The 144,179-nt window shown below is 33.1% G+C and overlaps 5 protein-coding genes, 5 long non-coding RNA genes, 1 other non-coding gene and 5 pseudogenes across 22 annotated transcripts in view; 8 read left to right on the plus strand and 8 right to left on the minus strand.

Annotated features, from left to right (window-relative positions):
* Nucleotides 1–15,104: 15,104 nt before the first annotated feature.
* Nucleotides 15,105–17,435, plus strand: LOC146933126 (DNA-directed RNA polymerase III subunit RPC8-like; annotated as a pseudogene). Its single transcript, XR_015007373.1, has 4 exons — nt 15,105–15,345; nt 15,448–15,543; nt 15,652–15,739; nt 17,296–17,435. The product of XR_015007373.1 is annotated as a DNA-directed RNA polymerase III subunit RPC8-like (transcript).
* A 1,048-nt stretch (nt 17,436–18,483) lies between these two features.
* On the plus strand, nt 18,484–20,640 carry LOC146933127 (uncharacterized). Its single transcript, XR_015007375.1, has 2 exons — nt 18,484–19,887; nt 20,304–20,640. It is a non-coding gene; the product is annotated as an uncharacterized LOC146933127 (long non-coding RNA).
* Nucleotides 20,641–25,645: 5,005 nt separating this feature from the next.
* On the plus strand, nt 25,646–27,971 carry LOC146933128 (uncharacterized; annotated as a pseudogene).
* On the minus strand, nt 27,942–28,693 carry LOC146933129 (uncharacterized). The gene is made up of 2 exons (XM_085704861.1): nt 28,547–28,693; nt 27,942–28,471 (listed from the first exon to the last, which is right to left on the minus strand). The coding sequence occupies exons 1-2, from the start codon at nt 28,691–28,693 to the stop codon at nt 28,043–28,045; spliced, it is 576 nt and encodes a 191-aa protein (XP_085560987.1). The 3' UTR covers nt 27,942–28,042.
* A 659-nt stretch (nt 28,694–29,352) lies between these two features.
* LOC146933130 (uncharacterized) lies at nt 29,353–30,348 on the plus strand. The gene is made up of 3 exons (XR_015007376.1): nt 29,353–29,458; nt 29,538–29,627; nt 30,076–30,348. It is a non-coding gene; the product is annotated as an uncharacterized LOC146933130 (long non-coding RNA).
* A 3,528-nt stretch (nt 30,349–33,876) lies between these two features.
* Nucleotides 33,877–45,795, plus strand: LOC146933131 (mannosyl-oligosaccharide glucosidase GCS1-like; annotated as a pseudogene). The gene is made up of 22 exons (XR_015007374.1): nt 33,877–34,220; nt 34,320–34,393; nt 35,294–35,545; nt 35,741–35,911; nt 36,639–36,725; nt 36,876–36,944; nt 37,502–37,598; nt 39,386–39,468; nt 39,591–39,698; nt 40,810–40,931; nt 41,129–41,236; nt 41,324–41,397; nt 41,974–42,099; nt 42,169–42,236; nt 43,286–43,435; nt 43,516–43,566; nt 44,311–44,367; nt 44,488–44,637; nt 44,893–44,984; nt 45,097–45,206; nt 45,276–45,339; nt 45,418–45,795. The product of XR_015007374.1 is annotated as a mannosyl-oligosaccharide glucosidase GCS1-like (transcript).
* Nucleotides 45,796–46,031: 236 nt separating this feature from the next.
* On the minus strand, nt 46,032–49,684 carry LOC146933132 (uncharacterized). Of its 3 annotated transcripts, none has more exons than XR_015007372.1 (3): nt 49,047–49,195; nt 47,754–48,884; nt 46,032–46,453 (listed from the first exon to the last, which is right to left on the minus strand). XR_015007372.1 is itself a non-coding variant. In XM_085704860.1 (3 exons), the coding sequence occupies exons 2-3, from the start codon at nt 49,061–49,063 to the stop codon at nt 48,170–48,172; spliced, it is 732 nt and encodes a 243-aa protein (XP_085560986.1). In that variant the 5' UTR covers nt 49,064–49,079; nt 49,602–49,684; the 3' UTR covers nt 47,691–48,169. The 3 variants fall into 3 exon arrangements, 1 of the variants encoding a protein (XP_085560986.1); XM_085704860.1 differs by lacking the exon at nt 46,032–46,453 and adding an exon at nt 49,602–49,684 and having other exon boundaries at nt 47,691–48,884; nt 49,047–49,079; XR_015007371.1 differs by lacking the exon at nt 49,047–49,195 and having other exon boundaries at nt 46,127–46,453; nt 47,754–48,952.
* Nucleotides 49,685–54,277: 4,593 nt separating this feature from the next.
* On the minus strand, nt 54,278–55,510 carry LOC146933133 (uncharacterized; annotated as a pseudogene).
* A 1,829-nt stretch (nt 55,511–57,339) lies between these two features.
* On the plus strand, nt 57,340–67,473 carry GCS1 (glucosidase 1). The gene is made up of 22 exons (XM_085704863.1): nt 57,340–57,714; nt 57,793–57,866; nt 58,346–58,597; nt 58,774–58,948; nt 60,530–60,616; nt 60,737–60,805; nt 61,643–61,739; nt 61,941–62,023; nt 62,211–62,318; nt 62,797–62,918; nt 63,097–63,204; nt 63,292–63,365; nt 64,090–64,215; nt 64,311–64,378; nt 64,854–65,003; nt 65,082–65,132; nt 65,935–65,991; nt 66,111–66,260; nt 66,370–66,461; nt 66,548–66,657; nt 66,723–66,786; nt 66,875–67,473. Exons 1-22 carry the CDS (start codon nt 57,427–57,429, stop codon nt 67,017–67,019), a joined length of 2,550 nt encoding a protein of 849 aa, XP_085560989.1. The 5' UTR covers nt 57,340–57,426; the 3' UTR covers nt 67,020–67,473.
* Nucleotides 67,474–67,580: 107 nt separating this feature from the next.
* LOC146933135 (F-box/kelch-repeat protein At1g67480-like) lies at nt 67,581–70,213 on the minus strand. 2 transcript variants are annotated; one of them, XM_085704865.1, is made up of 3 exons: nt 70,082–70,213; nt 68,568–69,298; nt 67,581–68,460 (listed from the first exon to the last, which is right to left on the minus strand). In XM_085704865.1, exons 2-3 carry the CDS (start codon nt 69,104–69,106, stop codon nt 67,833–67,835), a joined length of 1,167 nt encoding a protein of 388 aa, XP_085560991.1. In that variant the 5' UTR covers nt 69,107–69,298; nt 70,082–70,213; the 3' UTR covers nt 67,581–67,832. The 2 variants fall into 2 exon arrangements, with proteins under 2 accessions (XP_085560991.1, XP_085560990.1); XM_085704864.1 differs by having other exon boundaries at nt 70,061–70,213.
* A 4,652-nt stretch (nt 70,214–74,865) lies between these two features.
* Nucleotides 74,866–76,213, minus strand: LOC146933136 (uncharacterized). Of its 2 annotated transcripts, none has more exons than XR_015007380.1 (4): nt 76,068–76,213; nt 75,903–75,985; nt 75,653–75,713; nt 74,866–75,086 (listed from the first exon to the last, which is right to left on the minus strand). It is a non-coding gene; the product is annotated as an uncharacterized LOC146933136 (long non-coding RNA). The 2 variants fall into 2 exon arrangements; XR_015007379.1 differs by having other exon boundaries at nt 74,866–75,089.
* A 1,370-nt stretch (nt 76,214–77,583) lies between these two features.
* LOC146933137 (signal peptidase complex subunit 1 pseudogene) lies at nt 77,584–78,887 on the minus strand (annotated as a pseudogene). The gene is made up of 2 exons (XR_015007378.1): nt 78,758–78,887; nt 77,584–78,013 (listed from the first exon to the last, which is right to left on the minus strand). The product of XR_015007378.1 is annotated as a signal peptidase complex subunit 1 pseudogene (transcript).
* A 5,102-nt stretch (nt 78,888–83,989) lies between these two features.
* On the minus strand, nt 83,990–84,215 carry TRNAM-CAU (transfer RNA methionine (anticodon CAU)). Its single transcript has 2 exons — nt 84,178–84,215; nt 83,990–84,025 (listed from the first exon to the last, which is right to left on the minus strand). It is a non-coding gene; the product is annotated as a tRNA-Met (tRNA).
* Nucleotides 84,216–86,693: 2,478 nt separating this feature from the next.
* LOC146933139 (uncharacterized) lies at nt 86,694–87,411 on the plus strand. The gene is made up of 3 exons (XR_015007377.1): nt 86,694–86,904; nt 87,142–87,209; nt 87,289–87,411. It is a non-coding gene; the product is annotated as an uncharacterized LOC146933139 (long non-coding RNA).
* A 23,979-nt stretch (nt 87,412–111,390) lies between these two features.
* Nucleotides 111,391–114,523, plus strand: LOC146933140 (uncharacterized). 2 transcript variants are annotated; one of them, XR_015007382.1, is made up of 3 exons: nt 111,407–112,171; nt 112,337–112,422; nt 114,125–114,523. It is a non-coding gene; the product is annotated as an uncharacterized LOC146933140 (long non-coding RNA). The 2 variants fall into 2 exon arrangements; XR_015007381.1 differs by having other exon boundaries at nt 111,391–112,422.
* A 26,691-nt stretch (nt 114,524–141,214) lies between these two features.
* The window catches only part of LOC146933141 (uncharacterized), a 6,126-nt gene continuing 3,161 nt past the window's right edge, over nt 141,215–144,179 (minus strand). For 3 of the 4 annotated variants that reach the window (XM_085704868.1, XM_085704869.1, XM_085704867.1), the window contains exons 9-11: nt 144,057–144,117; nt 142,768–142,827; nt 141,215–141,595 (exon numbers count right to left, since the gene is read on the minus strand). In XM_085704868.1, the coding sequence (XP_085560994.1) occupies nt 142,802–142,827; nt 144,057–144,117 (87 nt within the window). In that variant the 3' untranslated portion in view covers nt 141,215–141,595; nt 142,768–142,801. The remainder of the gene's footprint in view (nt 141,596–142,767; nt 142,828–144,056; nt 144,118–144,179) is intronic. The other variant, XR_015007383.1, reaches the window with a different exon arrangement.

The raw sequence follows: 144,179 nt of genomic DNA on the forward strand, positions 1-144,179 counted from the left end.
TTTTATTCAAATTATTTTTGCTATTTAATGTGTTACTAATTTCATTACTAAATTAATGGCATAATTGATGTGACTTACTTGCTTCTTTTTTCCTATAAATATTGTTTGTCCGTCTCAAACATCTTCACATCATTTAGAATTCATAATAAAATTTTAAAATTATTCTCAAAATCTCTCTTTTATTTTATTGAAACACTTTTCTTCTTAACAAATTTTTTTCATAACTCTAATTTCAAAAATTGATTCAATTTATGATATTACTCCACTACATGTTGTATATATCCATGTATTTTTGTTCAAATTCACATATTCATCCTATGATACCCTCGAGTTCTAACGGATTATGACAAGATATGTACCAATTACATGTTGATACATAATTCTTAATTATCATCCAATCAAATTGTAATCAACACATCATCATATTAAGTTAGCCAGTCTTGATTTTTTTTTTCTATATATAGTCAATTTGTCTTTCATCATTTGTATATGCATCTTCCTTTCGTACAAATTGTTTATAATATCATTTATTTGAAATGCAAATATTTCTACCTCCTGACCAATTCAATTTTATTGATTTCATTATTATCAAATTGATTTAGGCACCTTTTTTTTTCCTTCCGAATTTTGATTCCCTTTTATAGGTTCAGCTGTCGGCTCTGTTAATTTTAGGGTTTTCATCCCCATATATATTTACACCTTTTGAAAAAGTTTGCTTCACGTTTTAATGAATTTTATTATTTTTCTATTAATTTGAAGCGAAGTAATTGAAAGACGTTTTGAATCAGATTTCTTCATTCCAAAACTATTTTTTTGCCACTATTAATAATGAGAGATACGTGAAAGGCATGTCAATGTTTTGTTCTTCCAACGTTGAAGTTGTGCATATAAAAGAGAATTCTTCCTTAAAAAAACAGAGAATTCTCAAGTATTTTTGGGTAACATATTAGTTGATTGTTCTCAAGATATTATATTTTTATCTTACATTTTTGTGGTGCAAACTATTCATGTATGTTGTAGAACAAGACCGACCCCTGCGAAAATGTAGAAAATTTATTTTAGTTATTTTTTTTCAATGAATTTTATCTAAACCTCACTATTTTCTTTATTATTTTCATTTGCTCCTATTCAAAAGAACTGATTTAATTTATTAAGTTTTTTCGTTTCTATTGTCAATCACTCATTTTCACTAAACATGGCGTTGATATATATTATTTCACATAAATTATTTTAACATCAAATCCCATCCATTCATTTCATTTGATAAATTAGTTCACATGCATCAAATACTCTTTATCACCTAATCAAGCATTCCATTTTTATCTCCCCATATTTATTTATTTCTGCCATCAACACATACTCAAACTTCTTTGTTAATTTTTTTACAAATTGCATGATAAAACACATACTTATGGTTGTTTGAGTCACTCATCAACATCGATAATATTTATTTGCCTTTATTTCATACCCATATTTTTTTATTTATTTTAAAATTATATTAAAAAAAAAGACAACAATCTCGGATAAACTATCAATATCTCTATCCGTATCCTTATCTACATCTACAATATAAACAAGTGAAACCATTTTCATTCAAAAGTACATGTGGCATGTTATAGTCTCATTCTAATTAATGTCAGGCTAATTAATGATATAAAAATTCAAATTTCCATTACATGGTATATGCTTAGCACCTGGTATTTCAGTCTCAACACATACTGCCTCTATTTTAAGAAATCATTCGATTTATTATTATGATCAAAATGATATCTGGAAATTTAATTGCCTGATATCAAATCAAACAAGAAACTGCCCATAAAAAAATCAAACAAGAAACTATCAACTGCCAATTAATGAAATTAAATTCAAATTATTCAACACTTATAACAGTCCTAAAAAAGAATGTTGACAATTGGTCTAATTCAAGACTATCGTTGAGTTGTTTCTCACCTATTAAAATCAAATTAAAACCAAAATAAAATAGTGAAAAGTAATGATTCTTTTTGTCACAAAAAGGAAATAAAATAGCTCAGGTCTTTATCTCCTATCCTATTCTCATCACTATTACTATTTTTCAAAAATGGTTTTGAGAACGGTAAGAAGATCAAGAACACCTTTAGTTCCTACAATTTCATCAAATTTTATTGTTGATTGCATCAGACTGTTCCCCTTCATCATGGTTTGTGACCATGGTTTAGGATTTTATTGCTAATAATTGGATTTTTAGCTGTACAGGAGAAAATAAGAGGGAGAATGTTAGTTATCAAATAATTTGTTGAGAAATTGATTTTGAAGCTGAAGAAAGGCATAAACGAAAGGGATCTTGAATCTTCTCTCATGATTTATATTTTGTTCCAAATAATTGTCTACCATATATCATTTTTGAAAATGCTTCATTTGAGACATTATTTTCATCATATAACGATATGATCTTATTCATTAAATTTCTTTTGCTATTAATGTAACATATTTATTTTCCCATATATTTGTTTACGGATGACCATATTGCTACTCAATGTTCCTCAAATTTACAAAGAACTTATCGGATTTATAACTAAAGTATATCTCAGTTTAATCGACTTTAATTCCTTCCAGTTTAGTTGTGTTTCTTCTAACTGGGAGGAAACTCAACATTATTGAAATTTCTTTTATCGGTTTTGTTTACAATGTGTTCATTATTTTACAGAGACCTTTATAATATTGAGAACAAAGTAGTTTCCTATCTATATATTCAATTCAAGGTCGCGCATCCTATATTAAGGTTGCGTTTGGCCCAGCTTTTTTTTTAACGTAAAAGCTTCTTTGAGCTTAAAGTTAAAAATAAGAGCTTTAAAAATAAAGTTAAAGTCGTTTGGTAAAAAAAATAATTGAAAGGTGAGAAAAATTGTACTTATCTATTTTAAAAAACTTTTTTATGTTAAATGGTGTTTGATAGCTATATTTTAATAAAAATTATTTTATCCTAAATTATAGTAAATAAAATATTTCAAAATAAAAAAAATATAATATGCAAAAATATTATATTCATAGTCATGTTTTAAAAAAAAATCTTAAATTTTCATGTTAAATATTTTTGTAAGATGTTTTATAAACGAATAATTATCTAAAGGGATTAATGATATAATTTTATAAATTTTTTGGATAAAGTTCATGATTTTTTTTTGAAAGAATCATATTTAATTTATTCTGTGAGGTGAATTTTAATAACTGAACTTTTTTTATAAATATAATTCATGGTTATTAATTTATTATTACAGTTATTTTTTGACAAAATTTATTATTAACTGAACTCAGCATAACACTTAAGTGTTTATCTATGGTTAAATTCCACCAAAGATCAAAGGATAAGGAATTTAATATCTTAGAGATTGATTAAAAAATATTGCATGAAAGTGAACAACACCCAAAAACATAAATTTGATATAAAAATTAAATAATTGGCATCCCAAAACTAACGAAACTGTTTATCGTAATGTTGAGAGTTCTAAGGGTGTCTACAGTAGGTTGGACTATCACATTAGGCTAAGTGAAACCACACAATTGTGATTGACATCACATCATTATCCAAAACCTTAAGGCATTAGGTGTATTGGTCATCTTACTTATATGTTTCTCAACGTCTACTTTGGCATCCAATAATGTGGAACTTTAAGTCACAATTTACACATGAACATATATCTCTAAAGTGTGAGACTCAATGCGTCTGTAATTTGTTGATAGTCAAATAAGGTTAGGCGAAGGCACAACATGGTTAAAAAAAATGGATTAATGGTGTTTTTGCGGAGGGAAGTTTGTGTTCCCATCTTTCATGAAACGAGAGAAATAAATTTAGCAACAATAAAATTAAATTAGAATATGAAAAGAAATTTGAACATGAAAGAAATGATAAGGGAAAAAAATAGTGTGTGTTTTGTCCATGGAAGTATCGGAAATATAGCGAGTTACTGACAATTTTATGGGTCAGTTAAATAGTGTTGGAAATTTAAGAGTAAATATTTCACCAAAAAATAGACTCGGTTAAAAAAACGCCACATCTTTATAAAATGTTTAATAATCATGTACTTTTTCAATTCAGCATAACACATTTGTATTTTTCCATTCGCATGTTCGTTCACCCAAAGACCAAATATGGAGGTATTTGATATAATATTCATTGGATAAAAAAATTGTATGAAAGCAAATGACATCTAAAAACTTATACTTGATATAAAAAGTTAAACAAATGAAATTCAAAAACTAAAAAAAAAAAAAAAAAAAATTTAATGTTTAGAGTTCTGAGGGAGTCTACAATGGGTTGGACCATCACATTTGACTATGAGAAACTCCACAAGTGATATTGACAGCACATCTTCGCGTAAAATCTTAAGACATTAGGTATATTGTTCTTCTGGCTTATACGTTACTCAATGTATATTATTGAACACAAGTTTAACTCACTATAATGTTTAGAGTTCTGAGGGAGTCTACAATGGGTTGGACCATCACATTTGACTATGAGAAACTCCACAAGTGAGATTGACATCACATCTTTGCGTAAAATCTTAAGACATTAGGTATATTGTTCTTCTTGCTTATATGTTACTCAATGTATATTATTGCACACAAGTTTAACTCACATATGAAACATAAACATCTCTCCCTTAAGTGTGAGACTATTATGTATGTGATCTGGTGAGATATCACATAAGGTCAGAGTCACGACATGGTAAAAAAAAGTGGGTTGGCGGCAGTTTCATAGAGGGGTGTTTGTTTCTTTCTTTCATGAGAAGAGATAAAGTAAATTATAAAAGAAAAGAAGATTAAAAATGAATTTGAACTTGATAGAAAAGAAAAGAGAAAAAAAAATAAGGAGTGTGCGTTTTATTCGTGAGAGCATAGGAAACATAATGAATTGCTGGTGATTTTATGGATTTGTTGAAGAAGTTGAATATTACTGGGCAATTATGCTACCAAAATATTAGATTTATTGAAAATATGTACATCTTTTTAAAATGTCTAACGAATATGTATTTTGTCAACTCATCATACATATACATTTTTCCATTGCAAGATCCCATGAAATACCATAAGTGAAGGAATTTGAAATGACAAAGGTTATTTTTGTTGTGCATGAAAGCTAATCACATTCAATAACTAAAATTTAAGATGAAAAATTAAACAAATGACACTCAAAAAATAACGAAACAAATCATCACATTAGGCTAGGATCCTACAAAGGATTGTATTATCACATTAAGCTAAGATCAATCACAGAAGTGAGATTCACATCCTATCTTCTTTCAAAGTCTTAAGGCATTATGTATATGAGTCATTTCACTTATATGTTTCTCACATCTACTCTTGCATACAATACGGAATTTTAACTCACACTTGAGACATTAACATCTCTCCATTAAGTGTTAGGATCTTTGTGTCTGTAGTCCACCACCAAGAACAACTCTCGATCCCCCACAACGTCGAACCCGGATGTGATACCACCGTTGGGTTTTTTGTGGGAGCCTACGTTGATGTAGATCGACAATTTGGATAAAGAGAAACCACACAAGTGATAATGATACAACCAAAACTCCATCTAAAATTTTAAGTAACACATGATACATCACAATATTCCCTCCATCAAATATAACGACATTCTAGCCCGTGCTTGGCACGGGTGTCCATGCTAGTTTTATCGAATCAAGTTAAGTTAATTGGACTTTGACTCGGCTCATTTTCAACTATAGTCCACACTAAAAATCTTTGGCTTTCAGTTTTTACCCTCTCTCCTTCACTTTCTTTGCTCTCAACAATCCACATTATCCGTTTGCTCTGGCGTTTGAAAAGAATTTTGTGCGTTACAAACCCACTCCAATGTGAAAAGACGGAAGCTAAAAGTCCTAGCTTCTCTCCTGACGTGTGTGTGATCGAGTTACACCATACTTTGATGTAAACAAAAACTTCAACCGCTGGAAAATATCCAAGTGAGAATGTAACATTGCTTTGTCCACGAACATTCAAACCATCCAATCCAACAGTAAAGAGAAATGAGGCACATGCAGCACTTATGAATAAGTGTTGCATAATGCATATAATTAGAACTAGCATGGACACCCGTGCCAAGTACAGGCTAGAATTCCGTCAAACATAAATGAGATGATATTGTGATGTAGTAAAAGTCAGTTAAAGTTCAACATTAGATGAAAGAGTGCAGGTTGAACATCAAAAGAGTGAAAAAATCATACTTAAGCCTTAAATTTTTTGATGAAATTGTAGTCTCATTTTCACTGTGTGGTTGTCCTTTCTTCGATGTGTCAATCCACATTAGTGTTGGCTCCTCTAGAAAGTCCAATTGTGGTATGATATCCTGGTTCAACGTTGTAGGGGAGCGGGAGTGTTCTAGGTGGTGGATCACGAACACGGAGAGTCTGACACTTAATGGAGAGATGTTAATGTGTTAAGTGAAAGTTAAAATTTCACATTGTATGCAAGAGTAGATGTGAGCAACATATAAATAAGATGATCCATGTCGTAATGCCTTGGGACTTTGGATGAAGGTGTGATGTTAATCTCACTCGTGTGATTGCACTTAGCTTAATGTGATCATACAACTCAATTTAGACTCTCACAGAAGTTCCAACGTTGTGATAATTTTATTTGTTAGTTTATTAATGTCGTTTTGTTTAATTTTTTTATCTTAAATTTTAGTTTTCAAATGTCTAAAAATTATTCAACCTCTGTTATATCCGATTCATTCACTTTTGATCTTTGGTAAGATCTGACAATAGTAAAATGTAGATGTGTTCTGGTGAGATAAAAAATGCATATATGTTTATTAGTCATTTTAAATTGTCGTGACTTTTTTTTTTAATGAGTCTAATATTTTGGTAAAATCATTATACATTAATTCTTATCTCCTTCAATAAATGTATAAAATTACCAGTAACTCGTTATATACTTTATACTCTTAGAGAAAAACAATCACTCCTTACTTGTTTCCCTTTTCATTTCTCTCATGTTTAAATTCCTTTTTCGTCTTCTTTCTTTTTCTAATATACTTTCTCCTTTCTCATGAAAGAAAGGAACAAAAACATTTCTCTATAAAACCACAACCAACCCACATTTTTTAACATGTTATGCCTCCGATCTTATTTGGCTCTCTCACCAGATCAGAAATACGGATTGTCTCACACAAAATAGAGATATGTTGATGTGTCATGTGTGAGTTAAACTTCTATATTGGAAGCAAAAGTATATATCGAGAAACATGAATGTGAGATGACCAATATACATAATGTCTTTCAGGTTTTATGTGAAGATGTGATGCCAATCTCATTTTTGGGGTTTCTCTTGGTCAAATGTGATGATCAATCCATTATAAGCTCACTCAAAACTCCAAACACTATGATGAACTATTTTTTTTAGTTTTTGGATGTCATTAGTTTAATTTTATTATATTAAATATAAGTTTTTAGATGCTCACTTTCATGAAAGAAAAAAATTATCCAATCTCTACTATTTTAAATACCTTCACTTTTGGTCTTTGGTGGGATCTAGTAATAGAAAAATGTAGACGTGTTATGTTAAGTTAACAAATTACATGCTTATCAGACATTTAAAAATGATGTGATATTTTTTTAATGGGTTAATTAAGTAAATGGTCACTATAAATATTCAAAATTTTGATTTTAGTCCCTACAAAATAAAATCACACTTTTTAGTCCCTATAAAATTTTCCATTAGCATTTTTAGTCCTTATAAAATTTTCCATAAGCATTTTTAGTCCCTGTAAAAAATTTCCATCAACATTTTTGGTCCCTAAAATGCTAAAGGAAAATGTCACATGGACTAAAAAGTGTGATTTTATTTTGTAGGGACTAAAAACAAAACTGTAAATATTTATAGGGACAAAAAACTTAACTAACCTTTATTAATCGATTCTCTTTTTGCGTGAAATAATTACTGATAAATCTTCAACTCCTTCAACTATCCCATAAAATTATCAGTAATTCGCTCTATTCCTAACACTTCAATGGACAAAACACACACTACTTTTTTCCCTTATCATTTCTATTATCTTTAAATTTCTTTTTTATATTCTTTCTTTCTCTAATTTTCTTTCTCTTTTTTATGAAAGAGGATCGTAAACCTCCATCCATCAAACCACTATCAACCCACATACAGGTATAAGTAATTTTCAAAGTATGACCAGAGGACATATCACAGTAGAGTTTAGTTTAGGGTCTCATTATCCGCTGTATTTTTAAAGGTGTCTTTTATGTAAATGTAAATATTTTGTAAATCTTTCTTATAGATAAAGTTATTCAAAGTCATTTATATGAAGTTTTAAGCTGAAATCTTAAAGTAAAACTCCGTTTGAGTTGAAAAAGTTTTAAATTCTTAATACTCAAATTGGGATGTTACACGAAATCTTTATGTTATATCATATACTCGTACTCAATGGTCCTTGCATTTTAGAAGCAATTCAATGGTCCTTGTAATGACATCAATGGTACGTTTCAGATTTGAGAAATGGAAAAAATAAATAAAAATTAAAGCTCAAGAAAAAATGTCACTTCAACATGCTAGTTTAAAGTTGAGCAGAAAAACATTTAAGATTTTGCTCTTGTTAACAAATACGTGTATGATTGAAACCTATGATGATTTAGTTACTCTAATCGGTACAAAGTTAAGGCAAAGAGTGCATGACACCATTTGATTGGTTGAGAAATCAAACAATGATGATAATTTGATGGTTGCATTTGAAACATGATTAGTAAGTGATAAAAAATTCAATTATTTATTTGTCATTATATGACTTTTACAACTTTCCGCTTATAAATAAGGTAACTAATAAAAATATTAATGCATGTTTACATAGACACATTGTCTTGTCAAATAAATCCCACGTGTAAATTTTTTATGAGGTGAATTAGACTTTAATGGTCATTAGAATATGAAGATGCAATGTCTACATTTGATTTTTAAGAAGAGATTTGTATATAATATAGATAGAGATAGAGATATCCTTATAGTACAAATAAAGAAATTAAAAATAGAAATGAAATCTTGGAAGTTGTGTATTTTTTAGTTTGAAAGTTCGAAATTTAATTTTTCAATACAAAATTAATTTGTTTGATTATAATTTTACTTTTTTAACTTATGTCGTCAAGGCACAATTTAGCAAGAACATTTCAAGTATATTCCTTTTTAAATATAATTTTTAAACAATTTATTCGAACCAGTGGTGTATGCTTTACACCTTGAAATGCGATCATGTCAAGGTATCAAATTCAAATCCTCTTATGCAAATTTGAGTAGGCTAGCGTGTACAGAGTTTGCTTTGCCTTTAAATGGCCCCCTCTAGAGGATATGAGAATGGTTACCGGATTTAATCGGTCATTGAGTCGGATACCGAGTTTTTTTAAAAAAATCATTAAGAAACTTTCCTAATTTAATCTAGAGATTTAATTGAAAAAAAATGAAGCTATTTTTTTTTATTTGTTTACAATTTTTTTAAAGAATAACAACTAAAAAAAACTTTATATTTTGGTGCATCTCACATAGATTCAATCCAAATGTGATTGTTACCTTTTTTGGTAATTTTTTTTTAAGGGAGTAAACTTGGTAATATTATACTAACAATAATCAACTTTATACTTTCATATTTTTTCTTCACCATTTTTTTTTGGTAATAAATGGGTATTTTTTTTTAGGAAATGGATCCTTAATCGGCGGTAAAGGGTTAACATCTTTTTTTTTATTATTATTATTATCTTAGTGGAATTAAAAATGAAAGAAGATTTGTATAAGATCTTTGGTGCACTCTTGTTGAGATTAAAATACTAATTAAAATGTACCAAAAACAAATATTACTAAGCAAAATGATTTGTCCAATGTAAATGTTCTTATTTGGATATTTTTTATAAGCTTCATTTTAACAGTTATTTTTCATTCAAACTCATTCATGAATTTTCATTATCATTTAATCCTTCATTTAATTTAATTATACATTTTATTTGATGTTATAAAATTTCCGTTTCAAGCAAGAGAAGTCAAACATTACGTTGATGATTTTTTTTCTAACGTTAATGGTTGATTGAGAACATATACTATGAGAATGACATTTTTATATGAGAATAGTGAGAATGAATAAGAGCCATGAGATTAAAAAGCATTGGTTAAGATTAAAACATTCCTAAATGAGTCATTTGTCATTAACATCGTCATATAATTGTGATTATTATTGTATCAATAATATTCTTTTTTCAAAAAGGATGTCATTATTATTCATTTATTTCGGTCATCATCTCTCTCCATGGTCTTCATCTCCTCCATTGAAAAATTCCTAATTTCCATTTTAAGATATCAATACTTCATTGGTTTCCTTTAGAATTTGGTTCTTATCACACCATAGAAATACACATCCATCCCTTTCTTTGATTTCAATTTTTTTTCCTTCTAAATTGTTGTCTTTTGTAACCATTTTTTAATTCTATTTTGTCGTGATCCAGTTTGATCCATGAGGAAGAAGGTTGATACTCATTTCACTGTTCTAGGTTTTTTTTTTATAAAAAAAGATATGTTCTAAGAAGCGTTTTTTTTAAGCAAATGTTCTATGAAGTTTGATTAATGAGGATTCAGAATTATATTTTAGGAATGTTCAAAAAGGAATACTAATGATACAACATAATTATATAATGATATCAATGACAAATAACTCATTTAGAAATGTTTTAATCTCAACCAATGCTTTTTAATCTCATGGCTCTTATTCATTCTCACTATTCTCATATCAGAATGTCATTCTCGTAATATATGTTCTCATGGTTAATTCATATTTAGAAACAACGGAAATGAAACATGTGTATGGTACCATTGCAATTTTTTTAAAGGTAATAAGATCGTACGAAATGAATAAGCAAGTGAAAATGATGTAAGATGGATCGACTATTATAGGGAAAAAGGCTAGCAGATTATTGAACATTAAACATAGTATTAAAAACGCAAATCATCCATTTATCATGTTGAAGGAATTATTTTTTAGAGGAAAATGAATTGAAGGTAAATGATGATCACCATTAAGGAATTGAAGATAAATGTGTTATGAATTATTTTTGACCATGCATGTTACGTAATCAACTAAAATCAATGCATTTCTTCAAAAAGAAACTAAAATCAATGCATATCATTTTCATTCAAAACAAAATTCTTGCATGTTCAATTTTTTTTTTTTAGGGGATAGTGGCATGATTTTTTTTTTTAGAAGTAGGGAATAGTGGCATAATTTTTTTTATCACAGAAATACCCTCAATCAATATATAAAAATGAGTTAGGATTAAATGACAATAAAATGTCAAAGTTAATTTGATGCCAAATTTTAGCCATTGATTGATTTTAATCAAATGATGATATTGATTAAGTTAAGGTGGTCACGCGATGACCATGCTGCCGTCAAGTCTAAGTTTTGGTCCTCTTTCTCTCATTTGCTCCCATCTCCATGAGTTAGTGTGTTTTCGATTTGACCTCCCATCTCCTCAGTTATCTAAAAAAAGTGAAGGTTATAGATTTGCTACTTGCTTAGTTTTTTAGGTACTATGTTCAAGCATACGTATATTGATAGACGAAACATGGATTCCTCAAGTTCAAGGCATGATGTTTGGAAAAAGGCAAAAACTTTATGTTATACATGACCTTGATCATAGCTCTATAACAATAAAATATCAATAATCAATCAAACTGATAAACATCATTTCCAAAAACAAATACTACATAAAAATAAATACTTCATATATATTCTAATTGATATGTGATGCATTTCTTCTTTTCTCTTGATAGACTTCTAAGTCCAAAATAAGAATTCGGTCAAAGACAAAGAACATATAAACACCAATTTTGAATAAGAAAACAACAATATAAGAAATCACAATATTCTTCACACACACAAAATCACAATAAAAAGTAACATAAGAATAAGAAATGTTAATCAAACAGTAAAACAATAAAAAAATAGAAAATAAACAAATAAAAGAAAAGATAATGTGGTTGAAAGTGGTTTTTTTTATGAGAAGGAAGAGGTAGATGAAAATAATGAAAAACAATTTGTCTATATATAGGAAAAAAAATCATGTCATGATCAATTTTGATTGGCTAATAAAAAAATAAATGAGTCATGATCTATTTTGATTGGTTGATGAAAAAGCATTAAATGAGAAGAGAAATTTGAAGATGCCATGTGTACTCTTCAAAAAAATTAAGGCAAATGTATATAATAGAGATTCGCCTCAATCAAATCTGTGTTAATGTATATGAAAATAATTTAAAATTATGTATCAATTAACTAACTAATGACATGTACAGAAACACACCAGATGCCAAAACAGATTCATGCATACATAATGTATCTATTTGACATTTAATATACACATAATCGATATAATGCATGTCTCCAACAATGTGGAGCACATATGGGTCTTGCAATAGGAAGAAAACAAATTAAATATTCATCACTTCATGTTTGTCCTCACTCCTCAATATGTCACTAATACTGAAAAGAACAATAAACCATGCCGCCTAGAGTTTCTTTGTTTGACAAAACCACGTAAAGTAATTAAAAAAAAACTTCTGTTGACCGTAGAAATTTAATTCCTCAAGTCTAGTAGAGTCACAATAAATTAAAAAATTCTCCCTAAAAAATTCAACACTAAGGCATTTACATATTTCAACACTAAGGCATTTACATATTCAACACTAAAATCCGTTTGGTGCACATGATATGATAAAGACATGATAGGATAAGAAGATATATAAGGATAAGATATGATAGTAACATGATAAACATTTATCCTATCATGTGTTTGGTGCACATTTGATAAAAAGATGATAGCACTATTTTATTCTATCATGCGTTTGTGCACAATTGCTATTGTATGATAAAAAATATATTCTATTTAAATTACAAAGTTATCCTTGTGAAACAAATTCATACTTTCTATGAAGAAAATAAAATAATTTTCATATTTTTAATTGACAATAAGAAAATAATGATAGTTTCATATAATTGCAAAAAAAAAAAAAAACCTGTACTAATAAAAATTAAAATATTCAATCACATAATAATAAACATATCTTTCTTAAAAAAAAATTAACATATGCAATTACGTAAAAGAATAAATAAATAAATAGCAAGTAGCAGAAGCAAGACAAATGATTGGGCTTGGGAAAAAATCGAATCACAAAATGCAAGAAAAAATATTAGAAAAAAGTTGAATTGCAACCACGAAAGCAACGCAAAAAGAAATGGAAATTTTTATTGGAATGAAATAGTTGGAAACAATCGCAAAAAGCATGTTGCGGGAATCGAACATGGAGTTTGGAAGAAACAAAGAATGTGCCTATGATAGTTTTATGTTATCACGTTGCTAACGTACCAAAAATCAAGGATATGAATAACAAGGTTGGGTAGGATAAGATTATAAATAGATTTAATTTATCCTTTCTTATTAGTGCATCAAACAATAGATTTCATTAGGATAGGATCATTATATCATATCCTATCTATGTTATCCTGCGCACCAAACGGTTTGAAAAGGTTTATTTTTGAGTTTAAGTAAATGAACTTATGCAAATAAATAAGTTTTTGTGTATTATTCATAAACTTGTTAGGTGGATTATGAAAATAAAATTTTTATTAGTGAAAAAATTGTTGGAATAGTAGTCAAAATTAGTTAAAAATATTTTCTTTAACCGAAGAGATTATTAGGTTGAGTCGCGGACTAGATCATTCTCTTTAAGATGTTTTGTGACATTGTCCAAAATTGTACAAGCAGACTATCAACCACGACGTCCTCAAAATAAGCCAGGGGTATTTTCGTCAATTCCCATGCCATTTTTGTAAATTGCTGACGTGGCAGTGATTAACTGGGTCAAAGGACGAATTTTTAACTGATTAAACTTTGCAGGGGCAAAAAAAAGGATTAGCGATTGCAGGGACGAAATTTTAAGCGACCCCTATTTGCATGGACGAATCACATATTTAAGCCTTAAAATTATAACCAAAAATATATATTTGAAAATACTCCTAAAAAAACATGTGTGAAAGTTTGGGATTTAAAAAATGAAATAGAACCCCTAAAAAAAAAGAAAGAAATAGAACCCCTAAAAAAATGAAATAGAACCCCTAAAAGCCGTCTTGTCTACGCGACGCCGTTTCTTGCGCTGCCGCAGTTCTCACACAAGGTATGTTTTATGTCATTGCATTCTTGATAAAAAATATATATTTTTGTTAGTTTAAATGTTCGAGTTTTTTCTTTTGATAATCCCTTTATCATGCATGAATCGCATGAATCATGATTCTTATTTGAAAGACATGAATGCTGAAGTTCTCATCTTTTTGAAACGACCTAATTGCGTTTTACTCTCTTTTTCTCGTCTTATCCATTCTAATCACTTTTTATCTGAATTATTATTCTTGTGTCCTGTATTTAAATGCGTTTACATACCAAATCATCTTCCCATTAGCAATAAGGATACCATTGAGAATGAGTATCTTGATATTTATTTTTGCTTTTCAGAATTTGAGGAATTTTCCTTTTGTGTTTGTGTGTATGTGGTAACGACGGTTAATATTTGTGTTTGTGTATATGTGAGAATGTAATAAGTTAAAATTGTGCAAGAATCTTACTTACATTTTGATTATTTGGCATCTTTATTACTTGGAATCTTGTTGTCTAATTTATCACTAATTTATTATTTGGTTTATATATGATTTTAGTCCCTGTAATCATAGAATTTTTTTGGTTTTAGTCCTTACATTAGATTATTGGGGCACATGATGTGATTTTATTGTAATGTACTAGACTAAAAGCAGTATATTTTCAATTTGCATAGTTTGAATCTAAACAAAAACGTAGGGACTAAAACCAAAAACACACCATAATTGCCAGGACTAAAGTCATATTTAAACCATATTATTTTGTTTTGCTAAATTTGTGAAACGTGTTGGTTTCTTTGATTATGTTTTGTATATATGGCCACTCCTAAAAAACATACTAACATTTTTGTTTCAGTTCATATATTCCCCCATTTTAAACCTGTTAAAAGTCACTTTTCTGTGCAGCATAAATGCAACTATATTTGAATCAGAAGAACTTTGTATTCACTTTGTTATTGAAGTTCTATTGGTCAAAGCCACTAACACTTTCTCATGTAGTTGTATTTCTTCTGAATCTTAGCAATCTATAACAGGGTTTAGGCTCAATGTTCTATCTCAGTAAGATTGAGCATAAATTGTCCTTGCCTCCTTCTCTTCTTGCTCTTCCCATTCGAGAAGCCATACAGAAAGAGCTTGAGAGGCTTTTCTTGGATAAGGTTTTATGTTGTTAACATTTTTATTTCCCTTATGATCCATTATATGTAATTTTTTTGACTTATTTCAGCTAGCTTCATTGTGCGTTTTTGTAATTATGTTAGGTTATTGCAAACTTGGGCCTTTGCATATCTACTTAAGATATCATATCCATCGAAGGCGGGTCTATCTTCCCTGGCAAAGGTGCTCCGACTTACATGGTATGAGTTTATGGGTTGGAAATGTTTTGTAGTTTGATGCAGAAGGTTCTGTGATTATTTTTGACTATGCAATAATATGCAATAACTGTATTCTGGAATTTCTGGCAGGTGGTATTTAATTTGATCATGTTTCGTCCATTTACGGGGGAGGTTATTACTGCAAAACTTATTTCATCCGATGCTGATGGCATACACTGTATGTATTCAATTTTCAGTTTGTTCCTTGATAGGTACAAGATTTTACCCAATCAATTGATTGAGCCCATCTTGTTGAAACAAAAAATAAGATTTCTTTCATACTACTCATTAGGTATCCATTTTTAAGTTAGTTTCTGATGAGAAGAATAAAATTTGTCATGCACTCAGCCCATACTACTACTTTCTTACCCCAATTTTATTGGAATTTGGAGATTCATTCAAAACTCAACGGGTCAATGCTAAATAGTTTAAACTCAAATCCTATCGAGTTTCCAGACATGAATAGTGTGAGTGTATGACCCTGCAAGTTGAACCATACTTATTTCTAATATGAATAACATTGCTAACAATTTGTGCCAACCCTAATCCTTATGGTTTTGGCTTCAAACTGTTCTGGCCATTAGATGTATCTGTGTTGATCTCCACACAATCCATATGTTCTCAATAAACACAGTCTTCTTTCAATTTTAAATCACAATTGCATTGGTAACATACACACTGTTCCTATTACCGATAAACCGTGCAAACTAACAATCCTATTACCAGTCAACTCTGATTTTGTCATTGAGAATCTGATTTCCCATTCATGCACCGCCGTTTTCCTCCTCACAGGTAATCTCGCCACCTTCCTCTGATGGCATCACCTCCTTCTTCCGGCAGCGTCATAGGCATCTATTCTAACGTCTTCTCTCCTTCAATTTTACCTCCATTCAGTTTTCTCTCAAAACCCTAACTCAATTCGGTGAATCACCTACCTCGATTTGGTTTGCTCTGATCACCGTTCATCGTTGTTTGTCTCACCGGTTTCGCATCTTTGTCCTCCGTCGCTGTCGAAGGTATACTCAATGTTAAAATGCCTTGATTTCTTTCTTTTACCTATTTTTTTCATGTTGAAAAAAATGGTTGAGTTGAAGTGATTTTATGTATTGAATTGTGTTGTTTTCGTTTCGTTTTGATTTTGCTTTTTTTTGTGCCTAATGATACATTGCATGTTTTCTGTTTGATAAAATGATTCAACCAAACTTTTAGCTGAATGTGAAGTTAAACTAAAATACATTTGAAGTAATTTGGAAATTTTATGTTAAAAAGAACACACAACACATCAGGAACACTCCCATTGCATCAAGATGTTTTTCAGAATATCCAATTGGAATTTTGAGTTATAACTTCTTCATTTTTTTTAAGCTAAAATTAGTGATGATTGTAGATTTTTTTTGGTTTCTGGTTTGTATGTGCCTATCTGGGGTTTTCTCCCTGTATATGAATCAACATCAAACATTGAAATTGAAATGTTAGCTTAGCCTACATTGTTAACTATATTAATTAATCATTAATGATGCTACAATATCAATTGAAATTGAAATGTTAGTTTAGCCTACACTATCAATATTGTTAGAAACTAACTTATTAGAAAAGTAGTGGCGAGGTTCATAAGAGTGCACGGCTTACACATTATAGTGGCGCTATAACATGGTGGAATTTCATCAAACTACTAATGTTCCCCACTTTTGGACTGTTCGTGACCCATCATCTTCTTCCGATGTCTGATTGCAGTGTAGAGAAGCATTTGCCATCATGACTTTTTGGAGTACCTAAGCTGTAGCGGGTTTTCCATCTTTTTTGCTTCTGTAACTTGACTGGCTTTGAACTTGGTGGCAGATCAATAACTCAAAGTTGTAGTGGCGACCCATTTCAGTGATGATTCGATTTCGACCGTTAAGGTATGCTTAAATCTGCTTCTCCTATGGTATTAAATGGTTTGTTGTGAAATTGAGAGTAACTAAATCATTTGTTTTTTATTGGTTTGTTGATTTTACAGTTTATGAATTTTCAAATTAGGGGTTGAGACACTAATTATGTAAAGAATTGATTTTTTTTCTTCTTAGTTTCATTCATTTTAGATGCTTTTTAGTTGTAAGGAATTGGACACTAATTATGTAGTGATTCTTTTTAGATTCTTAGTAGCTGATATGTATTTGGGAGATGGGGACATTGTGGCAGTGCTACAACAGCTGGTAGGTGAGTGTTGTAGGGAGCCAGGTAATGAAGTTCTTTCCTGGGGAATCTCTCAATAATTGATTTTATTTCTTAACGTTTTTTTTTTGTGATGATAACTATCATATTATGTTTGTATTTGAGGTTAAACTTCTATTTGAATTCTCTGACTAGAAAGGTTTTAATACTTTTAGATTTGCTATTTTGTTTAATTACATGCAATAGTGTTGGTTGCAACTTGCAACTCCAACAAAAATTAAATAAAAAAGTATATACGTCTACTTTATATATTTACAACTTTATTCCCGTATTTGGAAACTGCATCTGTTATGATTTTGTAAAATCTTGAAGATAATCTTAGGGAGCTAATGATCTTGAAATAACTTTTATTCAATTGTACATATGCTATTCCAAAATTATTAAGGTTTGCAATTGCAGCAAAAATCATATGAAGCTTTTATATGAGTATGCAGATGCATGTTTATTTAGTTTTTAGCATTCAAAGCTAAACATAAGGTTGAGAAGGTTTCTTTTAAAACATAATGTTCACGTGTTCATTTTAAATTTTATATCATTCTACATTTTATCTCTACTATCAACACATGTTTCTCAAGCATGCAACAATATGTGCATAATATGTCCTGTTATTGCATATGTTCTATCATTAAAATTTAAAAATACGAGAGATTCAGTGAAAGCCTGTAACTAAAATACAAAGGTATTGGATGTAATCTTCTAGACATTTATCATAACTATGTGAAGTGTGAACATATTTGAAGGTAGTAATTGTTAAATCTTTGTTATAAATGGTCCTATTGTTCTTGAATCAAATATTGATGCAGGTAAACTCTTCTTACTTAGCCTCATTTTATATTTAATCTACTAATGATTATAAAAAATTACTCTGGCAAACATGGACTAATGATTTAGATTGCATTAAGCTATGTAGGCTTATTTGGTGCTTTTGACAGATTTTAATTTCTTACTCTTACTCTTCCTCTTCTATTTTTTATTTTGTAGAATAGAAAACAATAAGTTAATTTGAGTTATTTCTGGTCTTTTGAATGGATACCAATACCGATGAGTTCTCTTTATTCAAATCAACGTATTTGATGCATTTGACAGATTATAATTTCTCACCTTACTCTTCCTTTTCTATTTTTTATTTTGTAGAATGTAAATCAATGATTTGTTGATTTGAGTTTTTTCTGGTCTTTGGAATGGATGCTAATACTGATGGGAAAGTTAATATTCTTCTATTTGTTTTATATACTGAATTCCTAATGAGAATTAAGATAGATTGCAATGTGACTATATGGAGTTCCTTTGGGAAAGTTGTGGCACCGAAAGCAATTAAGGGAAGTTTTTGTTGTAGAGTGTTTCAAAGTTGTGTCTCTTCAGTTCAAACAAATGCTACAGTATATTCTAACAAGTGGCATGTGCCTTTATACATAAAATAGCCATCATTAGAAACTTTTGAATGTCATTGAACCATAGTCCTGTAGGCTTTTTTATAGCCACTAACATTTTTCAATGTCATTGATCTTTATCTTCATAAGTTTATTCTATGTTGGCTCATGTGAAATTGATTGAAGACTTTTCTGGGCTATTAAAAATCTATATTTACTTTGCAAATTCATTTATTCAAGCCACCTAAAAAAAATTCTCTCTAAAAGGGTGTTCTAAAAAGTTTTATGTATAGTGTAAGGAACATGTTTTGTTATTTTACTTTGCATCTGAGTAGGCTTATGTATTCTATTTATAGCTTTGTTGCGGTCTACAATCTTATTCTCAGCTAAATTTATAATTGAACTGAATTTAAATCGTTGACATTGGTTCATAAAATTCTCGCTGGAGAGAGAAGTCAGTTTCATGCTGACTACATTGCTCCACCCATTCAGGCTCTTTCAAAATGGCCTATGTTGCTTGGATTTTGTATGGTTTTGTTTCTTATCCAATTTGTGGACCGTATGCTTCTTTGTCTGGGGTGTCAAATTTAAGAAGGTTAAGCCAAGGATTAACAGGGATCCATTCAAGGTTGATGATGTTGAAGGATCTGTATGCATTTATTCAATGGTTTTGGTTCAAATTCCAATGTGCAATGAGAAAGAGGTATGTCACCAAACTTCTGTGTTTCATTTGTGCTAAGAGGTGATGTCTAAGTTACCAGCAAGTTTCTGTGCAATAGTGTTAATTAATTTGTTTAAGTCGAACGTTGATTTCACAGATGTCTTAAGAGGATACTTGAAACATTATACTTTTAAGATTTTAACTCCATTGAGAATTATCTGCAACCTCTTAGACTTAGAAACACAAATACTTTCCCTGTGCTAAAGCTTGAATTAGCATTGTATTGATGTAGATTATAGATATCATTACTTTAGGTTTCTGTAATACACATAGCTTCTTAGTGATTAAAGAAGATAAATAATATTGTAGCAGCTGTAGATGAGTTTCCATTTGATGTTGAGTTGTTTAATGAATTTTCAACTATTATAAGCAATCAATGACATTGGCAAAATATGGAGTTTATATTTTGTTCATTTTGCACAATTTGGCTTTATCAGGTGTATGCGCAGGCAATTTCTGCATGTCAAATTGATTATCCATGTGATCTTTTACTAATTCAAGTACTTGAGGGTTCTGAAGATGAGATCATAGAATGGTTAATTAAGGCCAAGGTCTCTAAGTGGAATCTAAAGGCAGTCAACATAATCTATCGGCATCGCTTGGCCGGGACCGGATATAAAGCTGGAAAACTGAATTGTGCAATGAGCTGTGACTATGTAAAAAACTATGTATTTTTTGCAGTATTTGATACACACTTTGAGTTTATCATATAAGGTTTAAACAATAATCTGATCACTTATTATAATTTCAAATATTGTGCTTACTTGGTTCTAAGGATGTTTGAGATCTTATAGCTTAATCGTTGTGTTGGGAAGTTTAACTTACCGTTGAAATGCAAAGATAATTTGCATTCTGAGTTAATATTTGTTACTTGCTTTTCTCAAATTATTGAAATGGTGTTTCTTGGATTGTATAATGATAATTCTCAAGTCAAGAACGTTTTTACTAAACCAGTGTCCTATTATCTTTGTAAATTACTTTCATCTATATCAAGTTGGTTTATCAACTTATGGCAAATATATTTAGAAAAAATAATAATATTAGGCTTGCATATAATGATAAATAGACTTTTAAAAGGCATAAATTTCATTAAAATTATAAGAATACACACCTATTTGGTTCTAAAAATAATCTGTTACGTACCTAATCTAAAATGTATGAACATTGAAAATGATCTAGATGTAAAAATAATGTCATCTTTGACAATTTTTGTTGTTGCTGTCTTATATATGATATTGAGTTTTTATTATCTCTTCAATGTTTATTTCTTCAATGTTTTTATTATTATACATGCAATTTATTATATGTTATATTCTGCTTTATTTTATTACACACTATAAATGACCCGTGCGACAGCACGGGTAGGAGATCTAGTTGCCATCAATCTAATTTTGTGTTTTGTATTCATGTTGTGACAGTGACTATAACCTACTATATACATCATGTTACAATGCTATCCAATATCTGCACCCACCTCTGAAAATACCAATGATCATCAAATTTTGATGTATTTTAAAATATTCCCTGCTTAGTAACTATGAATTTTTTATTGGCAGTATCCCTTGGATTCTTTGATGACATTTATATTAGGGTTAATATGTCTTTACCCCCTGTAATATAGGCGAGTTCCGGTTTTCCCCCCTGTAAAAAAGATTCTTTCGATTCCAACCTTGTAAGATAAAGATTCCGTCGAAAACCCCCTGAGCACATTTGAGACCCCCCAGCTGATGACGTGGCAGGATGAGGCATGACGTGGCATGACGCTGGGTATTTGTTTTTTTTTTTTTTAATTTTTTTTTGCCTGCCACGTGTGTATTTGTATGCCACATCACTATTTCCCTTTTTTTAATTAAAATCATTTTAATTATTAATAAAAACATTAAAAAATTTATTTTTTTTAAAAACAAAAATCAGAGAAAATAGAAAGTCACTTCCTTTGTTCCGTTTTCAACCCTAACAAAACAACACTTCACACTTCACACTTCACACTTCACACTTTCATCTTCCATTTTCTAAACCCATACTCAACAATCTCTCAAAATCGGAATTGAATCGAAATCGAAACCCAGAAGAAGATGACGAACTCGAAGAACATGAAGAACGCGAAGAAGAAGAATGTTGGTACGGAAAAGAATAATCGGAAGAACGGGAATAAGATCGGGAACGACGCGAAGAAGAAGAACACGAAGAAGAATATAAGCATGGAAGACGGAGGAAAGAGGGTCGTAGCGGATGCGAAAATGAACAAAGAAGGTGGAAACGCTTCAGTAAGTTTCTTTCTTTCTCTTTATCCTTCTTCTTTGTTTGAATGCTTTAAAAAACATATATTTGCATGGATTTAAACAAAGATGGTTGTTTTTAGATGTTGTGGTCCTGTTAATGGCTTTAAAAATCATATATGTGCATAGATTTTTGTCTTGTAGGGTGTTGTCGTGTAGGGTTTTTTATTCCTAAGAGAGTAAATTTCTTTGCTGACTGTGTGTGGGGTATGTGTGTGGGGTCCACACTTACACGTGTCTAACTGTGATTGGTCTATGTTTTTTGAAGGATAAACTCTTGTTCAACTGTGTCTTTCATCACGGTGGTGAATTTGTTAGGGATGATGTCTTGTTCTATAGAGGTGGAAAGCAAACAATAGTAAGTGATATAGACTTACAGACCTGGGGTATGGATGCTATTGATGAGATTGTAACTGGTTGGGGATATGATAAACAACACTACAGGATTTGGGGTGCAGTTGATGGGAAAGATGGTAAGTTTTTTCAAATTTATGTTGATCATTATGCTGAAGAGGTTGCTATAAGGGCTATTGGTGATGAAGTTGATGGGCATTTATATTTAGAGCACAATCAACAACATGTCTTGGAAAGAGATTTGGAATTCAGGGAACCTGTTTGTTTTGATATGAAGTTCAACTCTGATGTGGAGGATAGTGGTTATAGCAGTGATGATGTGGAGCTAGATGGCAGTGAAAATGAGAGAGCTACTGCACTAGATGATGGGTTTGATGTTGCTGAAAATGAAGAAGTCCCTGTAGAGAAGTTGTTAATAGGCAATATGAAGAAGTCAGGTACTAGTCTCTACAGTAGAGGTAAGGCTCCTTTGGTTGAACCAGACAAGAAGCAAAACTTAAGTAAGGGAAAGGGTAAGGCTCCTATGGTGGAACCAATTGAGGAATACTTTAGTGAGGAGTTAGATAGCTCAAATCCAGATGATTCTGACCATGAGGGAGGAATTAGGTATGAAAAGTTTAGAAAGGAGCAATTAAACAAGGACTATGAGTTTAGATTAGGTATGGAATTTAATTCATTAAGAGAGTTCAAGGATGCAATGTGTAACGCCCGTCTTAATTATTTACTTAATTTAATGAGGATTTATATATTTATTTATATATATATATATATATATATTTATATGATTTAAGAATTTAAATAGTTTGCATGATTTATAGATAAATTATGTGATTTCCTAGAATGACGTGAAGTATATTGATGTTGTGAAGTTGTTATGTTGTTATGACTTATTTTATTATTACATAAAATAAGATATGATAATTAAAATAAAAATATTAGAAGTTGGGATGTGATGTGTAAAGAGTAAGTTTAGAGGTGAGAAGAGTAATACGAAAAGATAAATAGGGCAAACATAAGTTAGAAACGTTTTTTTACGTGAAACGCTTTTGGAGAAAAGTGAGAAAAGTCCGAAAAGAGGAGAACTAGAGGGAGAGCTGCGATTTCATCAAAACCAGGTAAGGGTGAGACTAATTTTCAATATTATTAAGAGTATGATTCTATAGGATGAATTTAGCATGATTAGATTAAGTTTTGGTGAGAATTGGGAATTAGGTTTAAGACCGAATTTGATGATTGAATCATGAAAAGATGTTAGGTTGATGCTAAATTAGTGTACAGAACTTAGATATACCATAAGATGATAATTAGATGTTGAATTTAGGTTAGAATTAGGAGATTAAGTGAAAAGTTGGAATTTTTAGGTTTCTGGCCGTACTGACATTCATCGCTCGCACCTGCGAGCAAGAACACTCGCAACTGCGAGCTACCCCAAGACACTCGCAACTGCGAGTAACATCGCTCGCAACTGCGAGCCATACCTTTGAGCTCGCCACTGCGAGTAGAATTACTCGCCACTGCGAATTAGGCTGTCAGTTGCCCAAAATTGTCCCGATGCGATCCTTTCGCACTTGTAGTCTTGAGTTGACCTTAGAAGTAAGTAAGAGAGCTGTTTAGGATACTTTCATAAGCTCCAGAAGTCTGTTAGGTGACTGAGATTAGTAGTGTTGTTGCATGAATGTTATTATGATGCTTTATGATACTTATGTGGATGTAATTCATTCCTTAGATGATGTTAACGCATTCAAGTGTTATTAAATGTTGTATCTTGATGCTGTTTCCTGCTATTGACTGTTAGTGTCTTGATGTTGCATGAGTCGGTCTATGTTGTTGGAATTTAAGAAGTTGTCCATGATTATGAGTCGTTTGAGTTGTTCATGTTGTTGTCTAAGTTGTTGGAAGTTTGAGTTCATTGCATACTCATTAAAGTTGGGGGCTTTAGGCCCGGCAGCCTTTGTGCTCATTAAAGTTGGGGGCTTTAGGACCGGCAGCCTTTGTGCTTATTAAAGTTGGGGGCTTTAGGCCCGGCAGCCTTTGTGCTCATTAAAGTTGGGGGCTTTAGGCCCGGCATCCTTTGTGCTCACACGTTGAAGAGCCTATTATGCTCATTTTGTTGTTGAATGGTACCACATGCATTTGCATATCAAGAAGTTTCATGTTGTTTAAGTTGTCAAGTTGTTGTTGAGTTGATAGAGTTGCATGGTCAAAGATGAGTTATGTTGTCAAGTTGTTGTTGAGTTGATAGAGTTGCATGGTCAAAGATGAGTTGCGTCGTCAAGTTGAGTGTTAAGTTGATTATGATTTGCGATGAAAATTAGTAATGGTATTTGATGATTGTATTTGTTATGAAATGAAAAATATGCTAATTGTTAATTGTTGATATGTTATTAATGTTTAAGTTGTTAAATGCATTTTATTGGATTATATGCTTAAGGTATTGATTATGAAATCTCACCCCTTCTGCGTATATGTTGCCTCGACCGTGGGTAATGTGCAGGTAATAAAGATTAGAGGCGTTCATGAGTGGACTCTTCACTTGGTGTCTAGGTGCTCTGATACGTAACGGGATGGGGGCTTGCTTTTACTTCTATTCCTTACGTGTCTCTTTTATGAACTAATTTATGAGATTTTCCAATAAGGCCTGCGTGGCAAGACTTTTAAATGTTGAACTATTTTCCGCTGCAACAGTTTAAGATTTTCATGATGTTGAATTTGAAGGATAATTATTACTATCTGTTTTTGAGATGTTAAAGTAGTGTGTGGCATTCCGTTATGAATTAAATACTCTGATTTTAAATGAAATTTTTATGTTGGGAAAACGGGGTGTTACACAATGATAGAGTGGAATGTACTAAATGGGTATCAAATTAGCTTTGAAAAAAAATGAGAGTTATAGGGTAAGGACTGTGTGTAAGGTAGATGCTTTGAAAAAAGGAGAAAAAAGAGAGGAAGGGGAGAAAAAGAAGTCTGGGTATTTATGTCTTTGTTCTAAAGTCGGTTACAGTCACACTTACCGAATTAAAAGCTATGTAAAGGACCACACGTGTGGGAGGGTTACAAAAAACAGATCTGCCAAGTCTAAGTGGGTTGCAAACTTTGCTGTTGTTAACAAACTTCAAACAACTGAGAAAGTCACAATCAAAGACATCATGAATGATATGAGGACCAACCACTCAGTAGATCTTACAAAAGGAAGGGCATGGAAGGCAAAGCAGATAGCACAGAAGATTGTTGAAGGGGATGCTGACAGGCAGTATAGCATGGTCTGGAGATATGCTGCTGAGCTAACAAGGGTTTGTCCTGGTAACACTGCTAAGGTAAATGTTGAAAGACTTGGTCCTACACTTCAGCCAAGATTTGGGTCTTTCTACTTTTCCTTTGATGGATGCAAGAGGGGATTCAAAGCTGCATGTAGACCTTTTGTGGGGGTTGATGGGTGCCACTTGAAGACTAAATATGGTGGACAACTTCTGCTAGCTGTTGGAAGGGACCCCAATGACCAGTATTTTCCACTGGCATTTGGTGTTGTTGAAGTAGAAAGTAAGGCAAGCTGGAAATGGTTTATGGAGCTGTTGATGAATGACATAGGGAATGATAAAAGATATGTCTTAATATCAGATCAACAGAAGGTATATCAATATTAATTGTGATTTTTAACTGTTTGTAATTTTGTGAGTTTTACTAACTTAACTGTGTTTTAATTGTTATAGGGATTAATGTCTGTTTTTGAAGAAATGTTTGATTCAATTGAGCACAGACTTTGTTTAAGACATCTATATGCAAACTTCAAGAAGAAGTTTGGTGGGGGAACTTTGATAAGGGACCTGATGATGGGTGCTGCAAAAGCAACCTACTTTCAAGCTTGGAAGGCAAAAATGGATGAATTGAAGAAGGTTGATGCTGGTGCCTGGGAATGGTTGATGCTGCATCCTACTAAAAGTTGGTGTAAGCATGCTTTTTCATACTACCCTAAGTGTGATGTAGTAATGAACAACCTAACTGAGTCCTTTAATGCAACAATATTAGTGGCTAGGGATAAACCATTTTTGTCTATGTGTGAATGGATTAGGACTTACTTAATGAATAGGATTGGTACTGCTAGAAATAAATTAGATAGGTGGCAACACAACATCATGCCTATACCTAGGAAGAGGTTAGATAAAGAAGTTGTTCTGTCTGGACAATGGACACCAAATTTGTCCATGGGGGAGGAATGGCAAGTGACACATCATTATGGTCAGCAACAATTTATTGTTGATATTGCTAAGTGAACTTGTTCTTGTGGGTTTTGGGAATTGGTAGGGATTCCTTGTAGACATGCAGTTGCTGCATTATCTTATAGGATGCAAAACCCTTCAGATTTTGTTGACCAGTGTTATTCAAGGGAAAAATATATAGAGTGTTATAGTTTTGGAGTCAGTCCCATCAATGGCATGGAAATGTGGCCTGAAGTAGACATAGAAGAACCTTTGCCACCACACTACAAAAGAGGACCTGGAAGACCCAAAAAACTGAGGATCAGGGAGGTTGATGAGCTTGGCAGTAGAATGAGAAGACCTGGAGTGAGTTATAGGTGTACGAAATGTGACCAGTTTGGACACAACAAGAGGAAGTGTAAAAGTACTATTCAGAATCCAAATGCTGCTAAAAGACAGGTAAATTTTTTTCACTTTTTGTAACTTTGTTTAACTTTGTTACTTTTTTACACATCTGATAATGGTATGAAACTGTTATAGAGAAAACCAAAGAGGCAGACTGAAAGTGGTGAAAATGAGCATGCAAATGAAAGTGGTGAAAATGATGCACATACTACTGAAAGGGACAACTCTGATAACCCTGCTAAAAGACAGGTAATTTCTTAGCACTTCATATCCATTACTCTGATAACTCTGATAACTCTGATAGTGTGTTTCAAGACTTAACATATGTTGTGTTCTTACTATTTTGTAGAAGCAAGATACTGCTCAAAATGGTTTGGAATCAATTGAAGATGTGTTTGATGACATTCCTGATGCACTGTTTGCATCCATTCCTGAAATCCGTATTTCTGCTGCTAAAACTGATCAATCTGATCAATCTCATATGTCTGCTGCTGCAGCAACTGAAGTTAATGTGTCTGCAGCTGCAACTGAGTTACCTGCTGCTGCAACTGAGTTACCTGCTGCTGCACCTGGACCAAAGATGTTCAAAGGACCAAGGATGATCAATGGCCCAAAGATGTTCAAAGGACCAAAGATGCTCAATGGGCCAAGGATGCTCAATGGTGCTAAGTATTTTGTAATGACATTAAGCATAATTAACAGTGGTGCTAAGTATTTTGTAATGACTTTAAGCACAATTAACAGTGGTGCTAAGTATTTTGTAATGACTTTATGCACTATTAAAAGTGTTGCTAACTATTTTGTAGTAAATCATGATGTTACTGACGCCAAAGTTAAACCAGAATGTAACAAATCAAAATACTTCATTCATTAATACCAAGCATTACATCATACTAGTTATAGATGTTCTAAAGTTCATCTTTCAACACATTACATTTCAACAGATTACATAAACTTGAAAACAACCAAGAAGAAAATCCATGACAACACTAATAAAACAAGTAGGCCAAAGCTTTTGCTTCTTTCATATTGCAACTTCTTCTTTGTTTTTAGGTGCTTCGTTGTGGCCCTATTAGTCCCATATACCTTGCCTAATTCCTTTCCAACTTCTTTTCCAACTTCCTCTCCAATTTCCTTGCCAAAAACCCTTAGAAATTCAGATAGCCTTGCACAGTTCTTGCAACCATCATTCCTACCAGCCACATTCACCATATTGCTGCTTCCAACATCGTAGCCATTTGAACCTTCTGAGTTATGCAATGTAGAACCAAGTTCACTGTCCCTGTTCTTTGCAGCCAATCTTTTCAACAGGGCTTTCATTCTTGGTGTCTCTAACTCATCATCCCATATGAACAAATTACAATGATCTTCATTCTACACCAAATAATTACAGCATATTTATAAGACAAGAAGAGGAAAACAAAATCAAAAAACATCAAAAATTATTACCTCCCAAAAATTACAGCACCTCCAAAATTTCCTCTTTGGGTTTTCATCTGTGTTTGATACCCACAATCGCATAAACCTATTGCACCCACATTTCGGTGATGTTCTTCCATCTGAGTTCCCAATTGATGATGCTTTGCTTCCAGCCATGTCAAACCCTAAAAAACGAAAATCGCAAATAAGAAATCGCAAGGAAATTCGTGAGGTTCACAACCAAAATTGAAGAGATTGAAGAGGATTACGAGATTTGGATTTGCAATCGAAGAGGAAAAGGGAAATGGAGGAGGAAGAAGACGATAATGAAGGATACGGAAATGGAGAACAAAGATAAAGGGAATGGATTTTTAAAAAAAATAAAATTTTTAATGTTTTTATTAATAATTAAAATGATTTTAATTAAAAAAGGGGAAATAGTGATGTGGCATACAAATACACACGTGGCAGGAAAAAAAATTAAAAAAAAAACAAATACCCAGTGGCGCGCCACGTCATGCCATGTCATGCCTCATCCTGCCACATCATCTGCTGGGGGGGTCTCAAATATGCTCAGGGGGGTTTTCGACGGAATCTTTATCTTACAAGGTTGGAATCGAAAGAATCTTTTTTACAGGGGGAAACCGGAACTCGCCTATATTACAGGGGGATAAAGACATATTAACCCTTTATATTACCACCGATCACATGCCCTACCCAAGCCACTATGTACTAAAAACAAGGTGACGCTGCCACTATCCAATGTTACTTTTGGGTGAACTACGAACATAATACAAAAGCATAACCACATTTATTTTTTCCTTGAAAATTCCCTTTTGGTGAAATTTACAGCAACCAAGGCAAATGGTTTTGGAATTTTCGTGAAGCGAAGATCTTGAAATTGATAATTCCCAAGATCTTGAAATTGATGATTCTTCTGAGGTTAGACTCCTTTTCATTTTATCTCAATTGTATGCTTAAACATCGAAGACGAACCAAAAATTTGGTTACTGCGTGGCAGATCAAATTCCAAGTTCAAAGTGTGAGTTACCCATCAATTCCGGTTGAGCAAGCAAAAGAATCAAAGCCATTTGCTCCAATGGTGGTTAATGTAAGTATTTCTTGTTCTCCAATTTTGGTATCTACTTTCTTCATTACCTTGATTCATGCATTTCTGTGGTTATTTTAAAATCACGAGGGGTCTTATTTTTACTCCCCCACTAATCAATACCTATATCTTCCATTTTTAAACACACTTCCCTCATGGATGATCAAAACCAAAACCATGATATCAATATCACATTATTTTCGCTTTTCACATTGTTTCCCCTTCTCCTATGTTTTATGTCTTCCATATTTTAAAGAAGTTGTAATTATGATAAGATATATTGATTATGAACCGAAATCTCACCAATTGCATCATAAACAAACCGATTAAAGAAAGTGTGTTTGAACTACTTGCCATATCAATATGTTTTGTATAGAAGATAGATTAAAATCCTAATAAACAAGCATTGAACATTGATGGAGGATTGATATAATGTCTCTCTATTTTACAGGGATCATTAGCTCATGAAGGTCTGGGCCCTGTTTCTTGGTGGTGATGAATTCATTCCCTGGTTTTATTCATTTTCAAGATTATGCTTTTAGAAGAAACTGGTCCTTTGTTTTGCTTCAAAATAAGCAAACAATAGAAGAAAATTGATCGTTTTTGCTTTTTAGGATAGAAGAAATTAATGGTTTGTTCAAGCCCTTGTGGACATCTCTTAGAAACATGCAACATGATTCGATGAATTCCATTGCTTTGTAAAGTATTTAATTAGATTTTAATTTTTTTTTGTCTTAATCCTTCAGTTCCTAGAAAAAGGGACTTGGTAAATTTGGTCGGGAGATAAATAAAGTCCAGTAAAAAATCCTTCAGTTCTCTATAATAATTCATCCTTTGGTGGAACTCATTAACCAGTTGAGTCCAATCATTTATTATTTTCATTAGATTTTAATGAGATCATTGGTTGCCTTTCTATTTCTACATCCAGAGTAGCACCAATTCAATGGTACCCATACTTCTGTTTGTTGAAGGAAGCCATATTTTTGTTATTACATGGCTATAATCACTTGTCATACATTTAACCGTTAAATATGTTTTTGGTCCCTATAAAATTGGAAGCTTTTAAGTTTAGTCCTTGCTTAATTTTAATAGTTCTTTTAGTCTCTAAAAAAATTTCTGCACTCAGTATTAGTCCCTCCTCAATTCAAATTTGTTTAATTTAACTCTGGAGTTTTTGAACAATTTTTTGCAGACGTGTTAAAAATATTACCAATAGTTCCTCTGCAAAAAAAATTCGCAAAATTTGATTTCTACGTCAAAAAATTCTAAATTTTAGTTAATGAACCTTTCATAGTGTTCTAAACTTGCCTAAAAAAATCGTTCAAAAATTTAAGAGTTTAAGAATAATTAAACAAATTTTGTTGTAAAAGGGAGTAAAATTAAAAGTAATTTTCTTTTGTAGGGACTAAAAAATCTATTAAAATTAAGTAAGAACTAAATTTAGAAGTTCCCAATTTTATAGGAACCAAAAACATTTTTAACCCTACATTTAATAGTTAATGATGATAAGGGTTCAAAAATCTATTTTGACAAAAGCATTAATATAGGAGTTTAATTTTATAGAGTAAAATAATTTTACATGGATATCTAATGAAGAATATTCGTGACATTGCTATGTAAGCTGACTGCAATTTTAAAATAACTGCAGAATGTTTGATTTTGTTGAACGTCGGGGCAAAACTAGTTTCCGGTCAATGTCGCCTTCTCATAATTGATATATACTTCGTTCAAAAAAGGTATTTGGTATAAGAGAAAGAGTGAATAGGCAAAAACCTCCATGAAATTGTAACTTTCGTCAAAAAACCCCATAATTTTTAAGAAACTTCAAAAACCCCTCTGAAATTGTCAAACGTTAGTCAATTACCCCCTCCGTTTATTTTGGCTGTTAAACCATATGACGTGGCAAATAAATGTACACGTGGCAGCTCCACATTGGCTGAATTTTATGCCACGTCATAGGGGGGTAAATGACTTTTTTTTGTTGCTTTCTTCATCTTCATCTTCTTCCTTCCACTTCTTTCATCATCTTCAACATCCCTTTCATCAATGTTTATAAAAAATGCAGAATTTGTTTCAAAAAACAACAACCTATCAACAACATCATCATCATCTCAATACTTCACCTCCACCACCATCAACAACAATAACACCACCTAAGCTAATCAACAAAAATTCACTTCACTAACTCCATAAATTATGTCAACAAAAGCACTAGTACATACATATCTAAAGCCTAAACTATATCTTCAAAAACAAAAACATCATAAAATTGAGTAGAATGCTATTGCTGAATTTAAATTTTCCTTGAGTCTTAAATCTTAATGTTGGTAACCTGTGAGCTACAATGAATGGAAAAGTGGTTGTGATGTTAGGATCATGGAACTTGATGGTGGTTGGAAGTGAAGTAATGAGATGATGTTGTTGATAGATTGTTGTTTCTTAAAACAAATTCTGCATTTTTTATGAACATTGATGAAAGTGATGTTGAAGATGATGAAGAATTGGAAGGAAGAAGATGAAGAAAGCAAAAAAAAAAAAAGTCATTTACCCCCTATGACGTGGCATAAAATTCAGCCAATGTGAAGGTGCCACGTGTACATTTACTTGCCACATCATATGGTTTAACAGCCAAAACAAACGGAGGGGGGTAATTGACTAACGTTTGACAATTTCATGAGGGTTTTTGAAGTTTTTTTAATGTCAAGGGGTTTTTTGACGAATGCTACAATTTCAGGGGTTTTTTTTTGCCTATTTACTCATAAGAGAAATGATATTTGTACAACATTTTTTGACAACTTTTAGACAACTTTCTCTCTCATACTCACATTATATTATTACTCTCTCTCTTCCTTTTACTTTCTCCATTGTTTTTGATCAATAAAAAAAAAGAGAAAAGAGGTTGTCATAAAAAAGTTGTTAGCAAATAGTTGTTCAAATATCATTACTCTTGATATAATATCCGGCAACGTTTAGCATGATGAAATTGGCATATTTCCCCATCTTAGGTCAATTTAACAAGGACCGTTGATTTAATATTAATAAAGATCAATGGATAAGATTGCTCTTAAATGTTTACCTTGAACTTGGATGGATTTTAATTTTGAAAAACTAATGTACCATTATTTGAAATTGTACAAATCACACAAGTTTTGATATATTTATAAATTTGGAACATGTAGAAAACAGTGTTGTTTTACTTTCCATTACCAAATTGTTTTTTATTTTTTTTATTTTATCAAAATTAATATTTCATTTTCTTTAGCATTTAGAAAAACTAGATAAATATTAGTATTTTAATTAATATTTTCTCATTCGTCCGGTTCAAAGTCAGAATCTCTAACTTCTTTAACTCAAACTAATAACTCTCTTTTCACTTTTTTTATTATAAATTTTTATATTGATATCATTTATTTGAGTTGCTGTTTGATGTAAGCATGATATATTTTAGAATTAATTTTTTAATTACTTGTGTTTTTCAGAAATATAGTTGAACTTGTTCATTTCCTTTTGCATGTGGTAGATTTACCATGAACTTCTTGATTTTATTTTTATAGTTTTTTATTTCAAAAACAAGGTAAATTTAGTATTATTAATGATGACCCTAATAACTACTATTTCACCAATAATATGAATTTTGACGATGTATATTTATTCTTTTTTATGAACCAAGTCATATTCATGTAAAAAAAAAAATAAACCAAGTGATATTATTTATTTTTGAAAGAACGTTTTTCACTAAAATCTGAAGGATAAATAATTGAAATCTTTTCTTTTTTGAGGGGATTAAGGAAATAAAATCTGAAGTATGAAAATGTTAGTCACATTATTTGGTCTATGTTTTTATATTAATTTTGTTTTTTTTTTATTGAGAATGGGGCTGGAAAAGGTTAGCGGGAGTGTTAAAAAAATATTGTATCTACCTCCGATAAAGAAATAAACAAATTAATTGGGTTCAAATTATAATTTTGAGCTAGGGGTACAAATTGGAATATAAAAGAATAGTAAAACAAAATTGATCTAAAAAGGGGAAATTTGACAAACATGATAACACAATGTAGAATAACACAAGATAAAGTTTTATGGTATTAAGTATGAGTTTAGTTTGATCCAATTATATTTCTAATTAAAAAATGTCCAATAATAGAAAGAATAATAATTTAGAAGACATTAGTTATCTATGATTTAAATAATTTATCTTACTTGACTTAACTTGTAAGTTGTATGTAAATGTAACTAAACTAGTCGTTACATTACATTATAGTGCAAAGTGCAAACACAGCTCTCTACTCAGTTAGTCAACGAACTATCCAGCCAGCAGAAATGAGCGGAAATGTAAGAACAACCGTTCGTAGCAGAGTCCGATCTTCGTCTGCTGAACCCGAAGCCGATCCTCTCCGCCAAGAAGCTTCTTCTAACCGTCACAGAACCAAAAACGAAACAAATTCAACTTCAAAATTCAAACTGCTTCTCGCCATCACCTTCTTCTTCATCATCATCTTTTTTCTCGTTCATCACTTCGTTACTTCTGCAGCACAACCTCATCTTCCTCGTGTCGTTACACCTTTTCCAGCGCCAAAGATCATGGACCTTCCTCAGGTCAACTTCAACCTTTTCAGCATTCTTCGTTTATATTTATTTTTGCTTTCACAAAGTTGGTTTGTTTGAATAATGAATCGATTTTCAATGTTGTTGCAGTTTCAAGGTGAGCATAAGGAAAGTTTGTATTGGGGAACGTATCGTCCTCATCTCTATCTCGGAATTCGTGCCAGGTAGATACTATCATTTTCCATTTGTGTTGTGTTGTGTTTTAATTTATTTATTTATTGATAATTTATACATTGTTTTATTTTGTTTGCACTGAAATGGAAGCAGATACTATTTTGGCGATTTTGTAAATGGCACACAATCTCTAAGTATATCCTAGTTGCATAAAATTTGACTGATTTGTGGCCAGTTTGTATTGGCTTATTTGAGTTTATCTACTGCCGTAAACATTTACAACACTGTTTGGGAGAACTAAACTAATAAAAACAACTTATGATGAGTTCATAAGGTGTTTTCACCTTATTTTCATAAACTCTTTAGGATAGCTTATGAAAATACCTTTTAGATTATAAAAAAAGTAGTTTGACTTTATTTTATCTTGAGTTATAGAAATAGCTTATTCATAAGCGCTTATGCTATAAGTTGCAAAATAAGCTTTTTATCCAAACATGGCCTTATGCCTGCAAATCCTGCTTCACACATAAATTGGATAGACCATCAATTTAGTTGTCAGAGTTTCACTCTCTCTCTCTCTCTCTCTCTCTCTCTCTCATATTTAGTTCTTATAGCATATAAAAAAAATTAAGTAGTCTTTAAAGTTATAAAGTATATGAAAGCTATGATTTTAGTTTCTAAATTATATGAAAATTTGTCATGTTAGTGATTAACATCTTAACAGAGGGACTAAAGTTACGGATTTCAAATACTTTAGGGACTACTTATTATTTTTGTATACTTTATAGATTAAATTAGAAAGAGAGGGATACTTTAGGGACTGACTTAATGGTTTATTCCACAGAAGTTGGTGTCTATATATCTGGTTTAGACTGTTTGTGTGGGATGCCAATATCATCAACAATTGACTCTCACTTTTTTACGTTTTTTGCTGGGTGTGTTTATATCAGGACTCCACAATCTTTGATGGCTGGATTAATGGGGATCGGTGTGAAGGATGGTAGTAATCACTTGAGGCATGTCTGCAGACAGGAGGATGCCTTAAGTGCTTATGGTTGGACAAAGCATAATGGACGTGATTATGGGCATCAAGTACTGGTTGACCATGGCATGATCTTGACTACCAAGTTTATAAAATCAAAGGGGGAAAGCAGTGGTTATGGTGGGGATTGGGCAGTTCGGATTGATGCGCAGATTGATAAGTAAGCGATGCTATTAACTTGAAATCACTTTCTTATACGTATTATCGCAGAACAACTTTAGTTCTGGTTTTACCTTATTGGAAAGTAGATAATGATGGGTCTGTTTTCCTGTATGAGTACCCGCATCTCACAACATTGCTATATTCAATGATTTTTATTGATTGAATGAGTTTTGTTCTTGTGGTCCAACCCCAGGTCTAAGTGGAATGAGGACTTTGGGAGTGATGCCCAGCTCTTTTTCTATTTGGCTGATGAAGGTGGTAATGTTCTTGATGTAGGTAAAGAAAACTTGAACATTCGTGAGAGTTCGTTACTTGCATCTGGCTCTCGAACAGACACATTGGAGACTGGCAGCTATATGACCTAGTCTAACAAATGATGAGTGAGAGAGACGAACCATATATAGCATTACCAGTGTGTGCAATAGCTATAGAAGTTTGACAGCATGTCTGTTAGAGATACTCTTAATGTTCAACTTCTTACAATATTTTGTTTGTCAGTGCCATCCTTGAACTTTGTTTTAGGCGAAGGAGGCTGAGAGTTAGTAACATTTGTTAATTTTCTCCGAAATCCAATCATCTAATAGCACTTGTCTCGGGTACATCTTTTTTTGACCAATTTGTATTTTACTCCAATGAATATTATTACATGATGAGCATTGTGGATGACCTCCAGATTCATGACCTCCTTTCTCATGGCCTCAACCGTGAACAGTCTCCATGTTGCTTTGATACCAACTTGAATACGACCTTAAAATTGATTTGAATTGCTTGAGAGATTAACTCTTAGCTTTGTGATTTTTATATATGGTAAATGTGCAACCATAATCCCTTGATTATAGGGATTAAATCCGGAACTACGGCCTATATCTTCCTATAATCTTTACTAAGTAATTATATGTAGAAAATGTACGAGGAAAGAGGTAATATTTTTATAAAGGAAAAAAGGGGTATCTCGCTCAGCACACATAATGTGCTTTTATTTAGTTTCATATTACTTCAAATGCAAGTTTTCAGACCTAATTTTTGTTCTTGTTTATCTGTAATGTTATGCCTAATCCCATTACTCACTTTCTTATGTTTTTCTTTTCCAGGATGATCTGAAACTGCATTACTCTGGATTTCACACACCTCACTTTCACAATTTGTCTGATCTTGTTGAGGAAAACCTTGCATCACAGGTAAGTTAGGGTATTTCAATTAAATTTATCTAATGATATAATTTTTATGTAATAGATGTTTTCTAAAAAATAAAAATGTAATAGAAGTTGCGTGGTTATAAAACTTTGTGGGTTTTGCTGATATCTCTACTTATGTGCATATCTCGGTAGACAAGAAAGCATGCTCAAATGCAGCTACCTGACTCATCAGATGATTCTCCTAATGTGTTAGTTTTTCAGGTAACAGAACATATGCACTCTCTGAAATCCATTTTTACAAAACTTGTGCTCACATTTGTGTGTGTGTGTAGACAGACAATCCAATTGTAACTTGAAAACATATTTCCTAATTGATTTTGCTGTCAACTTGTGCTTCTCTTTTTTTTTTTTAAGTTAAATGTATTTTTGGTCTGTATAAAATCAGTGAATTTGATGTTGGTCCTCAAAAGAATTTCTTTGATTTTCATCCCTAAAATATAAAAGCACTATTTTTGGTCCCTGCTGTAATATGACATCCATAAACTGTCTGTGTCTATGGAAGGTCACTCACACGATCATCCAATGTGGCATCCGATGATTTCTATGGTGCCATGTTAACATGTAACTCCCCTAATTTTTTTAGACTTAAATGCACTTTTGGTCCCTCCCTTGTTGTTGATTTACGATTTTAGTCTGTCAATTTTATCATCCGCAAAATACAGTCCCCCCACTTTTTAACATTTAAATAATTTACCCCACCACTCATTTTATAGGGACAAAATCCTACTTAACCCTTCTTTTTTTACTTCATGCTGCAGATTATTGGTGGCTTTCCATTCACCACAGATATTGTGTTTATCTCTGCAACTAATTCAGAAAGTTCAAGAGTAGAAAAGCGCGTCAATAGTCTTACAGGTTTCTACCACTTTTGAGTAGTGTTTTTATTTATTTAGAGGAATTGTGTGGCTCACAAAACTTTTTAACGAGATTATGAAGACGAAGAAAATGCCGGACGAGTGGAGAAGAAGCACTTTATTTAATTCCAATCTATAGAACAAGGGGGATATACAAAATTGCGCAAATTATAGGGGAATTAAGCTAATGAGTCATACCATGAAGTTATGGGAAAGGGTGATTGAACGAAGACTAAGAAAGGAGACTCGAGTTACGGATAACCAATTTGGTTTTATGCCTGGGAGGTCGATTATGGAAACGATCTACTTACTTCGACGCATGATGGAGCGATATCGGACAGATAAAAAAGACTTACACTTAGTTTTCATTGATTTGGAAAATGCGTATGATAGAGTTCCGAGAGATATTTTGTGGAAAGCCCTGGAGAAGAAAGGGGTTACGATTGCCAATATTAGGGTTATCAAGGATATGTATGAGGGAGCTTCGACTAATGTGAGGACGCAGGATGGGGCTACCGAAGATTTTCCCATAACAATAGGATTGCACCAAGGGTCAACCCTAAGTCCTTATCTTTTTACTTTAGTTTTGGATGTACTGACAGAACACATCCAAGAGTTAGCATCGAGATGTATGCTTTTTGCAGATGATGTAATATTGCTTGGTGAGTCGAGGGAGGAATTGAACTGGAGGCTAGAGACATGGAGGCAAGCCTTAGAAGCGTAAGGTTTCCGCTTGAGTAGAAGCAAGACGGAGTATATGGAATATAACTTCAGCGGAAGGAGAAGTAGGTCTACCTTGGAGGTGAAAGTTGGAGATCATATCATACCCAAGTTACACGGTTTAAACATCTTGGGTCCATAGTACAAAATGACGGCGAAATAGAAGCAGATGTAAGCCATCGTATTCAAGCTGGGTGGTTGAAATGGAGAAGAGCCTCAGGGGTTTTGTGCGATAAGAGAGTACCGCTTAAGTTGAAAGGAAAGTTCTATCGGACAACAGTCAGACCGACGATGTTGTATGGTAAGGAGTGTTGGGCGGTTAAGAGTCAACACGAGAATCAAGTAAGTGTAGCAGAGATGAGGATGTTGCGATGAGTGGTAAGACTAGACATGATAGGATTAGGAATAACACCATTAGGGAGAGAGTGGGGCTAGCACCTATACTAGAAAAGTTGGTAGAAAATAGGCTTAGATGGTTTGGGCATGTAGAGAGAAGACCCGTAGATGCCGTGGTAAGAAGAGTAGATCAAATGGAGGAGAGTCAAGTTAAAAGAGGTAGGGGAAGACCTAGGAAAACTATTAGAGAAACCATTAGAAAAGATTTAGAGGTCAATGAGTTGGATCCAAATTTGGTCTATGATAGAACACTATGGCGTCATTTGATCCATGTAGCCGACGCCACTTAGTGGGATAAGGCTTGGTTGTTGTTGTTGTTGTATTTATTTTAAATTATGGTGTGTGTATTTATGTGCTTTCATGAAAAAGGAGAACAAATTTAATAATTTACTTTGTGGCAAAAGTGGTTCATTTCTTTGAACTTTTGATGTTGACGGATAACATGGGGATTTATACATCTGTATTACTTATGTGTGTTCATTAATGACTTAAATTTGGAAGATATCTCTATTTTGCGTTCAAATTGATTTTTGGTTTTTGACTCAAAGGATGTTTAATGTATAAATATTTTTATTTTACTTTAAAGATAACTAGGCTACTTTTTAATAATATTTAATTAACATCAATGTTCTAAGTCAGTGTGGAATTGTTTGTTCTTCTGGTCAATGTTAGGAGACTCACTGTCCGATGAACTGAAATATAAAGAACAAGCATATGATGAAAAGATTGAGAAGATTTTCAATTTGGCTGAGAAGGTATTGCGCTGGTAGTTCTTTAACTTATTTATTCTTTTATCTCAAAAGTATTACGGCTCTTTTAAGTTTCATATGATTGGGTACATTCATGGAAGTAAATTATCATACCATTGGATTTCCAGGAGGATTCGGAATCCGTTTCTGTTGGTAAGGCTGCTGTTGGAAGCTTATTAGGTGGCATTGGTTACTTCTATGGCCAGTCAAAAATTGATCTATCAAGAACCCTTACTGTAAGATTTTACTATAATTTGGTATAGTTCTTATTGAAGAGTATGCCACCCTTGAATGTCATATAATGTGACATATGATTATCATAAGTTTGAACGTTATCTTTCATGTGTTTTATTTAGTCTTGATAAAGTATAAAATTTAAAGACAGCAGAGAAAAAAGTACAAGACAAGAGATTGATAACCAGTAAAGGACTGAATTCTTACTCAATTGAAAATTTCTTCAGGTGCTTCCAGAAATGAATTTATTCCTATAGAAAACTAAGACAAGTTAATTAACTAGAAATTCATGCTGATGTTTAGCAAAGAAACCAAATAGAAATAGCTATTACATAAGATATAATGAGTAAATGACCAATTTACGATACAACCAGCGGAAAAAAGTTATTCTTGAAAATTGTGGCACGCATCTCTAATCGTAAGCACCAAATAACCGCATGCATGCACACTGCTGAAGCGCCTTGCTCTCGTTGCCCTTTCTCCTAGAAGCTTCAAATTGGATTCGATTTACATATGGAAAAATGTTTCAAGCTCTTTGTACAAACTCAAGATTTTCCACGACCAGCAGAAATGAAGCAGTAAAATAAAGGATTATCAAAGAAGTTAGGACTCGTTATGGTAATTAACTAGTTAATCAGAAGAGGCTCAATTTGATAAATAGGGGGAAAACTGCCAGTCTTCCACATCCATTTACTACCAAAGGCTTCTTAGACACAACTGTTATCATGCATAGAAACTCGTTTAATGAAACCCTTATGATAGGCGGCCATTCTCTGGTTTATTATAGAAGTCTAATCAGACAAGATATTGTGAAACATTTATCTATCATTCAATCAATCTCTTTACGGGAGATTTTTTTTTTTTATAGAAGTCTAATTTGATTATTATATGCTGGAATATATATCTGGTGTTAGTTTCTTTATCAGTATCAATATGCAGTTATTTATTTCACTATTTACGAAACTCCTGATCTTGCAGTGTGACTTTGCTATTCTTTAATTAGTTTCAGTCAGTGGGTCTAGTTTTCTGTTCTATACCATTATATTATTACTCTGCTTTAAACTTTAAGTTACCCACAATTTAGAATTCAAAGTGGGTTGTTTTCGTTTGCAGCATAGTGAACATGCTGCTTATATATCATATTGGCCTGCCGAGCTTTACACAGCTGTACCATGTCGATCAACCTTTCCAAGAGGATTTTTATGGGATGAAGGTTTTCATCAACTTGTAATCTGGTCAGTTTCCAGTGCTTGTAATATAATTCATGACCACCATCACCAACACAATTATTATTGTTCTTGTTTCAAATTCTCCCAATGTGCAGATGAAATTGTATTATCTTGACTGTGCAAGACATATTGGTATTATTTAATAAACAAATCATATCTGGTCAGTAAAATTTGCTTTATTTTCACTTATGCACATTAAGCAGGCGTTGGGATATTCATATTTCATTGGATATCATTGGACGCTGGTTAGATTTGATGAACATTGATGGATGGATACCACGAGAACAAATTCTGGGAGCTGAAGCACTAAGGTTTAGTATTAATTTTTTTTTTCTTTTTAAATGATTGCAGCAATCTTTTTAGCTATCCTTGTGACACAGATTGTTCTGTATTTGCAGTAGGATCCCAGAGGAGTATGTTCCTCAGCATCCAACAAATGGAAATCCTCCAACGCTGTTTTTAGCACTAAATGGTATATCATATATGTTAACATTCCTTTTCTATTTTTACCTTTTATGATATTTTATTTCCCGCTAGTTATGGCTTATGAGAATCATTATTTCTAAAAGAAGGCAACAAATACGATCTTATTGGCAAGTTCAGGCATGCCAAACAGTTTGAACAATCAGAAAGTTATACATTTATCTAAATAGTTTGACAATTTATATGAAGTGTTTATATTTACAAATATCGTTTCAGAACTGAAGCATGGATAGCATTAGTTTGGTTATACTGAAAAAATCTTAAAATGTATTAGGGCTGCTGGAAAGCAATCATTTAGATTTTGATGCTGTTTTCATTACTTGCATTGTTTTGAGAAATCAATTAATGCGTAAAATAACTAAAAGTATATCCTTAAGAATGAAGGAAAATCTATATGATCATGGGGGCATAAAAGATAAAGCATGTAGCAGTAATGCAGCATTCGGGTTACAGTGACACAGTTATGCAGTATCTAAGATCTTTTTATTTCTGTAAATTCTGTGCACCCCACCAAGAGTTAGTTATCTATCTCCTAACCATAGAAACTCTAAATATGTTTTTTTAGGTATAATAAATGGCTTGAAGAATAATGAATTCAATGTGATGGATAGAAGTGAGATCTCTCTGTTCCTGGAGCGTGCCTTTGGTCGATTAGATGCATGGTTCCAATGGTACAATGAAACTCAGTCAGGTATATGCTATACTTCAAATAGTTTGTTTCTCTCTGACCTTTTATATTTATTATCTCTTTTTAACATAGGGGAACAGATGAGCAGTTACTATTGGCGTGGACGGGACAATATGACAACACTTCAATTGAATCCCCAGGTGCTAATATGAATTCGTAAAACGGAAAAGATCTAACAATAGGACAATACTATCCGACCTTATATATAATTTCAATTCCAGCTCTCCCAGTAGGTCAACTTGACCAAAACAGCCATTGGCATCAGTGGCAGATTCATGTATATCATCACGAGGGCTCTAGCCCCCACAAGGAAAAAAATTTGCTTAACAATGTCTTTTTTTATTTTTATTTGTCCCCATAAAAATATAGTTGTTTTTCATATGAAATAGTTAAAATGTAGAAAGTAATGTAAGAGTTAAAGTATAATAAATTAGTACTAATTTTCATCATTTATTCTTCTAATTATTTTCACTTTTTTAACATCAAGTACACACCATAATTAAAAAATATATCATTTTTTCAAAAACAAATACTGTCCTACATATATTATAGACTATTTTGAGGGATATTGGTCATAAAATTGTATATTTTATAAAAGTATAAACTTGTATGAATAAATTATAGACTATTTTTTCCCCGCACTAACAAATATTTCTGTATCCGCCAGTGATTGGCATGTTTAAATACAGAAGCTAGTGCTATCAAAATGGCTGATGAGATTCATATAGAATGTTATATAACAGGATTGAACCTACTTAGTACAACAGTTTTTGTTGGAAATTATGCCTTCATTGCGGTCCGCCCCTAGCCGCGTAATTGCGGCATTTTGGTTGCCTTCATTGAAGCCTCCTATACCTTCATTGTGTTGGGTGTTAAGGGGTGGATTTAGTCCCACATTTCTTAGAGGTATGGTCTGTGTAGTGTTTATATAGCTTGGACAGCCCTCACAATACAAGGTTGTTTATATAGCTTGGCTTTCTCTTTTATTACTAAAAAGTAGAATGTCATTGACTCGTGCCTAGGATGAATCTGAAACCCATACTCTCTCTTTTACAGCTATGTTGTTTCTTTGAGATCACAGTACACACGGGGATCAGTAATTATGTTGCTCTATTATATTATGACAAAGCTTTCTTTGTCCTGAACGTAGACATGTGCTTCTATCTAACATTTTTTCTGGCACTTCCAGACGCTGACCTCTGGATTGGATGATTACCCACGAGCTTCTCACCCAAGTTCAGATGAACGCCATTTGGATCTTAGATGTTGGGTGTTACTTGCAGCACAATGCATGCGTTCCATTGAAGAGTTGTTGAATAAGGAAACTAAACCTGAAAAGGTACAATGTAAACAATAAATGTAGGAAGAAGAAAAAAACAATCACCTAATTTAATTGACATATTGAATGAAATGATGCAGAATTATGGTTCTACTGTGAAATTGCTATCAGATCTGGAGATATTGAACAAGGTATGTACCTGTGCTTTCGTCTTTCTTTCTTCAGAGCTGTTGCACACCTTGATATTTCATTATGGATCGCTGCTGTTGGTGATACTGCATTGAAACGGGAGAAGAGAATAAAGATAGGAAAAGAGAAGAGAAAAATAAGTACACGCACTTGTTGCGGAATAATAACTAGTTAGTACTAGGAATAACAGATTGCTATTTTCTGGAGAAAGTTTTTTTTTTCCTTCATTTCCTTATTTATAACTTATAAGACCTTTTTTCAGTTTTCCTTAAAGGATAAAGTTTTACAATTTGCAAAAGAAGGTTTTGCCTGACCTTTTTTTCTTATAATCTAGATAGTGAAAATGCATCTCGTGAGAGTGATGCCTTAGGTTTTCAATCTAGACCTTCTTCAAGCTGATTATGATCAAATTATCTAGGAATGCGAACTTCTTACGAAGACGGTGCATGTATATGCATAGGACCTTTGAATATATTGCTTAGACATAGAATGTTTTTTTTACATCTTTTATATATTGACTATTTAGATTTGAACTGGTCTAAGAAAAATAGCGTGCTTATACTTTATGGATAATTGAGGGTAAATAGTCTGGTTTTTCATTTCTTTCTAATTGTTTTTTGACAAAAGAAGATTGAAAGCAAACTATGCAGTTGACTTTCATCAAATATTTGCTTGGTAGAACTAGAGAGTCAATTACTTTCTACAGCAGTGATGTCCATCCCTAATTTGTGTTTTTTTCCTTTCAGATGCATTTTGATGACATGTATGGAGCATACTTTGATTTTGGAAATCATACGGAAAAGGTATGTTGTCCAGTTATTTATGTTTACTATCAGTACGCGTACTGTGGCAAGATTAGCAATACATGGGTCCCCTTTTCATGCTGAGATTAATAATTTCCTTTACATGCTTAACCAAGCTAGGTTCAACTTAAACGGAAAGAATTGAAAGCAGGACACAATCATGTGACTCGCCAGCTTGTCCGGGAAGTTTTGGAGAGGCCCGTATTGAAGTTGGTTCCTCAAATTGGTTATGTTAATTTATTCCCATTCATGGGGAGAATCATTCCATCTGTAAGCAATGCACTTGACTCTGAATGTCATGACTTTTTATGCTAAGTTATTAAGATCTTGTTTGGTTAATTTCACAATTAGATGCGTTTTTAAGGAGTGATAAGGTGGTTTGAGGGAAGAAGTTGGAAATATAAGGGTTGTGGATTCAACTCCTCTCACTATCATTTCTAACAACTAATTACTAACATTAACATTTGCCATTAAATAGAAAACAAACAAACTGACACATTTTTAAATCTTACTATCTCATTCAAGGGATCATGGATCCTGGAAAAGCAGCTTGAACTCATTTCAAATCGCAGCCTATTATGGACTGACTACGGACTACATTCTCTTGCCAAAACAAGGTCTCAGTCTACAATCTTATGCACTTTTATTGTATTAAATTTGAGTGACCTTATTCAGCATATGCAGATTACTCGATTAAAGTGAACCAAAATGATATTGTTTATTCTCCAGTTCCTTGTACATGAAATATAACACAGAACATGAGGCTCCATATTGGAGAGGTACAATTTGGATAAACATGAATTACAGAGTTCTTTCAGCACTCCACCATTACTCTGAAGGTATATATCTGCATATATTCAACTTTATTCATTGCTTCTTGAAACTAACGTGTAAGTTGATTCTTGCAGAGAGTGGGCCATATCAAGACAAAGCTAAAACCATGTACAAAGAATTGAGGAGCAATTTAATTAGGTATTATTTGAGTTTGTTTGGTACTTGAATCCTGTTTAAAGCTATTGGTCGGTCTTATGTATTTCCCTTTTACTGCAGAAATATGGTGCACAATTATCAACAGACTGGATTTTTGTGGGAGCAGTACGATCAGGTTAACGGCAAGGGAAAAGGAGCACATCCATTTACGGGTTGGACATCAACTGTAGTATTAACGATGGCGGAAGCATATGACATAATTTAGGAGAAAGTCTCTTCTCAGCTTTCGTTCATGAGTACCATTAAGGCAATATGCCGTACCATGCTGTAGCTGAATATTAAAATTTATAGATTCCAGCGTGAATCAATTTCTAAAGCCTCCCAAATCCCAGTATGATGGATGAGGAACAGATTATGATCCATCCAGTCTAGCATACTGGAAGCACTGAATGAGTAATGGATCGTTTATTTGATAAATAAGTCTTTATGAGTTCATAACTGCTGATGTTTTTGTTACCTGAGCGTTTATCTTAACTGAGCCAAAATTCTCAGTTTTACGACAGTGAAAACTGAGAAGAAAGTGAAATCAATCAGCTTTGATAATGTTAATGTTGACGTAATTGGTCAAAAGCATATTTAATGATTTAACCATGTAATGTAAAGAAGCTACAAATTACATCAAGCTAGCTGCCCGAGTAGACTAAATAAGGATCTAATGCACAAAAGAAAAATTGCAACAAAAATACCACTCAACGATTATGAGTAGGGCAGTAGACATTAATAAACAATCACGCAACCAGCTAACGACACGGAACCTCAAGCTATCAAGCTATCATGATGAATGCTTTGAAACCTCAATTAACCAGCAAATGTGAATAATAAGAGACATAAAATAAAATGTAATTGGTTAAGATGTTTTGAGAATAGAGTGAACAATAAATGAAATCCTAAAACTGAAACTGCATGACAGAGTTCCACTTGATGCAAAGAAATATAAAAAAGCCGACTCCAAAAACAACTGACTGCTAAACTAAATTCCTGACTGTACATCTTCATCTTCTATACCAAATGGCCCTCCCATCATCATCATCATCATGTCCATGAGTAGTGTTCAGTATGAAGTATATGAGATCAGCCTTTCTCATCGTCATGATCTCTGCATAGGAAAAACAAAACACTGGTGAGCATGAGAATAGATGTCATAAACACAGAGTACATGTGATGTCCATATGAGATACATCCCACAAAATGCCAATCGTTTTTTTGTTAAATGTGTGAAAGTTAACAAATTTTACTTTTGGAAGCTAACTGTTTGTAATGTAGAATTGGGTCTTACCATCAATTTTGGGCAAGTTTTACTCCTATCAAACATATCAATATGCATTAGATGCTCATACCATAAAAATTTCAGCAGCCTAATTAACTAATATCACAAACATATTTTTTGGTTTCCTGATAACAACTTTACTATCCTCACTGCAGATTTCACATCATTCTGATAAGTGTGTCTATAACTTACCAATAACATGCACTTATCACAGATGTCAGATTCTTTATTAATTTATCTATAACTTCAAATTAATGATTAAAGTTTTAAATTTAAGAATAAATAGTTACATTATTAAACTAATATTCTTTTATGTTCATATCAATGATATGCCATCAAAAAAATTCGTTTGCAACACAAAACGTAAAATTTTGTAAAAAAACGATTAAAATTGAAAATAGAATTTTTTTTATTATGAACATAGGAAATTTAGAGGAACTAAAATTAAACGTTGATATATTTAGTGGGACTAAAAACATATTTAACCATTTATTTTCAAATGTGTTTGTTTCAGATTTTTTTAAAATTAAAATCTAGAGTTTTTGTGTTAAATGAATCTAGAGTTTTTGTTGTGATAGTAACAAACAGAAATCAGCTTCATCTTTTTTTAAAACAAAACAAACGCAGCCATAATCATATTACATAAATGAAGTTGGTATGAGTTAAAAGTACAAAGATGAGTGGTATCATCAATCTATCTAGATAGCCTCCCATCTGTATAGATGAAGCTCATCAATGGTGAGTGGAAAAATTGAAACCCTTCGGATTTTCTTGTGGAATTCATGTACCTTAATCCATACAGAAATGGTCTTGACAGTATATCCAATTTTCCATTTATAACTTGAAACACGTAACTTGCATAATAAATAATTTCTTATATTAATTTGAGTTGGGAAGCAAGTAGCAAGTACACATGAATACAAGTAATAAACTCTAGCTTCATGGAACTTACCAACCCGTCTGCAACCATTTATAAACACTTGAAGCCATAAAATCTATTAGTCAAATTATTTTCTACACAGGGCCATGATTATAAAAATTAAGTATAGAACAGTTGAAAGAAATGTGACCACTGACCATGAATATTATATCACTTTTTCTATAATACTATAAAGATCAAATAACTTACATGATGCTAAGTTTGAAATTAAGCTTTAGCTAATAATAGATTTGATTGCCTTCAAAAATCTCCATAGAAAGCCTGGTATCATCAATCTGTTCCCTAACATTTCTCCATCGACCCAATCGCCCTCGTATATTGTTCCATTTGACCTTGTGAACTTTCCCTTTCCATGGAAAAGGTTATTCTTGAAGTTACCAAAGTACAAGTCCCTGTTTGCAAATCTATAAACTCCAGATCCATGTCTAAGTCCATTTGACCAACAACCAACAAATACATCACCATTAGCCCTATTCAAAATCCCTTTTCCATCCCTTTTCCCTTTTTTCCAATCTCCAATGTAGACATTCCCATTCGCAAATCTATAAACTCCAGCAGATCCATGTATAAGTCCATTTGACCAACGACCATCAAAAACATCACCATTAGCCCAATTCATAATCCCATTCCCATCCTTTTTCATTTTTTTCCCATTTTCCAGTAAAGACATCTCCGTTTGCATTTGTATAAATTCCAGATCCATGTCTAACTCCATTTAACCAACAACCATCAAAAACATCACCGTTGGCCCAATTCATAACCCATTTTCCATCCATGTTCCCTTTTTTCCAATTTCCGGCGTGGACATTCCCATTAGCAAATCTACAAACTCCATATCCATGTCTAAATCCATTTGACCAACAACCACCGAAAACATCACCATTAGCCCATCTCATAATCCCTTTTCCATCCTTTTTCCCTTTTTTCCAATGTCCAGTGTGGACATCCCCATTTGCAAATCTATAAACTCCATATCCATCTCTAAGTCCATTTGACCAACAACCATCGAAAACAGAACCACTAGCCCAATTCATAATCCCTTTTCCTTCTATTTTCCCTTTTTCCCAATTTCCTCTATAAACATCCCCATTTGCAAATCTATAAACTCCATATCCATCTTTAAGTCCATTTGACCAACAACCATCGACAACACTACCATTAACCCACTTCATAATCCCTTTCCCTGTCATTTGTCCATCAACCCAATCGCCCTCATAAATTGTTCCATTTAACCATGTGTACTTTCCGTTGCCATGACAAAGTTCACCCTTGAAGCTATCAATGTAGACATCCCCGTTTGAAAATGACTTCTCTTTAAAACTACACTTTACAAGAAACATATAATGAAATAATAATACTAATAATAATAATAATAATACAAGACTACATGCATATGTAGCAGAATACAGAGTTAAAAGGCAAATGCAAAACAAAAGAGAATAATGAATTGAACAAAGTAGTTGTGGTTTCGATGAATATTACCTTCCATCGTCCTCCATGACTTGCAAACTTTCACTGATTGAAATTGAATATATTCAAAAATCAGTTCGAAAAGAAGGAACAATATTATTGAAACTCAAAACTAGGAGGAGGATTGAAAAACACAAGTTAAATTATAAATTCCACAAAAAATATTAAACCCTTTAGAAGTTAAGAGCTCAAGAATAGAATCATGCAAACTACAAATAAAAGTTAAGAGCTCAAGAGCTAAGAGTTTTTTTTTTTGTCAAGAATTGAAAAACCGGCTTCTGAAATCAACAACACGTACGTTTTAGTGTACTTAATCACTGACTATGCTATAGGATGATTCTAATTAGTGACAGTGATTCATTCTGTTCTGGGAAGAGAGAAAAAAGTTAACATAAATATTAGGGTTTATATTTCATTACATTTGCATTAAACCCAAAATATTACTGAGTTACTGCTTTCTCCTCCGATTTGAAAACACAATAGCATAACTAATAAAGAAATTTGATTAATGTAAAGTAATCAAATTACGGAGTAAAGTAAACATAATACAAAAGTGAAGTGGTTTACCTGATGCTAGGTTTTTCCAATCTCCCTTTCTCCTCTGGTTACCCTTTTAACCACTCCCTCTAAACCCTTCTATTTACTCCGACAACAATTTAGGGTTAATACTTTAGGAAATAAAAAATTGACACTATTTGATGTAAAAAAAATCTCACTATTTTATTCACAAAATAATCACATTATTACTAATTAGAGTAAATATTCCTTTTTCACAAGAAATTGTTCATTATATGCACAAGAAGAAAGGTAAAAAAGGTCTTTTGTTATTCAAAGTTGATTTTGTCCCGTGAGCATAGCTCAGTTGGTAGGACAATGCATTATTATATGCAGGGGTTGGGGTTCGAACCCCGGACACCCCACTTATTCATCTTATAAGATGAATTCTAGCCACTAGGCTACCTAACCAAAAAAAAAAAGTTGATTTTGAAAAACATATGATAAAGTGGATTGGGATTTCTCGCGGCTAACTCTTTAAGAGTTTGGATTCCCCACTCTTATTATTAACCTTATTATGTGTTGCATTACCTCTTCTTCTCTTTCTCTAAAATGGAATGGTGAAAAACTTGATAGCTTTAAACCTAAAAGGGGCTTAAGGTAAGGAGATCCACTATCTTCTTACTTATTTGTCTTATGCATGGAGAAGTTGTCCCTTATGATTCAAGATCAGGTTATCTGTAATGTATGCAAACCAGTAAAGATCTCCAATAGACCTTGTTTCTCTCATCTTTTGTTTGCTGATGATTGTCTTCTCTTAACTGAAGCTAAATGTTCAGTTCGAGATATTTTACAACAATTTTGTCTTGCGTCCGACTTGAATATCAATATCCAGAAGTCTAAGTTTACAACTTCCTCTAATGTGCCTCGGTCCAAGACGCGTAAATTAGAGTCTCTTCTACACTTTAGCCATACGACTCAACTTGGTAAGTACCTAGGGTTAATAACTCAACTTTGATTTTCATTTTATTCTGGATAAGATCAATGGTAGGTTAGCCAGATGGAAGATGAATCTTAAGTAGATCTGGATGTGTCACTTTAGCGAAAAGTGCTATTACTGCTATGCCTATTTATACTATGCAAAATCTTTGGCTGCCTAGTGGTATTGATGATAGTATTGATGATGTTGTTCGTTCCTTTATTTGGGGAAGGAAATCTTTACATTCTGTTTCTTTAATGTTTGAGTAAACCATCAAATTGGTACCTGTCTTTGTACCAAATTCTCAAATTGGTGTCTGACTCTATTAATAACTCAAAATGGTCACCGTTTTTGTCAAACTTTTCTCAGATTGGTCCCCGACTCTATTGGTTGTTTTGTATTTTAAGTCATTAATGTACCAAATAAGTTCCGAAAGGCATTATGCCATTAACCACTAAATAATATCCAAAAGACATTGAACCATTAACACACAAAATACAAAACAACTAATAGAGTAGTGATCAATCTGAGAAACGTTTGACAAAGACAGGGACCATTTTGAGTTATTAATAGAGTCAGAGACCAATTTAAGAATTTGATACAATGACAGGTACCAATTTGATGGTTTACTCAAACATTAATCATCCACGATCACTCACACACCCAAACTAACTATAATGAATCCCGTGTTATCATGCTACGAAAGGAAGTTTCAACTAAATGGAAAATGTGAACAAGATGTTTTTCGGCTCTAATTAACATTCAACAAGGTGGGATAAGAGAGTTCAACTTGATGTAAAAATTGTACACAAAGGAATACAAAAAAGCTGAGTCTAAAAAAACTGACTGCTAAAGTGATGGACAAAATCATACAAATTGAAAATTAGGAGGGAAAAACATAACAAGGACTCATAATTTCCATCCAGGTGCCATTTAGCTTGGACCTGTGTAAGTATTGGTCCATAATGGACCAATTTTTATAGCCATTGGATTATATGGAAGCACAATAACACAATACACCTCACGTATCTAATTATTTTCTTTACTGTTTAAAATATATTCTTGCTTTCTCTCTTTTTTCAACGTAAAGTATCTAGTAAAATTAATGGTTTAACTAACTAATAAATGTAAAATAACATAAAATGATATTATTAATTCATAATAAAATTTATACAGATTAATACTTGTTTTTTTAGAGGATATAAATTAATGATTTTTATGCTTTTTTATCAGATACATTAATACTTAATTATTTAAAATTTAATAATTTAACATGTCTTTTATATTATAATATTAAATTAATATTTACTCACAAAAATTAATATATATAAGCTCGTTGAACTTTTTGGTAAAAATAACGGTTCAACTAACTGATATATGTAAAATAACATAAAAGGACATTTATATATCACCCTTTAAAAAAAAAACTTGGTAATCTAACTAGGCAGATTACTTGAACAACCCCAAATTTTTATTTTCAAGATTAGCATATTCTTTCTAACCCAAGAACAACATACGTATTTTTTTATCCTAACAAAAAAAAGGTCTTGGTTGTATTCATAATTCAGATACACGATCAAGGCATTAATTTATTTATTTTTTTGTATCTAAGCCATCAAATTTTCTTTTGAGACTTATGTTGTCCAAAAATGAGGTTGAAGAAACTTTTCTTGAAATATATATACAGAATAAAATATTTTTAGCGATTCAGCACGAAATATATATAAGCCTACAGTTAAAGAAAAAAATTCTTTTTTTGAGAGAAGAAATTTCTATAGCATGAAATAGATAATTTAAAATGGCAGTGCTTGAAAATTTAAAAACAAGTAAGGACTATTTTTGTCAATTAAGAGTGCAACCGAAAATATATTTAGAGTTGGACAACCAAAATAAAACTTTTGAAACAATCATAAATTTACAAAGAAAATATGTATTGATACGGAAATCAAAATAATAAAAAGAGAAAGAAAAAATATAATGTGAATCAAAACAATAGAAAAAGTATATATAATGTGAGTACAAATTTTTTTTTTATCACAAATTGATTGTTTAAATATCATTTTTCATTTAATAGAGAGAGTGAGTGTAGTGTTAGAGATAAAGTTAAAATGAGTTAGATTGAATACATATAGACCATGGTAAATTTGAGAGGAATGCTCTAATCTAGCCATTGAAAAATGTGGTCCATCATGGACCAATTTTCTTACGGGTCCAATTTATACACAACCTTCCATGTAAACTACAATAGAATAAACGTTAATAAAAATCTCTAAGTTTATATTTGGATAAATCTAAGCCAATATTTTTTCTATGTATTTTTTGTGATACCTAGTCTAATGATATATTGGTTTTTACAAGGCATACATTATGGGCTTGAACATGGTGTGCAAAACTTAGTTATATCGGAATTAAGTGAACCTTAATTATCCTTCCAACTTTTAAAGCATTGTCCATACCCAACATCAACATCATCAACGTTTTGATTATCAACAAGAATTTGTGATTCTTTTATAATAAATTTATCAAGATCTCCTATTTGAGATTGAGTTAACTCATAATTCTTTTCTTTTTCCTACACTTTTCATATTCATATACAAACTTTCTAACCTTAGGAGACAATTTAGGAAACATAGCGAAAGAATGAGAAGAAAAAAAATTCTCTTTGTACAAATTCAAGATTTTCCACAACCAGAAATAATTCAAGATTTAACCCTATATAAAATGTGCAAATGATTTTTATTTTTGATGCAATTTCAATACCAACCCATCCATATATATTTTATCAAATAAACATGTTTTGGTTGATGCTTGAATTGCACAAACATTACTCTTTTTGATTTCACCCAATAAACTGCAACAGGTTAAGATGTTTTGAGAATTAGTGCTAGTGAATTCCAAAAATTGAAACTGCATGACAAAGTTCCACTTGATGTAAAGAAATATAAAAAAGCTGACTCCAAAAACAACTACTGCTAAACTAAACTCTTGACTGTGCTTCTTCATCTTTCTCATCGTCATGATCTCTGCATAGGAAAAACAAAACATCGGCGAACATGAGATTAGATGTCATAAACGCAGAGTACATGTGATGTCCGTGTCAGATACATCCCGCAATTTAAAAAAATAAATAAAAAGTCTGATACGTCGTGAGGACTTCGTCAATACTCCATAACCAAACAGCTAATACGCCAGACTAAAACTTCTTTTGAGACTATTTATCTCAGTCATAGCTCAACATGGATGCAAAAGCTAATACATCTTCAATACTCCATAACCATCAATTTTGGGCAAGTTTTGGTCCTATCAACCATATGCTCGAACCAGCCTAATAAACTAATATCATAAACTAATTTTTAGGTTTCCAGATTACAACGGAATATCACATCATTCTGATAAGTGTCCATAGCTTATCAATAACAGGTTATTATCACAAATTGCAGGTTCTTTATTAATTTATCTATAATGTTGTCTTGTCGAGTTCATGTACCTTAATCCGATACTGAAATGATTTTGTGACTATTTCCAATTTTCCATTTACAACTTAAACACATACTTACGTAATAAATTATTTCTTATATTAGTTTGACTTGGGAAGCAAGCAGCAAGTAAACATGAATACACTAATAAACTCTTTAACTTGATGGAACTTATCAAATCGGTCTGCAACCATTCTATACATTTTTGAAGCCATATGATCTATTAGTCAAATTATTTTCTACACAAGGCCATGATTATAAAATATTTAAGTATAGAACAGTTGAACGAAAGGTGGTAATAATAGTAACCATATTGAATACTATATCACTTTTTTATAATACAATTAAAGATTAAATAACTTACATGATCCTTTGTTGAAAATTAAGCTTCAGATAATAATAGATTTGATTCTCTGGAGAAATCTCCAAAGAAGGCTTGGTATCATCAATCTGTTCCCTGTCATTTCTCCATCCACCCAATCACCCTCGTATATTGTTCCATTCGACCAAGTGAACTTTCCGTGTCCATGGAAAAGGTTACTCTTGAAGTTTCCGAAGTACACATCTCCATTTGCAAATCTATAAACTCCAGATCCATTTCTAAGTCCATTTGACCAACAACCAACAAAAACATCACCATTAGCCTTATTCAAAATCCCTTTTCCATCCCTTTTCCCTTCATTCCAATTTCCAATATAGACATCCCCATTTGCGAATCTATAAACTCCTGCAGATCCATGTCTAAGTCCATTTGACCAACGACCATTAAAAACATCACCATTAGCCCAATTCATAATCCCATTTCCATCCCTTTTCCTTTTCTTCCAATTTCCATTATAGATATCCCCATTTGCATTTCTATAAACTCCAGATCCATGTATAAGTCCATTGGACCAACAACCATCGAAAACATCACCATTAGCCAATTCAAAATACCTTTTCCATCTATTTTCCCCTTTTCCCAATTTCCATTGTAGACATCACCATTTGCATATCTATAAACTCCAAATCCATGTATAAGTCCATTTGACCAACAACCATCGAAAACAACACCATTAGCCCAATTCATAATTCCTTTCCCATCTGTTTTCCCCTTTTCTCAATTTCCATTGTAGACATCACCATTTGCATATCTATAAACTCCATATCCATGTTTAAATCCATTTGACCAAGAACCATCGAAAACATCACCATTAGCCAAATTCATAATCCCTTTTCCATCCAAAATCAGATCAGAAAGCTGGAACAAAATTTTAAACAAACTCAAAACTAAGAGGTAAGAAACACAAGTAAAATTCTAAATTCCACAGCATAAACAAAACAAAAATTGAGATGAGAATGATTGAACTGACCTTCGATGATTTAAATGCTAAATATTAATATCATGTGACTAGAGTCAAAACTGAAACTAAGAAGAAATCATCCCTAGCTAGGAATATTTGGTACATATAAGTAAATAAGTCCAGTTAAACGATATCATATAATGTATAATGAGAAATTGTTAGGTGAACTCTTACCCAACACATCATTCTTACACTCAACCAATTAAAATCTAACACCTCATTAAAATAATAAAAAGAATTAATATCAGAATTTTTTCTCATTATTTTTAATATTTCTCTCTCCTTTTTCCACTTTCTTTAACCGACAAGAACCGACCACCATTTATGTTTCCATTTCCTTAATTAAAATCGCACTTTTTTTAAAGTTAATAATATATGTCATTTTTTTTATTGATTGGATGTAAGAATGATGTGTTGGGTGAGAGTTCATGCAAGAATGTAAAACATAAAAGAAACTTGTCGTGTTCTCTCCTTCTTTGATTGTTAATTGTATATGTGTTAACTATTTCAAAAAGGAATCCTAACGATAACTGCAAAGGAATAGGAATTTCATCTTTGACTATTAAATTGTGATGGGTTAACCGCTAACATGTGTCAATCAAGAGTTTTTTTAGGAGTTGTTTCCTATAGAACTAGGGTGCCATTTAGCTTGGGAAATGTTTGTTTTTTTCCCACTATGGGAAAGTTAGTTTTTACCATCCATGAGATAATTTTTTTAAATTATCTTATGAAAGAAATTGTTGGAAAACATGATTAAATTATATACACTATAGATTATTTATTTTTAATCATGTTATGAAAAAATTTGTCGGAAAATACAAGTTTAAATGATACATAGCAGTGATATTTTATAGTGACGTTCAAGCACAACTCTTTAATTTGTCATGTTTGACGATTTTTTAAATAAAAGATGGTTACCCAATTATTTGTTGTGTTGGTGAATTGTAATTACCTGTTATTGAAGTCATGAATAATGAAGTGACAACTTCCTATGAGTTTAAAGTGAGATTCAGGACAGAAAACCTCAAAAACCTTGGGAAAAATGTTGCAACATTTGCTAAAGTTCACCCGAATAGGGGGCATAAAACTCAACGTAAGGTTCAGGTCTTATCCTTCAATGGGAGGACGGAGGCCCGTTGTGGTGGTGATTACGGTGGTCGCTTCTCTAGACGATGTAAAGAACGTTAAAGCTATCGGAGTTTTGGAAATTATCCGACGAAAAATGTCTAGTGGATGCGGTTTTTGAATCACATTCACAAATGGTGGTTAAGACTTTGATTTTAATTCATTCAATTTAAAATTTTAATTTTAAAAATTGTGAATTCAAAATATAAAGATGAGTATAGTTTTTATGGTTTTAATTTATGTTCCTCACACCACCAACCATTCACTACTCAAACTTTTATCACGAACTCATTCTTTAACGTTTGCATTTTCACTCTTTCATATTTTCTTATACAAGTACAACCTTAAATCTCAATGACGCACTCACTCAATTAAAATACGGGTTGCAACACTATGAGTTTGATGTACTTAAAGATGTTGCACTCACTCAATTGGTGAATTATGTCAAAAATTTAATTGAGGCCCGTTAATCAAATTCTTGTATACTCATTGAAAGAGTGCTACGACCAACTCTTTTTATGCTTCTTTTACTATATTAATTTTGGATATATTTTATAATTTTAATTTTTTTTATATCTCGTACATTCAATAATTCAATTTTCACTTACTAAATTATACTTTTAAACTCGACCCTTCCTTACATTAATTTCGGGCTTTGTTCCTGATCATAAGATATCTTGTGATATATCCGGGAGGCTTCATAGTAACACGAGAGACCTAAAGAGCAATTATCTGAACCCAAGCTAAATACGGCCCAAACTGATTTTTTTTTTTGTAGGTAAAAAAGTTTCCGTCAAACCAAAAAAAAAAAAAAAAGTTTCTGTCAAACCACCGTCTCCGTCAGTTTTCCCCTACAGCTCCAATACGTTAAACTGCAAACACTGCTCATTCTCTGATTCTCATTAACTATAAAACACTCTCTTCACTCGAAAACCTATGTGGCAGCACCGTCGTTAATCGACGATCCGTTAGAAATGACCGGAAGCGGAAGAACTGCCGCTCGGAGCAGAGTCAGATCTTCCTCCGAACCCGATGCCGGTGAAGGAAGGCCGAAATTTAACCGCCGCAGAGGAAGAAGCAAATACGGAAGCAGCATTCCGTTATTCGACAATGTCAGCATCAAAATTGTTCTCGCTATCAGCTTCATCGCATTCTTCATCATTTTGTTTCTCATTCGTCACTTAGTTAATTCCGTTGCTGAACCTCGTCTTCCTCGTGCTGTTACGCCTCTTCCCGCGCCGAAGATCATGGACCTCGATCAGGTTAACTTCAACTTCATCCTTTTCAGAATTAGATGAATTTGATTTATATGTATGAATCGAGTTTCACTGTTGTCGCAGTTTCAAGGTGAGCATAAGGAGAGTTTGTATTGGGGAACGTATCGTCCTCATCTCTATCTCGGAATTCGTGCCAGGTAGATACTACTTTCATTTTACCAGTCGTATAAATATTTTACAGATTCATGCTTGTAAAGTTGTAAATCCTGCATCACACAAAAATTGGTCGCTATATAGTACTGTATGGATAAACAACTTAATTAAGCTAGGGAATGCGCGCTCAATATATAAGTGATTATCTATATGCTATTTTATATAACAAAAGATACAATACAGTCAAATAGTTTTCATTTTTCATATAAGTTATAAGTTGTTTTCATATAAGTTATAAGTTATCCTGGAGAGCTTATGAAAATAAGCGAGCAACAACTTATCAACATGTCATAATTTGTTTCCATCACCTCAGATAGACTCACAAGTGTTTATGCCAGTGAATTAGCTAAAATAAGTCAATTCAAATAAGTTGTGTGTGTGCCTGTGTGGGATGCCTATGTCAACAACATTTGATTTTCTCACTTTTCTGTTCTTTTGCGGGTTTGTTTCTGTTTATTGTCAGGACTCCACAATCTTTGATGGCTGGATTAATGTGGATTGGTGTGAAGGACGGTAGATATCACTTGAGGCATGTTTGTAGACACGAGGATGACTTAAGTACTTATGGTTGGAAAAAGCATAATGGGCGTGATTATGGGCACCAAGTACTCGTTGACCACGGCATCATCTTGACTACTGAGTTTTTAAAATCAAAGGGTGATGACAGTGGTTATGGAGGGGACTGGGCAGTTCGAATTGATGTGCAAGTTGATAAGTAAGTGATACTTCTAACTTAAAATCACTTTCGTATAAGTGTTGTTGCAGACCAACTTTGTTTGTAGTTTCTTCTTATTGGAAAGTAGATAGTGACAGGTTTGTTTCCCATTAGGAGTATTGGTATATAGTGATTTTTATCCATTGAACATCTTTGTTTTTGTCGTCTAACCCCAGGTCTAAGTGGAATGAAGAATTTGGGAGGGGTGCCCAGCTCTTTTTCTATTTGGCCGATGAAGGTGGTAATGTCCTAGATGTAAGTAGAGAGAACTTGGACATTCACGAGAGTTCTTTACTTGCATCTGGCTCTCGATCAGACATTGGGGATTGGCAGCTACATTTAAAGTCCAAGGTAATTCTATGAAGTGGCATTATGATTAAACATTCAAGATTAGCTTGTTTGTACTACCATTGGACTTATTTTTGGAGTTTATGGGTAGGCACTTGTGAGTCATCTGTTTTTCCTACTTCGTTCTATGAAAGAGTTTACTAATTTTATAAACCTATGAATCTCCACATTTTAAAGCAAACATATAGTTGAATATGAGACTAAAATTGATGTTTGAGAGATTAACTCACACCTTGTGTATTTATCATTATAAGGTACAATTAGAATCCCTTTGATCTTTTCTATAATCTTTCGCAAGTAATAATCACAACAGACAAATATGCAAGGAAATATAGAATATCTACATCTACAAAAAGGAAATTAGGGAAAGTGGGAAATAAGGGATATCTCAACACTCCCTCCCAAACTGGGGTGTGTATACATGTCACGTGCGTCAAGCTTTGTACATAAATAAGATCTCCTTTGCCGCTTTGAGTGACTTGGTGAAAATATCAACCAGCTGAAAATGAGAATTTTTAAAAGATGCAATGATATCCCCAAAAAGAATCTTTTCATAAGTAAATTAACAACCAATCTCTTAAGGTATGTTTGGATGCAGGGTTTAGGAGGGGAGTGTATGGCTTACTTTTCTCTTTTAAATTACAGACACTATATAATGTTTTTTAAAATTAATTAAGCGTAATTGAAGTATTATATGATCATTTATCATTTTGTTCTTTCAATTGTTTGAAAATATCTAATATATTTTGAAATATAGAGTTAGCCCTCCCCGCCCAAACCCTTCAAAACCCTGTCAGGCTGTCGTATGATACAGATGAGACTCGTGGCTCTGATTTGAAAAACTTTAACTCTGAGTAGTTGTTTCAACTTTCAACCAATTAAGTTCACATATAGCAAGACTCGTAGCTTGTTGATCTATCTCTCCGAGGGATCTGGAAATAACATCCCCTCCTCTAAGAATAACACATTAACTAGAGATTGATCATCGATAATCGGGGCATCTAGCCTAATATCCATCTGTATTTGCAACAACATTAGTATGGCATATGTTCTTCTGAATTAATAATTTTAGTGGAGATCCTTTTGATATATCAAGATTACTACATCCCAATGAATATTGCAAGGAGAATCTAGGAATTTACTCAGCATTTACAGCAAATGATATGTGAAGTTTAGTCATAGGAAGATAGTTTAATTTTAAACTAGTTTTTGATATCTACTAGGGTCAACAAAGGGACCACCGTATCAATGGACTTATTGTAGCCTTGTGAATTTTGTAATGATAAATGTGAAACTACAATCTGTTGATTATAGGTACTATTAACTACAGCCTAATCTTCCTATATTCTTTCCTAATTAGTAATTACATTAGAGAAATGTACGAGGAAAGAGGGAATATTTATATAGAGGAAATAAGGGATATCTCGACATATCACAGAGTATATAATGTGCTTTTATTTAGTTATTAACTATTGGGTGAAAAATTGTCAGATCTATTTTTTGTTTTGACATAGTAATTGCCATTCTTGATTCTCTGTAATGTTATTCCTAACCCCGTTGCTCTCTTATGTTTTTCTTTTCCAGGATGATCTGAAAGTGCATTATTCTGGATTTCACACACCTCACTTTCACAATTTGTCTGATCTTGTTGAGGAAAATCTTGCATCACAAGTATGTTAGTGTGTTCAATTCCATTTATATAATGATATAATTTTCATGTAATTGAAGATATGTTTTGAAATTATTTTGAGGGTTTTACTGATATCTCTGCTTATGTGCATATCTTGGTAGATAAGAAAGCATGCTCAGCTGCAACTATCTGACTCATCAGACGAATCTTCTAACGTGTTGGCTTTTCAGGTAACAAAGCATATGTAGTTTTGAGACCCATTTAAAAAAAACTTGTGCACAGCTTTGTGAGCATATAGACGCATAATCCAACTGTCTCTTGAAAGTATCTTTACTAGTTGATTTTGCTGTCACATCATGTGCTTCTCTTTTTCTGAAGTCAAATATGTTTTTGGTCTTCATAATATCTGTGTATTTTGGTATTTGGTCCTAATAAAAAAAATTGTTTATCTTCTCTAATATATGAAATCACTGTTTTTCGTCCCTACCGTTATGACATCCGTACTCTGTGCCTACTGAAGGTCAAGTGATCTTCCAAGGCGATTTCCAATAATGCTTGTGGTGCCATATTTGCATATGACTCTCCTAATTTTTTTTAAGTTTTAAGCAAATGCCAATGCGCGCCCCAATGGTGTTGTTTAACAAGTCTAGTAAAGGAATTTTTCATGTGAAGTTGTGTTTTTATTACTCTGAGAAGAGATATATTTAACTTTTCAAGGAATAATTACCTTGTTTTGAAACCTTAAACAATGCCCTTAGGGTACTCGTTAGCAAGACCCTTTTTTTATTGAGTCCTATTCCTAAAATGAATTCTGCTTTTTTGCCCAAAAATGAATTGTAGGAATAAAACACAGTGGTTTTAGATTTTAGTGAAATGGAAACGAAAACGAAATGGGAACGAGAAACCTAAATTTGCTTATTTTACAAGGACCGGCAACAATACTTTCAAAGAGGGATGAAAACCAAAGCAAAAATTTTACACAACAAAACAAAATTTCCCTCATTCCTTCATTTTATAGGGACAAAAAATATAACAACCCTCCCGTTTTTTTTAACTTCATGGTGCAGATTATTGGTGGCTTTCCTTTCACTACAGATATTGTGCTAATATCAGGAACTGATTCTGGAAGTTCAAGAGTGGAAGAGCGCATCCATAGTCTTACAGGTTTTTACCCTTTTTGTGTTGTCTAATTTTAAAAATATGGTGTGTAAATTTATGTGCTTTCATGAGGAGGGAAAACAAATTTAAAAATATGGTGTGTAAATGCGTTTTGACATTTGCTTATATTTAAAACCGGAGAGAGTATTTAGTTAACATCAATGTTAAAGTTGAGGTGTAATTGTTTGTTCTTCTCTTCAATGTTAGGAGCTTCACTGTCCAATGAACTGAAATATAAAGAACAGGCATTTGATGAAAAGATTGAGAAAGTTTTCAATTTGACAGAGAAGGTAGTAAGTTTATTGTCCTTTGACTTATTTATTCTTTTATTTCACTTTCTCTAAATCAATGATGTATTATGCTTGTTTGGTCTTTTAATTTATTATGAATCTCTCAAATGTCATATGATTGAGTCAATTCATTCAAAAGTTTGTGGTTGGTAGAAGTAAATTCTTTATCATATTAGTGGATTTCCAGGTGGACTCAGAATCCGTTTCTGCCGGTAAAGCTGCTATTGGAAGCTTATTAGGCGGCATCGGTTACTTCTATGGCCAGTCAAAAATTGCTCTGTCAAGAACCCTTAATGTAAGTTACTTTAGTTTGTGATGGCCTTTATTGCATAGCATGCCCTTGTCTAATATCATATGCCGCACCATAGGATAATCATTAGTTTGACAGTTATCTTTCATGTGCTTTATTTTATCTCGGTAAAACATACAATTTAGATGCATTACAGAAAAAAAAAGAAGTAAAAGACAGAAGATTGCTAACTAACGAAGGACTGAGTTCTGGCTAAAAATTTCTTCAGTGCTTCTAGAAGTGAATTGTATGCTGGAATAGAGATGTGCTGTCAGTTACTTTGTCTATAATTCTTTATGCATGTTGTTTGCCTTATTACTCTTAAGTTTCTTATCTGAACAGTGTGCCTCTGTTCCTTGATTAATTGCTGCCAATGGTTTTAGTTTTCCTTTTTAGCCAGCATATTGCTTTCATTTGTACTTTAAATTAGTTTTCAGAAATTTAGGATTCAGATAAATATGCAGCTGCTTGTTTTCCTTTGCAGTTTAGGGAACATGTTGATTATGTATCATATTGGCCTGCTGAGCTTTATACAGCTGTACCAAGTCGGTCTTTCTTTCCAAGAGGATTTCTATGGGATGAAGGTTTTCATCAACTTCTAATCTGGTCAGTTTCCTAGCTAATGATGTCCTTCATGACCACAGTTGTCATCATTTTTATTATTTTATTGGTTTTGCATGAAATTGTCTTGAAGTGCTTATGAGTGATTTGTTGTATTTATTTATCAATCAAATCGTCTGTAATATGTAAGAATACTTTATTTGTACTTATGAACATTAATCAGGCGTTGGGATATTCGTATTTCGTTGGATATCATTGGTCACTGGTTAGATTTGATGAACGTTGATGGATGGATACCACGTGAACAAATTCTCGGGGCTGAAGCATTAAGGTGCAGTACCAACTTTTTGTTAAAGTAATTACAGTAAATTTAATGTTTATATCTGTCCTAGTGACACAGATTCTTATGTACTTGCAGTAGGGTCCCAGATGAATTTGTTCCTCAGCATCCAACAAATGGAAATCCTCCAACTATGTTTTTAGCATTAAGTGGTATATGTTAACGTTCCTTCCCAATTTATCCCTTTATATTATCCTATTTTCTTTATAGCTATGACCTACAAGAATCATTATTTCATAATGAAGGCAACCAATATGTCCTAGTGCCATAGGGTAGGTCCACGATTATATTTTCTTCTCATTAAGAAGCGATGATTATGAACTTCCCACCTGGTTATTTTTTATTCCCTCGGCCAACCTTTCTTTGTAACTTTCTTCTTATGTTCTTGGTTATTAACTTACAATTGGCTGTATTTTGTGATTCTTAAAATGTTTCTGGGTTATAAATTTATGGAGAAGGTTTGACAAGTTATATGAAGCATATTGATGAATATCACCTTAGATCAGAAACACGACTAACACTAGTTTGTTGTGTTGAATACATGTTGAGATATCTTGGGAATGCTGGAAAGAAATCATTTAGGATTTGACACTATTTTCATTACTTGCATTTTCAGAGAAATCTAATCTGCAAACTAACTCAATCTATTCTTAAGAATGTAGATATGTTCATATGATTCTCTTTTCATTACATGCATTATTTGATCATATGGGGCTTGAAGATTTTATAAAGCTTATAAAATCTATCACTCCATTCAGCAGTTACATACTATAAAAATAAAATTTTCTGTTTATTCTTTGCTCTCCTTCCACCCTCCAATCTTTTTCTATTATGTCCCAACTCTTAACCAAAGTAGTTGAATATTTGTTTTTGTAGACATAATTACTGGCTTGAAGAATAATGAGTTCACTGCAAAGGATAGAAGTGAGATCTCTATGTTCCTAGAGCGCTCCTTTGCTCGATTGGAAGCATGGTTCCAATGGTTCAATACAACTCAGTCAGGTATATGCTATATGCGTGTGTGATCTTTTTGAATGCTGGAAATTTATTATTTTCCTTTCTGATCTTTTTATCATTTATCATCTCTATTAATCCAGGCAAACAAATGAGCAGCTACTACTGGCATGGACGAGATAACAGAACAATGCGTGAATTAAATCCCAAGGCATGATATGCATTCTTTCTCTTTCTGAAATTGTCAACAGTTTTAATCTTTGGCACAAGGCATATTAACTTGACCAAAAAATAACCTTTGGCATTCTTATAATGCAAGCTAATTAAGGAAACTGCATGTGAAAAATGTATTGATGTGTTGCTATTACAACAGGCCGGAACTAGATTGTCGATGTAGTGTATCAACAGAGAATATAATAGAAACAATTTTTACAAAAGATTTGAGCCGCTTGGATGGCTTTCACTGTTGTTACTTGAAATTTGAAACTCATAAACATGGACAGTGAATGAGTCTGAAACCTGAATTTATTTTAATTAGCAGTTATGCTGTTCTTTGAACTATTACATCCAAGGATCACATGAAATAGCCATAAGTGTTTTTGTCGATCAATCGTGATTCATGGCAACTTTCCTGATCCTGACCAAAGACTCATGCTCCTATGTAACATTATTTTTGGCCTTTTCAGTCACTGTCCTCTGGATTAGATGATTACCCACGTGCTTCGCACCCAAGTGAAGATGAACGCCACTTGGATCTTAGATGCTGGATGTTACTAGCAGCAGACTGTATGCATTCCATTGAGAAGTTGTTGGATAAAGAAACCAGGCCTGGCAAGGTAAAATTTGTAAAATAAATGTAAGCATCATAAAGTTAAATCATCAATCTAATGGACTCAATGAATGAAATGATGCAGAATTATGGATCTACTGCTAAATTGCTATCAGATCATGAGTTACTGAACCAGGTATTTACCTTTTCTCCCTCGCTCATTTCTTCAGAGCTGGTACCATGATATTTTTACTTTCGTCTCTGCTGCTGGTGATGCAACAAAGGAGCAAGAGCAAACGACAGTCAAGATAAAGAGGAGAGGAAAAATGATAAATGAAAACGTAGCACATAGTTAGCATTTACAGAGTAATTTGGATCTAAATATAACAGATATAACAAATTACTATTTTCTAGATAAAGTCGTCTTCTTCTTCTTTTTTTTTTTTTAATCAAAACTAGTTCATAATTTTTTTAAAAGTTTTCCTTCAAAATAGATGTTAAGTTTTCCAGTTTGGAAAGCAAGGTTTAGCCTGACTTTTTCTTACAACTTAGATAATGAGAATTTCAAGAGTCTTGTCAAAATGGAGTGTTAGTTTCTTCCTCTAGAGTCTAGACCACTTCAAGCTTATTATTATACAGTTACTAAGGAATGTGAACATCTTAGGCATCCTTGCATATAAAATGCATGAATTTGTTGGTTATAAGCATACTGGACTTCCATGGAATAATTCTTCCCATTTATTCTCTGAATTGAAATTTCCAATTGTGCATCCTGTAATGTAGTAGTCCAATTGTGTTTATATTGGATAAATGGATAATTGATGCACTTTGATATGGTAAAAATAATCCGATTTTCCTTTTTGACTTGTATTTACGAAAAGAAAAATGAAAGCAAACTATGCAGTTGATTTAATCTAATGTTTGCTTGGTGAACACTAAAAGTCAATTGGTTGCTACTATTATTATGCCATGCCTAATTTTTGTTTCATGTCCACCAGATGCATTTTGATGATGCTTATGGTGCTTACTTTGATTTTGGAAATCATACAGAAAAGGTATACTGCCCAGTAATTTATCTTTAGTATTAGGTGCCTTACCCTTGCAGGATAACAATGAATGTGTTTTTCATTCAAGTCTGAAAAATGAGATAATCTCACAAACTTAACCATGCTAGGTTCAACTAAAATGGAAAGAGATGGAGACTGGACAAAATTATGCTTCTCGTCAGCTTGTCCGGGATGTTTCGAAGAGGCCTGTATTAAGATTGGTTCCTCACATTGGTTATGTTAGTCTGTTCCCATTCATGGGGAGAATCATTCCACCTGTGAGTAATGCGTGTTAATTCTGATATTATTTTTTATGCTAAGAAGTTGGTCCTTGTTTTGAATGATTTCCCAATTAGATGCATTTTTTAATATTACTGTCTCATTTAGGGATCATGGATTCTGGAAAAGCAGCTTGAACTCATTTCAAATAACAGCCTCTTATGGACTGACTATGGACTACGTTCTCTTGCCAAAACAAGGTCTACAACCTAGGATTTAATTTGAGTGACCTTATTCTTTTGTTGATTTTAGTGAGAACCAAAAGTGAATTTTTTTTATTCCACAGTTCCATGTACATGAAACGCAACACTGAGCATGATCCTCCATATTGGAGAGGTCCCATTTGGATAAACATGAATTACAGAGTTCTTTCAGCACTCCACCATTATTCAAAAGGTATATCTGCAGATATTCCACTTTATTGTGTTTCCTGAAACTAATCTGTAGGTTGAATTTTGCAGAGAATGGACCATATCGGAACAAAGCCAAAGCTATATACACAGAATTGAGAAGCAATTTAATTAGGTATTGTTTGATTTTGTTTGGTAGTATTGGAAACTTGTTTAAAGCTATTAGTTGGTTTTTAAAACAATGTATTTCCTTCGTATTGCAGAAATATAGTACGTAACTATCAAGAGACTGGATTTTTCTGGGAGCAGTACGATCAGATTAAAGGCAAGGGAAAAGGAGCACGTCCATTTACGGGTTGGACATCACTTGTAGTATTAATCATGGCAGAAGCATATGGCACAATATAGAATAAAGACCGTGGTGAGGGTATGACGTATACAAAGGCAGATTATTAAATTTGCAGCGTTGTAGTTGAAATGTTATATTAAATTTATAGATTCCAGAGATAATTAGATTTTCATAGCCAAACCCCAATAGTTAGAAGAGAGAAATTATGTATGTGTGGTTGAACATTTAAATGGTAAAGGAGGAAATAATGAATGTCCCAACCTATCGGTTTCTGTTACCAAGTTATGTTGGTTTTTTTTGTTTCAATAATGAGAATAGAATTAACACCAGACTGTATCATTTAAGAATACAAAGGCTAGAAAAGCAAGTTCAGATTGAATTCCCATCTTCAGTTGTTCTTGTTCCTGTGCCCTCAGCCATTATAATGTCCAAATCTTGTATGTATCACTTCTAAACACTGCCGCTGTAAGAACTGTTTGCATAAAAATATTAGATAGAGTTCTGTTTTCTTTATTGTGTTTTGTTTTTGTTTTTGTGTACACCAGACATAAGGGTAAGGGTATAGCATGATAAAACGAACGCAAGCAGAAGCTCTATTAAAACCTCTCATATGCATATAATTCCAGGGAAACAACAGTCATCATTATCAAACTTTTATAAATCAGTCAAATACAACTGATTTGATCATTTCAATCACATTGCAATTAGATAGACATAAAAAAAAAAAAAAAAAAACTTAATGTTGCAGCCAAAATTGTGGACGCAAACTTTTTTCATAACCCTGTACACTACAATCATACTTAAAACAAAATAGAACCGTAACTCCATTGCCAACTCTATCAAGGTCTTCAGTTCAGATGCAGTAAACCCTTTCAGGCCTTGATAGTTACACTGCACAAGCACAAACCAGATGGTTTTATATCAGTAGTTCCCCACTCACACCCCGGCTCTGCATTTGGATCATACAACAAAGTCCTATATGTAGGATCTTCCTTCAGTGAAAACAGCAAAAGCTTACCATTCAGTATCCCAAATCTAAAACCAACACTCGAACTCCCCGTCAGGGGTACTGGTACCGTTTTCCATGAATTATCATCTGGATTGAATATCGATAGCTTCCGTTGATTCTTCCACTCCATACAGAACAACTTCTTTTCTAGTACTGCATGAGCAGTTACCATAACACACCCATTTTTCATCTCCATCCAACTATGCTTCTCAGGGTTGTAAACATCAACAAACTTAGAATTTCCAATTGTGAAGCTCGACCTTCCACCCATCACATAGAGCTTGCCCTCTAATCCACAGGCAAAGCATCCCCATCTTGGACGACGTAGGCTCTCAATCACTGTCCACTTGTCAGTATCCGGATCATAAACCTCGGCGCTGGAGAGACTGTCACCTTCTGCTCCATATCCCCCAACAGCATAAACCAAGCCATTGACTTCTGCACAAGCAAAGTCGTACCGAGCCACATTCATGTTTGACAATCTGATCCAACTGCAATATCAATTACAAACTGTAAATATACCAATGCTGAAAGACATAAGGACTGATTTGAATAATATATCAAGATGATTTATTCGAATCGCATAATACAAACATACCTGTCGAGGTTGGAATTATATTGGTAAACCTCTGCTGAAACAGAAACAGTTTCATCAGTTGATGAATAGCCAGCCATAACAAGAAGCTTTCCGTTAAGAACCACAACCCCAAACCCAGCCTTCCTTGGACCAGGCATTGGTGGAAGAGATCGGCGATTATGACCAAATGAATGCATAACCTCCCAATGACTTCCTTTTCCTTCACTATCAGCTGTTAAGATATAAAGCCACTCCTCAAGCAGCCCAGCCAACTTTCGCACGGTTATGAATTCCTTGCTTTGAATAAAGCATTTCCATCTCTTACAAACACCGCCCATAGCTAGGAAGTTAGAACGAGGCACGAGTGCAAGGCAATGCTTTGAAACATCATCAGGGAGCCCAGAAAGAATAGGGCTATCATCATCAATAACATCATCTACAGCCTCAGACCTCACACTATGACCACCTTTCAAAAGAGATGGCTTCTCTTGATTCACCATATTGGAAAAACACACATTTTTCTCTGAAAATCTCTTCTTGACAGCCACAAAACCAGGCATTTTTAACCAGAAATTACACACACAATCAATCAAGAAGTAGCGAATATTTTTCTGCAACCAATCAATCAACCAAACAATGCGAAAATGTCTTGTTGAGTATCAACCAGTATAGGTCATTTGAACATGCCAAGCCTCGGCCAACTGTAACTTTCACTCTCTTCAAGTTTCATATCGGCTGGCTGAATAAATCAACTAATTGGAGAAAAAAAGGTAGCATAAGATTTAAAAAAATTAGATAAACAACTTAATTAAATGCTTATAGCATAAACATTTATCATATAAGTGGTTGTATATTTCTATAACAAAGGATAAAATAAAGTCAAACAATTTTCATAAACTTTCCAAAAAGAACTTATGAAAATAAACTTAACACGAGGGACATGCCGTAATCTATTTCCATAAGCTTTTCAGATAACCTCAAAAGTGCTTATGCATGTAGATAAACTTAAATAAGTCGATCCAAACAGCACATAAATATATTCAATTGGGAAAGAAAAACATAATTAAAAATAAATGAATCTGCAGGATTAACATAAACCAAAAAACACATCACTGATCATGGATACATCATTGGGTCAAGAATGTCTATATCCGTAAACAATATCATAATCTAAAAGGTAAAAGACTAATAATTTGACATCAAAGAAAGATCCATCATAAACATTTATGATCTCAACATTAGAAAAATGAAAGAGAAAAACAAAGTGATAAATTCTGATAAGAAATATATAAATGTTAGGCCTGGTTGAATTAAGTTCAACGATAGATAAAGTTTTCATGATAACATCAATGGATAAATAAGCAAGAAATAAATAAAGGACAATTGTGATCTATTTTGAATGAAGACTATAAGGTGTAAATATATGTAACAATTCGAATTTGAATAAAAACAAGAGAAGGAAAAGAAGAAGAAGAAGAAGAAGAAGAAGAAGAAGAAGAAAAGGAGGAACTTACAAGAAAAGAAGAGGAACTTACAAGAAGAATGAATATGAATAAATGAATGGTAAATGGAAATGAAATGCAATGGAATATATAGATAGATAGATAAATGGTGGTGCTGTAATGTAGTAAAGTATGCAACGTAAAAATGTAATGTAAGATAAGAATGAGAAAGAGAAAGTTGAGAAATATTTATAGGAATTTGGAGTCAAAACACAAAACGGTCGGAGACAGGATAACACTGACACAACAAAACCACGTCATAATATCTTTTCACCCTCGTGTATCTGAATAGTATGTTCTGTTCTCTTGTCATCATAACAATCAACTCAAGATAAGATAACAGTTTCAGTTTTTTTTTTTTTTTTTGTGCTATTGGAAATTCTTTAATCATCAAAGCAATTGCCCCACTTGGGAAACTTATAAACAATTTTAATCATTATTTTCTCTCTCATTACTCCCTCCCAGAATATCTGAGCCAGTTTGGTTTTTCACACAGATTAAGAAAAATGTATAAATAAAGGGGAAAGTGGAATATATTGAATTGGGAATGATGAAGGTAGTATTAATTAGAGTTATATTATATTAGGAATGATGAAAGTTGTATTGAAAATTGAAATTACTCAGTTATTTTGGGACACTTTTTTTTACTACCTCCGTCCCTAATTATAAGACCCTTTTGAGAATTTTATTTGTCCCTTTTTACAAGACCCCTTTGTTATTTCCAACTACATTAATTATTTCTTTACATACATGCCCCTATTTATTATACATATTTTTCTTCAATCAGCAATAAATAACATATGGAAAACATAAACTAACTCTCTCTCTTAAGGATAAAATTGTAAAAACAATAGTGATTACAAACAACTTTAATACAAATATCAACTTTCTTAATTCCTGTGATTTTAGCAAAAGGGTCCTATAATTAGGGACGGAGGTAGTAGTAAATAGGTCAGATATTCCGGGACGGAGGGAGTAGTATAAAACAATCTAAATTAAAAGTGTCCCCACAAAAAAAAAAAAATTAAAATTGTATTTTGTCTGATGTTGAATATGGTACCGTGTTTAATGTGTCCAAATAAGATAGCACTACCAGTGTAGTCTAAAACATTTTTACATTGTAATTGCACAGTAATTAATTTATTGTAAAATTATTTTCTTTACAAGATATTATCATTGCCAAAAAACTTTTTGAAGGAATCATTGACAAATTATCGAAATGTACTTTTTGGTGCTTGACAAAATCCTATCTTCACTTCCTTCAAAATAAAAATAAAATTCCTATCTTCACTAAAAAAATTCGTGTAAATTATTGTAACGTCTTTCGTTATATAAACTACGTGTTTAGATAAAAAAAAATGAGGAGACGTATTTAGATTCATACATTTAAATATTTTTGAGAACATTATAAACAAATATACACTCAATGAATAATATAATTAATATACCCTTAGTATTAGAAAAATAATCCCCGTGAACTTAGCTCAGTTGGTAGGAATATTACATATTATATACAGGGGTCGAGGTTCAAACTCCGGACACCCCACTTGTCCACAATAAAATATGTGAGCTCTAGCCACTAAACTACTTGACAAAAAAAACCCGAACACTCCACTTCTCCACATTAAAACGTGTAAGCTCTAGCCACTAAACTACTTGATAAAAAAAATTAAGGGAAAGAAGTCAAAATTAGAGATAACAAGTAAAAATAATAATTGGCACCGGCACAATTAAAAAATACATTAATTCTAATGACATATGAAAGATAATTATCTTAAAAGTCTTTAACTTAAAAATAATAATTATATTAGTATCCCTCAAAAAAAAATTATATTAGTAGTCATTGTGTTCCTTTTCAGTTTTTGTTTCAATTTTTTTATACATACGTTGAAAATCAATAAAATGTTTGTTTTTTTTTAATAAAATTAGTTGTAATTTTTTTTTTTTATAGTATCCACAACTGTTTAGTAGTCGTTGTGTTTCTCTTGTTTTTTGGTAATAGAAGAAAAGGAGAAACAAAAAGAAGCAGAAAAAATAATTGCTTTCTAGGCAAGAAGTTTTTCAAAGCATATATGCAAGTATAGCCGTAGCAAGTTCCACCAACGGGGAATCGAACAATCTTTAGAGATTCAAATCTTTTTTTTAGCATATTGATTTTCTTCTCTATGTTACAACTTCACCCTCTAGTTTTTACTCACTTTAGAGCAATGAGGGAGTCTGAATAACTTATGAGATATTTATATAACAATAGTTAACGTTGATTTAGCTTTCAAAGCTAAAACGTTGTAATCAAAAGTTAAAAATCTATATTCTTCATTTTGCGAGATTTGGCTAGATAAATGTTATTTTTTTACAAGTTGGCTAAATAAATGTTAAAAATCCAAAAGCACGTTAATTAGGACCAATTTTTCCCACGCAATTTAAGCACAATTGACTAAGAATATATAAAGTAAAAAAATCGAAAGTGCCTATTGAAATAATATAAGATGAAAAATAAGATAAGATAAAAAAATTGAAAAAAAAAAGGAAAAAAATGATGATCGTTGACATTTTAGTTGTGTAGTTATTTGATTTTGATGGATGCCATAAGATCGACGCAATCGGATTTATCTCTCTACTACAGCTCAGCCAAAAATTCGTTTACCTAATTACTTTTTTTTTTGGAAGATACCTTTCTCCTTGAAATGAAATAGATAGATTTCATTCTCATTAATCAATGAAGGGTAAATAATTGCACAACACAACATAGATAGATATATGTATCTAATCATCTGTCATCTATTCCACCATTTATATTAGAAGTTAGTCTAAAAATTCTCACATCATCCATCAATCAAAACTAACATATTAATAAAAATGTTTGATGCTAACTATAACTACTTCTAAAATTACATAAAAGTAGTTGTGATTTGTGGCAATGTAAATTTTTCACACTGACAATATACAAAAATTAGATATTATGAGCATCCACACATACAAAAATATTTATTTATTTTATAATAACACCAAACAATATATTATGTACACTATTAAGCGTTCCTTTAATATCACAGAAAATTATAACATTTTTATAGCATTTTTTTCTTCCATAAAAACATATTCTAATATTTATTATAACGTTGTCCTATTAGAATCTATGATTTTGGTTTAGGCGTTTGGATTGGCTTTTGCAAAGCCAAAAGCAATTCTATACAGTTCCAAAAGCAATTCTACAATATTCCAACATGTTTGGTTTGGCTTTTCAGAATTGCTTTTATCCTCCAAAAGCAATTCTCCATGAAGCTACAAATCCTAGCTTCTAGCTTTTCTAGAATCAATTCTCCAATAAATTTTATATTTTATTATTACAACCTAGTATTTTCCTTTATTGCCCTTTATCAATTCTCCTTCTTTATCAATTCTCCTTTAGCTATGTCTATTTTAGTAATTATACATTCAAAAGCAATTTTGATCAAAATCATCCAAACAACATTCTGTTTGTTTAATCAATTCTACATAATTGTATCCAAACATAAATCAATTCTGTCAGAATCAATTCTGTCAGAATCAATTCTATCAGAATCAATTCTGTCAGAATCAATTATATTCAAAGCTGAACCAAACACACACTAAGACGCGTCATTTAATCAAAACCAATGGCTCCAACCAAGAATCGGAATAATCTTTGATAGCATAGCAGAGGATCAGATAAGACCACATATTTGAAGCATGGACTAGTAGCCATATCATTATCCTATCCTATATAAATTAATTTCAGTGTAGTTCAACTTAATTGAAAGTGACTATGACCCATAATGTTGCATGTAATACCATGTGTAAGTGTATGGTAAACAATGCTTCCCAATTTATTGGACGTTGTGTGCTCCTATTAACATCAACTACTCCCTCTTGATCGGGCTATTTTTGTCGTTGTAGATTGTCTCAATCTTACTAACGTTTATACTTTGTCTAGAGAGGAAATTTGGGTGAGAAAATTATGCAGAAAACAAAAAATCTCATATTCTTCGGTTTAAACGTGAAGAGAAAAAGTATGACTTGGATATCTAGTTTGCAATTGTGGAGGCAAACACCTCTAGGCTATAGCCAAATAGGACTGCTAGCTAGGCCAACCAAAGCTCTTTAAAAAAATTACGTTGTTACATGCAGAACCCAAATTCAAAAGGATATTAGGAGGTATTCGTATACGCACAAACATAAATATATAGTGTTTGGTCACACACACATCAGAACTATTTTTTTCAATTTGTTTTTTATTATTAAAAAAAAAAAAATTTAACGTGTGTGTGCCCAAACACTATTTATTTATGTGTGTCCATAGTAAAATTTCCCAGGATGTTAGTACTTACTAACTCATTCGAAGTTGTGGTTACTTATTAAACTAGGATATGATGTCATCTCATTCAAGAACTCAAATTCCAAAATGAGTTTACTTTATACTATTCATCGGTGTACGAACAATTGGTTGATATGTAAGCAAGTGGAAAGGAAAAAAAAAACTTATAGATAAACTAATTGATTAAATTTGATGTGATTGCTAAAATTAGTAGTATATATTAGGGCTGGACATCGGTCGGTTTCGGTCGGAAATCGGTCTCAAAACCTGAAACCGCAGAAGCCCACGGTTGCAATTCCTAAAACCAATTCCGACCAATTTCAATCTCGGTTTACTCGGTTTCGGCTTAGTCGGTTTAGTCGGAAAAACGGGCGGCTTTAGTCGGTTTATTCTAAATTGGACTAGACTTTTTTATAAAAAAAATACTTTCAAATATAAAATTTTATTCTTGTTTATTCCCATAGTAATTCTAAAAATGGGTGGGTAAAGAGCATAATTTTTTAAAACTGGGCATTCAGCATATTAGTAATCTCTGTTCAAATTTATCTTAAAGTTAATCAATTGGCACTACGCAATAAATTACAATTTTACATCACTTTAAAGAGTCATATTAAGACATTAAATACAGTCATCCAAAATTAAACTAAACATTCAAGTTCTTTGACTATTATTATAAATGACTATTGCGAAGAATCTTGAACCTTGCTGCTGCAAAAAAAGCAATGAAAAAAGGGTGGTTATTCACAAATTATAATGATTCTCAATCTTAAACAGCTAAAAAAACAATATAAAAACCATTACCAATGATAATAATTCTCATTCATGAAAATGAAAACAGGGTGGTTATTCTTATGAACAAAGGTGAATATTTTACAAGTTAAGCCACATACAATTTTGAGATTATAAGTTCAATTATCCAGTAGAGACATACAATTTGAAAGACCAACTTAATTTAAGTATGCCATAAACATATTATGTTAACCATCTTCACTTAATAATAAGGAAAATTATACACAGCCAAACTAGCATAAACGCAGACTCACATACATTTGCACGCAAGAGAAACAACGAAAAACATTACCATTTTCTGTTGCTTTCAAAAGAATAAAAAGAAGTTGAAAATACACATTAACTTACCCTCATAATCAAGATCTCAGAATCATGAACTTAAAAAATACACATTAGGATAAACTCATAACAGCAAAAAAACTCAAAATCAACATAATAGTAAAATAAAAAACAATCTATAGTTTATCAAAATAATCTCTTACCTTTTATCCATTTGTCAGTGACAACATTCGACTAACTTGCTTTTGATTTACAAGTGATAATCTGAAAAAATAAAGAACAATAAAACAAAGATGCATTAAGATCAGACAAATAACAAACAAAATAAAAAAAAAACAAGTTAATACTCTATTATTCAGAGATAAAATCAAAACGTAAACTAACAACAAATTTATGTATTGTTTGTCAAAAACCATAAATTAAAAATCACAAAATCGAAACCCTAGGTTTTACCTGCTATCAATCAGTGACAAAACACGCAAAGCTTTTATCTTCAGATGATGATAAACCACAATTTGTTGACAACAATAAAAAGCCTAAGTCAAAACAAAAGTGTTTGAGATGAAAAATTGGATCTTTGATTTGATGAACTCGAAACGAAACAAACATATAACTTACAGTCTTACGACATAGATCGTCGGTAGAGTGAAGAGAGAGGACGACAGGGTGAGGAGAGAGAGCGGCGCGGTGAGATGAGGGGGGAGAACAGCGTAGAAGAAGGGAGAGTGTATATGTGTGTGAGCGGCTGCTAGGTTTTTTCGTGTGGTTACAGAGAAGTGAGAATGAGAAGTATTTATATATGCGTTAAACGACACCGTTTCATGTCTTTGTATATGTATTTTTTTAAGATATGTGGGTTGCAGGGTGTAACTAGAAATATACATACTAGATATCTACTGGATCGGTCGGTGTTGGGCACCGTTGGGCCACAAAACATGGACCGAACCGACCCACACATAACCAACACAACCCAGTCTTTTGGGCCCGTTTTACCCGCCAAACCGTTTAACCCGCCCGACTCGGTTTTCAATGGGCTGGGTAGCCCGGTTTCGGTCGAAAACGAGATTTCTGTCCAGCGCTAGTATATATCCCAACTACGACTAGGGCAAGTGCCCAAGTGTCAATTGAATACCATTTCAGTGGTGATTTGAAGAATTACTCAATGAAGCACCCAAGGACCAATAGTGGTGCAATGTTGATGGGTAAACGCTGAGATGTTAAATGCGTCAATCTGGCCTCTTCTAAACTCATCCCACTTAGCTCGTGATTTAAATGACCTTCTTATGGGGAAAACAATTCTCACCCAATAAGATTTTGAATGTACATATATAGGGTTGGCTCTTTAGCTGACCCACAAGAAATTTGACCCAAAAAGGAGGAACAAAAAAAAGTAATTTTATGTCATCTAAAAAATATACCATTCCAAATTATTTCAGGCGGCCTCTCTAAAGTCATTAATATCACTGACTCGAGTTGTAATTTGCAATGAACACTGCATGTCTACATTGTTCATCAAGGGTTCCAGCCAAACATTCACTAGGAGTGAGGCAAAATATGAAGAATACATTAAAAGGGCAACCCGGTGCACAAAACTCCCGCATACGCTTTGTCTGGTAAGGGTCCACCATATGGTGTATTGTACATAGTATTACCCTTCCTTTTACACAAGAGGTTATTTCCAGGACTTGAACCTTGAGCATGAGACCTTTCAGTCACATGACAACAACTTTACCGTTGCGCCAAGGCTCCCCCTTTTAAAACGAGAACGAGAAAAGTTTCTCAATTTGTATATGTAACAGAAGCAACAAGAATCCTCTAGCTTAAGATATAAAACCAATTTCTTTGTAAGCCATAAACAATGGCAGTCCTATATGCCAACTCAATTCAGTAAAGCAGCACTAAAGGGGGTTAGTGCTACACTACAAAGTGAGCACTGTTAGAACTTAGAAGGCAGTACTTTGAGTAGCTCAAATCATTTAGCTATAAGTTATGCTAGGGACTGACTTTGAATACCAACAAGAATCAGAAGACAAATGTTAGTCTGCCCCATTATATTATCAATATCTAAAAGAGATGAAAACAAGAGAGACAAAAAAAAAAGAGCATAAAGGCAAATGCCAACCAAGACGAGCACTGTCGAAAAGAAAACAATTATATAGTTGTAATCTAAGAAGTTAATTACATTGTATTGTGCAGAAGGAAATGCAAATTTCTTTCAAAGCATCAACTTCAAACTTTAAAAGAACTACCAGTTACCAACATAAGCAACAGCAAAAATAAACCTACTTTTTAATGGATTTCTTCTTTGTAGCCCCATTCACAGATGGTTCTGGCTTTGGATGCTTTTCGGCTTCGCTCGGGTCCAACAACTTAAGAGGATGGTGGTTGAAGAAGGGCCAATTGGGAATAGTGACTAATGTGGTGAGAACAACTCCACCAGCATATGTGAGGATCATTGTTTGGAAAGAAGCCGTGAGATATCCAGCTCCAAATGCAATCACAGCAAATGCAAGCAGCAGTATCTGCATCAGTTGCTCTGCTAGCTTTTGTCCTTCCCAATCCATCTAATCAAGCAAACATAATAAAGAGAAGACACAAAACATTATTACTTTAAAAAAACACACAAAACACAAGGAATATTTAAAGCCATGAAAAGGGTTTTGCATTTTTTTAAGGCAAAAAAAACCTCGTTCAAATGCTAAAATAACGAGCATACAATCAAATTGGCTACGAGTTGGGACATTCCCCATCCACATTTTGAAAGACAAATACATGATATCAATACAAACAAAAATATCAGAAAGCAAAAGTAAATTAACAAACCAAACGCTTAATCAATCGTTAAAGGGGTTATACATGTTTCTGTCATCCTTACATCTAATACTTAAGATTTCATTTACTAACATAAAATTAAGGCCTTGTATTGATAAACAGCTTAATTAAGCACTTAAAGCATAAACGTTTATCATATAAGTACTTATGTATAAGCTATTTCTATAGCAACAGACACAATAAAGTCAAACTGTTTTCATATAAACTACAAGTTATTTTCATGAACTATCCGAGAGAGCTTATGGAAATAAGCTGTAAAACAGCTTATGGACATAAGTCAATCCAGTTTTAAAATGCTTATAACTAGATCTATTGTGGACATAAGTTATTAAAATTAAAAAAAAAAAAAACTGAAAATTGAAAATCAGTGTGTATCTAAAAGCTAGTTGTGAAAGCACGTAAAAAGGGAAAATGCAATGAAAATTGGAAAAGAAAACGAAAGTAAAAACGGAGTGTTGTGAGTGATGATATGATACCTTTTGAGAGAGAAACGGAGAAGAAGGTGGCGATCGATCGAAGTGAATTTTAATCTCCCCTTTTCTTACCCTTTCCAACTTAACATTAGATGCACGTAATGTTTTTACTCTTTGCCAATTAAAATTATACACGTGGATTATTACACGTAATGTTTTATGCTTTTACCCTTCCGTTAATTCCAAAAAAATCATTCAATCTAATTGGCTCCCCAGAATTGCTACAACATATAAATTGTTTCTAAACCGATGGATTATTATTTTTTAATATTCACTAGTGTCTCAGAAATACAATTATTTTTTGATAAATTTTGTGATAATTTTCTCTATCATATTCACATTATGATTTTACTTTCTCTCTTTATTGTTTTGGATTTTGTGTCAATACAGTATTTTCTTTGTAAAATTTTGATTTTCTTGAAAGTTGTTGTATAAATGATTGTTCAAATAACACAACTCATACTATTTTATTTGTGTTTGAATTTAGAATGTTCAACTCATTTAACTTTTTTGTTTGAATCACTTCAACCTTCAGCTTCAATCTTATCTATTATAAATTCATCGTTTGCCCGTTACATATTCACAAGTTTTAACGAACAAAGTCTGAATATTAAAAATATTGTTAAAATTCTTATAATTAGTTCATTAACACATTCCATTAAAAAATACAACAATTGTCCTAATAGTAATGTTAAAGGATATAAAATAGAAATTTTGATATTGAGTAACTTAAATATTTATCGTTAAAGATTTAACAAGATAAATTTTTAAAAAACAAACATATTTTCTCAAAAGAATGTCTAAAATGACTTTTATGATAACATGTAATTGTGTCATATGCTTCTAATAACTCTCGTAAGTTGTAAGTTGTATGCAATTTTCACTCGCAAACTGCACAGACCTTTCCCATGTTATGGTTAGAAATGGTTGAGATTAACACTTGGTTTTAAATTTGGAAAAAGCTGAAGAATAACACTTGGTTTTAAATTTGGAAAAAGCTGAATGGTGCGACATAAGAGTGACGAAAATCAACGAATGCATTGTATCCATTGGATCTAGGCATGGCAACAAAACCTAGACCCATGGTTACCCACCCGAACCAAACCCAATTTGACGGATTTTCCCCGTTTTGACTGGGTTTGGGTATGGGTATGGGTTTTCCCCGATTTCAAAACACGGGTATGGGACGGGTAACGGGTCTATAGGTACCCACCCCGAACCCATACCCAAACCCGTCCCAAATGTAAAAAATTACTTTATGTTGATATGTCATGTTATTTTGTTTGATAATTGTGATGTTAATAAAAACTACCATTGATATTTAAAGGATCAACTAAATCATTCCATCTAACAATGTTAAAGTGAGTGTATTGTTGAATAATATATTACAACGTTGCTCTTGGGGATGCAAAAAAAACTTCTATTTTTTATTAAAATTAATTATTCAATGCGGGGACGGGGATGGGGCAGGGATACCCGAACCCGTCGGGGACGGGGATGAGATTCAATTTCTCATCCCCGTTGGGTATGGGTAGGGTAACGGGTAAGTATTTGAGAATCGGGTATGGGGACGGGGAAGGTAAAACCCGTCCCCACCCCGCCCCATTGCCATGCCTAATTGGATCATGCATGACAGCCACTAGATTAGATTTTGACTTTAACTTTAAATTATCTTAAAAATATAAACCACTACCCTCCTTTATTGTGTCCAGGTCGTGCGTGTATAATTTGCACCATATAGCAAAGCTGTTTAAATTTAGATAATTCAATCCAAATAGACCATAAGATAAGGTACTTATGGTTTTAAATTGCAATGGTTATAGTTGTATTTAAATTGCCGAAAATGGCTAACAAATGTGCTGATGTGCCACAATTGCGGCTGCAATATGGTCCCAACAACCTTGACATTGTGCTCATAGACTCCAAAATATGAGCACAATTGTGAATGTTGGCTCATTCAAAACATGATTAAAGCGCTTAAACCGAATCAATTAAAGCGCTTAAACCGAATCAAGATCGATTTAATAAACATTTTAGTCCTTAAAATAAGTGTAATTTCATCTTAGAATTTACAAAATAGCAATTTTATACCTTAATTGAGAAGGAAAAATAAAAAAAGCAATTAATTCATTCCTTCCATCAAAGTGTATTTTAAACTAAATTTTTGCCATCATAAACAATGCCAATGAAACTGCACCCCCGCCAACAACACAAATTTGACATGTCAGCGATGTACAGAAACAGTGACATTGGTACAACAATAAAACGCCTCATGCAAATTCACTTGTTAAAGGTTCAGTTTCACATGTGAAGTTATATAGAACAAGTTCACATATGTTAGTTTCTTTGCTAGCAATGTGGGACTAAAACATCATATTTTTACTTTCTACTCTTTCACACCTCACTTGTAATAAATATTACTTGCAGTTCCGACGAGTTTCATATGCAAAGCTTTTGTGCTGCTAAATTAAAATATGTTTGGGAGCTCAGTGTTCTGTTTAAATTGCCAAACCTAGTGTCAAGAGCCAGGTTGAATCAAAATGACATCAAGTTCAATTTCAACAAATGCAACCAACGTTTTACAAGTCTGATGGAAGAACAACTTCGCTATGACGTGGAAACGGTTAATGGAACTATGCTTAAAATCTAGTGGCTATTGATACATTTTAGATAAAGATTTTTTTAGCCAATAGAAGAAGAAAAAATTCAAAAGTTGAACGTGTTGAACGTCCAAGACCACTTAAGAGATTTAGATACCATATCATTAATCAAAATCTTAAAGCATTAGGTAAATAAGCCACATATTTTATATATTCAACATTTAGTTCATTAATAGTCGACGTGATATTAACCATTCGCACTTGAACCCAACATTTAAATGTCAAAAACAACAAACATTGAAATATTGTTAGTGTGTTTATAGGTATGACTTAATCTTCATTGGCAACAACTCCAAATTATTAGCTGAATTCATGGAGAATATTACGACACAATTTGAAATACATGGGTCTGATATCTTACTTATCGGGCATTGAGGTCAAACAAATGTCTGACCCTATTGTTTGGAAAGAAGCCCTGAGATATCCAGCTGCAAATGCAATGCAAGCAGCACTATCTGCATCAGCTGCTCTGCCAGCTTTTGTCTTTCCCAATCCATCAAATAAAGCAAAGATAGTCAAGGTGAAAACAATCAACCACTAAGAAATGAATGCCAAAATCATTTTTACTTTAAAAACACACAAACAAGGAATATTTGGTCATGAAACTCCATTTTTATGTGTACTAGATGGTGGATCAAAGTTGACACCAGAGAGAATTTTGAATTCATGATTTACTAGAGTTATGTGCACAAAGTGAAGTTATTATCTTTTTGGTGGTTGAAAGCAAAAAAACGAAACTTAGTTTTTTATCTTCATAATTGGTGACTTAGTCTCATTATAAGCTTGAGATTTGTCACCTAGCTATCTTTTTTTTTTTGGTGGTTCCTCTTTTTGTTTTCTTGTGGTATTGTTATTGATTGTAAGCACTTTTAAATTCTATCTTTGCACACCTTATATGATTATGATTCTTTGTTGATTTAATATATTTAATTTTGCCTTTAAAAAAAAAGTACAAACTAAACTCAATAAAAAATAATTTAAATTGACCATGAGAGCAATTAAAACCACAGACAGTTATAACGGAGAGTGAATACTAGCTAAAAGAGGTAAAATTGAAAATCGGAAACATAATAACACATTTTGACAGTTTAAACTTAGGGTTTGTAAAAACACTGCTAATTACGATAGTATACTCACCATACCTAATCTAATAAAAAGTTAGCTTTGATGATGTATATTATCGCAAGAACCACAACGTATTTCATTTGGTACTCTTTTGTGTCATGATCCATGATTATCACTTATTCACATGTCATGATCTTATACAGAACAACTTCATGTAAGTTATGTTTCTTTGCTAGCGATGTGGGACTATAAGACTGCTCCTTTGACACCTCACTTGTAATAATATTACTACCACTTTGATGATCTATGATCGAATTGTACTGTGACCTCGATATTTTAAACTTTTTGTCTAAGCATGATCAAAATCATCACCAGTAAGATATATGTTGTTGTCCTAGACTCCTAGGTGCAGAACTAGCTTATACATTGAAAAAGGGATCTCTGCAACGCTGGAGTGGTTCTTATAATTAGTATCTGAAAAAGTTGTGGAGAAGAATTGGAGAAACAAAAGACATTGTTTATTGGGTTATGGCGAATTTCTGTGATCGCGAAAGTGTACTAAACATTCTTGATGATAGAGTTGCATCATCAAAGTGTGTTGAAGATGTATTAAAAGATTGCTATTAAGTTCACTGCTAAGCTTCCAATTTTGCGTCCTGGGAGATGTTGTCAAAATGCTTATTGATACTAAACCTTGCAAGATGAAATCTCTAGAATGTGATCTTGAGAAAGATGCAGTGTCTTTTCTCTAGTAGTTTTTCTGCTAATAATGTAAATTCTTAAAGTTATTTTCCAATTGAAACGAACTTTTGTAGCCTAATTGCGATTTATTGTATAATAATTATGTTTTTGAGAGTTGTTACAAATATATAACATTTTTCTGGTTGGTTTTTTTGGCATTGCTATGTTTTTTTGATAGAGTTGCTATCATATTTTCAAAATGGAACAGCTATAGTACCTGAATTTTTAGGGGAATGTTGCATCTTGGTCTCTAAGTTATTATTAGGTTTTATTTTGGTCATAATTCTATTTTATTTCACTTTGTTCTCTTAAGTTACAAACATTATACAATTTGGTTCTTTAAAAAAAATTTGTTTCGTTTTGGTCCATTAAGTTATAAATGTTGAACGCTTTGGTCCCTTAATTTCAAATATTATAACATTTTTGTTCTTGATAAAAAGTACTAAAGTGTCTAAGGTTTTGTAACTTAAAAGATATTTATATCTAATATTTGTATGTTAAGTGACCAAAATGAAACGAAAAACACTTAAAAGACCACATTTTCTAAAATTTGTAGTTTTATAGGATCAAAATGAAACGAGGAAAAATTTAAGGGAGTTAAACGAAACCTAAAATTAACACCAAAAGTATAATTTATTAGCCTAAATAATTTTACATATTAGAGTAATTTAGAGATGGTAAGTTTACCTAAGTTTCATTAGATTAAATTATTGTTTTAAAATCACTCGTTATTCAAAAAAAAAAAAATATTATTGAGCAAAAAAACTGTTGGGGTGAGAGAGGCTCGAACTCTCGACCTCAGGATAATATTTTTTTTTTTTTTGAATAACGAGTGATTTTAAAACAATAATTTAATCTAATGAAACTTAGGTAAACTTACCATCTCTAAATTACTTGAGCAAAAAAACTGTTGGGGTGAGAGAGGCTCAAACTCTCAACCTCAGGATAACTCTAAGCTATGAGACCTACGCGCTAGCCAACTGCGCCACCACCCCTTTTGTTTATGTCCATAATGTTTTTTTACTTGTAGTTTGTAATAATATTGTGTGTTTTATTTTACCTCATAACGTTATTGAAGATCAGTGAAGAATGCAAATCTTTCAAGTAGGAGTGACATTTCTGAGTTGATTGTTGTATGAAGAATTAGAAGATGCAATTATTTTATTTATTATTACTAATCTTTTATTTCGATACTTCAAACCCCTTGACATTGTTAGCTCATTGGTTTCCATGGAGGTGGATTGGACCAACATTCATAAAAATTACACTAGTATTTCTATTGATTCACGTTATCTTCCTATTGATTGATATTTTTCAATTTAAGGAACTAAATTACTTTTTCTCAGATTTGAGCGATTAAACTTTGATATGTCTGATGAAAGAATAAACTTTGCTATGTGGAAACGATTTACGTAACTACGCTTAAATAAAAATGGCCAGAGTGATGCTGGTGGATTTAAGTTGTTGTCTTAAAATAATTTGAACTCAGCATTTACCGGAACAGACACCAGCTTGTACCGGGAAACAGATAACTGTGGCAACATTCATCCATTTCCGCAAACCGATACCATCTCTACAGCTAGGGTCAGCACCGTCCGCACCATCTACTTTTATGGGAACTCTTTTATTGGCCATCTCATATTCCCATGTCTCCCTTGACTATTACCAGTGAAAAGACCAATGCATATATATATAGGGAGTAAATTTTATTTTATTTTTTGAATAAGAGAATAACATTGTTTTAGGCTTCCTTTAATTTGCTTCCGGCCTCTTCTATAAGCTGAATTAACATTATCAAATTAAATTACCTTAGATGTAAAGTAATAGTAACTAAGAAACAACATTAGCCATTTATAATTAGACCAAGCACAAACAAACTAATGATCAGCTTCACAAAAAGATTGTCAGCTAAGAAACCAAGTCTGCATCATTAATAATGAAATCAAATCACTAGATTGCAGATCTTTATCAATTGGTTCTTTGACAAATTATAAACATTGAAACTATTTATAAACAAATATAGAGCAGCTTCTGTGAACCGTACTTCAATTACCCTATAAGAAATTGATTTTTTTTTTTTTGGAATGGCCCTATAAGAAATTGATTGAAATCAGTTTAGTGGTCATTATCCTCAGTGTTATCTATCTTGCATATTTCATTTCTCAGAAAATGGACATATTTGGCTGATTAAACAAATTAGATAGTTCAGATCACATCCTGCAGTTAAACAGAATCAAAATGTCAAAATGAAGAATAGATTAACGGACATTTAATGAAGTATCCATAATATAAATTAATAAATATACCTATAAAGTATACACAACAGTTAAGTGATAAATACTAAGCTTTACAAGTCAAGAATTTATCCTCCCTTCGACCAACTATCCATCCAAAACCTTTAAAGGGACAATTAACTTTAGTATCAACAAAGCCTTTTTGGATGGCTTATTTGAAATTATCTATTGGCATAAGTTCAAATGATACAGATTGCAGATAATCTACAAATTATACTCTCTGCTGCACAATAATGCAGATAAAGCAGAATAAGTTCAATTGAAATTAGTGTCCTTTTTTTTTGTAGGAGAAATTAGTGTGTCCTTAAAAGGCGTAACAATTGAAATAAAAATTGGATATATGTATAACAATATTTAAAGGGTCCCTAAAAAAAACAATATTTAAAGGGATATATCAATTTGAATTGACTTTTTTCTTTGATAAAAAAATTCCTTTAAACTAAAATGTCCTTAATTTTAGAAAATTAAATCAAACTAAACTATTGTTATTTACACCTTTATTGAATTTGAGTTAGTTCATAAAAAATCTGTTTTTTTAAGGGATAGCCCTATACTATTATCATTAAAAAAGATAGGGTTAAATATGTTTTTGGTCCCTATAAATATGTCAACTTTTCGTTTTAGTCACTCTAAAAAATTTCTTCAACTTTTAGTCCCTATAAAATTTTCAATCACTACTTTTGGTCCCCATTTTTAATTTAATTTTTGTATTTTTTAATGAAATTGTGCAGAAATGTGTAAAATATTCTAAAAAAATTTCCTAAAAAAAATTAGAATTTTTTAACAAAACAAAAATTAAATATGAATTTTTAACCTCAAAACATATAAAAATTCATATTAAATTCATGTTTTGTTAAAAAATTCTGAATTTTTTTTGGAGTGATTCTTATAATATTTTGAATTTTTCTGGAAAATTTTATTAAATAATATGAATTCTACATATGAGTTTACTTTAAAAGAGGGACCAAAAGTGAAGATTGAAAATTTTATAGGGACTAAAAGTTGAAGGAAAATTTTAGAGGGACTAAAACGAAAAGTTGACATATTTATAGGGACCAAAAACATATTTAACCCAAAAAGATATATACAATAAATAATTTAAATTCAAAAATACCGCTTATAATTTACTCAGTTGAACCAATAAAAAAGTGGTTCATTAGAGCACCGACTACGGAGATGATGCCTATATAATTTCATCTCCCGGACCAAACGTCATCTCCAACGCCAGGTGCAGTCTAGTGGCAATACCAAAGATTAACTACTCCTGTAAGAAAGAGCAAGAGAATTGCTTAATTCAACAATGACTAGGTTGCTATGCGCTTCTGTTTTATAGACAATCCTCCTTTTCATTGTTTATAATTTTCCGATGCGGGTCTATTTGAATACATAGGTAAGTTTGAAAGTTTAAACTAAGAGAGACTATGCCATAAACACATACTTTCCAAACTTCCTCACTTCCCTTTTTGTTCATTCCATTTCATGTTAGACTAGTGATTAAATGTTCAAGAATAGGTATGTTCATTTTTTTTGTGCTCATTTTAATATTATTTTTACAAATAGAAGAGACCTTTTTTTCCCCTTTTGATTCTTGGTTTTGTTTTTGTTTTTAATCTTATGTGTTTTACAGGAATAGTGCTGAAGCCAGAAATTTGGGAAGTGATTGTTCTGTTCTGTTTTGTCTTCTTTTTTTCTTATGTGAGTAGAAAACATATTTTTATGAGTTACGTGTGTGCTCCCTCTGATTGACATATATCTTTCGTAATTGTGTTTTTAGAATTGAAGGGAGCTGTTTGAGTTTGCATAGAAGAAAGGTTGTTAGTCACTGAGGCAACAAAATGGATCCTACAGGGAGTTGGCTTCAGAAGGAAGGTGCATTTTGGATGTTTGTTACTGTTATGAAACTCAAAGAATGGAAAAAGTATCATTTCTCATTACTTGTGAATGAAGTTACAAGGAGTATTTATAGAGAAAAGAGTGTAGTACAATTGTACTATCAACTAGCTAAACAAGTACAAACTGAAATGTAAACTAGTTGGCTTGGGATCCAAGTAACCTATTATTACTTTTCCTATTTTCTTCTTCTTTCTCTAATAGCCCCCCACAAGCTGGAGAATGGTAAATGTCTAACATTCCCAGCTTGAATAAGAGAGTGTTGAAAGGTTGGGGAAGTAATGGCTTAGTGAAAAAATCTGCCAACTGATCAGAAGAAGAAACAGGGAGCAGCTTCATGATGCCTGCTTGCAACTTCTCTCTCACCAAATGGCAATCAATCTCAAGATGTTTGGTTCTTTCATGGAATACTGGATTGGCTGCAATATGGAGGGCGCTTTGGTTGTCACAATAGAGCACAGGGTCTTTATCAAGAGTAACATGCAAATCCTGAAGCAGGTAAAGAAGCCATTGCAGCTCACAAGTTGCTGCACCTAAAGCACGATACTCAGCTTCTGAAGAAGATCTTGAGACAGTCAATTGCTTCTTAGTTCTCCAAGAGATCATGGATTGGCCAAGAAAGAAGCACTGGCCTGAAATGGATCTTCTGGAATCTAAACATCCAGCCCAGTCAGCATCTGAGTATCCAGTTAAGCATAGAGATGAATCTCTAGGAAAGAACAAACCTTGGCCAGGACATTTCTTGAGGTATCGTAAGATTCTAGTGGCTGCATGAAAATGTTGCTCAGTTGGAGATGTGAGGAACTGGCTCAATTGTTGAGTAGCAAAAGTGATATCTGGCCTTGTATTAGTCAGATAAATGAGTCTACCAATCAATCTCCTGTATGATGGTACATCACTATAGGGTGCACTAGAATCAGTATGAAGCTTGCAAGAAAGGTCAGAAGGAGTAGAAGCAGGCTTGCAAGCAAGATGGCCTGTGTCAGTCAGTAAATCAATGCAGTATTTTCTTTGACAAAGAGAGATACCTGAAGAGGAATGTGCAACCTCTAAACCAAGGAAATACTTCAATTGACCAAGATCCTTGATTTTGAATGAAGCATGCAGAATGGCCTTGATGGATTGAATTTCAGTAATAGAATCACCAGCAACAATCACATCATCCACATAAACAAGTAACACTGTGAATGAATTATTAGTCTTTTTGATGAACAATGAATGGTCAGAAGTGGATTGAGTAAACTTATGATGAATAAGAAGGGATGTAAGTTTCTCATACCACTTTCTACTGGCTTGTTTCAATCCATAAAGTGACTTAACCAATTTACACACTTGATTAGGTTTGGAAGGAGTGATGCCTTGAGGAACAAGCATGTAAACATCTTCCTGCAAATCTCCATGAAGAAAGGCATTGTTGACATCTAATTGATGAATGTGCCAGTGATTAATTGATGCCAAAGCAATGACAGTTCTAACAGTTGTTAATTTTGCAACAGGAGAATATGTGTCAAAATAGTCCAAACCTTCTATTTGATTATAACCTTTAGCAACCAAACGTGCTTTATACCTTTCTATAGAGCCATCTGCATGATACTTGATTTTGTAGATCCATTTACAACCAATAGGCTTCACATTTGGTGGTAAATCCACCAGTTTCCATGTCCCAGTATTCTCAAGAGCAGTCAGTTCAGTTTGCATAGCTTGATTCCAACAACTGAATTTGCTTACCTCAGCATATGTGGTAGGTTCAGTATGGGAGTCAAGGGATAAAGTATAAGCACAATGTGAAGGTGACAAATTTGAAAAAGACATGTAATGGTGAATAGGATATGAGACATTATTAACATGTGAAGCTGAAGAGGGGTCAAGACTGCAGACATAGTCTTGTAAATGAGATGGTGGATTGACATTTCTAGATGACCTTCTCAGAGCAGGAGGTGATGGGAGGGATGGTGGAGAAGGAGTGTCATCATGAGGAGAAGGATCAATGTCAATAAATGTGGGTGTAGGTGGTGATGGGGATGGGTTACTTGCAGTGGAAGCATCTGATGGGAAATAATCCCAATCAGTGGTGACTGAAGAGGAAGAATGAGGGTAAGGAAGAATATGCTCATGGAAACTGACATGTCTAGAGATATGAATCTCTCTAGTGTGAATATCTAATAGGACAAAGCCCTTAAAACCAACAGAGTAACCTAGAAACACAGATTTTCTGGCTCTAGCATCTAGTTTTGTTCTATGAGAGTGAAGAGAAGTAGAGTAACACAATGAGCCAAATACATTGAAAGAATCAATATCAGGAACTTTATTGTGAAGTAACTGATAAGGAGAAAGGTTGTTTAGAGTTGGAGAAGTGACTCTGTTGATTATAAAGGTTACATGTAAGAGAGCATATGACCAATAGGAAGCAGGTAACTTTGACTGATAAAGGAGAGCTCTACCTACATTGAGTATGTGTTGATGTTTCCTTCAACCCTACCATTTTGTTGAGGGGTCTCAACACATGATTTGTGATGAAAAATACCTTTAGAGGCATAGAATGAATTTAAAAGAAACTCAGGACCATTGTCACTTCGAATGGTTTTAGGAGTAATATGATATTGGTTTTCTATAAGAGTGATAAAGTTTTTGACATGTTGGGATACTTCAGACTTGTGTTTTAACAAAACAATCCAGACAAATCTACTATAGTCATCAAGAATGGTGAGAAAGTATCTGTGATTATGTACAGAAGGAATGGATAAAGGGCCCCAAATATCAAAGTGCAACAATTCAAATTTACTTGAAGCAACAGACAAACTATTGGAGAAAGGTAATTGTTTTTGTTTAGCAAAATGACATATATCACAAGTGGCTTTGTGATCAAATGTTAATGAAGGATAAAGGGAAACCATATGAGACAATCTTTTGTGGGAAACATGTCCCAATCTGAAATGCCATAAGGCAGAATGAGGAATGGTAAAGGTTTTATTGGTGGAAATGTGATTAACTGATACACTATTATGTAAAGGAAATGCATTGGAATCTAAAACTAATCTATAAAGACCAGCAAAAGGTTCACCCAAACCAATCATCCTCTTGGAATGAAGATCCTGTAACAAACACTTATTGTCATGAAAAATAGCACAACAATTGAGAGATGAACAAAGCTTAGAAATTGAAATAAGATTGAAATTGAATGAAGGTGAAAAGAGAACATCAGCAAGATAAAGGTGAGGTGTGAAGTGGATAGTGCCAGAATATTCAACTAAAACAGATGAACCATTAGGTAAATTGACAGGTTTTGGTGCAATTTTGTGGAAAGAAGTGAACCAATGTGAAGAGGAAACTATATGTTCATTGGCTCCAGAATCCAATAACCAAATATCTGATTTAGAGGATATAGAATAAGAAAATATGGAAGCAGAGATACCTGACTCAAGTTTGGAGATAGAAGTGGAATTAGAGGGAGTATGAATATGATTGGCACTTGAAGAAGGAGTGGAAACTGTTGGTGCAGGAAGCAAATTCACTTGTTGTAGCAAACTAAGCAGCTGATCGTATTTCTCTTGAGAGATACTAGTAGTGGAAGATGAAGAAGCATCATTGCAACTTCCTGATTGAGCCTCATTATCATCAAAACTGCTTGAGGCATTGACAGAAGCATTGGACTTCTGAGAATTTGGATTTGGGAATCCATGTTTCTGATAACAATATTCAATGGTATGATTATTCTTGCCACAAAATGTACAATGTCTAGGTGGCTTTGATCCAGAGTGATAACCCCTTCCTCTGCCTAAGGGTTTGCGTGCATCAGATGCATTGATAACAGATAAAGGTTCATCAATGGAGGAATGCAATGAACTATTGTTACTTTCCTCTTGTATGACCAATGAATAAACTTTGTTGATGGAGGGAAGTGGATCAAGCATGAGCACCTGAGTCTTAACAACATTGAATTGATCATTTAAACCAGTCAAAAACTGTATAACCTGATCTTCAAGCCTGAAATTGCGAGCTTCACGCATGGCAGCACAACGGCATGGATGAGGACAGGTGCAATGTGGCATGGGACGATGTGAATTCAACTCTTCCCAAAGAGTTTTCATCTCAGTGAAGTAATCTAACACTGATTTTGAACCTTGCTTCAAATTATTGATCTTGGAACGAAGAGTAGCAATACGAATACGATCAACTTTGGAGAAGCGTTCTTTGAGATCTAACCACGCATCAATGGCGTTTTCATGAAACACTAGTGTTTGTGCAATTTGAGGAGTAACAGAATTGATTATCCAAGATTGAATAAGATGATTACACCGTTCCCAAGCAGCGCGATTCAAATCATCATCATCTGGAATCTGCAGAGATCCATCAATGAACTTCAGCTTATTTTTCGCGCCAAAAGCACGAATCATGGAACGGCTCCAGGCAAGATAGTTTGATCCATCCAATGGAGGAGCAACAATCACTGAATTTGGTCCTTCACTTGGATGAACATAGAACACTGATTCAGTATCAGGTTGGTTGTTACGAACCATGGTGAATTTGCGAAGAAAATTGCGAAAAACAGAGTGCAAACGAAGTGCAACAAAGTGCAAAATCAAAGATAGAATCAAATGCAGATAAGGAAACCGTGAAGGTTTCTGCAAATATCAACGGGAATCAACGAAGAAGATGAGAAATTGGATCGTAACTAACTTCTGTAACTAACTTCCGCCATGGAAGAGAGAAAAAAAGCTCTAGATACCATGTTATGAAACTCAAAGAATGGAAAAAGTATCATTTCTCATTACTTGTGAATGAAGTTACAAGGAGTATTTATAGAGAAAAGAGTGTAGTACAATTGTACTATCAACTAGCTAAACAAGTACAAACTGAAATGTAAACTAGTTGGCTTGGGATCCAAGTAACCTATTATTACTTTTCCTATTTTCTTCTTCTTTCTCTAATAGTTACTCTCATCAGATATGTGGATTGTTCAAGGAAACAAGACTTAAAAAAAGGGATTCAAAGTCTGTCATTTTTTAGACATATAAATGTCCATTGTCAGAGTCCCTGGAATCTTCTCTTATAAAGATTGTTGTGAAATTATCTTTTATGATCAGGAGAAGTGTGTTTACTCATACTTGCTGATGTCCTTTGGTTTGCCTTGCTGATCCACTTTCTATTCATTTTTCCTTGCTTGGTGCCTTTACTAGGACTTGATGGATTTTCGCAAGTGAAAAGCATTGTAATATGTTTGTATTGAGGTTGGTTTAAACTTTAAATTGAATGTTGCTGAAGTTGAAAGTATAGGTCAATGGTATCATGTAATATCATATGTGTATGACTACAAAATGTGAAGCTGTAAGTTTCAATCTATTTTAACACTTTTCTGTTTCGATTTTGTAACATATTATAATTCATTGTAAACTTATTTACGGAAGAATGATTCTTTTTTTCTTTGGACAAATCAAACACTGGAAACTTGTAATAATATCAGTACCAATTACTTACACTTCTATCTATGGTCGAATTGTAACGTGGCCTCTATACTTTAAACTTTATGTCAAAGCATGATCAAAATCATCAGCGGTACAAAGATATATTTGCTGTCCTACGAGCAGAACTAGCTTATACAACTGAAAAAGGGACCTCAATAGCTTTGGAGTGGTGTTAGTATAATAAGCAAATATATCATGTACCGCTGATGATTTTTGGGTTATGGCTGATCGTGTGAAGTTGCTTATAAACAAATATTTGAGGTCAAGTATTGTCTAATTTTTGTTTATTGACCTCAAATATATTTGATAAAGTGATCTCAAGAACTGAAAAAGAAGTTGTTGAAGAAGAATAATAAGCAAAAGATATTGTTTATTGGGTTATGGCTAATTGTGTTATGTTTCTGATGCTGCCTCAGTTTTCAGTCAGATTAAGTATGCACTAAAACTTCTGATCTTTGGTTGTGTTGTCACGGGCAGCAGCGCAGCGTAGAGTATTGTCAAAATATAAGCATTAATAGAGTTTATATTGAATAACTTTTTATTTTATATATGCAAAACATCGTTTAATGTTTGCACCGCACCCGTTGTCGATTTAATGTGCTTATATATGCATAAATAAATTTTTATGTATGTAAATGAGAAAATCGATATGATAAAATTTTGAAAACTCGACTATCTTTAGAATATCAACATCAATTTAGCGTTTTTATTAAATAATTTTTTATTTTATATTTAAAACACCGTTAAATATTTGCACTGCACTCGTTGAAGATTTTATATGCTTATATATGCATAACTTCTATTTTATGTAATGATATGTGATAGTCCATAATCATATGATAAAATTTGGAAAACTCGTCACTATTTTCAAAATATCAACATCACTTTATTGTTTCTCCAAAATATAGCTATATATTTACAGTGCACTCATTGTAGAATTTATATACATATATCTCCAAAATCAAATGGAAAGATAGTCGTCCGTAATTATCATGATAATATATTGGCTTTTAAAAAGGACGATTATGAAATTTTGTTGGATTTCTTTTTTTATATATTTTTTTAAATAATTTTTTTATATATTATTAGTAGATTAAAAAATAAATAATATTTTAAAATTAAAAGTATTCCAAAGACTTGTTAATTTTGCATCCAAAAAACAAATAAATTTGTTATATCCATCTATCTGTGAAAGTGGAAATTAGTTACAATTTCTTTTGTAGAGAAAAAATTGGTTACACCTTTTTGTTTTTAATTAAAAAACAAATAATGTTTTAAAAGTTCTCCAAAGACTTGTTAATTTTGCATCCCAAAAAACAAACATTCGTGAAAATTTATTATATCAGTGGATAATTCCATAGTATTTGTTTTTAAGTCATTTTTTTAAAAACAAATAAATTGATTATATAGTTATCCTTGAAAATTTGCTAGACTTGTGATGACGATTATCCGTAGTTTTTTTAACAAATTAATTACTCCCTCCGTTCCTTTTTAAGTGTCGTTTTAGGGTGAATTTTTCGTTCCTATTTAACTGTCGTTTTGGTATTTTAAGGGTACGATTTTTCAATTATACCCTTTGTCAATTACTCGTATCTTTTTCTTTGTTTGGTTACTCTTATCTTTTTCATTAAAACTAATTAATGCTATATATTTGAAAAACTAAAGTTTGTTTTTTTAAACAAAGTTTGTTTATTTTTTTAAAATAAAATTTGTTCTTTGTTATCTTCAGATTTAAATAAAATTTTGTTACATATAATAATGATTTTTTGAAGAGTTAAAATTCTATAAATAAGATGAATTATTCTTAAGAATTTTGATTAAAGGAGTTGGTGGAAAGTTAATTTTTTATTAGCTTTTGAGTAATGTGAAGTTGGAATAATTTTTATATTGACATAAATTAATTAAAGAGATGTGCACAATATTTAGAAAATTGACAATTGTTAGTTATGAGAAAGAGAGTGTGCAAAAAAAAAAAAAATTTGTTGGAGAAAAAGATAGTAACTAACAAATGTTTGTTACGATCTTTGAAAAAAACAAATGTTTGTTACGAGAAAAATATCACATTAAATTTATTAGAAAGATAAAATGTGTGCCAAAAAAATAGGAATGTATTGGTAGATTAAATTGAGGGTATAATAGGAAGAAAATGTGCAAAAATACACTTTGTCATTTTCGTGTTAATTTTCTAAAACAACACTTAAAAAGGAACGGAGGAAGTAATTTCATAGTTATACGTGGAAATTTGTTACGGTTGTGATGAACATTATCCATAGTTAATTTTTAAAAAATAAAAACAATAAAATTATATTTTGCTAAATGATCATTATGCACATAAAATTTAAGAAATCATGAGTTTTAAAGAGAACAATTATGAAATTTTGTTGTACTTCAACTTTCATATATTGTTAGTAGAAGTGAGTCTAAGTTAGCAAATTGGTGCAAGTTAACAAATATGTTTTAATGCAAAATTACTAAAGTAACCCACAAATTATTTGTACTCCCCCCATCTCACAATAATTGTCTCTTTAACATTTTTTCTTTTTCTCAAAATAATTGTTACTTTAGAATATCAATGAAGCATTTATTTTTTTTCCATTATTATAATCTTATTTATTGAATTTCATTCAACTTAACTACTCCACTAACTACAATTAATAAGGGTATTTTAGTAAATAATATTAATTTTACTATTGAAATCAACACAATTAATCATTTCCTTAATAATCAATCGTACACAAGCCTTAAACAACTATAATTTATAGACGGAGGAAGAAATAAAATAAAGTGACCCTTGGCTCAAAATTGTACCACGTATTGTGAGAGGGTGTCATCTAAGCAATATCTTGTGAAGCAAAAAAATTTAAATTTTTAAACTATTTTCCTTCGTGTCATAAACACAACTGGCCATGCCGTCAACCTAACTGTATTGTAAAGTGACAACACAATTAATTTAACTGTGTTGCCAAACTTAAAACAAAACTAGTTTGACAATATTGCCAGCAGTGTCATCGACGACGGGAACAATGCCATTGTAAATGCAAGAGAGAGCAACTTACATTTGTTATGTTTCTTTACTACACTTTATCGGGTTTGACATGCGATATTATATAAGAACAACTTACATATGTTATGTTTCTTTGCTAGCAATGTGGGACTCAAAGATGATATTTCTACCTTCTTTCGCACCTCACTTTGCCACTCACTTGTAATAATATATCACTACTACTTACTTTCTTCCACTTCTATGATTGAAGTGTATTGTTGCCTTCAAGTATTTGAAAGAATTGATGTCCACCATCCCTATAATTTTGGTTGAAGTTAAGTATAAAAAACTCCCATTAGGCAAATAAGTTGTCCATCATTCATTCAAACGAGTTCCTATTGGGTGGTTGTATTTGACTCTCGCTGGAATAGTGTAGCAATTGTTTTTGTTGGGAGCAATTTGCTACTCGCAATCTTTTTATTTCAATATTTCAAGCCCCTTAGACATTGATTTCCTTGGAGATGGATTGGACTCACATTCATTTTATTACAACTTTTTATTAGTTCTGTTGATTCACATGATCTTCCTATTATTGTCCCTAATGCTCCTTTAAAACCTTTTGTGGTTGTATACCATAGTCATTATTATCCTCTATATGCAATTGGGAAGCCAACTTTTGCTTCGTTTTCTTGACCTCTATTAATAATCGGTCGGAGTCTTCTTTCTACTAAGAGGGGCAAGAAGGCTGTATTTTTAGTAGCTCATGATATCATTTGGAAACTAGTTATGCTAGGGGCTGACCTTGAGCACCAACAAGAATGAGAAGACAAATGTTGGTCTGCTGCATTAGACAAATGTTTTGAGACAAGCAATGTCCAAAACAAAATAAATATACAGTTGTACGCTAAGAAGTGAAGTACATTGTATTGTGGAGAAAGAAATGCAAATTTTTGTCAAAGCATCAACTTCAAAGAAATACTAGTACCAACATAAGCAACAAGAACACCACCATATGTGAGGATCATTGTTTGGAAATAAGCCATGAATCCAGCTCCAAATGAAATAACAGCAAATGCAAGCCTGCATCAACTTCTCTGCTATCTTTTGCTCTTCCCAATCCATCTAATCAATGAAGCAAAGATAATCAAGGGAAAGCATCAACCGCTTAGAAATGAATGCCAAAAACATCATTACTTTAAAAAACACACAAACAGAAGGAAATGATGATGTCCTGGAAGGGGTTATACATGTTTCTGTGTAACAACACAATTCTGGTGTGCTTACAGCCATGTTTAATATTGCATTCACTAACACAAAGATTAAGGCCCTGTTTTGATAAGTAGCTTAATTAAGTGTTTATGGTACAAACATTTATCATATAAGCACTTATGTATAAACTATTTCAATAATAATAAAAGATACTACAAAGTAAAACTGTTTTCTTTAAACTATTTCAGAATCTTTCAAATAAGTAGATGATTCCTCTTATCTCCCCATCCTAACCCCAAATCAAGGCTAAAAGAAATCAATATCATTCCAAGAGATCAAACTCCAAAGCTAAGTCATCAAATCTAAACTTCAGCAGATTAAAAAGAATTTTAATCTAGAAAAAAAATGTATTTGTTTTTAAGGAAATGCTAACAAGTTGCGTAAAGGCACTTCAACAGATTAAAAATAAAGTTTATCTTAAAAATTGTGCATTCAAAATTAAAACTTCTAAAAATAAGTTTTTCTACTTAAAAATTTATCAATTTTTTATGTGGACCTTATTTTTTTTTCTACTTAAAATTTATCAATTTTTTATGTGAACCATTATTTTTAATATTGTAATTTTTTTGGATGGAAAAAAAATAATAAAGTCAAGAAAAACTTTGGAACTGAAGAACAATATTAAAGGCACACCTGTTCATAAAGACTGGACCATAGTCACCAAGTTCGTAGTTCGCTTCGGTACGTGGCACGGGTTCGGGTACGCGGTACGCAACTTTTAAAGAATTGGGTTCGAAGGGGGTATACAGAGTCGGTACGTTATTTGGGTTCGCGGTACGTTCTAATATATTATTCGGTACGTTGTGAATAAAATAAATTATTTAGTTAAAATATATGAGTAGAAATATTGATATCATCACTTTTTTTGTGAAAGAAGTAATATTAATATCACCACATTCATTCAAAATCCGAGCCTTGCATAATTACCCTAGTTTTTTTTTTCTTTGACAAATGTATCTTTTAATAAAAAAATGTATTTTTCTAGAATAAAATGTATTCCTACTTGAAGGAATGTACTCCTACTATTGTTAACAGCTATTTCCAAAGTAATTTAATTACTGTTTGTTTCAGTTACCTATGCATGGTTTATCAAAAAGTGTAATTACTAATGGTCGAATTTTTATACAAACCAAACTTATTTTTCCGATTACCAAGAAAGAATAATACTACCTCCGTCCCTAATTATAGGACCCTTTTGAAAAAATAACGGGAATTAAGATAGTGGATATTTGTATTAAATATGTTTGTAATTACTATTGGTTTTACAATTTTATCCTTTAAGAGAGATGGTTGGTTTATGTTTTCAACATGTTATTTATTGCTTATTGAAGAAAAAGATGTATAATAAATAGGGGCATGTATGTAAAAAAATAATTAATGTAGTTGGAAATAGCAAAGGGGTCTTATAAAAAGGGACAAAAAAAATTCTCAAAAAGGGTCTTATAATTAGGGACGGAGGTAGTAGATAGAAAAAGCTTTAAAAAAAAATCAACGGGTCTGTCTCTCTCTCTAACCTTCAATGTCTCCATCTTCTTCTTCTCCCCTGTTTTCATTATCTCCTTTCTTCTTCTCCCCTAAATTATTCATACAACAAATTGCTTCGTTTATACCTTTTTTATGTCACAATTTTGAAATTCGTAACTGGAAAAGGGCAAATCGCAACATTTTTTCACGGTTCATCTTCTATTTCACCGGTTCGTTGTCTTCTACGAATGCTACACGAATTTAGACGAACCCGGGTCGCAAAAGTACAGCGAACCGGTTCACGCGAACCAATTCGCGGTTCTCTAATGGGGTGACGAATTATGTGACTATGGACTGGACTAGTGCCTTGGCTCAACTTCAATCTAATTCAGCTCCTTTTTTATATAGCATAGTATCACGTTTTGTTTCCAACTTAGCGATGTGGGACATTGTGCACTATTGACTGATAAGTGATATCAAGTTCAACTTCAACACACACAGTATCAAGATCCAGCTTGAATCAAGATGATATCAAGTTCAACCACAGGAGCAACTCTGGTGGAAGGACAAACTTTGCTATGTGGAACCAGTCGTTAGAACTATGCTTGAAGGGAACTGCTTGAGCTTGCATATATGGAAGGTTGTTAGTCATAAAATGGATCCTACAACGAGTTGGCTTCAGAAGTTTCTCACCCTCTCAACTGTTTAGTTACCTTTAGTTCATTTCGAATGTTTGTTACTCTCATCAGATAAGTGGATTGTTCAAGAAAACATGTCTTAAAAAGAGGGATTCAAAGTCTCTTATTTTTTAGTTATATAATTTTTACTCATGCTTTTGTATCTGTTGTCAGAGTCCTTGAAATCTTTCCAGAAGCATTATGTTCATTGCGTCTGGGCAGCATATTTGCATTGACTTCAATGTCAAAATCCTATTGTTACTTTGGTTCATGTGTGCTCCACATAAAAAATGAATGCCAAAATCATTTTTACTTTAAAACACACACGACACGAAAACATGGAAAATTCGAATTCGTGAAACTCCATATTTCTGTTTAACACTGTAATACCCAAAATTATGCTGTCCTTACAACTTATACTTTATATTGCGTTTACTAATACAGTGATTGAGACCCTCTTTTGATAAAGAGTTTGATTAAGTGTGTATTAAACGTGTGTATTTCCTACATATAAATACTTATGTATAACTTTTTCTGCAACAGAAAATACGTCAAATGGTTTTCATATAAACTACAAGCAGTTTTAATAAGCTATACTAGTGAGCTTATGAAAATAAGCTAAAAGACAATTTATATACACGTCATAAGTTGCTTTTTCATACGCTTTCTCAAATATTTTGATTTAAACCATAGTAACATAATTCGCTCTTCCACCTAGAGAACCGCAAATCGGTTCACGCGAACCAGTTCGTGGTTCTTTGAAGAACTTGGTTCACCAAAATTCTCTCAAAATTCGGTGAATACATCGAATTGGTTCAATAACAAACACACCCTTAGAAATTACTCAAAGGTTTTAAATTATAGTGGTTGCTATTGTGTTATAAGTTTTTTTTTTTTTCCTTTTAAGAAGCTATCGTGTTTTATGTTATGACTACATATCGCAGAAAATAGAGAACAAACGAGGCTGATGGATGTGCCACAGACCTTTTATTGAAAACCTATGATGAAAACTTAATTACCTTAAACCACATTTGGGTCTGTCGCCGTGAGCTTAGTTCAGTTGGTAAATACAATATATGTAAAGTCCGGGGTTCGGACACCACCAAAAAAACCACATTTGGGTCTATTGTGGGCTTGTGGCACTATCGTGTAATCCATCCATATTATAAACGGCGGAGGGCATTAACGTGTTTGTTTAGCAGCTTTTCTACCGCGCTAAATTGTATATAGAGACCCTTCAAAAAGAAATTTGTTTATAGAAAAAGATATCAATTTTAGCATATAATATGATCAAATATTTTTGGCATAAACCCACTTAGGTTGACCTAGGTGGTATTGGCTTGGGATTTGAGAGTGTGTTCTCCTTGAGGTTTCAGGTTCGATTCTCTCTGGTGTTGGTGTCAATTTAGGTGGGCTAGTTTAGCTTCTTGAAGTGTTGGTGTCAATTTAGGTGGGCTAGTTTAGCTTTAGCTTCTTGAAAAAAAAATATTTTTGGCATATAAGAAGTAAGCTTAATTTAGGTGGGTTAGTTTAGCTTCTTAAAAAAAAAAATTTTTGGCATATAAGAAGTAAGCTTTTTGTTCTTGAAGGAAGTAAAGTAAACTCTTACAGTATTTAATATTGCTCCTATTATAGTGAAATTATTCATATTATAAAGGGATTTAACTGATTTTTTTTTGACAAAAAAGGGATTTTTTTAACTGATGTTTTTTTAATTAAAGATTTAAATAATATTATCAAAAATATAATTATAATAGTAAAATGATTTTTTTCTCTTTGAAACAGGTTTATATGAATGATATAACTGGAAGAAAAATATTACACCGAAATCATATATTCATTTTATATACAGGTAGAGAATGTACTCCCTCCGGTCTCAAATATAAGAAAAAATTCATTTTTCAGGTTCATTGAATAATTAATGTATCTGCTTTACAATGTAGACCACATACATTAACTACTCAATGAATCTAAAAAAGGAATATTTTCTTATATTTGAGACCGGAGGGAGTATAAAATAGATAATAAAATTAGTGTGTCCATAAAAAGCGTAACCAAAGAGAATTACGCTGAAAATGGATATATTGATAACAAATTTGTAAAAGATACATCAATTTGGGTTGACTTTTTTTTTTGTTTTTTTATAAAAAATACCTTTAAACAAACATGTCCTTAATTTTGGAAAATTAAATTAAACAAAAGCTATTCTTTTCAACTTTCTCTCAAAAAAAAAGCTATTCTTTTCAACTAGTTTTTTCTTAGTATTATTATTTTAAACTAGTAGCGAACAATAGTTTTTATAAAATTTTGATTAAAACCATTTTGGTTTTGACTAAAACTATAGGTATAGAATTTTGCACGTTTCTTATTTTAACAAACTAAACTATACTTACTTTTTTGAATTACACCAACAATATAACTTTTTCATAAACAAATTTGTTTAAAAGTATAATTGGAAGTGAAAAGTAACCCCAAAACATATATTACTTCATATATAGTATTTATTTCCTTTATATATACTCCCTTTGATCTTATTTATAAAAAGAAAAAAACATCTACCAAATACATCAATTATTGAAATAATCTAAAAAGTAAAATGTTGCTTATAATTATCGGGGCGAGCATATAATAATTATTATGTGTACCTTTTAAGATTTTGAGTTAGGCAATAAAAAGTTTAACACTACCCATAAAAAAATGGTGGTACTCCTTCCATCCGTTCAACTTAATTGAGCCTAGGCTAAGCCTAAACTAAGCATTACATTGCTTAATAAAGAAATTATTCTTTAAAAATAGTAGAAAAGACTTCAATTTCCAAAACAATAAATGCACAAACTTTTATAAAATATTACCACTTTGGGTGTTTAACGAATGTCGGGGGCACCCATTAACATTTCCTTATCTTAATCTTAATATATATAAATGTTAAACAGTGCTGATTAACCTTAATTCCGCCTTTTTTTAGGGTTTAAAATATCTTTATGAAAAAAATCTTTGCAAGGATTCGGACCCGTGACATTATGGTTTCATTCAAGCATTCTAACCACTAAGCCAATGGCTATTTTGGTGATATAATTTTGCTTCCACTACCTCATATCCAATATCAAACGTCCTCTTTAAAAAAACCAATTAATCCCTTTTTCTTTCTTTACATAATTGAACATTGAACGGTTCTGAACCCTTTTTTCTCATATTCCTTCGATCTCAACCCATAAGGCAGCGGTTTCCATCCCTTTCTTCCCCCTTTTTCCTTTGATTTCTCCTAAAAAATGTGATTCTGATGCAGATTTCGTCCATAATAACTTATTAATATTAATGCTATTTTATTCATTTTGATTTTGTGGATTGTGATTGTGTCAGTTTTGATGAAAATCGATGCTTAAAATCCTATTATGACTGTATTGATTATGTTGATTGTGATTGTGTCAATTTCGGTGGTTGTCAATGCTTTAAATAATAACACTTAAGGATTTAAGTAATAACACACTCATGCTTTAAATTGTAATGGTTACTATTGATACTTTCAATTCCAAATCTTCCTACTATATGGAGACACTTGAATGGTGTCATACTACTTGGACTGTTGCCATGGTTAATGATGAATGTTTCTATGTAGTTTACAAAAAAGTATTTTCGAATGTTTAATAGTTACTTATTTAATCTTTTTAGACTGAATGTAACTTGATTTGTGATATTGAAAATGATTTTAATTTGAATTATTCAATAATATCATTGTAGTATTTATTGAAATCTAGTACAAAATACATTTTTGCATGTCGACAAGTAATAATTCTCTCTCTCTCAAAAAAAAAAGTAATAATTCTCTCAAAAAAAATAATATATTCAATTTGATGCTTATATTGTAAAAAAAAAACCATTGAAACAATTTGAGGATTTTAAAACGAAGCACTAAAAATCTTAAACTAAGCACTACATTGCTTATATTTTAATACAAAGAATCATTAAAAAAAAGCTTAATAGTAGTTAGTTGCGATTTTGACCCCCTAACTAAAATAATTCGATTTAGGCCCCCTATGTTTTTGCCCCCTTTGGACTTTTGGTCTCCTAAGCCAATTTTGACCAAAACCTGTTTCGGACAGATGATGCACCTATAGCCTCATCTCTCCAAATAACACCATCTCCAAGGCCAAGTGCCGTTGCAATAGCAAATACTAATGCTTCTGGATTCAAAGAGCAGAAAAATGGCTCTATTCAACGATTATGCGCTTCTATTTTATATACAATCCTCCTTTTTAATGTTTATAACTTCCCGATGTGGGACTATTTTAATACATGGGTTGGTTTGAAAGTTTGAACTAGACAGACTATGCCATATTCACATACTTTCCAAACTTCTTCACTCCCTCTTTTGTTCATTCCATTTCATGTTAGTGATTAAATGTTCAAGAATAGATTTGTTCATCTTTGTACTCACTTTACAATCCCATTAACCAATTTGTACAATTTATTGCAATTTCATTTATTTATTTTTAGCTCTTATGGTCTGCAGTTGCAGTAGTTTATTCATTGATTCTCTTTGAAAATAAAAAGGGACAGAGATAACTTGGAAAATTGCAGTAGGTGCAGTAGTTTAATTCTTTATTTCTTGATTCTTATGTCATGTAGTTAAATTGGTTTATTAGCCTAAGATGTGTATTTTATTCTTAGGGATGAACCATGTCGAGGGAATTTGAGTTCATTAAAGATCTGAAAAAGGATAGAGATATCTGAAAAATTATCATAAGAATCATCTAGATATAGACTGTGACATTAACATATTGAACTCGTTATGCAGGAAGGTTGTTAGTCATTGAGGCAACGAAGTCTGTCAGAAGTTACTCTTTAAGTTACCTTAAATGCATTTCGGATGTTCGTTTCTCATAAGATTACTGTTTAGTTGGATTCAAAGTCTGTCATTTTTTAGATATATAAATGTCCATTCATTTTTACTCTTGCTTTTGCGTATATTGTCAGAGTCCCTTGAATCTTTTCTTAAATGGATTGTTTTGAAATTATCTTTTATGATCAGTTGGATGTGTTTACTCATACTTGCTGATGCCCTTTGGTTTGCCTTGCAGATCCACTTTATATTCATTTTTCCATGTAGATTCTACTTTTTCGCATTGTTGGAGGTAAGTTGATCAAAATGATTCTGAAAATGTGTTTTGAGAAGGTAGTTCACATGGAAGTAAGTTGGTTTGATGAATCTGAGCATTCAAATGGAGCAAGGCTCTCTACTGATGCAGCTTGGATTTGAGCATTTGTCGGCAATGCACTCAATTTATTCTTTTGTAATCGCTTTTAGTTGGTTTGGTAATTACTTTTTGCAGCAAGTTGGTAGCTTGCTCTTATAATCTTTGTTTTGGTGTCTCTGATGTCATGATCGAATTGTACTGTGGCCTCTATACTTTAAACTTTATGTCTAAACATGATTTCATTAACCTTCCTCACTTGAACCTCCTTATCTTTTCCTCAAGCATGTTCATCAAGAGATATCTATTACTGATGAAGCATGTTCTAAAAAACTGAGATATCTAGATCCTCAAGCGTTTACATACAAACCTAGTTCGTTATGAGGTAATATCCATCCACTCTGTCATGGCTAATGTTAAGATCATCACCATGTCATGCACCATTTCCGAAAGAATGCAGAATCTGAAAGCAGAGTTCCACAATCCCATCTGCTTGATCAACATATTCTGATAATCTGCTCCAAAAGCCTGCTTCCGGCCAGTCCTCACGTGCCTTGTCACAACCAGAAAAGGCATGGAATTCATTTTCATATGTGCCATCGCAGTAGGGACAATACTATACACCTAACAGTCCACACCCTATCTGAAACCTTGTTCTAGTTGGGAGACATCCTCTTGTAACAAACCAAACCAATTCCTAGGCACTCGGAATTCTGAATTATCAATGAGTGTCTTGAAAGCAAAGTGATTAGCTGACTACACTGTGCTTCTGTTACTAAATTTCCATACTATTTTCTCCTCAACGCCTAGTTGTAGTGCTTCAATACCTTCCATATCTTGTCAGTTAACGATGTTTTGTATGATATCTCAGCACCAAAATTTTTTACTGGCAGAAAGGGCAAGGCTGTTCAAAAAGGAAGAGCATGGATGTTAACATAAGCTAAATTCACTTTGCTCAAGCACAAACAAACTAATTACCAGCTTCACAAAAAGGTTGTAAGCTAAGAAAACAAGTCTGCAACATTAATAATGAAATCAAATCACTATAATAGTCTTATTGAACCTTGGCAAAAAGTTACTAGATTGCAGATTTTTATCAAGTGGTTCTTTGGCAAATTATAAACATTGGGACCAGATAAGTAAAATCACAACAAAGATAGAGCAGGTCATGTGAACCCTACTACAATTACAGTATAATAAATTAATTGAAATCAGTTTAGTGGTCATTATCCTTAGTGTTATCTATCTTGCATATTTCATTTCTCAGAAAATGGACATATTTGGCTGATTAGACAAATTAGATAGTTTATATGACATCCTGCAGTTAAACATAGTCAAAATTTCAAAATTAAAAATAGATTATAAAGCACCAACATCCATACCTTTTACCTGAAAAAAAACAATTACCAATCGAATGAGCATAAAAATTGCAAGTAAATGTTGATTTATAAATGAAAAAAAAAAAAAAAAAGATACAGAACATACTTCAACATTTCTCTCTGCATTCTTGAGCAAATTCAGGATGAAATTAGCTTATTTGACGGGCCACCTACCTTGACCATTGGAGTGTCTATTCCCGCCAAACATACAATAGGAGTGATGGCAAAGTATATACATTACAAATTAAAACTAGAACGAGAAGAGTTTCTCAGTTTGTGTATGTAACAGAAGCTACAAGAATCCTATTGCTTAGGATATAAAACCCAATTTCTTTGAAATCCATAAACAATGACATAAGCCAACTCAATTCAGTAAAGCAGCACTAAAGGGGCAAGAAGGCTGTATTTTTAGTACAACCCAAAAATTCTGTTGTCCTTACAACTAATACTTAATATTGCGACCCTATTTCGATAAAGAGTTTGATTAAGTGCACTTACATATAAGTACTTGTGTATAGCTATTTCTACAACAAAAAATATGTCAAATTGTTTTCATATAAACTACAAGCAGTTTTGATAAACTATACTAGCGAGCTTATGAAAATAATCTAAAAGACAACTTATCTACATGTCATAAGTTGTTTTTTCATACGCTTTCTCAAAATAGTCTCACAATTGGTTACGCCACAAGATAAATTCAATTATTTTGATACAAACACACCCTAAGAAATTACTCAAGATATAAGTTATAACTTCATATTGCAGAAAATAAAAAACAAACGAGGCTGATGTGCCACATACCTTTTATTTAAAACCTATGATGAAAACTAAAGTACCTTAAACCAGATTTGGGTCTATTGTGGGCTTGTGGCACTATCATGTAATCCATATTATAATCGGTGGATTATCGTGTTTGTTTATCCGTTTTTCTACTGCACTAAATTAACCATTTATCCTTACAAAAGCTGAGTTTAAAATATTTTTAGCTGATAATCACTAATTACATTGAGCTTACTTTAACAAACAAAATGAAATTTAAGCCAATATCCCACATATAAATCAGTAATTAACCAATTATCCGGTAGCTTTCGTCATAATAAAGAGACAGACTCAAATCACATGAGAGAAAAATGGCATGGATGAGTACCTTTGCAGCATCAATGGCATTAGCCACATTGATGAATTGTTGTGGAGAGACAAATTTAAGTACCGAAAGGATTCGAAAAGTGTGAAGTGAACCTAACTTGCATTTTGATATCTCAACTTCATTGTCAAGAGTGACCACTTTCCATCCATCATTATTTAAGTTTCCTCTTTGTGTCTGATGTAGAGATGTAAGAGCATCTACGGTGGAAGTACACTAACAGGACTCCTTAAACGGACTCCATGTATACACATCACTTATTTATAATTTTTTAATGAAATATATAGGGACTGAATGACTTCAATGACAATCCAATAATAAAGACTCCAATTAAAAATACTTAAACATGTCCCACTAACTTAGATAGGTCTTACTAATAAGTACTCCAATTTAAAGTACTTAAAATATTACTTCTTTTACAAGTGGTGGGACCAACTAGTATATATTTTATTACTTCTTTTAAACGTGGGACCCGTTAGTTGTCCAAGATAGAGGGTCTGCCAGTTGCTTAATAAAGACTCATTTTTTCTTTCTCCAATGAAAGGTCCTTAACGGAATAATTCTTGTTAATGAAGGACCCCATTGAAAATGCTCTAAGAAAACCCAAATTGAAAAGTCTTCTAACCATTAAACCTCTTACTTCTTGGGTCCCTTTTGAGTCAATTTGAATTTGGTTTGAACTCCATTTTCTGTTGAATATAACCTCATTTTTTGTTGAATTCGTTTGAACTCCATTTTCAATTTCCAAAATTTCATTCGGAAAATATATTATTAGGGAAGAGTTTTTTATTTCGAATTTTTTTTCTCGAAAATGGAAAATTCTGGAAAAAAAATATATTTGATTTTACTATTCTTATTTTTTGCTCTGGAAAAAAAATTTTAAAGTTAACAAAGTTTAGAATTGGGGCCAACTTTAAATTTTTTCTCCAACGCCAAAAAACAGAAACAGCATTAATGGTGCACTGTTCGCAAAGAAAGGATTACTGTCTTGGCTCGTGACTTACAACTCATTCAGCTCCTCTTTTATATAGCGTAGTATCATATTTTGTTTCCAACTTAGCGATGTGGGACATTGTGCACTATTGACTCATAACTCATGATCAGCCCAGTCCTACCCATTATTATCACTAAACTTTCACCATTCTTGAATCAAGATCATTCACAGGAGCAACTCTGGTGGAAGGACAAACTTTGCTATGTGGAATGAGTCGTTAGAACTATGCGTGAAGCGAACTGTTTGAGCTTGCATATATGGAAGGTTGGTAGTCATAAAATGGATCCTACAACGAGTTGGCTTCAGAAGTTTCTCACCCTCTCAACTGTTTAGTTACCTTAGGTTCATTTCGAATGTTTGTTACTCTCATCAGATAAGTGGATTGTTCAAGAAAACATGTCTTAAAAAGAGATTCAAAGTCTGTTATTTTTTAGTTATATAATTTTTACTCTTGATTTTGTATATGTTGTTAGAGCCCTGAAATCTTTTCTTCAATAGATTGTTTTGAAATTATCTTTTATGGTCAGGTGAGTGTGTATACTCATACTTGCTGATCCACCTTCTATTCACTTTTCCATGTAGGTTATGGCATTGCTGGAGGTAAGTTGATCAAAAGGATTCGGAAAATGTGTTTTGAGAAGGTAGTTTACATGGAAGTAAGTTGGTTTGTTGAATCTGAGCATTCAAATGGAGCAAGGTTGTCTACTGATGCGCAGATTCTATTCAACATACTTTCACAATTCACACAATGAAAGTAAGTTGGCAGCTTGCTCTTATAATCCTTGCTTTAGGTGCCTCTCCAAGGACTTGATGTATTTTTGCAAGTGAAGTTCTTGAAAGAGTTCAACAATGATGCAAATGTTTGTTCTTGATCTTTACTTTCAATAACCAATTAATTAATATTGTGAATGCATGTGAAAATGTGTTCTCAACTGAATAAATAGTTATCAAATCAATATGTACTATTTTTGGCCTCGTACTAAGATGTAAGAAAATTACTTCATAAGCATGAGTCAACATTGTTACAATACAAGCATGATATCTAGATGCATCTTTTACTTAGGTTTATGTTGAGAGTACTGATATTGTTAATGAACAGAAATTGTATGACAAATCAAGTCAAGTAACGAATGATGCAGTAGGGAGTCTAGAAACTGTTGATTGATTAGTAGAAAAAACGTAACAAGCATCAATTTAAACATGAATGTAGCCATACTAATATTTGTGTCTGGTTTTCGGTGGAGTGGAGATATTGTAGTAGAGAAACTTAGGGTGCACTAGCATGTTTCTTCAAATTATTTGATTAATCTTGAAATTATTATTTTTCTCTTTCAGAATCTTTGATCTCAACAACTGAAAGAAGTTGTTTATAAGCAATTATTTGATTAATCTTGCTTATTGATCTCAACAACCGAAAGAAGTTGTTGAAGAAGAAGAATAAGCAAAAGATATTGTTTATTGGGTTATGGCTGATTGTGTTATGTTTCTGATGCTGCCTCAATTTTTCAGTCAGATTAAGTATGCACTAAAACTTCTGATTTTTGGTTGTGTTGTCACAGGCAGCGTAGGGTATTGTGAGTCTTTATTTCTAAAATCTCAACACTAAAAACAACATATATAGATTCAAATGTATCTTTGTTATTTTGGGTATCGAAAATTACATAAATTCAACCAATCTTCCGTTACAACTTACAAAAACTCTTCAATGTAGTACATTTTCACTTATCAGTTTAGGTAATCAATAAATATTGATAACAAATTTATAAAATGATACATCAATTTGGATTGATTTTTTTTTTTTGATAAAAAAATACCTTTAAATAAACATGTCCTTAATTTTGGAAAATTAAACCAAATTATTTTTTTAAACTAGTTTTTTTTTTTTGAAGTAGTATTATTTTAAACTAGTAGCGCCGAGAGTCCGAGAGGGCACTCCATTGCATATGAATAACGAACAATAGTTTTAATGAAATTTTGATTGAAATCATTTTGGATTTGATTAAAATTATAGTCGTAGATATTTTGCACTTTATTATTTTAACAAACTATATTTATCTTTTTGAATCACACCAACAATATAGCATTTTCATAAATAAATTTGTTTAAAGGTATAATTAAAAGTGAAAATCACTTCAAAACATATATTCCTTTGTATATATAGTATTATATACTCTCAGTCCTCAATTATAAGCAAAGAATAGAGATCAAATTCATCAATTAAGATCGGAGGAAGAAGTATATAGTAGATAATTATATATGAATCTTTTATGAAGATTTTGAGCTAGTGCATAAAAAGTTTAAGATAGAAACATAATCCTTTTGAACTTGAAGGGATAATCCTATAATACCATCATAAAAATAGATAAGCAAATTAATAATTCAAATTTAATAACTAAGTCTAAAAAAAAATTAAAAAAAATATTGCTTATAATTCGGCCTGCTAAACTAATAAAAAAGTGGTACTCGGTCCATTCAACTTATCTGAATTTTTCGACAAGGGGAGTATTAAATAATCTTGAACTAAATACCATGGCAGTGGCTATAAAAATGAAGTTGTGAACATAGATGGACACTATATGATCGCATAGTCTCATCTATTTTCACTAAGGCCAATGCCAAAGATTAACGCCTCCTGATAGAGAAAGCAAAATATTTGCACACAATGCTTGGTGCTATGCGCTTCTATTTTATAGACAATCCTCCTTTTTAATGTTTATAACTTCTCGATATGGGACTATTTTAATACATAGGTTGGTTTGAATGTTTCAGAAAGATGCGATATTCACATACTTTCCGAATTTCTTCACTTCCCTTTTTGTTCATTCCATTTCATGTTAGTGATTAATTGTTCAAGAATAGCTTTTTGTGCTCACTACTACTTACTTGCAGGTCCATGATTGAATTGTACTGTGGCCTCTATACTTTAAACTTTATGTCTAAACATGATTTCATAAACCTTCTTCACTTGAACCTCCTTATCTTTTCCTCAAGCATGTTCATTAAGAGATATATAGTACCGATGAAGCATGTTATACAAAACTAGTTAGGGCTGGGCAAAAACGGGTCGATCCGAATTAACCCGACGAACCCAACCCTAGTTTACACATTCGGTTCGGGTTAAAACGGGTTACGGGTTAGACGGGTAAATTTTACGGGTTAATATGGGTATATTCGGTTCGGTTCGGTTCGGTTCGATGTTTTAGGCCCGTCGGAACCCGAAGGAACCCAACCAAACCGATATTATTATTAATTTAATAATTTTATTATTAGTTTTCAGCTTAACTCTTACCCCCCTCAAATAAGTTTTCAGATCTAGATCTTTCTTTTTCCATTTGTTTCTCTCTCCACGATCTTTTTCTTCTCAGTGTTCCTTATTTCTTTCTTCTTCCTTCCTTAGCTTCCACCATTCTTCCTTCTTCCTTCTTCCTTCTCTAATTTCTTGTTTAGGTTGTCACAGTTTTAAGTGAGGGTTTACAAATGCTTGTGTTGATCTAAAAGTGAATAAATGATTATGAAATCTCTGTTTGGACCTTTTTCTCTTTATTACTTGTGTCAATCTCTAGATTTGGTTCTCTTCTCTTGTTTGTTGATGCTGGATTGCTGGTTGTACAGAGGGGATATTTGAGGAGTGGTCATTTTTTTTTTTGAAGGATGAGGAGTGGTCATTGTCATGTTGTTTTTTTGGATCTATGGCTGCTACTGGAATTTTTATTAGCTTCATCAACCCGTTGATCCGAACCGAACCAACCCGGAACCCGATATACTGTAATATCTCCTCCAAGATTTTTTTTTAAGCCAAGGGCAATTTAGACATTTTGGTGGCCAAATATTTTTTTTTATATAGGAAAAGTATGGAATTTTCCACACAATTCCAATTTCCTTCCTCACTAAAATATCACAACATTTTTCCTTTTCCTCTTAAGAAGAAAAAAACCATCGGCCCTCTCCCCTTCACTATTCATTATCCTCTTCAAATTTTCAAAACTCCCAAAATCACTCCAAAAATCATGATTCAAGCTTAGTAGTGATGTTATTACAAGTGTATAGCAAGAATCACAAGAAAAATTCATCTCTCCCTCTCACTAGAAGCAAGCCGTCCCATTTCCATAAAAAAAAATTTCAAAATCACCATTTTCTTACCAATCCATTGGAAGTTGCTTAAAAGCTTGATTTTAGGTGTACCCATGAAGTTTTGAGCCATTGGTAAGTCACAAAGAAGTCTTTCCTTTACTCCATGGTTGTGTGGATCGAACCACACCTTTCATTTTTTGGGGAAAGATTAGTTTTGTGAAATTCTCCATTTTTGTGCTTTAAGTGTGTTTAAAATGTTATGGGTATTGTGGTTTTAACATGTTTGATGATTGTAAGAGCAATTGGAGAAGGAAAGAGTTTAGCTAGTGGCTTGGAGTTGGAGGTTTTGCCACAAAGTTCATCAAAGGAACCAACACAAGAGTGTGAGTTCCCTTAGATAGTAAAAATTTTCCTTTGGGTAGTTATATTATGCCATTAGAATGATAATATATGATTTTTATACATTAGGACATAATTAAAGATGTTATAACATTAGGTTAATTTCCCTTGCTAGTACACTCTAAAAATAGCTTTTATGATGTTAGATATGGTTATGGTAGTGTTGAAATTGGAGGAAGGATAAATTGATAAATTTTAATGTATGTCTGCACAATTTCGGCTAGAACTCTGGAAAGTAAATTTGTTAGATTTTATAGCTTTGACACAATTCTTTGATAGTGTAAATGAAGCTTTTATGGAAATAAATGGCTTTAGCTTGGTTAAGAATTTTAACACTCATTTTGTCGAAAGTTGTAGCCGAAATGTGTATAATGTCCTATGTGAGTATTAATGGGTAGATTAGATGATTTATTAGAGTTTATTAGTAATGATATCGTTACTTGTGTTTTGACATTGATAGTTCGTGGATTTAAAGAAGTATATGGAGGATTAGTAATAAAAAGAACATATAAAGTTATACGATATGTGTATAGATAATTTAAGAACTTGTTTGGAATTGGATTAAGATGGTGATTGACGGAATGTCTATGAATTATTAGAATAAGTTGGCATAATTATGGCATGACTATTATGCCATATGAATGGTACATTTGAAACAGAATAAATATGAGATAGTAGAATGATTATTTCTGTATTAGTGTATCCTAAAATCTCTTTTATGTTAATAAGTATGTTTATGCTAGTATAAATGTTGGAGGGAAATTCTATCAAGACAATTGATGTATAAAAATTATAGAAATGATTTGAAAGAAAATTTGAAATGAAATCTATGAGTAATATGCTCACAGTGAATTATAGAAAATCACAGAAAATGGAAATGATGAGAAAAATTGAAATGAGTAACATGCTCATAGAAAAAGAAAGAAAGAAAGAAATGAGACTATTGAGAAAAACTCTGTTTGCTGCAACGAAGAGATAATGCAGCCTATGAGTAACAAGCTCATAGATATTTTATGAAATTTCCGTTCGCCACAACGAAGAGATAATGTGGTATATTCCGTTCGCCACAACGAAGAGATAATGTGGTATATTCCATTCGCCACAACGAAGAGATAATGTGGTATATTCCGTTTGCTACAACGAAGAGATAATGTAGCCTATGACGTACGGGTCATAGTAACGAATATGAAAATTCCGTTTGCTACAACGAAGAGATAATGTAGCCTATGAGGTACGGCTCATAGTAACGAATGAAATGTATAATTAATGATATGAAATTTTAAGTCAAGAATTATTATGTTAATAATTGAAAGAAAAATATACAATATATTCAGTTATGGAACCAAGGAAAAACTCTAAAGACCCTCCAACATGAATACTAACATAGCATACGCATATTAACATAAGAGTTATGTTTAGAACGAATTAGCTACGGAGCAATGTTTCATGGGCATTTTATCAATAGCTGGAAATGAGGAATGTTAGTTATGGAACTAGGGCTTAGTTAGCCGAAATTAGTTATTATCGGAAAAGGATCAGAGACATACTCAGATAAGTATGTTAAAGTATAGGTTATATCAAAATACGACATATTGGATATATGATTGTGATTGATATAATTGTGGCGATTATGATTATATTTGATTTGTGATATGATTTGTTTATTGTTGCTGAAATGAATTTTAGGATTAGTGCCGAGCAGAGCATTGTTTCCTCTGATGCTATGGGGAGGAAGGACTCACTTTATCCTTGCCATTGTTAATGGAATTCATGAGGTTCCATTCTATTATATGAATATTGCCATTAGTTTATACATAGGAAATGATTATAGATTAATGTCAAACTTTATATATATGAAGTATATGATAGTAATTTTGAATCAGAAGTATTTATCTGATAGGACATTTTATTTTGAATTGTACAATTAGTATGAAAACAAAGATGTTATTTGGAGACTCTGGCAGATAGAATAGGTTTTTTTAAAACAGGATTTACATCTTGGAAATGTTGAAAATACAGAGGAAACTCTGTCGAAATTTCAATGAATATTTTTTTAAATGAAATTCAAATTGGAATTTTTATTTATTTATTATAGTTGTCAAGTTTGATTAATAGGCTTGTCGGGCTAGAATGATCTAGTTTGTGCGCCGGTCACGATGATTGTTTTTGGGTCGTGACATATACCCAAACCCAAAGTACCCGATTTGAAATTAAGGTGTAATGGGGTTGTTCCTCTCAACCCGTGGGTTGGCTCGGTTTTGGGGTTTGGGCCCGAACCCGGACCGACCCGAACCGATGCCCACCCCTGAAACTAGTTACTAATTTGCAGATTTTTATCCATTGGTTCTTTGGCAAATTATAAACATTGAAACTAGTTATAATTAAAATCACAACAAAGATAGAGCAGGTTTTGTGAACCCTGCTACAATTACCCTATAAGAAATTGACTGAAATCAGTTTAGTGGTCATTAATCATTATCCTTAATGTTATCTTGCATATTTCATTTCTCAGAAAATTGACATATTTGGCTGATTAAACAAATTAGATAGTTCAGATTATTATGAAACTGAAAATATGATTGTATTATTATTATAGTTCAATGATTACAAAGCTATATATAGCTAAACTGCAAGAGCACCATAACATACTATGGACTGGCAGTAGCTTATTGTCTAAGTAAAACCCTAAAGCCTGTTACTTGGAGCTCAAGTCATCTCCATTTGCAATGTCATGTAATATAGCCCCCCACAAGTTAGAGGTTGGTACAAATCAAGCAACCCTAACTTGGATATAAGAGTGTTGAAAGGCTGAGGAAGTAATGACTTGGTAAAAAAATCAACAAGCTGATCCTGTGAAGAAACAGGCAAAAGTTTCATGATGCCAACTTGGAGTTTCTCCCTTACAAGATGACAATCAATCTCCAAATGCTTTGTACGTTCATGAAAAATTGGATTGGCAGCTATGTGAAGGGCACTCTGATTATCACAAAACAAAACTGGAAGTTTGGAACTTTGAATGCTGAGATCTTTGAGCAGATATAAAATCCACTGCAGCTCACAAGTTGCTGAGGCTAAAGCTCTATACTCAGCTTCAGAAGAAGACCTAGAAACAGTTGTTTGTTTCTTTGTCCTCCATGATACAGAGAGTTGCCTATGAAGAAGCATTGACTAGAAATGGAGCGCCTGCTATCCACACAACCTGCCCAGTCTGCATCAGAAAACCCTTGCAAGTGAAGAGAGGAGTTTCTGGGGAAAAAGAGACCCTTTCTTGGACAACCTTTAAGATACTTGAGGACTCTTAAAGCAGCAGCATGATGTGTTTGAGTTGGCCTAGAAAGGAACTGGCTCAACTGTTGTGTGATAAATGTGATATCTGGTCTAGTAGAGTTGAGGTAGAGAAGCCTACCAACCAATCTTCTATAAGAAGGAATGTCCTCATATAATGGGGATGTATCATTATGAAGTTTAAGAGAGGCATCTAAAGGAGTAGAAACAGGTTTGGAGTTGATGGTACCTGAATCAGATAATAGGTCTAAGCAATATTTTCTTTGACATAAAGAAATTCCTTGCTTAGAGTGTGCCACTTCAAGACCAAGAAAATACTTCAATTTTCCCAAATCCTTGATCTTAAAAGAAGAATGCAGTATGGATTTGATGTGATGGAACTCAGATAATGAATTGTCTGTCAAGGTAATGTGTCGCGTCATTTTTCGGACTGGTCGAAAGGCCATTTGATTGGCGTTCGACCCACTTTTGATTTCACGACTGAACATTTAATTCTTTTCAAAAGAAAGTGGAAAAAGGTTCAAATACCACATTTTAAGGGATTAAGGGTTCGGGGGTTGGTTATATTTAGGGAAGGTGTTAAGCACCCTAAATATTCGTAGTACTCTACGAGAACCTCTTGATTTTATTTAACTTTTGTGCTATAAACTTGCTTGCTTTAAAAAATGGAATTAGCAATGATAAAAGAAAATTAGAGACCTAAATTATCTACGTTTTTATTGATTTGGAAAGACGCATGTCCTTTGCCTACGTACCCGTGAAGGATCAAAACCTCGTAGTTCGGGGTAGAAATTGACGTTTGATTGGTTTTGTGTTTTTTAAATGGATTTTGAAAAAGGTTTTAAAATGAAAAGCCAAATGGCAAATTGGAATTTGTTTGTGTTTTTTTTTAATATTGAAAGCAAGATCACTCAAAGTAGCATTACATTGATTGATGTTTGACTAAAAAAAAAAGAACGATCGCTTGATCGAAAAATCAAGGTTTGCTATGAAAATATTTTTGTGATTTTGATGCAAAAAAGGGTTTTTTATTATTGTGCTTGACAAGAGTTTCATCTTGCTCCTACGTATCTCCAGGTGCTATGGAGAAATCAAAGCTACGTAGTTCTAGGATGAAATTAAAGCTGAGGTCGAGCAAGACAAACTCTCTAGAAATTAAAGCTGAGGTTGAGCAAGACAAGCTCAACCTCTAGAAATTAAAGCTGAGGTCGAGCAAGACAACCTCAAGATTTTTGAAAGAGTTAGAGTTAAGCCTGGATCTAAGAAATGAAATACTACCTTTTCTTGAAAATGGCTTCTGCTGTGACTGGCTTTGTGTAGGTTTCAAATCGGCTTGGTGGACTTGGATAGAGCTGTGATGCGATTTGGTTTAGGGTGTGATGGGTTATGGATTTTGGTTGCTTTGGCACCGTATTCTGTGACTGGTTTGGTGTCTGAGATTTGGGTTTTATGATGTTTGATTCTTCTGGCTCTTTTGAATGATTTTATTGCTTGATTGTATGCTTGAGAGTGTACTTCCAATTCTCCTCTTTTTCTCCTCCCTTTATTTGTTGAGAGAAAGCTTCTATTTATAGCCAACCTTCATCCTTAAACATCTGCAGCTGTTCATCCTTGTGTAGAGACCCTTGCTGTTGATAGGAATTGCAAAACTGCCATTGTCTCATACTTTTGTACACTGAGCTTGAGCTTGTCAGCCTTGACCTCAGCATTTAACACTAAGAGCTTGAGCTTGTCTTGGACCAGGAGCGTGTGTGAACAGTGAAAAGTACATGAACAGTAAAAATATCTTATCTTTTTACAGCTGTTTCATGCTTGTTCTCCAAGATGCATTGTTGTTAATGTCCTTGCATTTCTTAGCCACTAAGACACCATTATTTAATTATTTTAGCATACTTGGTCACCAAGTCTTGTTTTTTTTAAGATATTTTGCTTGCTTGCTCATCAAGATTCATCTTTAGAGCTTGAGCATGATCACAATGCTCATGAGAGCTGGAGCATAAACACAATGTTCATGAGAGCTTGAGCATAAACACAATGTTCATGAGAGCTTGAGCATTAAAGAGAGTACATTAACAGGCAAAAATACTTCGAGCCAAAAGACAAATGAAATGGGATCTTAAGTCAAAAATTGGGGTATGACAGATGCCCCTATTTAAGTTTCTTCGTCACGGGGTTTAAATTTTTTTTTTAAATCAACGGGTCGAAGAGACTTAAATACTAAGTACACCAATTTTGACCAGTTGAAATTCTGAGAATGCAATGCTTATATGAATGATATGAGTGCGTGCAAATGCCATTACGAATGCAACAAGTGGCAAACATATGTTGACTGAGAGACAAATTGATAGTTATCACTGGGGAGGAATAGAGCTTGTCGATTACCAACAGCCGTGGTAAAAGACGGAAATACAGAAACAAATGCTTGTCTATTACCAACAGCCCGTGGTAAAAAGACGAAAATACAGAAAAAATGTTTGTCTATTACCAACAGCCCGTGGTAAAAAGACGGGAATACAGAAATAAATGCTTGTCTAATACCAACAGCCCGTGGTAAAAAGACAGAAATACAGAAATAAATGCTTGTCTATTACCAACAGCACGTGGTAAAGAGACGGAAATACAGAAATAAATGCTAGTCTAATACCAACAGCCCGTGGTAAAAAGACGGAAATACGGAAATAAATGCTTGCCAATTACCAACAGTCGTGGTAAAAGACGAAAACGCAGAAGATAAAGTTTGTCAATTACCAACAGCCGTGGTAAAAGACGGGAACGCAGAAGATAAAGCTTGTCAATTACCAACAGCCGTGGTAAAAGACGGGAATACAGGAGATAAAGCATGTCTATTACCAACTGCCGTGGTAAAGACGGGAATACGGGAAATAAAGCTTGTCTATTACCAACTGCCGTGGTAAAGATGAGAATACGGGAAATAAAGCTTGTCTATTACCAACTGCCGTGGTAAAGACGGGAATACGGGAAATAAAGTATTGGTAAAGTGATTATTTGATGGGATGGGACCTGCCACTTGAATACAAATTGATTGGTGACATTTATGAATTAGACACTTTGGGGATGACCCTTTTTTTTTTTATACATTGGAGTAAAACAACATGAAGATAATGCAACTATGTATGGATGATATTTGCATGCGTGCTATGTATGCATGAATGAATGTATGCGTATGAGACTCGTATGACAGTATAACGGTAAGACTGTTGAGACAAGATTGGGCAGGTCCAAAGAAAGCGGCCCGACAGCATGTTACAAGCTTCCCACACTCTTCATTGGGGAATAACATCACTTGGGGATGAATTATACATCGTTGGGGTAAAGCCCTTCAAACAAATCACTGGCAGAAGTTGCCATTAATCAACCCAGCATAAAGTGCATTCTTTCATTTGGTCCACCTGAGATGTGATGCCCCTGTCTTTGTTTTTTTTTTTTGTATTGTTTTTTTTTGTTTATTCGAATCCCTAATTTTTGCCTGGATCGCCCTTTCGGGTTTTCAATCCACCGGGATGCTCACTTTTGCCTAAGTCGCCTTTTCAGGTTTTCGACTTAGCGAGCTCTTTCTTTTTTTCTTTGACAGAGGTCATCTCACAGCTTTTGGTCATGCTTACCTTGCAGAATTTAACTGTCCTTGAGACGGATGCTGATGTATGTTTCACCTACTCATAAGTTCAAAGAAGATGTACATGTTGTTTATGCATTTCAAAAGATGTAAAATAAAAAGTTTTTGTATTTTTTTGAAAATTTTGCTTCAAGTATTTTCATCAAAAATAGAAGAAATTAAATAGAATAAGTGAGAGTTCCAAATAAATGGGCATATGCTCAAATTAATGTAATGGAGTGGTAGCATGCCAAAGGTGTGGCTCCATGGATTTTAAAATGTTTGGAAAATGGTAATTATAAAGGGAAAGGTACGTTGAACACAATAACTGTTATACTCCCTGACAACTTTGAATTCCACTGTTCCAAGTCATTGATTTGCAGATGCTTCATATTGGAGATCCTTTTGACAGTTGAAATGCCCCAAGTGACTCATGTCCGACCCGATGCAGTTACTTTGTCATGATCCTTAACTTTTGCATAGATCGCCCTTGCAGGTTTCAACCTAACAGGATAATTATTTTTGTTCATGTCTCTAACTTTTGCATAGACCGCCCTTTCAGGTTTTCAGTCCATCGAGACGCTTTTTTTTTTTTTGCCTAAGTCGCCTTTTCAGGTTTGCGACTCATCGAGCTTTCATTTTTTTCTTTTTTTTTTGACAAAGTATTTCTTGACTGCATAGGTATTCATAGGACGTGCAAGTTTGCTACCATTCATTGTGAATTGGCATCCATTTGCCCCTGGAATCGGGTAATATATTTTTGAGCACAAAGTCACTTTCTTGACATTCGCGGGGACAAACCTTCTTTGTCGCATACTTGCTTTATCCTTTCGACATAATTGTCCGTGACATACGGCGGTAATACTTTTAAATCTTTCATTTGAACTTCCGTTGACGGGACTTTGACTTCCATGAGAAGCACTGTCTTTACGTTGTATACTGAGGGATGGAGGGGGATTGCCCTTGTTGAAGTGTGTACTGAAGTATAATACCCATGCAAGGCAAATTGTAGCATCTCGTGCCAGTTCTTGTGCATGAAAGTCCTCTTCAGGACAATCTTTCTTGATATTTGCAGCTTCGATGGCCAAGATGCCCCAGTAGGCAGTATATCTTATTGGAAACTTCTTCATCATCCTCCTCTTTAGCCTTGGATATAAGGAACTCAAAGTCGAAAGAGAGTACATGGTTATTGTACTCAATGGGTTTAAAAAATGCATGATTTGATTATTAATATAAACATTATGATTACGCATATATGTGGAAATGATTAAAGGAAAATAATTTTTTTTTGGTTTTTTGTATTACCATTTTTCCAGAAAAAGCACAAAAATAAAAACAAAGTCGGGATCAAAGCGACTTTTCATGAATGATGAAAATACATGAAGCAAAAAGCCCTAAACAAGTTCACTTTCGTCTTGGGTGGGACGAGAGGATTTTTTTTTTGAAAAACATAAAGCAACAAACAACCATATTATTTTGAACAAATGAGTAGTAGAAATAAACATCAGCAAAGACCCAATTGCAGCTAAACATTTCATGTACCACCCGAAGCTCATGGACCTCTTGCTCAAATTGATCCATCTTTTGTGTTTGTACTCGTGTTTGCATATGTGAGCCGAATTTGGATAAAGAAATCGGACCACTTTACTGACGGATTGACCTTTTGTAGACAAAAACAAAGTGCGAGACACGGACTAGAAACTATGAATGCACATGATGTATGTAATGCTTATGCAAAAAGATGTAAATTTTTTTGTTATCGAAGGATTTTGTCAAGGTGAATTGTAAACATCGCAGATGAACATGATTTCATTTGAAAATTTGTAAAGATATTGCAATTGGTTCTATTTTCAAAAGGTAAGAACGAAACCAAGGAAGAAGTTCTTAACAAAAGCCAAAAGTTTAGTTAAGATTTTTAAAGTTTGTATTTCTTGGTGTTCATCTTTACAAGGTGGAATATCTCTGATGTTTACAAAAATTTATCCAAATCATTCGATGTTTTGATGAGAAAAATTTTTTTTATGCATGTATGCATGTATGCATGATTATGTTACACAAACAGTGAAAACGTGGTGAAATTTAAGTCCATATGTTGGAGCCAAGGATAACAACGCCATTTGGCAAGGACTATGGTTTAATTTGCACTTGTATCACGGGTTCTACCAAGTTCTCAGAGTTTTTAACCGCTTCCGAAGGTCGTCGGGTTGCGGAAATACTTCCGGTCCAACAACGTTCGTAAGAAAGTCTCGTCTGAGTGTAGTATCGCGTATCAACTAAACCAAGATTACTCATGATTAGCCACCGCACTACGTCTTAAAAGGCCAAGAGGGGTTAAAGGTGACTAAAGGTTCTCAACTTTTAGCGGTCACTTGAAAATAACATGCCAAACACGAATACTCATGCCAACGTAGTATGTTTCCAAGATCCCTGAGTTGAGTGGGGTTATCACATGTGCTATAACCAAAATTCACTCTTGGCAAAGCACTATGATTATACCGCCGTCCTATCTTAATGTTCCCTCAAGCTCGGGTATAGAGCTTATCTCACCACTCACATTAAAAGAAAAGGGAAGAACAAACATACACGTAATTTCCATCCTTTATTTAAATTTTTTTTTTGCAAGCTTAGCACAAAATTTAAATAATGCCAAGTTAGGCTCAACCCTCTTACTTGTCCTCCCCAGTGAAGTCGCCATTTCTGTCGCGTCATTTTTCGGACGGTCGAAATGCCATTTGATTGGCGTTCGACCCGCTTTCGATTTCACGACTGAACATTTAATTCTTTTCAAAAGAAAGTGGAAAAAGGTTCAAATACCACATTTTAAGGGATTAAGGGTTCGGGAGTTGGTTATATTTAGGGAAGGTGTTAAGCACCCTAAATATTCGTAGTACTCTACGAGAACCTCTTGATTTTATTTAACTTTTGTGCTATAAACTTGCTTGCTTTAAAAAATGGAATTAGCAATGATAAAAGAAAATTAGAGACCTAAATTATCTACGTTTTTATTGATTTGGAAAGACGCATGTCCTTTGCCTACGTACCCGTGAAGGATCAAAACCTCGTAGTTCGGGGTAGAAATTGACGTTTGATTGGTTTTGTGTTTTTTAAATGGATTTTGAAAAAGGTTTTAAAATGAAAAGCCAAATGGCAAATTGGAATTTGTTTGTGTTTTTTTTTAATATTGAAAGCAAGATCACTCAAAGTAGCATTACATTGATTGATGTTTGACTAAAAAAAAAAGAACGATCGCTTGATCGAAAAATCAAGGTTTGCTATGAAAATATTTTTGTGATTTTGATGCAAAAAAGGGTTTTTTATTATTGTGCTTGACAAGAGTTTCATCTTGCTCCTACGTATCTCCAGGTGCTATGGAGAAATCAAAGCTACGTAGTTCTAGGATGAAATTAAAGCTGAGGTCGAGCAAGACAAACTCAAGCTCTAGAAATTAAAGCTGAGGTTGAGCAAGACAAGCTCAACCTCTAGAAATTAAAGCTGAGGTCGAGCAAGACAACCTCAAGATTTTTGAAAGAGTTAGAGTTAAGCCTGGATCTAAGAAATGAAATACTACCTTTTCTTGAAAATGGCTTCTGCTGTGACTGGCTTTGTGTAGGTTTCAAATCGGCTTGGTGGACTTGGATAGAGCTGTGATGCGATTTGGTTTAGGGTGTGATGGGTTATGGATTTTGGTTGCTTTGGCACCGTATTCTGTGACTGGCTTGGTGTCTGAGATTTGGGTTTTATGATGTTTGATTCTTCTGGCTCTTTTGAATGATTTTATTGCTTGATTGTATGCTTGAGAGTGTACTTCCAATTCTCCTCTTTTTCTCCTCCCTTTATTTGTTGAGAGAAAGCTTCTATTTATAGCCAACCTTCATCCTTAAACATCTGCAGCTGTTCATCCTTGTGTAGAGACCCTTGCTGTTGATAGGAATTGCAAAACGGCCATTGTCTCATACTTTTGTACACTGAGCTTGAGCTTGTCAGCCTTGACCTCAGCATTTAACACTAAGAGCTTGAGCTTGTCTTGGACCAGGAGCGTGTGTGAACAGTGAAAAGTACATGAACAGTAAAAATATCTTATCTTTTTACAGCTGTTTCATGCTTGTTCTCCAAGATGCATTGTTGTTAATGTCCTTGCATTTCTTAGCCACTAAGACACCATTATTTAATTATTTTAGCATACTTGGTCACCAAGTCTTGTTTTTTTTAAGATATTTTGCTTGCTTGCTCATCAAGATTCATCTTTAGAGCTTGAGCATGATCACAATGCTCATGAGAGCTGGAGCATAAACACAATGTTCATGAGAGCTTGAGCATAAACACAATGTTCATGAGAGCTTGAGCATTAAAGAGAGTACATTAACAGGCAAAAATACTTCGAGCCAAAAGACAAATGAAATGGGATCTTAAGTCAAAAATTGGGGTATGACAGATGCCCCTATTTAAGTTTCTTCGTCACGGGGTTTAAAATTTTTTTTTAAATCAACGGGTCGAAGAGACTTAAATACTAAGTACACCAATTTTGACCAGTTGAAATTCTGAGAATGCAATGCTTATATGAATGATATGAGTGCGTGCAAATGCCATTACGAATGCAACAAGTGGCAAACATATGTTGACTGAGAGACAAATTGATAGTTATCACTGGGGAGGAATAGAGCTTGTCGATTACCAACAGCCGTGGTAAAAGACGGAAATACAGAAACAAATGCTTGTCTATTACCAACAGCCCGTGGTAAAAAGACGAAAATACAGAAAAAATGTTTGTCTATTACCAACAGCCCGTGGTAAAAAGACGGGAATACAGAAATAAATGCTTGTCTAATACCAACAGCCCGTGGTAAAAAGACAGAAATACAGAAATAAATGCTTGTCTATTACCAACAGCACGTGGTAAAGAGACGGAAATACAGAAATAAATGCTAGTCTAATACCAACAGCCCGTGGTAAAAAGACGGAAATACGGAAATAAATGCTTGCCAATTACCAACAGTCGTGGTAAAAGACGAAAACGCAGAAGATAAAGTTTGTCAATTACCAACAGCCGTGGTAAAAGACGGGAACGCAGAAGATAAAGCTTGTCAATTACCAACAGCCGTGGTAAAAGACGGGAATACAGGAGATAAAGCATGTCTATTACCAACTGCCGTGGTAAAGACGGGAATACGGGAAATAAAGCTTGTCTATTACCAACTGCCGTGGTAAAGATGAGAATACGGGAAATAAAGCTTGTCTATTACCAACTGCAGTGGTAAAGACGGGAATACGGGAAATAAAGTATTGGTAAAGTGATTATTTGATGGGATGGGACCTGCCACTTGAATACAAATTGATTGGTGACATTTATGAATTAGACACTTTGGGGATGACCCTTTTTTTTTTTATACATTGGAGTAAAACAACATGAAGATAATGCAACTATGTATGGATGATATTTGCATGCGTGCTATGTATGCATGAATGAATGTATGCGTATGAGACTCGTATGACAGTATAACGGTAAGACTGTTGAGACAAGATTGGGCAGGTCCAAAGAAAGCGGCCCGACAGCATGTTACAAGCTTCCCACACTCTTCATTGGGGAATAACATCACTTGGGGATGAATTATACATCGTTGGGGTAAAGCCCTTCAAACAAATCACTGGCAGAAGTTGCCATTAATCAACCCAGCATAAAGTGCATTCTTTCATTTGGTCCACCTGAGATGTGATGCCCCTGTCTTTGTTTTTTTTTTTTGTATTGTTTTTTTTTGTTTATTCGAATCCCTAATTTTTGCCTGGATCGCCCTTTCGGGTTTTCAATCCACCGGGATGCTCACTTTTGCCTAAGTCGCCTTTTCAGGTTTTCGACTTAGCGAGCTCTTTCTTTTTTTCTTTGACAGAGGTCATCTCACAGCTTTTGGTCATGCTTACCTTGCAGAATTTAACTGTCCTTGAGACGGATGCTGATGTATGTTTCACCTACTCATAAGTTCAAAGAAGATGTACATGTTGTTTATGCATTTCAAAAGATGTAAAATAAAAAGTTTTTGTATTTTTTTGAAAATTTTGCTTCAAGTATTTTCATCAAAAATAGAAGAAATTAAATAGAATAAGTGAGAGTTCCAAATAAATGGGCATATGCTCAAATTAATGTAATGGAGTGGTAGCATGCCAAAGGTGTGGCTCCATGGATTTTAAAATGTTTGGAAAATGGTAATTATAAAGGGAAAGGTACGTTGAACACAATAACTGTTATACTCCCTGACAACTTTGAATTCCACTGTTCCAAGTCATTGATTTGCAGATGCTTCATATTGGAGATCCTTTTGACAGTTGAAATGCCCCAAGTGACTCATGTCCGACCCGATGCAGTTACTTTGTCATGATCCTTAACTTTTGCATAGATCGCCCTTGCAGGTTTCAACCTAACAGGATAATTATTTTTGTTCATGTCTCTAACTTTTGCATAGACCGCCCTTTCAGGTTTTCAGTCCATCGAGACGCTTTTTTTTTTTTTGCCTAAGTCGCCTTTTCAGGTTTGCGACTCATCGAGCTTTCATTTTTTTCTTTTTTTTTTGACAAAGTATTTCTTGACTGCATAGGTATTCATAGGACGTGCAAGTTTGCTACCATTCATTGTGAATTGGCATCCATTTGCCCCTGGAATCGGGTAATATATTTTTGAGCACAAAGTCACTTTCTTGACATTCGCGGGGACAAACCTTCTTTGTCGCATACTTGCTTTATCCTTTCGACATAATTGTCCGTGACATACGGCGGTAATACTTTTAAATCTTTCATTTGAACTTCCGTTGACGGGACTTTGACTTCCATGAGAAGCACTGCCTTTACGTTGTATACTGAGGGATGGAGGGGGATTGCCCTTGTTGAAGTGTGTACTGAAGTATAATACCCATGCAAGGCAAATTGTAGCATCTCGTGCCAGTTCTTGTGCATGAAAGTCCTCTTCAGGACAATCTTTCTTGATATTTGCAACTTCGATGGCCAAGATGCCCCAGTAGGCAGTATATCTTATTGGAAACTTCTTCATCATCCTCCTCTTTAGCCTTGGATATAAGGAACTCAAAGTCGAAAGAGAGTACATGGTTATTGTACTCAATGGGTTTAAAAAATGCATGATTTGATTATTAATATAAACATTATGATTACGCAGATATGTGGAAATGATTAAAGGAAAATAATTTTTTTTTGGTTTTTTGTATTACCATTTTTCCAGAAAAAGCACAAAAATAAAAACAAAGTCGGGATCAAAGCGACTTTTCATGAATGATGAAAATACATGAAGCAAAAAGCCCTAAACAAGTTCACTTTCGTCTTGGGTGGGACGAGAGGATTTTTTTTTTTGAAAAACATAAAGCAACAAACAACCATATTATTTTGAACAAATGAGTAGTAGAAATAAACATCAGCAAAGACCCAATTGCAGCTAAACATTTCATGTACCACCCGAAGCTCATGGACCTCTTGCTCAAATTGATCCATCTTTTGTGTTTGTACTCGTGTTTGCATATGTGAGCCGAATTTGGATAAAGAAATCGGACCACTTTACTGACGGATTGACCTTTTGTAGACAAAAACAAAGTGCGAGACACGGACTAGAAACTATGAATGCACATGATGTATGTAATGCTTATGCAAAAAGATGTAAATTTTTTTGTTATCGAAGGATTTTGTCAAGGTGAATTGTAAACATCGCAGATGAACATGATTTCATTTGAAAATTTGTAAAGATATTGCAATTGGTTCTATTTTCAAAAGGTAAGAACGAAACCAAGGAAGAAGTTCTTAACAAAAGCCAAAAGTTTAGTTAAGATTTTTAAAGTTTGTATTTCTTGGTGTTCATCTTTACAAGGTGGAATATCTCTGATGTTTACAAAAATTTATCCAAATCATTCGATGTTTTGATGAGAAAAGTTTTTTTTATGCATGTATGCATGTATGCATGATTATGTTACACAAACAGTGAAAACGTGGTGAAATTTAAGTCCATATGTTGGAGCCAAGGATAACAACGCCATTTGGCAAGGACTATGGTTTAATTTGCACTTGTATCACGGGTTCTACCAAGTTCTCAGAGTTTTTAACCGCTTCCGAAGGTCGTCGGGTTGCGGAAATACTTCCGGTCCAACAACGTTCGTAAGAAAGTCTCGTCTGAGTGTAGTATCGCGTATCAACTAAACCAAGATTACTCATGATTAGCCACCGCACTACGTCTTAAAAGGCCAAGAGGGGTTAAAGGTGACTAAAGGTTCTCAACTTTTAGCGGTCACTTGAAAATAACATGCCAAACACGAATACTCATGCCAACGTAGTATGTTTCCAAGATCCCTGAGTTGAGTGGGGTTATCACATGTGCTATAACCAAAATTCACTCTTGGCAAAGCACTATGATTATACCGCCGTCCTATCTTAATGTTCCCTCAAGCTCGGGTATAGAGCTTATCTCACCACTCACATTAAAAGAAAAGGGAAGAACAAACATACACGTAATTTCCATCCTTTATTTAAATTTTTTTTTTGCAAGCTTAGCACAAAATTTAAATAATGCCAAGTTAGGCTCAACCCTCTTACTTGTCCTCCCCAGTGAAGTCGCCATTTCTGTCGCGTCATTTTTCGGACGGTCGAAATGCCATTTGATTGGCGTTCGACCCGCTTTCGATTTCACGACTGAACATTTAATTCTTTTCAAAAGAAAGTGGAAAAAGGTTCAAATACCACATTTTAAGGGATTAAGGGTTCGGGGGTTGGTTATATTTAGGGAAGGTGTTAAGCACCCTAAATATTCGTAGTACTCTACGAGAACCTCTTGATTTTATTTAACTTTTGTGCTATAAACTTGCTTGCTTTAAAAAATGGAATTAGCAATGATAAAAGAAAATTAGAGACCTAAATTATCTACGTTTTTATTGATTTGGAAAGACGCATGTCCTTTGCCTACGTACCCGTGAAGGATCAAAACCTCGTAGTTCGGGGTAGAAATTGACGTTTGATTGGTTTTGTGTTTTTTAAATGGATTTTGAAAAAGGTTTTAAAATGAAAAGCCAAATGGCAAATTGGAATTTGTTTGTGTTTTTTTTTAATATTGAAAGCAAGATCACTCAAAGTAGCATTACATTGATTGATGTTTGACTAAAAAAAAAAGAACGATCGCTTGATCGAAAAATCAAGGTTTGCTATGAAAATATTTTTGTGATTTTGATGCAAAAAAGGGTTTTTTATTATTGTGCTTGACAAGAGTTTCATCTTGCTCCTACGTATCTCCAGGTGCTATGGAGAAATCAAAGCTACGTAGTTCTAGGATGAAATTAAAGCTGAGGTCGAGCAAGACAAACTCAAGCTCTAGAAATTAAAGCTGAGGTTGAGCAAGACAAGCTCAACCTCTAGAAATTAAAGCTGAGGTCGAGCAAGACAACCTCAAGATTTTTGAAAGAGTTAGAGTTAAGCCTGGATCTAAGAAATGAAATACTACCTTTTCTTGAAAATGGCTTCTGCTGTGACTGGCTTTGTGTAGGTTTCAAATCGGCTTGGTGGACTTGGATAGAGCTGTGATGCGATTTGGTTTAGGGTGTGATGGGTTATGGATTTTGGTTGCTTTGGCACCGTATTCTGTGACTGGTTTGGTGTCTGAGATTTGGGTTTTATGATGTTTGATTCTTCTGGCTCTTTTGAATGATTTTATTGCTTGATTGTATGCTTGAGAGTGTACTTCCAATTCTCCTCTTTTTCTCCTCCCTTTATTTGTTGAGAGAAAGCTTCTATTTATAGCCAACCTTCATCCTTAAACATCTGCAGCTGTTCATCCTTGTGTAGAGACCCTTGCTGTTGATAGGAATTGCAAAACTGCCATTGTCTCATACTTTTGTACACTGAGCTTGAGCTTGTCAGCCTTGACCTCAGCATTTAACACTAAGAGCTTGAGCTTGTCTTGGACCAGGAGCGTGTGTGAACAGTGAAAAGTACATGAACAGTAAAAATATCTTATCTTTTTACAGCTGTTTCATGCTTGTTCTCCAAGATGCATTGTTGTTAATGTCCTTGCATTTCTTAGCCACTAAGACACCATTATTTAATTATTTTAGCATACTTGGTCACCAAGTCTTGTTTTTTTTAAGATATTTTGCTTGCTTGCTCATCAAGATTCATCTTTAGAGCTTGAGCATGATCACAATGCTCATGAGAGCTGGAGCATAAACACAATGTTCATGAGAGCTTGAGCATAAACACAATGTTCATGAGAGCTTGAGCATTAAAGAGAGTACATTAACAGGCAAAAATACTTCGGGCCAAAAGACAAATGAAATGGGATCTTAAGTCAAAAATTGGAGTATGACATAATGTCATCTACATAAACCAGAAGGATGGTAAAGGATGTATCAGTGTGTTTAGTGAATAGAGAATGATCTGCAGAGGCCTGAGTGTAGTTTTGTTGAATGAGTATGGAAGTTAATTTCTCATACCATTTCCTACTGGCCTGCTTTAAATCATATAAAGATTTGAGCAATTTGCAGACTTGATTTGGTTTGGTGGAAGTGATATCAGGAGGTAGCATCATATAAACATCCTCTTGTAATTCACCATGAAGAAAGGCATTGTTAACATCTAATTGGTGAAGATGCCAATTATGAATAGATGTCAATGCAATAACAAGCCTGATAGTGGTCATCTTGGCAACAGGAGAGTATGTATCAAAGTAATCAAGGCCCTCAATTTGAGTGTAACCTTTGGCAACCAATCTGGCTTTGTATCTCTCCACTGAACCATCAGCATTGTATTTTATTTTATATATCCATCTGCAGCCTATAGGCTTAATGTTATCTGGTAGATCAACAATCTTCCAAGTACCAGTTGCCTCAAGAGCTGACAATTCAACTTGCATAGCTTTATTCCAACAGTCAAATTTGCTTGCCTCAGCATATGTTTTGGGCTCAATTTGGGAGTGTAAAGACATAACAAAATGAGAATGAGTGTTAGACAAATTATTATGAGAAACATAATTGGAAATAGGGTAAGTAGCAGTATGCAAATGGTTACAAACATAGTCTTGTAAGTAAACTGGTGCATTTCTAGTTCTAGTGGACTTTCTTGGTGAAGAAGGAATGTCAGGAATGACAGGAATATCAGGAGAATGGTTGATAGGTGAAGGAGGGAGTGAATTTGCAATGTCAGGTGAAGAGGATGATGGAGGATAAACCTCATCATCAATGATAGGAACAGGTGGGGGAGTATTAACAGACTCAGAAGCAACAGGTTCAACAGGTGAGAAATACTCCCATTGAGAAGTGACAGATTCATTGTTGCTTGGATAAGGTAAAAAATATTCATGAAAAACCATATGTCTAGAGACAAATATCTCTCTAGAATGAATTTCCAAGAGAATGAAACCTTTGTAACCTGACTTATAGCCCAAGAAAACAGTTTTTCTGGCTCTAGGCTGAAGTTTGGTTCTGTGAGATTGAAGGGAAGAAGCATGACAAAGACAACCAAACACTTTGAAGGTATCAAGGTCAGGAAGTTTGTTATAAAGAACATAGTATGGAGACTGACCTTGAAGTAAGGGAGTAGGTATTCTATTTATAAGGAAAACTGCATGCAAAAGAGCATATGACCAATAAGATGCAGGGAGTTTAGATTGATACAAAAGGGCCCTCCCTACATTCAAAATGTGTTGGTGTTTTCTTTCAACCCTACCATTTTGTTGAGGTGTCTCAACACAAGATTTTTGATGTAAAATGCCAAGGGATTCATAAAAGGATGGAATGAGGAACTTTGGACCATTATCTGATCTAATACATTTAGGGGTGACATGAAACTGATTTTGAACCATATGAATGAATGATTTAACATGATTAGAAACTTCAGATTTACTTTTAAGCAAAATGATCCACAAGAATCTACTATGGTCATCAACAATGGTAAGAAAATATTTATGACCATGAATAGAAGAAATAGATAGGGGTCCCCAAATGTCAAGATGCAAGAGTTCAAAATTAGAAGTAGCATTTGAAGTACTAAGAGAAAAAGGTAAATGCTTTTGTTTGGCAAAGTGACAGATATCACAAAAAGAGTTTTTATTATCAGATACAATATTTGAGTACAATGAAGACATCATATTCATTCTCTGATGAGAAAGATGCCCAAACCTAAAGTGCCAAATGGCTTTATTTGGTATAATACTGGAATTACAAGAAGCAGAAATGTTACAAAGACTAGAATTCAAACTAGATGACACTTTATTTGGTAAAACAGAAGTAGCATTGAACTTGTACAATCCATCTTGCTGACTAGCCAAACCAATCATCTTCATGGATGTTGAGTCCTGTATGATGCATTGGTTAGGCAAAAATTTAAAGATACAAGATAATGACTCACAAACCTTGTGAACAGACATAAGATTCAATTTGAAAGATGAAGAATAAAGGACTTTGGTAAGATAAAACTGGGGACTGAAACTAATATTGCCAGCATGAGTGACAGTGACAGTTGAGCCATTAGGTAAAGTAACTGTGGTAGGTGAAATAGCATGATATGAAGTAAACAAACTTAAATCACAACATATGTGCTCATTGGCACCAGAATCAACTAACCAATATGTGTTTGATAAAGAAGAACAGGCAGTGGAATTGATTATACCTGCAGAAGTAGGAGACAATGAGGAAGGATTGGTGTAGCTGGAAGAAACCTGAGGAACAACAACATGATTGGTGACAGGAGCAGAAGAATTTGAAGGTGAGGGAATCAAATTTGCCTGCTGCAATAAAGCCACAACTTGATCCATCTTTTCTTCAGACAAACCAGATACACCAGAAGAAGTATTAACCTCAGATACATCACTAGAAGAGGCATTAGCTTGTGAATTGGACTTATTCACATTGGGAAACCCATGCTTCTGATAACAATAATCAACTGTGTGATTAATTTTGTTGCAGAAAGTACAGTGCCTAAGAGGTTTATTATTATTACCACCTTTACCACGCCCCTGTGACTTTCTTGCATCATAAGCATTGATTGAAACACTGCTATCTTCAAGAGTTGCCATAGCAGGAACAGAAGCATTATTGCTCTCTTCTTGAATAACCAATGAAAAGACTTTGTTCAGTGTAGGACGAGGATCCATTAAGAGAACTTGAGTCTTAACCACTGAAAATTGCTCATTGAGACCAGTGAGAAACTGAATAATCTCGTCTTCAACCCTATAGGTCTTTGGTAGCCTCACAGCATCACATTTGCAAGAAAAATGACAGTGACAAGTAGGAAGAGGCCTATGTGAGTGCAATTCTTCCCACAAAGCCTTCATCTCTGTGAAATAATCCAATACAGATTTATTACCTTGCTTCAATGTGTGAAGTGAAGATCTTAATTGAGCAATGCGAATTCTATCAACTTTGGAGAAACGTTCTTTCAAATCTTCCCAAACCTCAAAAGCATTGTCATGAAAGACAAGTGTTTGCGCAATTGAATCTGAAACCGAATTAATAAGCCATGAATGAACGAGATGATTACAACGTTCCCACGCATTACGGTTCAGATCATCATTATCTGGTTCAGGTAAGGTTCCATTGATGAAAGGAAGCTTGTTTTTAGCTCCTAAAGCGTGTTGCATAGAACGACTCCATGAAAGATAGTTTGATCCATTGAACTTTGGAGAAACAACTACAGAGTTTGGTCCTTCGCTTGGATGAACGAAGTAAGCTGATTCAGAATCAGAATGTTGTTGTTGATTGTTGTTGCGCACCATAACGAAAACAGAGTATAAGCAATTGAAAGAAGGAGGAAGAAGGTGCAGAAATGGCGAAGATCAAAATGATAACAGAAAAGACAAATTGAGTGAAATCAACTCAATAACGAAGAAGAACACGAAGATTCTTCACAAAAGCAACAAGAAATCAACAAGAATCGCTGCAAATGAAGCAACGAAAATGGCGGAAAACGAAGGAAGAAGATGAAGATTCAACAAACTTCATCCACAAGGCACAACGGAAAACGGTTACAAGGACCGTAACAAACTTTCCCTTGAGGGAAAATCTGATATCATATTATGAAACTGAAAATATGATTGTATTATTATTATAGTTCAATGATTACAAAGCTATATATAGCTAAACTGCAAGAGCACCATAACATACTATGGACTGGCAGTAGCTTATTGTCTAAGTAAAACCCTAAAGCCTGTTACTTGGAGCTCAAGTCATCTCCATTTGCAATGTCATGTAATACAGATGACTTAAAGAAATTTAAAAGAAATCAATATCAAAGAGATCAAACTCCTGGGCAAAGAGATCAACACAGCTGCATTTTTAAACCATGGTTATCTCCCTGTCCCTACCCTCTTCTTAACCAGGCAAAACATATAATTAAACCTCTCACATTACCTCCCCTTCATTCAAATCCCTCTCCTCTCATATGAACCAAGAAAATCTACATAATACTCTCAGCTGCACAATAATGCAGATAAAGGAACATTTAACATGTGGGGGTGAAAAGAACTCTACGAGAGAAACACTGCCTCCCTAATGCACAAAAGTAGAGTTTGGTGACCTAGAGTTTAAGAGATAGTTTCTGTAAATTGCATTGCCTAGTTGACAAATGTTAGTTTGACAAATGATGATGGTTGAGTAACTAATGTAGTGAGAATCACACCAGCGGCAAACGCAAGCATCGTTGTTTGCATCAGCTGCTCTGCCAGCTTTTGTCCTTACCAATTTATCGAATAAAGCAAAGATTATCAATGGAAAAACACTCAACCCCTAAGAAATGAATGCCAAAGTCATTATTACTTTAAAACCTCAAGAAAAGAAGGAAAATTTGAAGCCGTGAAAGGTTTTAAAGATGTTTCTGTGTAATTCTATAATACCATCAAATTCTGCTAGCCTACAACTAATACTTAATATTGCATTTACTAACACAGATATTATGGCCCAGTTTTGATTAAGCTCATTTACAAGTAAGTATTTATGTGTAAGCTGTTTCTATAAGGAAAAATGTGTCAAATTGTTTTCATATAAGTTATAAGAAATTTTTGTAAGCTATTCTAGTAAGCTTATAGAAATAAGTTAAAAGACGGTTTATACACATGTCATAAGTTGGTTTTACATAAGCGCTCTCATTTTGTCTCACAAGTTGTTCCATCAGAAGATGAGTTCAATTGTTCAAATAACTCCATTCAAACACCCTAAGAAAGTACTCAAGCTTTTAAATTATAGTGAAGTTGCGTTATGACTTGATACTGTGGTAAATAGGGATCAAATAAGGCTGATGTGCCACAATTGCGTCAAAATATTGTCCCGACAATCTTGACATTCTGCTCATAAACCTTATTACTAAAATTATTTGATTGAAACTTCCATAATCTTAGCGTAATAAAAGAATTAGAGTAGTATATATGGGTTTGGGGAAATGACGCATTGAAATGGCGTTGTTGTTACATAAGTTACTCCATGGTTTTGGATTCTCTCCATAAAAAATTCTTTCGATTTTTCTCAAGTGGAATCTAAACCATCCAACATGAAAAAGAAAATGAGTTAAATTATAAAGAAAAGTTGGTGTGTTTTAGGGTTTGTTTAGTAAGACATAAGCTTATGACTTATAGCTTATGTGTAATGACCAACATATGCTTAATAGTATAGAATAGACGCAAGTTGCATTAGATATTTGTAGATGACCAGTCATGGTTTTCTAGAAGGATCTATAGAGATGAGTTATATGCAAATTGTTAGAATACAAATGTTATAAATAAGTGATTTGTTATTGTAATCATTACTAAAAATGAAATCAAGAAATTAGTTGTTAAAATAATCTTAGCGTAGCTTTTACTCTCGTTTAGTGTAATTTCTCTTGAATTAATGAACAACAAAAAAGTTGTTCATTATCCTTCAAAAAAAAAAAGTTGTTCATTAATGATAAAAAAAAATGTTCATTATAATTGATGCTTTCATTGTCACGAACTCTCCTCCCTACCACCATTACCATCATGACAGTTCACAGATTTGAATTCTCTCCATTGAAAATTCTTAATTTTTTGAAGTCAAATCTTTTCATCAAACATGAAATAGTTACTCACTCTGTATTTTATTATAAGTCGTGTACTTACAGTGAGTGCAATATTGAAACTAGGATTTAGTATCTAATTAGATCATGCCTTGAAGGTGACCTCAAGGGGTTATTTCAACCTTATTCAGCCTCATTTCGTGACTTATCCCTTTGAGTATAATATTGAAAGTGTGTATATCCCTTTGAATCTCGATGTTCTGGCAGAATATTTAGCCTCAAGATACGATCAAGGTGGTTTTGGAGACAAGGAAAAGGGGCGCACCTTTGTTGGGGTAGTAGAGGCGCCCTCGTTAGGGCTAGGGGGTCCTTATGTGAATATTGGTGGTCCAAGTCGTTTTGACATTTTTCACATATTAAGAAATGTAATTAATTTTGTATTGGAATAAAAATTATGAATGATTTTACAAAATTATCCTTTATTAATGGCATGGGAAAAAGATATTAAAATAGTATTGAAAAGAGATTAAAATAATTGAAAGAATAGAGAGTAATAAATTGTAAAGGGCGTGATAGGAAAAGAAACATTAATGATGTATAGATATTGTAAAATGGCTTATAGTAAAATAAAAATATATTTTTTTACAAAATGACTTATAATAAAATACATAAGGTAAATTATAAACTAAAATGTTGGTGTGTTTTAACGGATTGAATATCAAGAAAAATTGAAGAAGAAAAAAAAAATATCAATGGAGAGACCAAATCCTTCCTCCACATTGCCAACTATACTTGGTGATCAGCTTTGTCCTTACAGAAGCTGAGTTTAAAATATTTTTAGATGATGATCAGTAATTACATTGAGCTTACTTTAACAAAATAAATTAAATTAAAGCCAATATCTCACACATATAAATCAGTGATTAACCATTTATCCGGTAGCGTCCGTTATAATAAAGAGACAGACTCAAATCACATGAGAGAGAAATGGTATGGATGAGTACCTTTGCAGCATCAATGACATTAACCACATTGATAAATTGTTGTGGAGAGACAAATTTAAGTATCCAAACGGATTTGAAAAGTGTGAAGTGAGTCTAACTTACATTTTGTTCACTCAACTTTATTGTCAAGACAAGAGTGACCACTCTCCATCCATCATTGTTTGAGTTTCTTCTCCTTGTGTCTGATGTTGAGATGTAAGAAAACCCAAATTGAAAAGTCTTCTAACCATTAAACCTCTTATTTCTTGGGTCCATTTTGAGTTAATTTGTATTTGAACATACCCCCATTTTTTGTTGAATTCGTTTGAAATCCATTTTCAATTTCCAACATTTCATTCCGGAAAATATATTTTTAGGGAAGAGTTTTTCTTTCTTTTGAATAAATATATTTAATTTTACTATTCTGCTTTTTTACGCTGAAAAAAAATAGTTAAAGTTAACAAAGTTTGGAATTGGGGCCAACTTTAAATTTTTTCTCCCACGCAAAAAAAAGAAATAGCATTGATGGTACACTGTTGACAAAGACAGACCTACTGTCTTGGTTTATGACTTACATCATCTCATTCAGCTCCTCTTTTATATAGCATAGTATATCATATTTTGTTTCCAACTTAGCGATGTGGGACATTGTGCACTATTGACTCATAACTCATGATGAGCCCAGTCCTGCCCATTATTATCACTAAACTTTCACCATTCGTAGTTTTAAAACCGATCAATCAAAACCTAACATTACTCTCAACACATAGTATCAAGAGCCAGCTTGAATCAAGATGACATCAAGTTCACCCACAAGAGCAACTCTGGTGGAAGGACAAACTTTGCTATGTGGAACCAGTCGTTAGAACTATGCTTGAATGGAACTCTTTGAGCTTGCATAGAAGGAAGGTTGTTAGTCATTGAGACAACAAAATGGATCCTACAACGAGTTGGCTTCAGAAGTTGCTCACCCTCTCAACTGTTTAGTTACCTTAAGTTCATTTTGAATGTTTGTTACTCTCATCAGATAAGTGGATTGTTCAAGAAAACATGTATTAAAAAGAGGGATTCAAAGTCTGTTATTTTTTAGTTATATGATTTTTACTCTTGATTTTGTATATGCTGTCATAGTCCTTGAAACTATCTTTTATGATCAGGTGAAGTGTGTTTACTCATACTTGTGTTTACTCATACTTGCTTATCCACTTTCTATTCATTTTTCCATGTAGATTATGGCATTGCCGGAGGTAAGTTGATCAGAAGGATTCAGAAAATGTGTTTTGAGAAGGTAGTTTACATGGAAGTAAGTTGGTTTGTTGAATCTGAGCATTCAAATGGAACAAGGTTGTCTACTGATGCAGATTCGATTCAACATACTTTCACGCAATGAAAGTAAGTGGCAGCTTGCTCTTATAATCCTTGATTTAGGTGCCTCTACTAGGACTTGATGTATTTTTGCTAGTGAAGTTCTTGAAAGGGTTCAACAATGATGCAAATGTTTGTTCTTGATCTTGCCTTTCATTAACCAACCAGTTAATATTGTGAATAGATATAAAAATGTGTTCTCAAGTGAATCAACAGTTATCAGATCAATATCAATATTTTTGTACAATTTTTGGTATCATACCAAGATATAAGAAAATTACTTCATGAACATGAGTCAACATCAGCAGTGTCAACTGTCAATATGTGAAGTTGATGTCTAAAGCATTTTAAACTCAATTTTTGCCATCACACCCAAAGTCACTTTCCAGATGACATTGTAGATAACAACAAAACTCTAAAAATGAGTCGACAGTGTCATCAACAAGATCATCCAAAAAGAAGAACATTGGGACAACAACAAGCACACTTGGTGACAGATAGCTTATTTAAAGGGTCCCATGTGATGTTATATAGAAAACTTCACATATGTCATGTCTTTGCTAGCAATGTGGGACTTAAATTAATCGTATAGTTGTGTCCTCATCAATCCACTACTGTACTTACTTTTAACATGTACTTTCTCACCACTTTTTTTAGTACACTCTTTACAATAACATGCACTTTCTCACCACTTTTTTTTTCACTCCACTCATATTTGACTGAATAAGAGAAGGCAAATGAGCTATCCACCATACCATTTGTGAAAAGGTGTTCCCATTGGGTGGGAGATAAGTTGTTTTTTTCATAAACTCTCTCAAATAGTCTCACAAGTGGTTACATCAGAAGATAAGTTCAAATAATTTGATCCAAACACACCCTAAGAAAGTACTCAAGATTTTAATTGCAGTGATTGCAGTTGTGTTATGATTTATGACTTGATACTGCGGAAATAGGGAACAAATGAGGCTGATCCCAACAACCTTGACATTGTACTCATAGACCTTTTGCTAAAAAACTATGATTTAAACTTACTACCTTAAACCTGACTTGGATCATTTGTGGTATTATTAACTAGTGTGTCTCTAAAAACTCGTGAAAGTGCGGCCAACTGGGAAGAGAAATAAAAAATGGAGAGTGAGCGCTATGGGGCGAAATTGAAAACGAGGATACTTCAAAGGAATATGACAATTTTAGAAATAAAATAGTGGCAGAAAAACCTCACCAGAGAGTGAAATATCTCTGTCATTAAATCTCATAAAGCTATCATTCCCTCTAATGCCAATGGCCAAAAGAACGAGGCATTTTTCACTTGTGCACTGCTTGTATATATAGTGAATATAACTCTCAATTTTTGCCAAACTCCCGATGTGGGACTTATGCAATTGTGCCGTCCACGATGCCATTATGGTTCATGCTATGACCCCTAATTATTATTTTCTTATTCTTTTTAGACTTGACCTTCATTATTAATTCAATAGTCTCTAATAATTCTAACTTCTAAGAGAAGGATGGGTAAGATAAATAGATATCTAATGTTGTGAATAACACTTCTTGGAATCATGATTTCATCCAAGCTTTCTGATTAGCAATAACTATATAGCATGCTGTAGTTTGTATATATGTATGCTGTGATCTTTAGATTGACATTTGATTAAGCAGGTTGAGAGCTAGTTTAGTTTTTCTTGTTTCACATTTTGTATACTGTGATTTGTTGGATTTGTGACGTTTTTTGCGTATTTACTGGATTCATGTTTGATTGGTAGTTTCAAGCAATTAACTAAGATTTTTGAAAATATTGATATACCTCATTCACAAAAACAAGGCATCATGCCTCCTTTACATAAATATTGATATACCTGTTTCAAGCATAAGTTTGAATAAGTTCTACTCATTATAGTAATTATCTTTGATTTGTTTCTTTTTTTTGGCAATAAATTATCTTTGATTTGTTAACTCTGATTGCTTTAATGAGCTTTATTAACTAGACATCGTTCACTCTTATTACAACACCTTCACTTTCATGTGCATTTTATTTAGGTTCATGTTTTGTCTGATATATATGTTCAATTACTACGTTAGTTGCAGATTGTCTGATATATTTGTTGGAGTACATTTCATGACTCTGCTTGCATATGATCTGATATATTGTTTTGATATTCTAAAATATGTGTTTATTTTAACTTGCTAATAAGATGAGAGACTTGTGCAGTGTGTTATTGTGAAGAAGATAAAATGCTAGCAAGGGATAATGTATTTCCGAAAATAATTTTCATTGTTTTCGAAAATGCAAGACAATTGTTCACTACAAGAGTTTATTTTTCTACTTATTAACAAGTAAAACTAGCATAAATTTTAATTAAGAGATGAAAATTGAAAATGTTTTCCTAATGTAAACGGGGCCTTATATTTGTCAACCTTTTCTACCTACTCGCAAACAAAGGCAGAAAGTGAAGAGCATCTTGTTCTTTGTTGGAAAAATATATTGTATAATGATGTCTTTCTCAGCATATATAATCCTGGCATATGTTCTTTCTTAATGCTAAGAAATTTTCAAGCAAATAATACTTCACTACATCAACTATTGACATGCCAATGTCATTTATAGGTTTGGTCATGACATGGGAAAAGAGGCTCTCATGCCAATCAGTGTGAAGTTAGAGGATTTCAACAATATATTACGACAAATTGTAACTGCTGCTCATTTAAACATCCCAAAAACTGAACTTGGAAAAACCTTCAAGAGATACCACACACTCATAGATCGATCTCTTGTGTTTGTTTCAGGTATATCATTTTTCAGGTTTACTTGTTAGTTGTTCAAGTTACTTTAACTTTGTATATTATTCCTTTTGTTTTATGATTTTATTATTATCACATCATATTGGAGTTAAAGTGGTCGTAGCGGTTGTTGTGAGGGTTGCAAGGAAGAATGCATCTAGTTAAAAGATTGCATCCAGATTTATATTTGATCTCGACGCAGCTCTTGGCTGAGCTACATTGAATTTAACATCAAAGGCTTTTTTATGCCATCTATTGTAGTGTTTGCAATCTTTTTTATGATTATAACACGACCTACAATTTCATTTTTGTCAAGGTTGACCTAGGTTAGCACAAATTTTATATACTAATTATTCGATATTGTCTTACAGTTGAACTAAATGCTTCACTTATAGTCCAAAATCAACACGATAGGTTTATGACCTAAGACCATGATCTAAAAAACTAAAGTTCCTGCAGATATATATAAAAAAGATCATTGCAAAAAAACTCAATCAATTTAAATGTTATTCAATGCCAGCAAAATGTGTCAAGATTATTTAACAGGTTTTTCATTTTTGTTTCAATGGGATGAGATTATAAATGAGAGAAAGTGAAAAAGAAAGAAAAAAAAATATCTCATCTAAGATCAAGATTATTTGACAGGTTTTGCATTTCCCTTTCATGGGATGAGAATCATGCATGTGCACTTGATCTTCCTTCCAATATTAGTTTCTTACAAGCATCATAGGCTCAAATTCCAGTGTTCTCGTCCCGACAAATAAATAGCACATATTAAATGGTTTCTTAATTTCGATCAAAATGTTACAAGTAAATATGAATTTTTCACATTGGAATACAAACCAAACAGGACATAAGTTCCAACGAAGGCTAAGCACAAATATTCCAACAAAATATTGAATATCATAAAAAAAAAAAAATGCAACATATTAACTTGAGTTGCTGCAGTAACTAGCCCCTTGAAATTACAAAGTTGAAAATTGCAGGTCAAAGGTCACAGAAATATATTAGCGATTAACTTGATTTGCTGATGTAGCACCTAGAATCTTAAGCACAAGAAATAAGATAACTTCAAATAATCATCTTCCCTTCACTAACCTGATGTGCTAAAACGCCTTGGCAATATTCCATGCTGTCATGATAGAACTACAAGTCGAACAAACACCAGTCATTAACAGATTATATATAAAATATAACCAACTACGGTTGGAAAAGGTATGAACGTAATAACCAACTATGGTTGGAAAAGCTATGAAGCACTGAAACAAACTAACACAGACATCAAACCCGACACTGACACGTCGACACAATTAAAAAAAATGAAGAAAAAAAAAATACTATATTCGATCAGGCTAAACGCCACCAATACCATGTACTACATAGTGCATTAATATAACTCATCCAATCAAACAGTTATGGAAATAACAACCTTAATGAATCTTTCATTTATCAACTTCAGCGCAAACTTCCTTCCACCTAATCTGTTTCTCTTTGCATGCATTATGGGAGGAAAACACTTATATAATTTTTATTTATTTTACAAACACATTATTTTCTATACTCATAAATACACATCTCCATGCAAAAAATAGATATAGCTAATAATGTGAAAAGTTTATTGTAGTAATGAACCACTTTCCATACTAATTTAACACAATTATATGGAGCAAGATCAAAGTGGCGTATTTTATGTGAGAACGAAAATATATTCCCTGGATAAAAGGGTTTTTGCGAAATTCAAAAAGGAAAGAATTATTCTAGCTTGAAATTTGAAATCAGAAAAGTGTCAGTCCAACACTAGTTTCAGGTACCCAACAAAGAATGGCAAATATAGAGCAATGGTTTCTACTAAGTGCAAGAATATCATTTCAGTATCATATAATAAGAAAAGGCAAAAGAGATAAACCATGCACATACAAGAGAATCAACAACAAATGATTGGTTATTTACTTGTCAATACAAATGAAACCTGAGATTAGGGTTTCTGCATCCATCCACACTCGTTTAACAGAACGAGGTTTCTCATTGATGCTTCATCAGATTCCCAATCTCATTTGTTTCAAAAAAAATTCAAATGCAACCTTTGTAATGTACTTTATATATGATCTATGATTTATATACAAGTATGCTTCATGGACAGAATGTGAAGACCACGGGAATCATGTATCTCACCCTCAAGTAAATGGCAATAGTAGGAATTATAAAGCATGATGGGAAAGAAGATGAAATATAAGTAAATAAACAACAATACCTCAAAAAATAATAATAATAAGCAACAAGAAGAGCTTGTTATTGAGGACCTTGTAGACGTAACTTACATGGACTATTAGCTAACAAGGAGAAAGATTCCATTTATGACAGACTCTTGGGATCATCAGCTACAATAGACATTTTCAATATTAGCATAAATAAAATATATTGGCAGAGAAATTATTGGAGACAACATTATTGATAAACAACTACATGTAAAAATAGAGCAAGTATGTCAAAGATTATTCTTTATTAGCTCTTCGTTTTATGTCATATGAGGAATGTCACAGATATGTCAAAGAATATTCCTTAATCCCTATGTAGCTCTTCATTATCTGTCATATGAGGAATATCACAGATAGACTGTTCTAACGTTTGCACATGATTAGAATGACCCTACTCTTAACCTTGTGGCAGGGTCATTCTCTGGTTTTTATTGAGCAGCCACCATATTTTCTATAAACTTCCAATTATTGTTGGCTATTTTAGTTCTCAAATCTTAATTCAACAAGCAATGATCAACTAGATAGAAAAAAATTACTTAGTATAGAAAACGGTTTGCTTGAACTGATGATCAGAACATGCTTACGTTTGTATTGAAAGGAAAAATGCATTAGAGTTGATTCCAGAGGCCACGAGAAACATTATTCAGCAAAAGAATTTTTTTTAGATAATATAATTTAATCACAGTGTAACACTTGTTTATTTAAATCACCATAGCATCAACACTTGTTTGAGTAAATATAATAAGCTAAGGAATGAACCAAATTCCAATTCAAAATGACTGACATTCAATTCCACTGTCTAATCAAGACCTCATGAATTCTCAAAGGCGTCAACCATATTCCTTCTTCTTAGTCTTGTTGCTGTCTCACATTTTCTCATAGCATATGATGATATTTTCTCTTCACCTCCCAATATATATTCTTCCAGGTTATGAACATCTTTTTCTTTCATTCATTTCTATTATACACTCACTCTCTTCACACGACACAACAAGATAACTAACTACCAGTCTACAACATAGTAACAACAAGAAGCAGGATACAAACAACAACAGCAACATTAACACCACCAACAACATCAACAGCATCATCAGTTTAGTTATTTTGTTCAAGATTGATAATCAACTCCAGTTTGAAACACGGCATGGTAAAAGACTCATACTATAAGTACAACAGAGCAATAAAGTCACACTTTGAGTTATCAGTTTATATTGCCATTTTCTATCATTTCTCGAGTCAAAAAACTAGTAATTCAAACACTTCCCTTTAGCAAATTTTATTCCTAAAAGGGACCCAAATCTGCACCTCAATTCCACAAAGAAAATCAAAATTAAAACAGGATGTGCAAATACCTGTAGATATACTGCTTGGAACAACAGCTCTAGATGTGCCTTCATGATGCTGCTCTACTTCCTACAGTTGGCATATCCATTTAACAAAACAAAATTCAAAGGGTTACTTGGTACACCAGTCTG

Source organism: Medicago sativa, chromosome 4, assembly GCF_051527215.1.
Source record: "Medicago sativa cultivar Bolivia chromosome 4, Bolivia_mono, whole genome shotgun sequence".
NCBI classification, from domain to species: domain Eukaryota; kingdom Viridiplantae; phylum Streptophyta; class Magnoliopsida; order Fabales; family Fabaceae; genus Medicago; species Medicago sativa.

What these genes read in the sequence shown, in the direction of transcription:
- LOC146933129 (XM_085704861.1), bottom strand. Translation starts at nt 28,693, where the DNA reads ATGGCTGGAAGCAAAGCATCATCAATTGGGAACTCAGATGGAAGAACA. An exon ending in GGTGCTGTAATTTTTGGGAG is followed by an intron (nt 28,472 to 28,546) that starts GTAATAATTTTT and finishes TATTTGGTGTAG; the next exon opens with AATGAAGATCATTGTAATTT.
- GCS1 (XM_085704863.1), top strand. Translation starts at nt 57,427, where the DNA reads ATGACCGGAAGCGGAAGAACTGCCGCTCGGAGCAGAGTCAGATCTTCC. An exon ending in AGCTACATTTAAAGTCCAAG is followed by an intron (nt 58,949 to 60,529) that starts GTAATTCTATGA and finishes TTTCTTTTCCAG; the next exon opens with GATGATCTGAAAGTGCATTA. An exon ending in TATGTTTTTAGCATTAAGTG is followed by an intron (nt 63,366 to 64,089) that starts GTATATGTTAAC and finishes TTGTTTTTGTAG; the next exon opens with ACATAATTACTGGCTTGAAG.
- LOC146933135 (XM_085704865.1), bottom strand. Translation starts at nt 69,106, where the DNA reads ATGCCTGGTTTTGTGGCTGTCAAGAAGAGATTTTCAGAGAAAAATGTG. An exon ending in TATAATTCCAACCTCGACAG is followed by an intron (nt 68,461 to 68,567) that starts GTATGTTTGTAT and finishes TTGATATTGCAG; the next exon opens with TTGGATCAGATTGTCAAACA.